The sequence below is a fragment of the Talpa europaea genome (assembly GCF_964194135.1).
Source record: "Talpa europaea genome assembly, chromosome: 11".
Lineage (NCBI taxonomy): Eukaryota > Metazoa > Chordata > Mammalia > Eulipotyphla > Talpidae > Talpa > Talpa europaea.
Genome location: NC_140078.1, coordinates 93397602 through 93519497, shown reverse-complemented (window position 1 = coordinate 93519497; position 121896 = coordinate 93397602). Strand labels below are relative to the sequence as shown.

Below are 121896 nucleotides of genomic sequence, written 5' to 3'. Positions count from 1 at the left end.
GAGAATAAGGCCTTCTTAAAGAAATGGGAGATTCTGGCAAAGAAATGGGGAGACATGAGGCAGGAGAAGCAGACAAAGGATGGATGGTGGGGGAACTTTCAACCGCAGTAAGGATTTTGGCACTGGAGCATTTTAAGCAGAGGGAAGTACGAGTAGATGGTTTTAGGATGCTCACTCAGGCTGCAGTTTGTAGAATGTTAGAAAAGGAGCAGGACCAGAGCAGGGAGGCAGCTGGGGAGGCAGTTGCTGTCTGGATGAAAGAGAGGATGGGGCTTGGGGCTAGGACCAGAGATGACAGGAGGAAGGGGAGAATTCTGAAGCGATCATTAGGAAATTAAATGGTTAGAACTTGGAGATGGATTAGATGGGTTATTAATGAAGGCTGGGAGGACAGGGCTACTCTAGAATTTTCTGGTGTGCCATTCATAAGAAGAGGGGCAGGATTGTGGGGAAGGTAATGTAGGGGACGGGGACTTTGCTGGGTTTGTGGTGGAAGATGTCCAAGAGCCGGTGGGCAGTCAAATATCTGGGTCTGGAGTTCTGACGAGAGGTCTGGCTTGAGGGGCTGGGTTAGGAGGCAAGTGGTTAACGTGCTGGCTAATTCTATTGTCACCTGACTGAGCTGGGGGATGGTAAGACATTATTTCTGGATGAGTCTGTGAGGCTCTGAGAGTTGGTATCTGAATCTATGGATATGGAAAGACGGTCACCCTCACCACTGGACAGCACCCCAGCTACTGAGGGCCTGAACATGACAAAAAAGCAGCAGAAAGGCCTTCAGCCTTTTTCACTTGAGCTGGGAGAGTGCTCCTGCCTTTGGATGTTGGTGCCCTTTGCCCTCAGGCTTTCAGACTTGAAATATACCAATTCCTGGTGCTCTGCTTAGAGAAATTATTGCCTCCATAATCACATGGGCCAATTTCTATAATACAATTTCACACACACACACACACACAAATCCTACGGCTCAGTTTCCCTGGAGGATCCTGACTAAGACAGTAAGTGGTGACCCAACACAAATACAGAGAAGCCAGTTCTAGGTTTACAGAGCTTGTGTTTGGGCGACTTCTCATGGCCAGCACGCCTTGCTTCTTCTCTAACAATGGGGTCACCCTGAGACCTCACTGCTCACACTCTCTCCCTGTACCATTAACAGCTTTCAAAGAGCTGGTGGGAATTCAGGATCAAGCCACAACCAACAAACTAACCAACCCAGACACCAGTGAAACAGTTTTGATGAGGAACAAAATCCTATTCTCTGGCATGGAAAGCAAGAATTCCATTTTTTATATAATTTTTGACTAGAATGGAACCTATAATAGACCACAGGTACAAGCATTTACTAAAATAAAATATATAGTTAACGCACTTAGAGTAGTTTGGGTTTCCCCCAAAGCAGACCCTGCACAAGAATTTATGCAATTAGTTTATTTAGGAGACACTCCCTGGAAGCAGTGGTAGAAGAATGGGGAGTGACACCTGGAAGGGAAGGAAGTCACTGTAGAATACTTATTGAGCAGAGAGGAACACTCTCAGCAGCTGGAGCTCACCCCTTGGTCCCTGGGGGAGGGTGCATAGCTCACACACACCCCACCCCAGCTGCCTGCTCCAAGGTGTGAGAAAGCCAGGTATTTATTCACCAAACTTCATGTATTATGGGATGAGGGGTTGCTCCCTGGGGTCAACTCCCAGATCTTTTTGGCTGTACCCTGCATGAGTCAGGCAAGCTCTCAAGGCTAGGGAAAGCCACCTTCACAGGTGCCTAAAGAAAGTCTCTAGAATCCACTGAGATTGGTGGATGCAGTGGGAATGTGAAGAGGGCTTTGACATCATTTGCTAATCAATAGAAAAGAGGACAGAAAAACTAGAGAAATCTGCTACCACATATACTCATCTTCATAGTATGAGAGATTCTAACTGTCGCAGAGATACGTGGAAGTAAGTGAGAATCTAGCTTTTTAAACTACACAGGGTGACTGACAGTGAGGTAGGGAGACCAAAATATGGCACAGGAACCATTTGACAAACTGTGGGATTTTTTTCCACCAAATAATAATAACTAAATGTGACGATGACTGGCTCAAGATCTTCAAAGCTCTATTGCATTTGGACTCATGTCATGGAGCCTTCAAGTCAGAATTTCTTTCCAAATATTAATCAAGTTGTTTTTAAAGGACTCAGTAAATGATTAGCTTATGGTTTTTCAAGCCAATTGAAATGCCTTTGCCAAGTAACTATGGCAAAATCTTTCCTTTTGCAAGTCGATGATACAGTACTTAGAGCATTACAAAAAACCTTTCAGGGCCAAGTCACCACCCAATCCTTAATTGTAAAGGCACAAAGATCATGTCTCTAATAAAGTAAATGTATATTTATCTTCATCTCCATGACTTGAGGGGAATGTTAAGACTTATCTTCACGAGGCTACATTAGTGTGGATGCTCTATTTTTTCTTCCTTTGAGCATTTGGGGGAGAACTGAGCTTTCAATTCACGGCAAAATTAAATAAACACATTTCCTTAGACTTGTTTTTGGACTCAAAAGAAGTGTCAGCATTTAGGGTCATCCCAATCAAGCAAGACAGCTCAGCAAAATGAAGTTTATAGTCAGTAGTGACAGTGCAATTGTCTTGCTTTAGCAAAACTGAAGTTCAGAAGCAGAGACACAAGCAGAGGTAATGCTGCCTCTTTTATCTTGCTTGAGATTTTCACGTTAGTAGATTTTCTCAGTACATGAGAAGATACTTCAGCTAGACTCTAAGTTTTAAATCATTCATTTATCAGGTATTTATTGAATTACCTCCTAATGGTTGGGTACTGTGGGAAGGGTTAAGGTATAGAAAAGACACAAGAGACCTCTTCTTTTGCACATGTTGTGTTAGCCAGACAGCACCTATTTTTATTCATGGTACTCCATAAAATTCCCCTGCCAGGGCCTTGGGGTTATCCCCAGAAAAGAAAAGTTTGGAATCTGGTGAAGAAGTAAGACCAAGTTTCTATTATTCATTTAAAAAGTTGGCCTTTAGTCAATCACGGTCTTGTAAAGAATTTTCTGTGCTATTTAAACTCTGCATTCCCTTGAAGAACTTAAGATTATTTGGGGGGGGTTCTTTATTTCAAAATTCTGAAAATATCACCATAATACCTTTCTATTGAGAATTAAAGGGTATTTCTGTTACCCTAAAACCATTATCCAAAGAAAATGAAAACATAGTATACTTCTCAAAGCCACCTCTATGCAGGAACAGTGTGTTTTATTGGTGGAAAGTTGCCTCACACTGCAAATCATTAGATATGAAGGGCCATGTGTGAAATGGGAATAGCCTCAAGCCCCAAACATCTCTTCCAAGACAGATCTTTCCTGAAATGGAATACTCTGAGGGGAGACAGGGGAGTGTACAGTGTTGATGAGTTATGCATTTTCTGTTAATCGTGTTACATTCATGGAAAGGTTTTTCAGTGAGGTCAAAACACTGCATAAAATTGGGTTCCAGGTTAGCTGAATTTTGGAAATCACTTCTGTTTGTCTTGGCCCTTCAGTTCCACCAGTATCCTCACTGCCTACCCCATTTATTAACTACTGATGCCTGGTATATCATGAGGCTCTTCCTGTTTTTTCTCACATATCCCTGTGAGGGAGGGAAGAAGGTAAGTCTGCTCATAGGACAGAAGGGAAAAGACTTAGGGAAGTTTAGGGAATGACCTGCCTGATCTGTAACATGAAACTAAGTCTGTTTCAGAGCAAAACTTTCAACTTTCAACCAGGGCCAGGAATTGAGAGAATCAATTTTGACCAACATTTGATCACTCTGGAAAAGTCTTAGATGGAAGATATGTAAAAAAGTGGAAGTACAGAAAACTTAATCTTCATACTACTTTCTTGGGATTGTAGGAGTGAGCTATCTTTGTTGGCAACCACATCCTCATAGGTTTGGCTCACTTTACTTGCAGATGTATCCCTTGCAATAGCTTATTTTTGAGAAATTCCAGGGATAGGGATATTTACTGATAGGGAAATTTTTTGTCATTTTTAAGCCACTATATTTGTGGGACTGTGTAGTATAGTCCATATATAGATAACTTAATAATTCAGTCATATTTATTCACAATTCTTGTAACCTTTATGTGGTGACTTAGTCACTTTGGCATTATCTATGCAAACAAACAAATCTTTTCTCTATAAAAATTCCAACTATTCAAAGTCTTCTGAATTTTGGGCTACCAGGAAGGAATCAGAAGAGTAGAAATAGAGAATATTACAAATAACAATCGTCTTTTTTTTTGAGATGCTTCACAAAATGATTTAGCAAAATTGAAAGATTTTTGTTACTTAAAAAAAAAGTTAAAGATGATTGCCCAATGAATGCTAAACACGTTTTTTTCTGCACATCATAAAATATGATTTCATAAGGCACGACATCCAAAATACATGTATTTTTGGGTGGGAGACAAGCTTTCTTTTCATGTTCTCCTCTGCATTTCTAATATTTTGGAATAAAACAAGGGAGGAGGGAGGAAATGGATGACTTCTTTCATAAGGAAATCTATGTAAAGGCCATGTAATTTAAAACACTTTAGACTGCTCAGGATCCATGTGTAGGTGAGTCCGCCTCTGAGGACATGAAAACCTGAGTTTAACACTGGAACTTCTAAGTGCCATGCTTGAAAATTTTATATTAAAAACACCACTTGTCAAATAGATGCCTCTTTTAAAAAAAAAAAATCAATGTAACCGCTAATTCTGTAATTATAGAAATTCTTACCAGAAGACTTCTAAAGTCCTTCCTATGTCAAGTCTTCTCAGAAGTAAGTGTCCCTCGAACAGGTGGCAGTTCCTAAGGAATATCACCACCCCTCCCCTCTTTACATATTTTCCCCCACTGGCAAAGATCACCTTTAAACATTTCCACAGAGTAGATTTCCAAAATGCGAAAGGAGAAGTCTTTATCACAAAGGACAGAGAAGTAAAGAAACCACTTGCTGGTCCCACTCTTTTCCTCTTGCCCCCTCAGAATTATTTATACAGTTGACGCTGAGCCAGGAATTTGGGGTTCCACTCATGGCAGGAAGAGATTGGGCATTCATAAAAGGGTGCCTATACCCCCCTGCTTTCTCCCTTTCCCTCAGACAATACAGCTTAAACCACCCCAAATAAATCTGTGGGAGATGCAGAACCAAAAGGACAGTTTGGGTTGGTACAGACTTGGGAGCGACTTTCCTGACCTCGGTCAGCCTCATTCATTCCTTCCTGGTGCAATCCCGAGTGCCTGCCACACGCCAGGCCCTGTGCTGGCTCCGGGACAGGGTGCAGGGTGGGGGAAATGGAGTCCCGAGGCTTCTAGCAGAGGAATGCAGAAGGGGGGGACTAAAAGACTGACAGGGTGAGGGCTGCTGCCTCTGCCTAGAGGAAGTGAAAAACAGGAGGCAGCGTTGGGCTTCTGAAATTACTTCTTTCCTCACCAAGGTCCTCTCACAGCCCTTCAGTCCAGCACTTCCCTCCCAGGTAACTATTGGCCACTTGCAAACCTACTTCAGGCTCCCTCCGTCCCAGCAGACAGCAGCCCCTGGACTTACCTCAGGGAAACTTCCACGCCTTCCCCAAACCTGCACTTTCCAAGCCCTGTGCACAGAGCACACCGGAGGGAGTGTAGCGCAGACCGCAGACCGGAGGAGGGAGGGTCGACTTTGGAAACAGCAAGGGACCAGAAGTGGTGGTGCGCAGACTGCCTCTGGCCTCCCGGTGTCCCGCCAGAGCGTGGCAGCTCCCACATCCCTCCTTGTTGCTATATAAATGTTTCTCCCCGCCCCAGCCCGACCCTTCTCCACCCCGGTGGCCCCGGGCCCAGCGCTCGTCCCCCGGGAAGGGGGCGCAACCATAGGGAGGTGGGGATCCCGCGGGCTGCAACTGCTCCACTGGCTTCTCTCCTAAGTGGAACCTCTGCCCTGGGCAGAAGCACGGGCCATGGTGTTACAGGGCAACCCCGATATGAAACGGGTTGCACGGCTGTGGGTCCTCACCCGCGCGCTTAAAAGGGACTTATTGGGGGCTTAGGGTGCTCGCCTTCTCTGTACCCAGCAGACCCACACAGCGTGCAACTCTGGGCACAAAAGCCTTCATTTGACAGCTTTGTTCTGGGGTCTTTTTGCGAAGGCAGGGGCTCAAAGGGAGCCAGAGAGTTTTCATTTCAGCTGGTGGGAATTTCTCTTGCCTGGGAACCAACACTAGCAGCTGTGTGCACCCTAAGATCCAAGTGGCGCTCACCCTCCCACTTCCACCTCCAGTTCAGGTCCAGAACTGGGCCAAACTTTGACCAACACCCCCAAAATTAGGTTGCCTTTCATCCAGACTAGGGTTAAAAAAATGAGAGGAAAATGGTCTTTGGATCTTGTAAATACAGGTGGTTGGTTGCCTAAAGAGACTCCAATTATTTCCAGTAAGCAACCCTTGATTTTTGGACTAGCGACCCTTGATTTTTGGGCAAGTAGCCAGTTTCTTTGCTATTATTTCTGGGGTCTTTATAGGAACATCTGTAACTCGAGTGGAAGTGTGGGTGCCAGAAGTGCTTGATGGATTTTTGACACTCGAGAGAACCTCATTAAATCATCACCTTTTCAGAAGGGCAATTCTTAGCCCAAGTCACACACAGGAGCTGGTCTACCGTGACAGTCTGGGATCGGGGAGCTTTGTTCAACCATAGTTCTGCTTTACAGACTTCTTAAAAGTCTCTAAAATTTAGCCCATCTAGACCTTCAGAGTTCAGACCCTAAAGCTATTGAAGTTCCCTACTCTTCGACCTTTGAAAGTCCCGTCTATTTCACCCCACTCAATTCCAGGCGATTCGTCCTTCATTCTTCGGACAGAGGGATCTTTCTAAATCACAATCTGATCAATCACTCTGCTAACTTAATGCCATCAAAGGACTCCCCACAGCATGCAGAGCAGACCCCAAACTCAGAGTCCTTATCTCTCTCCTTAGTCTTCTTTATTGTCTCATTTCCTGACATCCTGCCATAATTCAGAATTGTTTTCTGGTGCCTGTGGTGAAAGAACACTAATCTACATAAATGTTCACCCACAACAGTAATGAAATTAGTCTCTGATAAAGAGATGAGATACAATTCCACTTATTAAACTACAGAGATTTAAAGAAATGAATGTTATTACCCAGTTTTGTTAAGATTTGGAGGGCATGACTCTGCTCATAATTGCTGGTAAGAGTGTAAATTGGTACAATTTCCATACCTACCCTCCCCAACATGGTAAGTCATAAAATAGTTTGGGTGGAATAACATCTTTACATTTCCTGCCTTTTAAGATAATATGGACTATATTTGTTTGCTTTCTTTCATATTGATGGGTAGAATGTTACAGTTATTCTACTTTTTTTATTATGTTTATGCTTAAGTATCCTACATTACTATAATTGTAAATAATTTGCTCTCATGGTTACTATATAAGAAGTCACAGATTTCTGTACATCTGTCTACCAATCATTCATCTAAACACCCAATAGCAGTAGTATGTTAATACATTTTTCTTAGGGCTTCTAGGTAGGTAATCATGTTATTTGAGAATAATAATTTCACCTCTTTGGTTCCTATTTTGTTTCACTCATTTGTTAGTATCTCCTGGGTAGTGTTCGATAATGGTGGCATGGACAGGCATTACTCTTCATTTTTGACTTGAGGAGGAAGGTACCCAGCTCCCTGTCTTTGTTATAGGGCAGCCCCGAACATCTTCTCATACACTGTCTTTTTCTCTCCAACTTGCCTTTCCACCTTCCCCTACTAACTCCTACTTATTCTTCAGGTCTTAATCCTGTCCCTTCTTCCATGGTCACCCACCTCAATAGTCTGGACTACAGCAGGTATCTCAGTGGCTCATGTGTCTTCACTGTATTATCACAGCTGTATTTTCAGGTCCCCCCCCCCCCCGTGGTTATATGACTAATGACTGTCTCCCTCATGCATCTATAAAATTCCCATCTGAAAACTTGTCTGATTTTGTGCACAGTGTGAAGGACTGACCTAGCTGCTGCCTGATAGGTACTTTTTGAATGAAGTCATCTCATCCTTAAGCATGATGCTGCTCATTTTTCTATTGCACTCCATCTGCTTCCCTATGGGCACTTATTATTCAGTATTAGGGACTTTTTGTATTCTTCATTTATTAACTGTCCAGAATTGGAGCGATTCCCTCCCAGGCTCACACCAGGGGAAGTCAGCTGCAATTCAAGTCAGACTAGAGGCTCAGAAGCTTCCCCTTCAAGATCTGCCATCTATGGTGACTTGGGAAGCGCTGGTCCATGAGGCAGGTACTGCTCACATTTCAAGTTCCCCCCACTTCCAGTCTTTGTCCCTCGGAAACTGGTTTTACCAGAATTTTCCTCCTTTTGTTTCTGAATCATTTCCTTGAGGAAGGGAAACCAGTGTTGGTTCCTTACTCTTCAAAATTCAATGTATCTTGAAAAAAGTCCTCAAAGTTTGGGGGTACAGTACAGTCCACTCTAAAGTTCCTGCCAAGTGTCTCTCCCCTTTCCTTTTGCTTCCTTGTGCTCACCTCAGTATATCCGAACAATGTTCAGTTTTGCTCTTTTACTTTTGAACGGCATCCCAGATCATTCTGAGGATCAGTGGAAATATAAATAACACATAACCAGCCATATTAGTGGAAATAACACAAGTGTGAATGCCAAGCCTGTGTCACCACTCTATAACTCACTGTTGAATCATTCAACCTTGCTAGGCTTTAGTTTTCTCATCTTTGAAATGGAGATTATAATAGTACTGTTATAGGACAGGGAGAGGGGCAGCCCAAGCCTCGCAAACCTGCCTATTCTAAATGGGTTCGGCCATCCGCCGCATCAACACAAAACATATGAGACTTTAATGGGAAGGAACTTTAATAAAATTAGGAAACAATACAGGTAAGGCAAAGAATCTAGTTTCTAAATGAAGCACCCAAAGTCACCCGTCCCCTCGTGGGTAAAACTCCATCCATATGGGATCGGCCCAGAACAAGGCCCCAAAGCCTGCTACAAGTCTAAAGCATCTTCCAGTGGGGACCCCCAGAAAAGGGTCACAAACAACCGGACAAGCCCGGAAGGAAAAGAGAAAAATCAACATCAAGATAAAAGCTGCCATGGTCACCTCCCCACGGGTCTCACCCACATCTGTGTCACCCAGTCCACGACCAAAAGACAAGCGCAGTTTCTTCACGTGTCTCTAGGCTCCATGTGCCTCCTCCAGGTCTCCTGGCTCCATCCAGCTTCCTTCCTCAGTCTCTTCTGCAGCTTCTCCTCTTCCTGCTCAGCTCCACCCTCCCTTGGGTGGGGCAGGGAACCTCCCCCTTTCCTGGGACCACCCTGTTACAGTACCTATGCATAAGGATGCTGTAAAGATGGTATGAGTTTGTAAAGTGATTAGGACAGTGCCTGGCTAGCACTGATGGAAAGCTCTTGTGTCAAATGGATACTTGCGCTAAATACTTCATATTAAACACTAAATACTTCAACTAAATAGCCAGAATTATAAAAAAAGATCTTTGTACAGGAGGCCAGTGTTGGAGGAAGGGACATTATTAGTATCACAATTTGGTGAAAGTATTTTAGGGGATTATTATTTTGGAATCCAATTGGGAGCATCCCTGACACTGGATACATGCCTTGACTTAGATACTGTCTCTCCAGGGAAGCTCACTGCCTCCCAAAACATAATTGGAAAGTAGAGATTTGACATGAATAAATCAATGCCGAATGAGATCACTGTTCAAATGGTCTCCTAATCTGTTATTTTTTAATCTCTATACAAATTTTCTTAACTTTTGTAGAACTGAATGTAATGCACTTTTTTTTTCCTTTGTGATTTATTCATTACTTTTAGTATGGAGAAGACAGGCAAAAAATAATGAGTCGACAATTAACAGAAGCACAATGATCAATATATATGAGAGAATGTTTAACTTCATAGGAATCAGAAGTTTGTAAATTAAAATTATGGAATATTTCTGTGTTGAGAAAAGTTAGAAAGAGGAAAAGATAGGGAAAAGGCAATAATGACTACCTGTCAGGGTGTAATATGAGAGCTCATATATCGTGGATGAGCATATAAATTATTACTTTGATTTGTCATTGTGTATCAAGAACTTAAAACTTAATGTGACAATTTTAGCCTGCAGTATTCAGATATTTGGTCAAACATTTTTCTACAAGATGTTTGTAGATATTTATAGATGTTTGAAGATGCTTTTTAGATCAGATTAATATTTAAATCAGTAGACTTTGGGTAAACAGATTATATTCTATAGCTTATGGGTAGGCCTACTCCAGTTAGTTGAAGGTCTTCCTTTGAGGAAGAAGAAATTCTGCCAGGAGACTGCCTTCAAGCTCACAATGAAGCATCAACTCTTCCTTGGAAGTACAGGGCATTGACCTACCCTGCAGATTTTGGACTCACCAGCCTCTCCAATAGCATGAGTCAACTTCCTGAAATAAATCTCTGACATAGGGATACAGATAGATATCCCACCAGCTTGATTTTCCCTGGAGAGTCCTCACTAAGACTTGGCATACTTAAACTTAGTAATACCATTTCTAGGTAATCAATGAATCAACATTGACTCATAATCACACAAAGTTCTCCGTTGACATTATGGTTCACTTTTGCTATTGTGCATTCCACAGGTATGGACAAATATATAATATGCATCCACCATTATGGGTTCATACAGAATATTTTCACTGCCTTAAAAAATTCTATGCTCCATATATTTATACCAAATCTACTTTTTTAACTTTTAATTTTGAGAAATATAAATATAGATTAGGCTTTTTTGATGAAAACTGAACATCCAAATTGAGACCAGCTTTTTCTGTAACATCAGAATTTTTTGGTATGAACGGTACTTTTGAAATTCTCTATGATGGACATATTATTTTTATAACCAGCAAAGTAATATTTGAAAATAGAAGTTCATCTTTAGCAGCAAGAAATAATGAAATATTTCCAAATGTGACTTTCTTGACATTCACAGTACAAATATTCTACTTTTCAGTAATAAGAATCTCTTGGCTATTAGTGAAATAATATTTCATTGAGCAGAACCTAAAATTTGAGGAAATCAGTCAGTCTGGATCTAGCATGTGGGAATTTGAGAACATTTGTATTTCTAATACAATAATTCAACACATTGTGTGAAAAGTCTCTTCTTGAGCCATGAGTAATTTGTTTTATCTTTCTGAATTCTGGCTCTGAGTTAAATTTTTCTTGTTCCTGAGGGATCTGACAGATTTTGAAAAAGATAAACTGTCTTTAGAAACTATTTCTAATTATCCCTAATTAGAAACTCATTTCTAATTATCCCTAATCTTGTGGAGATGTCACCCTTTCACCAAAGGTAGAGAGAGCTTGTGTTTTTCACTGATGTTTTTCTTTGGAGTTATCACTATCAAAAAAAATCTCTATAACAGTAACTCTGTTGAGTCATTTCCCATTGTTATCCCACACCATAGGGGAGAATGCTGAGGGTCTGTGGAGGGGACAGGTGTTAGCCCAAAGCTCTCTGTCACTTTCTTCCTACTTGTGACCTAGTTAATGCCAACTCAATGCCCAAGCTAAAAGCACAAACACTGTACATTAGTGTTGCCTACTCACTGATGGCTGCTTCTTTTAAGGAAGGAAACTGAGTCTCAGAAACAAAAATGTTTAGTAAATATAGAACTGGGTCTACCTTTATTGCTTCTATTCCAATACCAACGTTTTGTTCTCACTGGAAGTTTCCCACTAAACAGTGTTATAGAATTATTTACTGTGTGCTACTCATAGAAACTTCTGGTTCAACATGGTACATAGACCCCATTTAGTTCCTCTTCTTGAAACTGCTTTTTTTGTGTGTGTGTGTGTGGGACCCTCCCTGGCAGCTGGGGAACAAACCGGCACCACAAGGGGAGGCCCCTGGAACTGCTTTAAATGACAGAGGAGGGCCTCCCTGGTGGCGCAGGTGGTTGAGCACAGCACTGCAGAGGCTGCCCACAACCTCTGCAGTGCGGGTTTGATCCCAGCCAGCCAGCTGGCGAGAATCCCACATGGCGCAGCAAACCTCTCCTGTCTCGCATGCTGCTCCCTTCAGCAGTGTATTTTGTCAGTCTGCCTGTTCTGTTCCCCACTCTGTCGCTGGTGAATCCTCTTACCCTCCCATGCATCTGGGCTGTACCCCGGTTCTTGTATAAAAATAAATAAATCTCTAAAAAAAGATAAAAATAAAAAAATAAATGAGAGGGAAAAAAAGAATGTTAATGCATAAGGACAACAGGGTTAGAGAACATGTAACCAGCAATGAGAACACAAAACTCTTGAAGAGAAATTTCTAAAGACTATGGTGACTTTCTTATCTGAATGAAGAAAATTACAAACTTTGGGTGCCAGAGAGAGAGAGTTACAAGAAACAGTCTCATTCTTCCCTCAGAACCTTGTAAAAGTTCAGGATTTAGAGCAGCAGGAAGAGCAAAGGATGTGGGTGAACCATGAGGCCATAGAAAGGTATTTAAAATCTTTCATCCAAAGTGGTTGTGACCTTAGTTCTCTTCCTCGTGTTGGGTGACAAGGTTCTCATCCTCAGAGCGTTTCCAATCAACTCTTTGCTGCCACACTCTTAGATACGAAGAACCAAGAATCACTGCACAATGGAGTAAAGTTTCCAATATGAGGAAGATCCAAGCAGAAAAACCAACTTGGAGATAATAGAGCTATAGACAGGACCAAGGGAATCTCAAACAAAATATCAGAAAGGAGAAGAAGAGAAAAGGAAAGAGAGGATGAGAAATTTGAGGAGATCAATTGGGGAGTTTTTTACTTTTAACAAATAGAGGAAAGGAAATTTTCAATGAAGTAACATAAAAGCAATTCTCAAAACTAAAAGATTTGATCTGTTAGATTAAAAAGACTCTGTGTGTGCCTACCTCAATTTAAAAAAAATAAGAAAGGTCTACATGAATTTTAGGACACCAAAGATAAATATCCTGATGTGGTGGAGAAGGGACTTCATGTACAAAGAAATAGGAATTAAAATGGCACGAGACTTCTCAAGCCAACTCTGGAAAGCACAATACCATGGAGCAAGGCTGCTGCAATTGGGAGCAGATTATGTTCAATTCTATGCTCCACACAGAACTTTATATCCACACAGATCATGTATTACTTTCCTAACAAAGTATCATAAACTTGTAACTTAAAACAAGAGGAATTTATTCTTTCACAGTTATGGAGTCCAGAGTCCATAGTCAAGGTGTAGGAAGGGCTGATTGCTTTCAGAGGCTCTGAGAAAGTCTCATGTTTCTCTCTTGGCTTCTCTGATGGTCAGTAACCCCGGGTGTCCCCAGATTTGTAGACACATCTCTAGTCTCTGCTCTGTCTTCATAAGGCCTCTAAGTGTTACCACAGCTACACATGAGCTTCTTATAAAGACACCAGTCACTGAATTAAGGGCCCATGCTAAGCAGTATGATTTAATATTAACTAATTACATCTGAACTTATTTCCAAACAAGATCATATTCTGAAGTTCCAGGTGGACATGAAGTTTTGGGGGGACAGTATTCAACCCTGTACAAACTTTCAAGCAAGCATGAGGGCAGAATAAATCCACCTGGGACTGTGTTGTTGGTAATGTTCTATAGACCAATTTCCAATAGGATTGTGTTCCCCACATCAACAAGCAATTCTCCAACTCCAATAGGGTGTCCAAGAATTCAACCCAATTCTAACACTATCCAAAGGTAGTGTCAGATTTCACAGACTAAGGCATCAGTATCCCAAGACCACCTTCCGCTTCAGATGCTGTCTGGCGAGCCCCATGGAAGCCAGTGCTTCTGACCAATCAGCTACATTTTGGTGGTTCCCAAGAGCCCCTCTTCAGGCTTCAGGTGTCCAGACTATTATCTGTGCTTCTGACAGGCTATAAATCAAAGGTCCCAGGACAACCTGTTCATGCTTGATTAATCTGCTAGAGCAGCACACATAACTTATAAACCCATTTACTTACTAGATCACTGATCTATTATAAAGGATCCTAAAGGATACAAATCTGCCGCGGACCAGCACAGCAGTAGACGATGAGGCCACCTCAGGGTTGAGAGAAGCGTGCAGGGTGGTCAGGGCATCGGCGAAAGAAATGACAAACAGACACACTTCAAGAGTGAAAATCTGAGTGTAATTTTCTTTAAGTTTGAGACCAGTATATATATGTTTTCCAAAAGCACAGGAATGAATATCAATGAAATCAGCTTGCTCATGGGCTCAGTCTATCACCATCAGGGAGGTGATCTACATAACAAACAATGACCATTATAGAAGAAAGAAGGAAGTTTAGAAAGACAGATAAGGGATTAAAGTTTATAGTTCTAGAAAGACTGGATAAGATTTTAGGCATTCTTGTAGTGGTTCTTGGTGGTCGTTATCTTTTGATAAGCTTCTGCCTTTTCAGGGAACTTCCGCTGAACTTCCTCTGCTTCAGGCTGTTCTCCCGCCGCCCGCTGGTTGCCCAGCCAGACCTAGGGACGGTTAGCCCTAAAGGTCACTGCAGGGGGAGGTGCAGCACAAATCAACAGACAGATAAAAAAGATTCATAGGGTAAGGTATTCATCTGCACAATTAAATTACCTAGAGCTTTAAAAATGCCAAGTGTCCAGGCTACAATTCAATCAGACTCTCTGGGGGTTAAGTTCAGACAGTAGTAGTTTGAAAACCTCTCCATGGGATTCCAACAAGTCATCAAAAGTGAAAACCACTGGGCCACATTAGAACGGCAGCATCAGGTATGCATTATTGGAAATGCACATTCTGAGTCTTACCCCAGACCTGCTGAATTAGAAACTCTAGGAGTGGGGTTTCCAGAGGATTCTTATGCACACTCAAGTTTGAGAATCACTGGTCCAGATATCCAGTGTGCTCCCATATTCTCTGTCTAAACCAATCCATTATCACACCCTATTCCTTTTTACCTTTTAGATATTTCCCTTTTCCACTCATCTCCAACCTGAGCACCACTGGCTAATCTTGGCTGGATGACTCACTGATTAGCCTGAGACAAGTTCTTCTTCCCTCCAATTCCCTCTGTTCAGCATCCAGTACCACCCATAATAAAAGTCTAATCACATTCCTTCTCTGGTGTCTGCAGAACAGAAACTAAGCTTTCAACATGGTAAACAAGGTCCTCTATGGCTGACTGCACTCATTTTTCTCTCCTCATCTCCCATCACTTCTAGACACAGTTTAGCAACACCAAATCCACTTAGTCAATTCTCCCTGCCCACAACACAATGGGGGTTAAGATTTAAACAAAAACCCATTTTAAGGACAAAGAGCCAGGAGAGATAATTCCTTTTTGCTGGATCACTTACCTGATTTTTGTCTGGTTCAATTATAGTCCATCATTTTCATTCATATCAAAGACTTCTTGAAGAAACCTTCTCTGGCCCCCTGTCTAGGGGAAGGAGTGGTCTATCTTTCCACGGTTTTCTCTGCATATCTTCACCTTAGCACTACCATATTAAATAGAAGTGATCTCTTTCTGGGTCGGAATTCCCAGCTAGACCATGAACTTAAGGTATATGTCACCTTTTATTTAGTTTCATATTCTCCAGCTTGGCATCATCATGCTGCATGGTAGATGCTCAGTATACTATGCCAAGCTTGAGCCAAAAGTCTACAAAATGTAGCTACTCACTTGCAGAACGTCCAGCAAGTGAATTCTAAGCCAGCACTTCTCAAGTGTGGTTGTACATAAGAAACACCTGGAGATGCTATTAAAATGTAGATTCTGCTCTGATTGACTTGGGGTGGAGCCAAGAGGTGTTGCATTTTTAACAAGATCCCAGATGATGCTGATCCTTCTGGCTCATGACCATCAGCTACATTTTGAGTAGCTAAGATTGCAGATTTCCAAAGCCATGAAATACAGGACACCTGTAGATCATTTTATGCCATGCAAGGAAAAACTGCACTTTGCAGAAGCGGCAGAATTGAGAATAAAAGATGATTTATGCAGTTTATTAGCCTATTCTCATAATATCCTGTAGTCCTATATACTCATTTTTATGAGCATGCAAACACTTGTCTTATGAGCCAGATGGCTCTTGTGCTCGTCACAGGAGGCAAGAGCTTCCTTATCAGCAGCATGTGGATAGAGGACAAACTTCTGCTACAGATCTTGCTTTCAACACAGAATCCCAATTTAGTTTGGGAAGTAGAAGCTGGATAGTAGAAGAGAGGGAGGCCACCAGGCTGTTAGCCAAGCTGAGCAAGATAGAACTTATCCCTATCTTTTGCTTATCCCTTCCTGCACAAAGGAAAATACTACTTTAGCACCCATTAACCCCCAGCATTCCACAAGGCGAGAGGTGCTGGGATTGTCAATGATGAACTAGAGAAGAAATTCAAAGGAAAATTACAGGGTTATACATTAGAGGTGGAGGTTCTAACTTAGGGAGCCCAATAGGGGTTGCACAAATTCTCAACCCCATTGCTCACACTCAGATAAAAGATTTACAATCAGCTTTCAAATGTGAGATGAAGTTGGCCAGAGATATCACAGGATTCTTAGTCATCTGTAATTCTGACCAGCTGTGCTACACGGCACTGTCATGTCATGTAAGGCTGCAGTGACTCAGTCATAGGTCATTTCCACCCAGGAAAAATGTATGTGCTGCAGGTTCTTTTTTGAGGGCATGCAATTTTGCTTAAAGATCATAACATATTCAAATTGATTGACTATTGTGGAAAGGTTTAAGATTTTAAGTTTGCTGCTTTTTAAAGATTTATTTATTTATTTATGCATAGAAGAACTGGGGTGAAGGCCAGAGGCATGGCGTCGGGGGTAAGAGGATTCACCAGAGACAGAATGGGGAGCAGAACAGGCAGATCTACTGAAATACACTGCTGAAGGGAGCAGTGGGTAAAGCAGGAGAGGTCTGCTGTGCCATGTGGATCAGCTCCCTTCCCAGGGATTGAACTCAGGTTGCAGTGGTGACAGCATGATAGTGCTGAGACTTAACCCCTATGCCACCAGGGAGGCCCCTGCTTTTTTTTCAAAGCTTCTAAAAATGTGTTTCAGTAGCTTAGCAAGTCACCACACTTGCCTTTTGGCCTCAGCTTCCACCATCTCCAACCCAGTCACAATGGCCTCTGCTTACACATTGCCAATTTCTTACTCGCCTGAGTGCACAAATGCACACAGTTCTTACTAGCTTTTGTTTCCTTTCATCGTTCATGCCAATTGCTCCTTGCCCCTGTACCCCCATCAAATGAAACCATATTTATCTTTGCAGATGAGTCTGTTTACCCATTCATCAAATCTTCATTGGGTGCCTTTCAAGGGCCAGGTACCATTCGGGGGCTGGTGGGGACAACAAACAGAGGTGCTCACTTCAAGTATGTGGGCCAGGCTCTTATAACCCTCCTCAGGAGGACCCAGAGGGAGATCCCGGGGACTAAGAGAAAACAGTGAAGTACAACAGTGGCATGGGCTTACCTCACCAGTTTTGGGGAGCTCACAGAGGGTGTTCCCAAGCAATGAGAGCCAACCCAGAAGGATGATAGAAGGGAGGAGAGCAGATTCCTTGCAATGGGAACAGATGAGGTTGGAAAGATGAGAAAGGTCAGCATTTGTAGTCTTTCAAGGTGTGGAAGGAGTTTGTACTGTTTTCTTCATGAACCTGGAAGGAGAGCATTAAGGGTCAGTAAAGAGAGAGAGAGAGAGAGAGAGAGAGAGAGAGAGAGAGAGAGAGAGAGAGAGACCTGGAGTACATTTCATTTCTTTTTTGAAGTCTTCTCTAGTGATCTGAACCCAAGTCAGTAGTTCTTTCTTTTGATTTCCAAAGCAGTGACTGGCCCTACTAGCAGCCTCCCTCTGCCTTCATGCTATTTTTATCATCTTGCAATTACCCTCTGCTGTTGATTCTCAACTATTTTGTGCCCACAGCACACGTCCAAGAATTACATATTTGGCTCGACTGTCTGAAATAGACAATAAATTTATTTAAAACCTTGCTATATTGACAATCTAATCATTCCTCCAGGGAAAACTGTCACTTCATATCACTCCTTTTACCACTCATATGCATAAAATTCTGTTGTGCTCCATACAACCTCGAGTAGCCATTCAGACATAAATCCACATTAAAAATGAATGTATACTCAGTGGTAAAAATAAGCCAACTTTATACACTGATCAAAATTATGTGGCATATAAGAGAAGGGGACAAGTTTCCTTGGCGCTTGGTGTTCAAAGGCAACCATCGTTCTAGAATGGTACCCAACTCTAGTGACCTTGACTTAATGCAAATTTTTCAAGGGCAAGGATAATTTATATACTTAATTCCTGACAAATCTTAACACAGTTCTTAAGGTAGCATAATAATTTACTTAAAAAAAAAACAAATTTTGCATTTATTTTCATGACTAATAAATGGAATGCCCATTTTTCCATCATCAAGGTGAGAAATAAAACATTATAATGACAACTGGACCCTGCTTTGCCCCTCCTTATTGAAATATAACCTGTCTTGAATTTGGTGCTCATCATTCTCACATATGCTTTTACTGTACCTGGAGGTATCCCTAAGCAACACATGGCATTGTATATCAGGTTTTAAAATATTGTACATAGTACATGTTGTAAAACGATGTCTTAATGTATCCTACAACTCTGTTTTGTTCAATATAATCTTTGAGATTTGCTCATGTTTATAGATATAGTTCTCATTTACCAATTTAATGGTTGTATTGTATGAATACACCACATTTAGGACATTTTGGACATTTTGGCTGATTTCAAGTCCTCACCAAAACATACAACGTTTGCATTTGGTCCCTGTGTACATGTGTGAGAGCTTCTATAGGCATAGAGATCTAGTAGTGGAATTTCTGTGTTTTAGGATATATGCATTAACTTAATGAGATATGGATAAAATACTATTTTAAGGTGGAATGATTTGTACTCCCATCAGCAAAGAGTGAGTTCCTATGGCTTGTCTTTTTGATCAACCCATTCTAATTTCAGACTTAAGGATCTTATGTATTCATCATGTACATATTTGCACTGCACACATGCACAAATGCACACACACATAGACACATGATTCTTAGGGAAAAAACAAAAACGATTAAAAGAGCAGTTTACTTTAGAATTTCCCAAAGCAAGTGGCTAAAGTTGACAGGCTAGACTTGTTTGGGTTATTTCATCATTATTCAAATAATAAGAGTAATGCTAGGAAAATTAAGTGGAAAAAATACAAAATTGCCTGTAATAAAACCCCATTAACATATAGAATATGTTCATCGACTTGGTAATTAATGCCTTAACCAAGTCGAATGATTTAGGATGAATTCACTATTGGCTTATTTTACATTTTATTTATGTTTTCCAAATGTTTTGTTCTCTACTAGAGTTCTAATGGGTGTGAATTAGACTACACTTAAAAAAAAAAAAAAAAGAACAGTACGAGCTTCCAGGTCAGACTTGATTTTATTTTAAAACTTGTCTCTTCAGTGCTATAATTCACAAGATGAATTATGGTCATACAGAGTCTTCAAGCTTTTCCATATTTTCTTCCCAGCAAAAATCAAGCAAAAGACAAAGCAAAGCATACTAAAATGTAACATAATCACAGCATAAAACAGCACCTCATAAAAATGAGACTTGTCATTTTTTCCTTTCTCACCAATTCCATTCTTTGGTAAATGTCCTGGTAAAGAGCAGGATGATGGTGACAAGAACAATCAAATGGGTACTCAAGGCTGGGTGCAACACCAGGGTCCTACCAGAAGTGATGACAGGAGCATGCATTTCTCGATCTATGAATAGACAGAAGACATGCCAAGGAAATTCTAATTCTAACTGCCCTTTACTCATGTGATGAAAATGGTGACAAAATTTTTATTTAGGCAGATGCATCATCAGAATTGATGGTGGAACTATGCAGAGCTGTCAAAGAAGACTCAGTTAATAATTCAAGGTCAGTTGCCCCAATTCTCAGGAGTAATGAAATCATTCCTACATTCTGAGAATGTTTCACTCAGAAAAGCCTTGCCCTCAGATTTGAAACTGATAGTAAACTTAGCAAGCTATTAGCTCCACAAAAAGTCCCTGCAACTTGCCACTTGGCTGCTTGCCCTCCAGCAGAAGGTGTACGCTCTCTGGTTAGAACTATATGCAACCCCGCAAATCCTGGGAGCTATCTTCTTGGCTGCTATGGTAATCTCATGTCCTCACCATCTGCAAAACAAAATAATACACATTGCTCTTAATGTCATTGATTTGTTTAAGGTATTCCCTCTAGAGTCTACTCCATTATATGCCACATATGACATAAATACACATTTTTTTGGTCACTTTCAACAGTCCAAGTCCAGCTCAGGGTGATGTGATGATAGATATAAATGATCAAAACGTAAGTAGACCTATTAACAGACTTCTTCCTGGGAGAGATCTGAAATTCCACACCTAGCATGTTTAGTGGCTGATATTATTGGAGTAGAGACAACGTCAGGACTCTGCCCAGAACCTCCCTTTTGTTAAGCATTCATTTTTAGACAACATTCCTATGCTCTGCGTCTAACCCTCACGTGAACTTCTGCTTCCAGGAGCATCAGCACCTACTACCGTTCAGGGGGCTGCTGCCCAGCCCCTGGAGGACTGGAACCATACACAGCAGGAGCACAGGGAGTCTACAGCCACGCCAGGCAGCCTTGACCAATCAAGATTCTACCAGGGCCTAAGACTCCTTGCTTGTCAGGTCAGGACGATTCCACAGCAGGACTCACAGGCCCAAGTGCCTGGAAGGAGCAGGCTGAAGCTGCCCTAGGTGGCACTCTGCTGGAGATGTTGCTCCTACTTGTCTTCACTCCTTCCCTCTCTTGCTTCCTCCATTCCCTGACTGTTTCTCCCGTGAATAAGGCCATTTCAGTAAATTGCATACTCACAAGTCCTCACTCAGGGTCCACAGCTCTAAACAGGATCATAAAGATGCCCCTGCCTACATGTCCTCAGACACTTGAAAAGGATGTAACTGGTGACACTGAGTAAAAACCGACGTTGAAAAATAAAACTCCCACACATCTCTTTTAATTTGCCCAATGGACTCTAGATAGCATAGTGATTTGATATTGCCATTTTCCCTTTAAAATATTATGTAAACATGCTCAAAATTAAAAGTTAGAGACTTTGCAGAATTCATTTCTCTCCTTGAATCTGTCTTTCCAGTCCACTTGCTTGATAGAATTTCAGCCTATTAAGTCATGTATATGCACTGAAATCTTTTATTGTTCACCTAACCATAATTCTCTAAAGAAACATATATCTAAATGTATGTTTTTTATTTCCTATGTCTATAAACTTCTGTGTGTTGAAATGTTTTTCTAGATGGATTACCATTAGAAGTTAACAAAGAAAAATAATTTTTAAATTTTGGTAATTCTATGGAAACAAAAAGTAAACATTTTATTGGAATACATTTTTTTTTAAAGATTTATTTTATTTTTTTATTATTATTTATTTATTTATACAAGCACCGGGTACAGTCAGAAGCGCGGGAAGGTGACAGAATTCACCAGAGCCAGAGCGGAGAGCAGAGCAGGCAGAAGGACTGAAGTACACTGCTGAGGGGAGCAGCGGGCGGCAGGAGAGGTCTGCATGCCATGTGGGACCCTCCTCCGGTGGCCAGGGAGCAGCTGGGGATCGAACCAGCACTGCAGAGGCTGCAGGCTTCGCAACCCAGTGCTCAACCGCTGCGCCACCAGGGGAGACCCTGGAATACATTTCTTAAAGAGTCCTTTTCCCCTTATTTTTACTTATTATTGCTTAGTGCTAGAATGAGGCAAGGTTTGCTATCAGTTCTATTACTATTTATTTTTAAATGACATTGTTAAATATTGTTTAGACAGACGGGTTTTGAAGAAGTCTGATAATAGCAATGTCAAATAATTCTTTGAATCTTTTCTGACTTATATACCAAACACCACCCATAATCTTCCAAAAGATTTTATGAAAGAATATAAGATGACATTTTCTTATTTTTAGGAAATACCCCAAAATATTTTGCCAAACTTATCCAATGGCTATTAATGATGCCAGTTACTTGCTCACTCAGAGGCATATTTAACTTGAGAAACTAACATGTGGCTGGAAAACAGTTAATCTTGGTAAATCAAGCTATAACATTTTTTGATAAAATAAATTATAATCTGTTCATGAACTTTTTCTTCAGCGTTTTACAGCTGCAACTTAGCTCACTTATTTCATGGGACATGTCCCTATGGTGTATCACTGTAAAACCAATCAATACCTCTGCCTTAAAAAGAGTCAGATTTGAAATTCCAATTAAAGTATGTTACTGAGGAGATATGTGATGTCTTACTGTGATTCTACTCCAAGATAGGTAAAAGACTAAGGTGCTTGCAATAAGTCTTTTGGCCAGTGAAACAATGCTAGCTTTCCATCAAAGTATTTCTCCAGTATGCTCCCTGCTTTACTCTTACTCAGAAGAGGTGCATCCCATGATAACAGTTGGCAAACGGAACAGGCCAGGTTACTAAAAGACATTTATCATCACTCTTATCATCCTCACTCTATAATCTATGAGTTATGAATATATCCAAACATGAGTTCAAATATACCATTTCTAGCAACAGAAATATGTAGAGGATGGGAAAGACCCAGAGCCCCATCCAGGTCTGCTATGCTCCAATTAAAGGAAATCCACAGATCGAATATTTGAAATGACTCCCACCCCTCTGTAGGAGGGTCTAATGTCAGGGCCAAGCATCATAATCAGATTCAGAATGGCTGAGAAGATGCCATTTTGTGTGTGTGAAGTGTTGGGGGAGGGGAGTTCGTACAAGGGGGTGTGGGAATTCCTCTGACATGAACATTCTCAGGAAGGTAGAGTCCTTTAAGACTAGTTCTTAGAGATCCAAGCACTGGAAAGTCTCTGTATCCCCTTACATGTGTACCTCAGGAGGAAGACACATCCTTGCCTCAGTTCCCCATCAGGCAAATAAGAAAGTTGAGGACTAGGACTCTGAGATGACAAAGTTAGTGACAGAACTGAGACTAGCATCTGGGCCTCCTCATGGCCTCCAGGGCCACCGCCCTTATATCATGTCATCCTTGCAGTGGCAGTACAATGAAGCTTAACTCTGTACAAAGTGCCATTTGATGCATTCAACCTTTACTTCCTGCTCACATCAGCCTGTGCCAGAGACTCCATTATTATCCCTATTTTATAGGCGAGCAAATGGAGTGGAGTGCCCAAGATCACCTGACCAGGAACTGCAGAAATAGCAATCAAATCCAACTACTGTTCACCAAAGTGGTTGTTACAAAGCATGATCCTTTGATGCAAGGTTCCACTTCATCAGGGAGCTATTGTTTAGCCCATGTGTCTGACAAGGCCTGCCACAAGGATGCTTACTTATCAGTGATTTCTAGGAAAATGATTTTTCCCCCAAATACCTGCCAGTATCCAGTGAAAGGACCCCCACTAGAGAAGACCAATTTAGGCTCAAGATCTGTCACATTAGGTCAGTAGTTCTAGTCTTCATCAGAAGATCCCCAGCCCAAAGCTTCTAATCCAGTAGATCTGGGGGGTGGGGGTGGGGAGCCAGGAATCTGTATTTCTAATGGGTTTCTCACTGATGCTGGTACTCCCTGTTGCAGGGAACATCCTTTGAGAAACATTGCATTAACACTGGAAAAGTAAGACTAAGAAACAAGTCCTGGGTTGGCATAATGGAAAAAAGAAGACACACTTAAAAAATCCATAGTAAAGTTTTGCAAATATACATTATAATGAGCAAACAGGAAATCCATACATTAAGAAGATAGAGAAAATGAACACATCAGAAAAAGGGGCAGGTGTAAAGAGAAGCCCACTCTCTTTGGGCAAACAAAAGATGAGCAAGTTATATGAAGGCTGATCATTCTACACACTGGATTTTCATTTTTTATTGTCAAATGTATGACCAGAGCTGGGTAATTCACATGGGGACCACACTGGTTGATCCTATGCCAGGCACGATGTGCGTTTTGAGCTTCGTGTGTATTATTTCCAATCTTTCAACAACTCAGAGAGGTTTTATTATTTCATTTCCACAGGCTAACGTTAAGAGGCACTTGTGTTCAAGAGTCTGAATCACTGTGACAAAACAGCTCTGGGGCGGGTGCTGAGACTGTTCCTTGATAAGACACATCAGATGGCTGCTGTACCCACTTCCATATCTGTAAAAGGATGCAGTGTGATTCTGTGATTTCTAAAGTCATTCCAGTTTTCAAACTCTAACCTTCCGTGATTTCAAGAAAAAAGCCAATCTGACATTTTCTGAAGCGATCCAGACTGACTTCAAGGAGCAGGGCTGACTGAATGTCACCCAACCCAGCTGTTGGCGAGAACTCTGAGAAAAATGATCTACTTTCAGATTATGCTATTTTACATATATATATTCATATATATATGAATATATATGTGTATGTGTGTATATATATATATATATATATATATATGAATGACACATAATTAAGCAGAAAACTTTTGGAGGAAAAAATTAAGAATAAAAAGAAACAAAAATGGCATTGCTAATGTTTGTGATCACTTTTTGATTCAATCAATCTTATCGTTTCCAGCAGCAAATCACCTTGAGACGCCTAACACAGCTGATCAACGCCTGCTCCCACACAGTGTTTTGGAAAGAATCCATCACGTCTATGAAATTATTTTATACATATGTATCTCTGAACATAGGTGAGCTGCATCTGGTAGATGCCACTTCTCTTACTCAGCCAACTTCCTTCCAGTCCAGTGAATTATCTGACTTTGTAATTGGGTCCTCTCCTCAGTTCCACCTGCCCTGTGCGTTCTCCCCTGCCAGTCACTTGCCATTTGGCTTCAGTCCGATTTCCTGGGTGCCTCACCAGAGTTCTCCTTCACACTAGGTTAGCAACAAATTCTCCTAGTTTCCCTTTTTATGAGAATGTCTTTATTTTGCCTTTATTTTTCACAGGGCTCTTTTCACTGGATGTGAAATTATGAGCTCACCATTCTTTCCTCCCAGCCTCTAAGGAAAAATGCTCTAGCATCTTCTGGCCTCCACGGTTTCTGATGAGAAAACTCAGTCATTTATTAGCTGTTCCCTTCTTTTGTAACATGTCATTTTTCTCTGGTTGCTTCAAGATTTTTGTTTGTCTTCCTTTTTTCTTTCCTTTTAGCAGCTTATGTTGTATATGGGTGGGGTTGTCTTTGAGCATTTAAAATCTGTGAAATGTCTTAACAATTTGGGAAGTTTTTGGATATTATTTCCTCAAACTATATCCCTGCATGAATTTCTTGCTTCTTTCTTTCTAGAATTCCAATGAAACAAAGTTTAGATTTTATTTATATCATTCCATAGGTCTCTGTTCATTTTTTAAAAATCTCTTTTCTAGCTTCAGATTCTAAAATTAATCTATCTTCAAGGTTACTGTTCTTACAGCCATCTTCGCTGATAAATGAGGCTGTCCAGCGAGTTTCTGATATTTCAGGTGATGCATTTTTAACTTGTAAAATTTCTTTTATTTCTTTTTTGTAATCTTAATTTCTCTGTTGAGAATATCTTTTTGTTCACTTCAAGCCGCTTACCTTTACCTCATGTAGTTAGTCATAATAGTATGTTGTGTAATTTTGGATTCTATTTTCAACATTTTGAGTATCATATTGTATAGCCTATATAGACTAAATCCTATTATAATTCTCAATAGGCTTTTGCTTTTTTAAATTTATTTTAAATTTATTTTCTGACATCACTGTTCATTTTTGTACATTATTTGATTTCTTCCCTCAGGCTATGAACCTGGCAGGTTCAGAATGCAAGTGTGATCTCACCTTCTGTGGGTAGTACTTCCATCTGTTTTACATCTGAAGTCTTAGCTATCTACTCTGTTTTGGATAGATACATGATGCCATAATTAGATTTAGGGATTCTTTCTCCAGTTCTCTTCCCTCCAAGGTTATCCCCATATACTGGCCAACACAGGCTCTCTTCCTCTGTCCAGAAAGACCGAGTTTCTCTTTGAGTGGTTCAGCCTTCCGCTCTGCTCTACACTGGTGCTCACTTTTACAGCAAAACCATGTGGAAAAAAGGGGATTCCTTACACCATTTCTAACACGTAGGGACCCCCCCACCCTTTCTAGTTCTTCAGGCTAGAAGTATGGACCTTCTGTAGTGGTTAGCCACCTACTCCCCGGCCACCACGCAGCTCCAGGGCTGGCGACCACCGTCAGCAAAGTGGCACAAACACATGCCCCTTCATAATATGTCTGCCTGTGTTTACTTTTCAGAGTTCTTGGGAAGCTGCTTTTTGTGTTTTGTCCAGTTTTCAGTTGTGACCAGTGGAGGAATGAGGCAGTATGAGCTTATTTTTTTTTTTAAAAGATTTATTTAGGGCCTCCCCGGTGGCGCAGCGCTTGAGCTCTGGGTTGCGAACCTGCCCGCGGCCTCTGCGGCACTGGTTCGATCCCCGGCTGCTCCCCGGCCACCGGAGGAGGGTCCCACATGGCACGCAGGCCTCTCCTGCCGCCCGCTGCTCCCCTCAGCAGTGTACTTTGGTCCTTCTGCCTGCTCTGCTCCCCGCTCTGGCTCTGGTGAATTCTCTCACCCTCCAGCGCTTCTGGCTGTACCCAGTGCATGTGTAAACAAAAACAAACAAACAAACAAATAAATAAACATGCCTAAAAAAAAAAAAAAGATTTATTTATTTATTTATACAAGCACTGGGTACAGTCAGAAGTGCAGGAGGGTGAGAGAATTCACCAGAGCCAGAGCCGAAGTACACTGCTGAGGGGAGCAGCGGGCGGCAGGAGAGGTCTGCGCGCCATGTGGGACCCTCCTCTGGTGGCCGGGGAGCAGCCAGGGATTGAACTGGTGCTGCAGAGGCTGTGGGCAGCTTCGCAACCCAGCGCTCAACCACTGTGCCACTGGGGAGGCCCGAGCTTATTTCATCTTGAGGCTAAAGAGGACCTAGTATATCTAGACTGGATATCCCCTTACATTTATATTTAATTTCTTTTTCTCTATAGATTATCTTCTCATCCTTTTCTGTCTATATTTTTCATACTTCCTCATCTCTCATTTCCAATCATTTTGCTGATTTTGTTCTCTTGCAGTATACTAGCAACATCTACAATGATAATAAAATACTATATATGTGTACAGTATGTGTGTAAAACACTTCACATGAATGTAGTAGGCATGTATATTTAGTTATAGCTTTAAGCTTTTTGAAGTACACATGCATGCTACATTCACGTGAAGTATTTTACACACATACTATATACATATACAGTATTTTATTATAGAATTATACCAAAGTTTATCATATCTGCTGTTAGGCATCTTTCCCCTACCCCCAACTTTGTTGGTTTTTTTTTTTTTTTAAGATTTATTTATTTATTTATTTATACAAGCACTGGGTACAGTCAGAAGTGTAGGAGGGTGAGAAAACTCCAGAGCAGGGGAACAGAACAGGCAGATTGACAAAATATACTGCTGAGGGGAGCAGCGGGCGCAGCAGGAGAGGTCTGTCATGCCATGCGGGACCCTCGATGGCGGCTGGGGATCAAACCGGTGCTGCAGAGGCTGCCGGCAGCTTTGCAGCCCAGTGCTCAACCACTGCGCCACCAGGGGAGGCCCTACCCCCAACTTTGGAGCTAGCAGATAGTTCTGTTATGAACATTCTAGTACATGACTTTGGGTAAATATGTTTTTCTCTTGGTTATATACTTTGGAATGAAGTTGCTAGGTGATAGGATTTGCGTATTTTCAGCTAGGAATATTTAAGATAATTTGCACATAATTTTGGTACACAGCCAAGGTTATACTAAAATTTACTACAGGTTCCTGTTCTGCATTTCTATTTTCTCTTCAGACTGATAAACTGCCTTCAGCTGCCACAGGGATCTCAGATCCACAGCAGCAGCCTGTCCCCTCCAGCCCTCTGAGGCAGGAGCTCTGTGTAGCACCCATGTCTCAGACCAGAAAGCCCCAGTTGCTAAGGAGGGAGGCAGACCTTCATTGTCACGCTCTGCATGGTCGCCACAGTTCCTCCCCACCCTTGATGTGCACAAAGGCAAGGGCTTCCCCTGCTTGCTTAGGACCTGCACCCCTTGTTCTTGTTCCCTCAGGTGTTTATCCCTGGACCTCACGCCAAGCATTTGCATCTACCTCTCATTAGGGGTTCTGTTGATACCACAGCTTTTCTGGGATTTTACCTCTCTTCCCCCTTATTTTTGGAGACCCCTGGTAACCCTAGCGGATAAGCTAGTTATCCTATGATCTCCACCTGTTCCAATGAGTTCTTATTGCTCATCTTCCAGCAGGGGAAGATCCAAATGAGCAAAAGGCACTGCGGGGTCTTCTATTCTAGTGTGCCCCGGGGGTTACCTTTTTCATCTCGTGGTTTATCATTTGCTAGAGCTGTAATTTCTTCTGAATGTGCCTCTTCCTTGTCTTTTGTCCTCAGTTCCCCAGTTGAAAAGAGCAAGTATAACTTCTGGATCAAATCAGTAGTGGTCCCAGAGCCATTACTCTGATTATTCCCTAATGCAAAGAAACGCTGTTCCTGGGAACCAAATTCATCAGACAGCTCACCGTTTTCTGTCTCTATTTCATATACCCCAGGAATAAGGCTGAGGTGATAGAGAAAAGAGATGAAAAATATGTTAGCCACGTCCCTTGCGGAATTAAATGTAAATACAACCAGATCATAGAACAGGAATCAATTGTATGGATGGGACTGGAATCGTCCACGTGTGGTTTGTGGATGGAATTGGATTCACAGGCAATATTCTAACACTCCAAAGGGGAATCAGACATTTGTGTCAGTGATTTAGGACTCCAACCCAATTATTATTTTCATCGCTGAAATTTTATTGCGCACTTAGGATTGTACTTTGCAAAATCAAACTTAAATGAATCCTTTGTGCCAATTTTTATATAGCATGTTTCCTAAACAGCAAAAAGTGTTATTTTTCATGATTTTCTTCTGCTCTAAAATTTTCATGTAAGACCTTTGATATATACATTTTCTGTTTGGGTAGCAGCCAATGCCACAGTGGCCTTTCTTTCTGCTGTAAAAGCAAGAGAAATGGAAACATGCTTCTAACTAATATGAGTCATGCACTCCTATTAACATCAGACCTGGGCTGTCATCACAAACCAGGTACATTTACACCACACACACACACACACACACACATACACACACACCCTAAAAACTAAAATGCCATTTATTTCAAATTATTTTTAAAAGTCAGTTTCCAGTTGTATTATTACTCAAACTGTGAATGTCTCAACTCACAATACAGTGTTTTCTGTGCCAACATTCTCTGGGGTGGGGAAGGTGATGTTGACACACTTGAGTCTCAGATCTGCAGGGGGATATTTGTTGATGGCACCTGGAGAGAGAGTGGGCTGATTAGTCTAAATTTTACCCTGCTACATTCTGACTACCACCCAAAGGCAGTTCATTTTTTCCCCTGTGGCTGGAGGTGCTACCAAGAGCAAATTAATTTTTTAAGGGACTAAGCAAAGTAGGTACCCTCTGACACGGAATCTACCTCATTGGCAAAAATCAACAAGATACAGCAGCAATTGAGAACTGAATTTTGTACATCATAGGTCTTGGGATATAATTCAAGGGCAACTCTAATCCCTTCCATAATCTGTTTCTCTCCCTCTAAAAGTTAAAGGAAGATATCTCTAGAAGACTCCAATATCATTAGCTTTTGAAATTTTCTGCTCTGTTTATCTTGGGATTGGAAGAAGATACCTTTTTTTCTCCTTTGCAAGTGACAAGTCTGCTACTAAATATAAATCCTGAATTCCAGTATTCCTGAGAATAGCATGTGCCCTGGGCTTTACGAGAGCCAGAAAGGCTGCATCCCTGTGATTCCCTAGTAAACCTGAAAGCAACCATTCAATGCAGCCTCTGCCCCCACTCTTAATTTCCAGCATAGGCAAAGACTTGATGCCACAAGCTCTTAGGTGGGTCACCATATCTATATCTAAAATTACAACGCATTGACAGAGCCTGGGGCTGCCACCATCAAAGACCCACTAAAAAAAGACACTCTTAACGCTACTGCCTGGCGATGCCCAACCTGGCTGTTTGGGACAGGGGCATTGTAAGAGATTTGCCCATGGCTCCTAAGAATGCAAACCAGAACCAAAGGTGATTTGGAACAGAACTTGGCACACAGTAGACACTTACAGATGAGGGTTAGGGAACCTTTTCACCCATATAGGGATATAGGGGTTTTCTGGCAAAGGCTTTGATGATGCAGCAGCAAAGTTTAAGGCCAGTAAGACTTGGGGTTTTCTCATTGCTTCCTATTCACTCCTTACACTTCACCACTCTTGATTAAAGTGAGGATCATGTTAGTAAGTCAACTGGTAGACTGTACATACAGACATGAAGTCTACTGCACAAGCAACAGAAAAGAAAAGCTTTAATGACTTACGTCTGATTAAATGGACAAATGGCTTGATAAACTTGATGATATAGTTCAAATCTGGTTTGTGGGTTCGGCCGAGTTGGACCAAGTGATGATCCAGTGGGTGGCTGGCTAATTCTTCTAACTCCTTCTCATTGTGTGTTGGACCAAAAGAAAACACGAATATGGAGTAGCCCTCACACTTGGCTCTCAGAGACACGTTTCTTAAGACTTCCTTGTCTAGTGGGTTGGTTTCACCAGCAGATATAACAAAGATAACTTTGTTTTTCTTTAAGTTGGGGGTTCTTGCAAAGACATTATCAATTGTCCACTGCAGGGCATGGCCAATAAAAACATCTCCATTAAGCTTTAGAAGAGAGTTTTGGAGATGATGTTTCATTTGGTATACACTGCTATAAGTAACCAAGTCAAATTCCAGGTAGACAGGGCATTCTTCAGTGTTGGGCATATATCCTGAAGGTGAGTAGCTCAGGACTGCCACTCTATCTCCTAAGGTAGAGGTCAGTGGGTCTGGGGCTACATGAAAGTAATCGAGCACTGAGATTATAAAAGCTTTCACTTCCTCAAAGTCATCATTTCCTACTCTGTGGGAAGCATCTATGAGGAAAGCCACATCCATGTAATATTCTTGAAGAGAGGCATCTCCAGGTTGGTAAGTAAGACCTAGTTCTTCTTTTCTGCCATGATTTTCATCTCCTGCAACAGAATAACTCGAGTCACTCTTTCCAGTGAAAGGATAAACTTGGAACTCCTAGCCACGGGTGGCGAATACACAGCATGGGGTGTTGCCAAGTTTCATTCCCTTACCCATGACAAATACCACTAATCACAGTGCTGTTCCCAGATACATTCTCCACACGTCTCCCCACAGTGCGTGGACAGCCACCATCACTTGATAAGTGTTGTCAGATGAGAAAAAACCCATTTGCTCTCCTATCTCATATCTTTGTCAATGGATTGACTGATCCTCCAGCTATTTTTCACATGCAAGATGACAAACATTATAATTTAAAAAGTTTTAGTTACTTCTAGTGTACCACACATGGCTATCAAATTTGGAGTACACATTTGCATGAAATTTTATCTTATGTAAATATCCAAGAGAAAAGACTACATACCAAAGTCACATTTATTGATAACGCAAACATATATATCTTTATATACATGTTCCGAGTAGGTTAGATAGCCTTTTGTCATGACATTAAGTATAAAAGCCGACTTTAGAACCCAAAATCTGTGTATGACATGCCATACTCTAAGATCTCGGCACTCAAAGTGCCAATCCACAGCAGATACACCCACGACAAGGGGCCTGCAAGAAAAGGGGCCTGCATCATAAGATAGGTCTATTACATTTGTAAACTTTTATTTATTTATTTAAAGATTTGTTTATTTATTTATACAAGCACTGGGTACAGTCAGAAGCGTGGGAGGGTGTGGCAGGAGAGGTCTGCGCGCCATGTGGGACCCTCCTCCAGTGGCCAGGGAGCAGCCGGGGATTGAACTGGCACCGCAGAGGCTGCGGGCAGCTTCGCAACCCAGCGCTCAACTGCTGCGCCACGGGGGAGGCCCCATTTGTAAGCTTTTAGATGAGCTCATACGACTTCACTTTGGGTTTTTTTTTTTTTTTTTTTTTTTTGGTAGCAAGACTTTCTCAATGAAGGAAACTGCCTCCACTTACTTTCTGCTAACTTATCTTGTTGTACTTGAAGCAGCACAACTCTGAGCCTAAGGGTTATCAAACTATGTCTACAATCATGGGGATGATATCTGGTTGGTGAGTCCACAACAGGAAATGTGCACTCAGAAAGAAAGGAAATAGATGCTCTTTCTTTTCTGTGAAAGAAGTGTGTTTGTGAGCCTAATCAAGCAAGTGATAGATTTCTAAATGATGAAATTTTATTGAGCTCCCTTTGTTCTTGACCCAGCATTAAAACTTGCATATATTACTTTATTCAATCCTCACAAATGAATTGATGTCATAAAAGCTTAATATTGAAATACATTGCAAACCAATACCATGGCTAACGTTTTAATGGGGCAAATAAATGCTGATTTTTTAATTCTTTACAAACTTCACATTTCTGGGGTATATGTCACATTATTTTTTTAATCTCCTGCAGGATTTTGATAAATAAAAATTACATATCTTTAAGATATACAATGTAGTTTTTTGATATAGGTATACTTTGTGTAGTGATTACCATGATCAAGCTAATATTATATTTTATTTGCTATAATTTTGTTGAGAATTTTTATATGTGTTCATGAGGAATGTCAGTCTGCAGGTTTTCTTTTTATGTAATGCCTCTCTGTCTGGTTTTGGTATCATGGTAATCTAGCCACGTAGTAACTCTTTTCTGCTTTAATTTTCTGGAAGAGTCTGTATTAAATTTGTATTATTTCTTCCTTAAATGTTTTGGGGAATTCACTAGCAAAGTCATATGGGTCTAGAGTTTTCTTTACAGGAATATTTGAACTACACATTCAATTTCTTTACTAGGTTTAGAGCTATTTAGTTTACTTCTTCTTGACTACACTTTGGTAATTTGTGCACTGAAAGAAATTCATATATATCAGCTATGCTGTCTAACTTATAGGCAAAAAAAAAAAAAAGAAATCCAAAAAACATTTCCCCAACTATCCTCTTATTTTTTTTAAATGTTTTTTTTTTTTAATAGAGGCATGTTTTATTTATTTATTTGTTTGTTTGTTTTGTTTATACATGCACTGGGTACAGTCAGAAGCGCGGGAGGGTGAGAGAATTCATCAGTGCCAGAGCGGGGAGCAGAGCAGGCAGAAAGACCGAAGCACACTGCTGAGGGGAGCAGCGGGCGGCAGGAGAGGTCTGCGTGCCATGTGGGACCCTCCTCCGGTGGCCGGGGAGCAGCCGGGGATCGAACTGGCGCCGCAGAGGTCACCGGCAGCTTCACAACCCAGTGCTCAACCACTGCGCCACCGGGGAGGCCCTCCCAACTGTCCTTTTAATACCTGTAGACTAGGTCTCCTCAGTCACTACTGAAATTGATAATTGGTAAGTTTGACTATACTTTTAACAATTTCATTGATCTTCTCAAAGAAACAATAAGATTTTGATTTTTCTATTTGATTGAATTCTACTCTAATTTTAATACTTCCTTTCTTCTTCTTACCTTGGGTTTAACTCACTCTTGTTTTTCTATTTCATACAGTAGAAATTTATTTGAAATCTTTCTCTTTCTTTTTTAACCAATATAAGCATTTAATGTTATAACTGACCTCCCTTAGTACTTGCTTTAATGGAACCTCAAAAATTCTCATATACTGTGAATTTACTGTCATTAATTTCAAAATACCCTCTAACTTCCCATTTTACTTCTTTGACCATGGGTTAGTTAGAGGTGCTTTATTTAGTTTCCAAATACTTGGAGATTTTTCAAAGATCTTTCTGTTACTGATTTTTAATTACTTCTATGTCAGCCAGAGAATGTTCTTGGTATTGATTCTTTTAAGATGTTGAGAATTGTTTTAAAGCCTAAAAAAGCCGTATTTGTCTCATTAGTAAATGTCTCATGCATGTTTGGGAAAAATATATATATTATGCTTTTGTTTGAAATGTTCTAATAAATATCAGTGAGGTCAAGCTGGTAGATAGGGTTATTTAAGCCTATGATATTCCTGCTGTTTTTCTGCCAATTATGAGAGCAGGGACTGAAATTTACGTATGGCCCTTTTTAAAGAATTTTTTTTCTCCCTGAGTTTTGAGTTTTATTTTGGATAATATCTACTGCTATATCTTCAAATCACTATTTTTTTCTATTATCAAATATAATTTATCATTATTTCCATCCAGTTTATTGTTTACTTAAAACAGTGCAGTTTTCAGCTCTACAAATTATTTTTAAATCCTTGTTTTGTACCTTTTATGTCTCTAGTTGACTTTTTAACATATGGAATACAGTTATGACAACTGTTTTAATATCTTTATCTTCTAATTTTAACATCTGTGTCAGTTCTGGTTTGGTTTTGAGTGATTATGAGTTTATTTGTCATGTCTTTTGCTTCTTTTTATACCAGATAGTGTAAAATGTTTCTTCTTGAAGGGGGGATACTTTTGTAGTCTTATAAATATTGATGTGCTTTGTTTTGGGAGGCAGTCCAATTCCATGGACACAGTTTGACTTCTTAGAGTTTTGTTATGATTTGTTAGGTGAGTCTGGAACAGTGTCTGATTTAAAGTTAACTATTTCCTACTACTAAAGTGAGAACTTCCTGCTGAATATTTGGGGGGGTCCCTTTGCAGATTCTTGGGGCTCTCTCTTCTCTCAAGGATTACACTGAACTGCACCTAACTCCCTCTTCCTGCAGCATGGCCCAGACACTCTCTAGAGGCAGGATGCTGGAGCAGTCAGTCGGTTTGCCTCATTTATTTTCCAGTCCTCAGGGATCAATGTCTTTCATTTCCTGATGTCCAGTGTCTTGAAAATTGGTTTTTCAATTTTTTCCATTTAGTTATTTCAGTTGAGAGATATAGTCTTTATTGTTTCATCTTGGGCATTTCCAGTAGATGATAACTATCTTGCTGATATACCCATGTGTTCTCTTCCTTCTCACAAAGGACTAGGATCTGGTCATTTATGCATAGATCCTTTATCAATACACTGGTACTAATTCAAAAGGATTTTTTTAATTTCAGAGACATGTTTGAAATTTATGGTTCTCCCATTTGCCACCAAGAAACCAGTTTCCAATTCTTAGAAGTTTTGATCAAGATGAGGTCCCTGATTAATTATGAAATAGGAAGTACAGACAAAGCATATCTTCTATATTCTTTTCTGCTGTGGATACTGTATAATGTCCTTTATCTCTAAAACATCATCATCAAAAACATTACAAGAGTTCTTGGCTCTAATCTGTTAGGAAATATGAAAATGAATTAAATGAATATTTTCGTTATTTTGGAGTTTGCCATCCTGGAGCTCACTAATCATTACCTGCTCTGCTACCCGGATCTCTGTTTTCCAATTATAGAGCTTAAAGAGACCCAATCAACACATTTTGTTAAAATACTGGAAAAGTATTTCATAGATGTCCGTAGAAGAGGAAGGGTTGGTTTACCATGTTAATGAAATATTTTTTACTCATGACCATACCCTAACTAAAATATTACTCCTTTTTGTAGTTTTCTCTTTATAAATGAGCAAAATCTCAATCTTTTCCCAAATTACCCAGTGGAACTATTTTCTGGAGAAATATTTCTCCTAGAAAAATCTCTAAAAATCTACCTGCTTACAGCATAAGCATGACAATCAAAGAAGCTAAATGTTGATGAATATGTGAGGAAAACAAAAATTTAATCAAACATAAGGTATGAATATTCTACTTTGGCTCTAAATCTATTTTATTTAGGGAAACTGGGCCTTCAGAAATATTTTCCTTCAAGAAAATCTGGCGGAAGTGCAGATAAAACATGTCCATAGCTCAGAGCAATGCTGTGTATTTTCTGAAAGTAGCACCCACGCCAAATTCCCATCTTTAACTCTGGAAGAATTCCCTCAGAATGACAGCAGGAGCACTGATTCATTTTATTGTGGAAGGCTTGGAAGGAATGAGGAATGGGGCTAGATTTCCAGGGAAGCACCCCCAGAGACTAGCCTAACATTGGAGAAGATTTAAGCCATAACTCCAAGTGAGCTCCAGTAATGTCAGTGAGAAGCAGGGATGGGAAAAAAATTTAGGGAGAATTGAGATGCCACATGAGATGAGTTATTTGGATGGGAATGAAGTTTGTAGGGAGGTAACTATGCTGCCCTTCATAGTATTGTGGGAAGTCTTAAGATATGCATGATTTGCCCTTCCCTGGTGGCGCAGCAGTTGAGGCTGGGCTGCAAAGCTGCCCACAGCCTCTGCAGCACAGGTTTGATGGGTCCCACAATGGTGCAGCAGACCTCTCCTGCCGCACCCGCTGCTCCCCTCAGCAGTGTATTTCAGTCAGTCTGCCTGTTCTGTTCCCCGCTCTGGCTCTGGTGAATTCTCTCACCCTCCCACACTTCTGACTGTACCCAGTGCTTATATAAATAAATAAACAAACAAACAAACAAACAAATAAATCTTTAAAAAAATATATGCATGATTTATCCTGTGGTCTGCCTTGTGACTTGTCCAGGGACCAACATTAGCTGTGTGTTTTCCCTAGACATGCCACATGTACAGCTGAGGCTATTTTTTTGTGTGTACATTTCTACCTACTTGAACTATAACAGATATTTTTCAAGTTAACATTTTTTGTAAGATTTCCTAAGAGGTGGGCAAGGTGTTTTCCTGCACATTTCCACTTTCTGAACATTTAATTGAATACTCAGTTTGTTTCTGTTCTTCTCAGCTCAACATAAGTCTTTTCTCATTTAATCTTCCATGCAGCACTAGGAGGGATGAATCATCATCTTTTCCATTTTACAGATAAGCAAGCTGAGGCTTGCAGAGGGTAAGTGATTTGGTTAAGAAATCACAGCTTGAGAGTGGGAGAGGCAGCATGTGCAGCCAGCTCTTGGAACTCCTTCAGAAGAGCTGCTCATCAGACACTAAGGGACATATTAACAGTTCACCAGAGGCTGTGGCACCTGATTTGAAGAACCAGGTTCTTGCTCACTTGCTATTCCTTCTGACTGACGTCATTAGAGAAAGTTTTCTTCCCTAAGAAGGCAAGCATATGAATTTTTTGCATTTTTTCTCCTCTAGCACTGCAGAGCAGTGGTTATAAGCAGAACCACCAGTGTTAATATGAACCTCAGTTAATACTGAAAACATGGTAATAATAAGTGATAATCTTATAGATTCTGAAAGAATTAAATACGGTTTAGATAGTGTGTAGCATATCCTAAGTATTCCATAAATACAATTTTTAGAAGGATACAGAGAGCTTCAGATACCTGAAAATTCTGCCCATGATGCTTTATGCTGCAAACCAGAATTCCCATAAGAAAAAATTCAAAGCCAGCTTGTCTTAGCAGAACATAATTTACACACACAGAGACAAATGCACAAATGTCCTCAGTCATGAGGAAGCCCACTGTTGTGTTTATGAAGGCTTAACTGCAGAGGAATTCCCAGTAATTTACATACCTCTCCATTCATCACTGCCAACTTAGGCCTACCTCCTCCGCCCCACCGCCCCCTCACAGCCTGGTGAGGTCACTGGTCAGGTTTTAAGTTGGGTAGCATGAGAGGCAGACACAAGTGCATGTCCCACTGTGTTACTGATTTATGCCAAAGGCAAATATAGACACATTTAAAATTCTCTTGTTTTGTTGTCTAAAGTCCTCTTTACCCCATTTGCCTGAACAAGCAGGAGTGACTCTCTTAAAATTGGTTGCATTCTTGTCCCCATGGAATTAGAATATATGTCCCTCCCGGCCTAGATTTTTCTAGATGGCACTTAGTCTACAAGACTCATTTTCTCTTGCTGTCTATTTAACAGTTTGAAACAACAGTCTGTGGAGAGGTAGCAGCACACTGAGTAAAGTGATGCATGCCTCAGGGCTATTCATACCCTGAACACCTACTCTGGCTCTTGGGTTTTAATGGAGTCAGTCTATTCTCTAGTCCTTGAATGAATTTATACAACCAATTTACTCTAGGTTTTATGACCTCCGGGTGAGTTTATAAACAGGATATTTTTTTAATGAAATTAAAACTTAAAAATAAAATGATATCACCAAAATTATTTCAGAATAATTCTCCCACATGATACCATGATTTAAGTTATTCTCAAATCTGGCAGCTGGGTACACTTTCACTTTGTAAATGCAGACAATGCTGTCATTAGGCATAATGGCTACTTAATTAAAAGTCGGTGGCTTTATGCAGACAGCCATAGGATTGAATCCTGACTGCCACTTACGAGTTATGTGACTTTGTTTGAGGTTCTTAACCTTTGCAAAAATGTCCTAATCTGTAAAATATAAAATATTATAATAACTTTTTTGAAAGATTAAATGAAATCACAAATATAAAGTGTTCACTCAGCTGGACTAAATTAACAGTAGCTTTTGCTGTCACATTACTACTCATGCATCCATTGTTCAATCATCAAATGAGAGAACATATACAACACTTTGAGCATAGCATACACGGGCTAACTATTGGCCCCTACAGCATTCATCTACATTTTTTATTGAACTGAATATTTTATGACTTGTATTAGGCATTTTTTAAAAAATATACATTGAACATATTATGTCAGACTACAGGCTTCTTGAAGACAGGGCTCTGTCGCTGTTTTTATTTTTTTAAACCTCTATAAGCCTTAAAAGAGACTAGCTCAGGGCTTACCTCAGAGCAGGAACCAAATACATATTTGCTACTTGGCTAAGAAAATCTATGTGAATGCTAATCAGCAATCTTTTACATATAGCAAGCCCTCAGTGAGGGTTGCCACTGCCACCTCCAGCACCAGCAGTCACTATCACCTGCCCCCATACCTCTACCTCCATTTCCAGCATCAATGATATCACCATCACCATGGGCAACAGCAAACACCACCACCACCACTGTCTTCACTACCAGGAGCAGTATAGGTATTATCCTCACCAACACCTCCTCTTCCACCACCACTGTCACTCAATTCCTACTTCAAGGGCCCAATTTTTATTCCACTAAAAAGGGATCCACATGAAAACACTGTCACCAATTCTTTAGAACATTGCTTTACTAATGGCAATGAACAATTGCATTAGACATACAGAAGCAAACTCTATACACAACTAAATTCAAATAGTCCACATACCCTGAACTCTCAGTTCAAATTAGTTTTGTCCATAGGCAAAACCTGTGAGGAAGACAACTACAATAAAATACAATAAAATCCCAAGTAAAGTAGACGAAATACTCTCCACTTACAGTATAAAGTGAACAGGAGAATCAATTTATTTCCCAAAGACCATCAAAGTGATTGAGGTTAATTAAAGAACTCAGGAAACATGCCATTAAATTCAGACATGACCACAATTCTATTACTGACTTCCTTTTTAGACTGTGTACTGACAGAAAAGTAGGACATCAGCTGGTTCCATGAGTGACTCTGAAGCCAATTCTGCTACACTGAATTCAGTACAGATTTAAATGTAGTATAACATAATATATGCAAGTTCAGTATATGACTGCAAAAATTAGAAGCAAACTTAAGTGTTCAACAAGAGGTAAACAGTAAAATGCAGTTGCTCATTGACAGGAACAGTATGAAATACTTAGAAAAATCAGTATGAAGCCTGCAGAAATATAGAAAATGTTATGACATAATATTATATGAAAAGCAGGCTATGCAAATTACAAATCATGTAATGCTACATGCCCATAAAAAAATTGAAGACTATATTTCATACTACAAATAGCTCAGCTTGCTAGACTGTTTGACTTGAGACTCTTTGTATTCAAATATTATATAGTATGGTAGCATTTTTATATATATTTTTGATACTGATATATATATATATACATAAACTATATATATATATATATATATATATATATATATATATATATATACTTTAAAAACCAGCAGAATCCTGAGGGTATAATAAGAGAACAATTGACAGGGCATAAGAATTATGAATTTGAGGGCCTCCCGGTGGCACAGCTTCATGCTGTGAAGCTGTCCAAAGCCTCGGCAGTGTGGGTTTGATCCCAGCTGGCTGGTGAGCATCCCACATGAGGCAGCAGACCTCTCCTGTCTTGCCCGCTGCTCCCCTCGGCAGTGTATTTCAGTCAATCTGCCTATTTTGTTTCCCGCTCTGTCTCTGGTGAATCCTCTCACTCTCCCGCGCATCTGGCCTGTACCCTGGTTCTTGTGTTAAAATAAATAAATCTTTAAATAAATAAATCTTTAAATAAATAAATAAATAAAAATAATTAAACTGCCAGTTTTTTTTTTAATCACAGAAATCCAAAGAACTACATGCATTTTGTGAGTAAGTAATTAGAAGGGCCTAAATTTTCTGGGATTTTAAATATTGCAGATTTTATGATCAAAATGCATGCTAGCATATCTAGACAATTAAATATATTTAGATCTTAAAAAGTGTTTTGCTAGATCAGTGTTGATGAATGAATAGATGGATAGTCAGTGATCTTGGATGAGTAAAATAAAATGAAACAAGTTCATCTGGAACCCTTAGAGTGCAGGAATTCTCACTTCTCTTCTATGATACTGGACATCCAGCTGCCTTCAGTCAAATGAGAACACACAGCGAATCTATCTCACCCAAGGGGTAGAACATGCAGAGCTCCTTAAACCTCAGTCTGTATCAGTATCACCTGTGCTAATTGCTAACCCTCAAATTCCTAAGCACTCCCTCCCGCCCCCCAAAGTCCCTGAGGTTGGGACTGGTGCTGAGTGAGACTCTGAATTTCTAATGAGTTCCCACCATGTGCTAATGCTGCTGATTTATGCACCCACCACATTTTGAGAATCACTGGGACAGTGGGCCTCAAATTTGAGGATGTAGCAAAAATTATCAAGGGTGGTTTAAAGCTTGTAGTTTTTTTTCTCAATGTTCACACCCCTAAATATTAAGCACTGTTTTTAGGAGGGACTGGAATGTGTGCTGATGAGTGACTTCCAGGTGCTTCTGGTACAGCTTGTTCTTGAGTTGCTGTGAGGAGTGGAGAGGGCCAGGAAAGGTAATGGAAAAGATGAACTTGGAAATCAGAGCAGGTAGGAAGAGACTAAGGCAGACACATAGGTAGGTTAAGAGTGCTTGTGTTTCTTGTATGAGAGTATGACACATGCCTCACTGCTGACCCACAGGGCTCTGGGAACCCTATAAATTTCTTAAATGGTTAAGATTCCTGACTCCCCACAAGACTCTCAGTCAAGGGCAGAAACGATCAGCCATCGGCCATAAGAAACACATTACAAATGAGTAATAAGCACAGCATATGGAGGTGCTTATGAGCATTATCAGCCTTTTATGTGTACAATACATCTGGAACTTATCAAAGCTCATCTCTTACTGACTGAACAAAGTATCCAAACCACAATTTACTCTCCATAAGGACAGAGCATTTATACAGAAAGTTCTCAGCGGGTTTTGGCAACTGGCTAATGATGATTAAAAACAACAAAAAGACTAGCCTGAAGTCCCTAGACAACACTTACAATCTAAAACTGAGATTTATTTTAAAGAAGATAAAATATATATTTTTCCCTTTGGTCTGAGACTATCACTGTTTCCAAGCTATCAAAACCTGACGCAACCCTCCAGAGGCCTACAGCACACTTGAGGTGGCTTCAGGAGAAACTGGGTGGGGTGGGGGTTACTGACCATTTACATTTTTTCCCCACTATAGTCATACACAATTATTTCTTCAGCCAAATTGGACCTTACACTGCCTTTGAGTATCTTGATTCCCAGACATCTGAAAAACCAAATGAAAAGTCTTTCTATTATTATTGAACAATGGTCATTAAAGATGACAGCTAAGATAAGGGTTTTGTCCCTCTTTCTTAAATATCTAGTCGATTTGTTTTTTCCCAAAGAGGTAGACACTTATGAATTATTAGATTTCAGTACATTTACCTCAAACAAAACTATCACAAATAACAATTTGGTATTTTAACACTGCCAAAAAAACCTTTTTCTTTTTCTTCTTTTAAAACCAAACCCTAATAAATTTCTGTTTCTTGAGGGCTGTTCTAATTCCCATATCATTAAAATGAATACCCCAAGTTAACTACATTCATTAAAAAGGATGACTACTTTAGGTTCTTCTTTAAGCAGTATCTATATGACAATGAAAAAATTATTTTAACTAAAAAATACATACCTGAATGCCTCAATGCTTTAGGTATCACATCCAGTTTTACCATATTATCTTTTTTTAGTCTTATTTATCAACTAATGATGGATTGACTCTTAAATTCTTAATTCTAACTTCCATACAGGGAAGTTTGACTGTTTTAAAGATGAAGTGCAAATATTTATATTTTAGAAATAGGGAGATAATATGGTGATGCAAGTGTTTGAGCCAAGAAAATTTATTTTTCCAAGGAAGCTACCAAGAATGAATAGTATTCATTCTTATGCGCTGGCAAGCAATTGGACCCCTTTTCTTTTCAGTTTGTGTATTTTAACCACACGCATGATACTTATGGCATGACGCTTTCATGCTGGTGCGCTGGCCAAATGTGGAATCTGGAAGACTCTTGAAGTAGACTCTTGAAGTAGGCAATAGCTAAATATGGAAGACTCTTGAAGTAGGCAATAGCTAAATAGTCTGATTAGAATGTCAGCATTTTTACTGAAAATACAGACAGAATATTTCATTGATTTATTTGAAATTATTAAATCCTGACAAAGTTACTACTGCTTTGCCACTGATATGAACAGAGGAGGTAGTGAAGGAGTTTAGGCTTTATCATTTCTGGGTATTTCAAAAATAAGTTACACTCTCATGCAATCACAAACTCTGGGATGCTGGCCAGGCCAGCTTTTAAAAGCATTTTAGTCCTTCCTTTGCTCTGAAGTTCTTTGTATTGTCTCCTTCTACATCACATTGACCTTCTAAGTTGTGCAATCTATTAGTGGTCCCTTTGTGGTGTCTATCACCATTAAAATTTTCAATTTCAATTAAAACAGTAGTTGTGGTTTCTTGGAAAATGCTGCTTTATATACCAGCCTTAGTTTATTTGATTCTCTATTAGTATTAAAAGATGCCGACCCAGTTATTAAAAATTTTCATCATAACTTTTCATTTTCTTACCAGAAGTGAGACCTGCAACTTCTTCAGAATCTTGAACTTTTTCATAGTCGATCATTAATTCTTGGGGCATTACCATGTGGTTTGGAAGGTAAACCAAGTGGTCACTTCCATTGTCCTCCAACACCAAAGGTGAGTCTCTCCTAGCACTGAATTCCTGCTCAATGAACCTGTTTTCTCCCAAAGCAATCTCTTGAGGCTTAGGAGTAAATCTATAAGGTAACAAGGAATGCTTTAAGTGAACCCAGATAACTTTGGGAAATGCAAATAAAATGTCCCAACAATTTAAGAACAGTTTAGTTATTAATTTAATTATTAATAACAATTTAGTTATTTCTTAGAAGAAAAACAATTTGGTAGTTAAAACTAAATTCATTTCAATCAAACACTTCATTAAGACTCATAGATACTTAACATTAAACCTTATGAACTGCTACATTTTTAAAAACACCTCTTGTCCTTCCATTTCCCCCATTTACTTATTACTAGTGAAATATTATTTTGGGATAAACCAAGTCTGACTTGCCACAGAGATTTAGAGAAATAACAGGAAACTCAACCACAGGTTTTTTGAACAAGCAAATAACATGTCTTAAATTCTATCAATCACCATTGAAAATATACCAAAAACTGTTCTGAGAACAAGAATATATAAAACATATCTCTGAGCCTCCCCAGTCGCACAGCGGGTTGAGCGCAGCACTGTGAAGCTGTCTGAAGCCTCTACAGTGTCAGTTCGATTCACGGCTGGCCAGGGAGATACCCACATGGTGCAGCAGACCTCTCCTGTCTCGCCCACTGCTCCCCTCAGCAGTGTATTTTGGTCGTCTGCCTGTTCTGCTCCCCGCTCTGTCTCTGGTGAATTCCCTCACCCTCCTGTGCCTCTGGCCTGTACCCCAGTTCTTAAAAAAATTTTTTTTTTAATTAAAAAAAATTAAAAACAAACAAAAAAACTCATTAACATCATGTCTCTTAAAATGTTATCTACATTTAAAGTTTTAGAAAAAGACATTTTCATAAAGTCTATGATAACTTAAGATTTTGGTGTCCCTATTTAGACAATAGAAAACATTCAATGCAAGTTTATATGTATTCTACTCCTGCAAATTTATGCAATTTCAATGTCCACGTTTCTGGCACTACTAGTACTTTAACTGTTGAGAGTTAATGAGAAAAAGGGGGGAAAAATTGGACATAATACAGGAATAATACAATCACACCAAGGAAAAGCCAAATGGTGTGTGGCTGATATGCCTGCAGCAGTGCAGGAACCCAGGCGTCCCGCCATAGAGCAGGCGAGCAGAGGGCACAAGCACAGCAGCAGCAAGCCCCACACTTGGTCACACACACCAGGTTGTATCAGTGTCCAGGGATTTTACTTTGGCCAAGCAGATTCGTTATATTAAATTGTTGTCTTAAATCTGAATCTTACTGAGTTCGCTTCAATTTGATGCACAAGTTTGCTTTGATTTGGAAGTTACATAATAATTATTTTATGTTTTTACATGTTTAAATAACATTATTTTGTCTGCAGTACTATAAAATTTGATTTTCGTAAGTTTCTGGCTTACTCGATTTTAGAAAAAGTCACTGATTCCCGTGACATCATGTCTTAATGCTCGTGAGCACCAGTGCTCATGAGCGCCACTACCTTGCTAAACTACCAAGTAAATGAAAGCTGACAGTGGAGAATGTGTATTTACATGGATTCTGGAGAAGGCTTCATCTTACCATTATGCTTATGGATTATATCAGAGACCTCAGTTCTGAGAAGCTCTTTTCTATCTTTTTTTTTTTTTAAAGATTTATTTATTTACTTATACAAGCACTGGGTACAGTCAGAAGTGCGGGAGGGTGAGAGAACTCACCAGAGCCAGAGCGGAAAGCATAACAGGCAAAATGACAAAGTACACTGTTGAGGGGAGCAGTGGGCTCGCAGGAGAGGTCTGCGCGCCTTGAACCAGCGCCGCAGAGGCTGCGGGCAGCTTCGCAGCCCAGTGCTCAACCGCTGAGCCACCAGGGGAGGCCCAGAAGCTGTTTTCTTAATTGTGATCTGAGAGGATGGAGCACTAAGGGCTTAATCTGGGCTCTCATAGGCTCCAGTCATGTGTCTTAGCTCAGGAATGTATCTGAAGAAACAGAGAGCAACCAAATCAGCTGTGCTTTTTGTCTGAGGCTAACAATTCACTCAAGTTAATTATTTGTTTTATTTATGATATAATATTAAGGAAATTTATCATATGTGCAATTATGTTGTAGAGTCTTTAATGCTATGTTTGAAACAATGAATGAATATGTAGTCTTAGGCTTCAGTGAGACAAGACACTGGAATAAACTGTAGTATGTGCCTCAGGAGAGGTAGAAAAGGGTATGAAAATGGAGGAACTATGGATTTTGACTGAGAGCAAAGATGGGCTTCCAAGAGGAGGAAGCTTCCATTCGGGCCATGAAAGATGGGTAGGGCTTCACTGGAACAGGAACTGGGTCCCAGGCAGTGTGACCAGAGGTCCAGGAGGGTAAAACAAAGTTCACACAAGGAAGAGGGGAATCCAGGGTGGGCAGACCTCAGCACTGATGGCAGGAACTATGTAAAGTGAGACTGAGGCTAAATTGTGGGGGTTCTCTTATGAGGAAAATTTCAATAGGTGAATTTCTGAGGAAACCATGAATTTAAAGACAAAATTATAATAAGGCTCACAAGGATGTTATAAAAATATCAATCCAGATAATTTAACTTCAGAAATGAAATAAATGACACACCTTTACTTCAGAGACCTTATTAGCTTTCCTAACCTAATAACCAGCCATCAGTCAGTTATAGACTCATCAAGCAATTAATAGCCATGTATAAATGTAAGAGCTTTCTAACTCACAGAGGATAATCCTCTTCTTCTCTATGCATGTGTCTACAGATATTCTTGAGCATTTGTGATGGGTACTGGTTGAGTCCTCCTATTGAAAAAGCAGAATTAGGGTTAGGTTTTACAAGAAGAAATCGTGTTTACTAGATAAAGAAAGTCCCAAAAGAAATCTTGAAATAATAAATGTCACTGAAATATTTCAACCAAATTTGGCTGGGATGATAACAGAAAATAGATGCAACTAGAAATAGCACTCAAAATGTGATTTGAAAGTGTTTTAGAGCCAACAAACTACCAGAGTCATGGAAACAGACCTCTAATTGTTCATTTAAGGGTGAATTGTGACACAGGGACACATGATTTCCATTCTCTGGGTAACAAAATCTAAGATCAATTTTGATCAAATATAGAAAAGGTAATATTTTATTACATGATTCTATGCCTATGTTTCTATGCCAATTAACACCGTTCTCCTAGGAAGAATCACAGAAAAGATTTGTGCTTACTGACCTAAATGATAAATCTCTTTACCCTCTCCCCTATGCTCTTCTGAGAGCTGTGGAATATTGATAGGTACATATAATTTTGCCTTCATTCAGGAAAATACTTTTCAGTTAAAGGAAGTTTTTGACCACTGAACAATCCAAGACTCCATGAAAGTATGTCAGAGAATGCTCATGATTTTATAATAATCATATTTCTGTGGTTCTAACATGAACATTTTTTTCTATTTGTCTAAAATAAGACCCTGTCATCCAATTAGTTGCATTTATAGCTCTGCCAGCCAGGCAGAAGTGTGAGGCAGCTGCTACTGCCTGTGCGTGCGGGTCAGTGCCAGACCTGTGGATCTGGGGTCAGTTGTTTGGAAAACATCTCAGAAGTGTTAGTAGAGAGCCCTTTAACCCCTAGGAACCAACGGGTAGTAGAAAGATATTCAATTGGATGTGTTCAATGATACTGTTCAAGTCGAAGTCAAAAGTAAGCTAGCTCAACATAACTGCAAGGCTACTTAAAAGAGTCAACAAAGATTGGCTTTGAGTTAATTTGTAGAGTCTTTTAAAAGAGCTGCATCATCATCAACCGTCATGGCACAAAGAGCAATACTGCAAGGGAAAAGATGGCAGCCAGTGACTGAGTTAAGAAGTAGCTCAGAAGAGTCAAATTTTGAATAAGAAGAAGTTGTTGTAGGGAGGCCTCCACCAGTCTACCTTACATACAATTTCCTTTTAGTGCATACCCCAGAGTGAAATACGGGTGTCTGAAAGAACTTTCAATTTTTATATCAAATAGTTGGCATCAATCTTTAATTGGAAACTGTTTTTCATTTTTATATGATATGATGATGCATATGATGACGATACAATCGAAAGCATTTAGATTTAAAGAATTAACATAATAGCCCCAAGATGGCAATTCTTACATTCTCCAACTGAGTATGAGTCACAGTCAAAAGTGGTACTCTCTCTGAAATGAAGCCATTGTCACTGTAATAGTGTTGGAGACTTCTTGAATACAAGACAACTTTGGGAGTCAAGGGTGGTAGGATTGGTTCTAGCAGAGCCGAACTCTAGACCTGTCAAATTCCTAGAAAAAAAAGTTTCAGCTCTAATTCTGCAGAATCCTCTACAGCAAGGTTTCTCCATCCCAGCACTACTGACATTTTAGGCTAGATCATTCTTTGCTGTGGAAGGTGTCCAATGCTTATAGGATGTTTAGCAGCATCCATAGTCTCTATTCACTAAATGCCTGTGATATCCTCTCTCTCAGTTGCCACATTCCAAGATGTCTCCAGACATTTTCGAAAGTCCTCTTGGGAGCAAAATTATCCCCAGTTGAGAATCACTGCTCTAGTGAAAAAGTGAAGAAATTCACTGCTCTAGTGAAGAAATCACTTGTAGTGAAGAGCAAGGTATTTTGTTTCTAACATTTTGCAGAAAGACACTTTTGGCTTATATCTCATTCAATGAGACAGAGTCCACTGTTGGGGCACTTGCATGCTGGGGCAATGTCAAATTGCTTTAAAAGTTTGCTAGATCCTTACTCTCAATTTCTGTATTTCTCACAGATCAGACTGACTGGCAAGCCAATGGTTGACAGTTTGCAGGGCACTGACCTCTAGTCTTCCTACTCAAAGCACGATTCATGGACCAGAAACCCTGACATTATCCAGAAGTCTGTTAGAAATGCAGAATTCCAGGCTTCACCCTAGACCTACTGAACTAAAACCTGAATCTTAATGAAATTCCTCTGGGATGCGTATGCTCAGTCTTTTTGGGAACACCATAGGACTGTACCATCTCTGCCCCCTCACACATGTCTCCAGGGTGTACCAAAGTTGGAAATAAATCAGGGCAATTTTTTATTTAAATGCTCACTCATCCTGAAGACTATCGGGCTGAATGAAGGCAGTTTGACTCAGGGAACCTCCAGTCATTCTGTGCTCCGTAGTGCTGACATTTTAGCAAAAAGACACTCTACCACACAAAAAAAGTCTTACTGCATCACACCACGGTATAAGCAGAGTATAACCAGGATTTGTCCCATCACTAACCCATCTGACCATCTAATTCATATATCTGGGTTAGCTATAGACACATACAAAGATATGTTGGATTATCAAAGTTAGGAACAGACACTAGTTTTTAAAACATAGGGGAACAATTAAATAATGACTTACGTCTGATTGAGTATACAATTGGCTTTAAAGACTTCACAATATAATCCAGATCAGGTTTATGAATTCTCCCAAGCCGTATCAGATGGTGATCACGTGGGTCACTGGCTAACTCCTCCAGATGATCCTTGTGTGTTGGGCCCAGGGATATCACAACTATGACAAAGCCTTGACATTTGGCCCTCAAAGCAATCCTCTCTAAGAAATGTCTTTTCTCATAATTTTCTCCAGCTGACACCACAAAGATGACCTTGTGTCGCCTCAGGTTAGGTGTTCTTGGGAAGAGATTCTCTATGGTCCATTTAAGGGAGTCACTAATGGTAGCTTCTCCACTTAGCTGTTGCAGGTGAGTCTGAATGTGATTCTTCATTAGTAATTTGTCGCTATAAGCTATAAAGTCAAACTCTGTTTTTACTGCACCCCTCCTTATGGAACTATCCCAAGGAGAATAGCTCAACAAAGCAACCCTATCACCGTTTGAGCTTAAAGGGGCTGAAGCGATGTCGAAGCTGTCAAGCACTGAGCTCACCAAAGTTTTCAGTGCCTGAAGCTCATCATTTACTATATACTGAGAATTTTCTAAGAGTAAGGCAACATCCATGTATGAGTCTTCAGGTAAAATAATCTCTTTGGCGCAAACATTTGGAAAACATTTATCTGAAAACACACAGAAAGTTATCATTGTTTCAATATTAGCACAAGACATAAGACATAGTTGCTTGAGATCTTATCCAATTGATTCAGTTGCTGATTTCTAAGAATTAATAATCTTATTACCTCTTTAGCCTCACTCATTTAAATTAAGGAGGAATTCTCAATGTTCCAACATTTCTGTGGTCACTAACAATTTGGGAAAGTCTTTGCTGAACGCATAGGAAGCATGTACACTGGAAGTCTACACATCATGTCCGAACTCATTCCAAAAATATGTTCAATATTTTAGAGATTTTTGAGACAAACTACCAATTGTCCTGAAGAAAATCCGATCAATTGGAATATTCCGCTAAACCAGTTTCCATAATCTGAGGGAACTCCAAACATTACAGAAACTGAAATCTTGATATATGACATTGGAAGACTGAATAACTTTAAATAGTTCATAATCAAATACAGAAATATATGATAAAGTCAGATTTAATAACTCACCCAGAAGCCATTTAAACAGTTCAGCACAATAAATTCTTCTTATTAGTCTTACCATAGCAAAGTGTACAGTTCCAAAGTCTTTCTATTTGTTCAGATTCAGATTGCCCATATGGAGGAATGGGAATCACCTGAAATGTTCCGGTGTTATCAAACTGCATTGAGAGAGAAGCAGATGCCAGTTTGCTTGTTTCCTTTCATCTTTATCAGGAAGTCACTGGGCACCCACCTTAAGGAAGTATGGATATAAAGCTCTAGGGAAGTGCTGGTGCATAGCAGGGGCTGAGCAAATCTGGTGCTGCCATCACTGCCTACTGTCATTACTAGACACTGAGTTTCATGGACTCTGGCAGCAATACAACTGTGGAAAAAACAAGGGCTTCGGGAAGCCCGATCTCCCGAATGCCCCTCTACCCCCACCCTGCTAGTACCATGATCTTAAAATAAAGAAGTTGCCAAGGAAAGTTCTTACCTCAAAAGCCTCATCAAGGAAAACCCTTTCATTAAAAGCAATGACTGCTGGACTGATATCCCAGGCACTAAACTCCATGGTGGCTGTGATGATGGATGACAGACTGGCTGCTTGTCTGTTGCTAAAAAACACAGCCACCCTCCTCACGTTGGGTCCTGCATAGGTCCGCTTGAAGACGTTCCGGGCCACAAAACTCATTGCATTACCAATGTCTTGGGGTGCTGTGGGGGGTTGATAATTTATCTGGGAAAGAAGCTGGAGGAGTTGCTTCTTATTATGGTAGTCAAACCAACGGATAAGATACCAGGCATGTGAGTCATAGGCAGTCACGGCAACTCTTGCTCCCACAGGGCAATTATTTTCCATGATGTGAAGGTTATTGATGATGGAGTGCATAATGTCAACCATTGCATTAAATCTTTGTTCTGTGATATCATATGACTGGTCCAGGGCAAATACCAGCTCTGTTGGGTACACTGGACATTTTTCTACAGAAACAGAAAGCACAAGTATGATTTTATTGGCTCAAAAGCCTTTCCCATTCCCTTTATTCCAGCGAGGCTGGCTTACATCTAGGTAAGTGCCAATGTCACATGCAGCTCTGGAACCAGAGGTATACATGTGCAAAGGAGAGAAAGGAATGTGCTTCACAAGTGTGAAGATGGTACGTCAACATGGCACACTAACACTTGCTTTCTAGTGCTCAGAATTCACAGCCCTTTTTTTTTTTTTTTTCAAACAGACTGCTGTTTGAAAAGAAGCTGAAGGGAGAACAAGGCAAAATGGGATGCTTTGGTACCCTGACGGGTGATGGTTGCATGAATCTATGCACGTGCTAACACTAAACTCACACATAAAGTGAATTTTACCATATGTTTTAAAGAGTAAATAAAAAGAGATGACGACTTACTGGGGATTTTGAAAACATACACTCTTCCAGAATTGTCAGGAATAATCTGCTACAATGATAGAATCAGGTGGGATATATTTAACCACTTAAGCAAGGAATATTTACTAAGTAGCCATCAGGTACAGTATGGGGTGACGTGTACTGTGAGACAGACGCAAATGGAGCCAAATGCAGATCTTCCCCCTAGAAACCAGTCCTGGGAGAATCTTCTACTGAACAACTGTTATTGTCAATGGGGATCCAGAGGGCAAGCATAGAAGATCTTACGAGCTTCATGAAAGCCAGCTGTTGAACCAAAGTCAGCAAGGACAGAGAGACAGTATGGTCCATGGCAGGCACGCAGGGAGCTGCTATGAAAACAGGACTGTCTGCAATTCTCAATACTAATAATCTCAGGATGACTGAACTTTAGGAATTTCATTAGGGAATCTGCCCTGTATATCAAACCTAACTTTTCAGTGTCCTTGTTAAAGTCTATACACAGGAAGAGAAAAAGGAATTTAAAAATTTAAATTAAAAAGCATCCCTATCTACGAAAATTATTCTACCATCCCCAATGCTGGCAAACTCCCAAAATACATTAAACTCAAAATATCCCACATCCCAAGCACTGTTCTCAGTAATATAAATAAGAGTAGAAGTGTCGTTTTAGAAATGTAAAATCGAGAAATTTACCATGAAGAAAAAATTTTAATGTGAAAGCTGATAATGAGTATTCTTAAATTCTTTTTAAAAAGTATTCTTTAATTCTTAGCCTGACTCTAAAAATTGTTAGCGAAGTAGTAGAGAAGCATCCTCAAGCCTGACCTATCACCAGAGATTCTCCTGGAAGGCAGAACTAATGGCTCTTTTCTTCCTTTTTTGTTTCCCATTCCTAGGGTCCAGCTAGTTGATTAAAACATTTCATCCAAATCCATGAATTTGGGGGACACTTATATGTGAAAGGTGTGTGTGTATAATTAAATAGCTCCTAACTTTGGGATAAGCTCAAAGACCCCAAAGGTCCACTTCAGCTGCACCCAGGAGACCAGGGACACTTGACATTGGCCTAACCAGCTTCAACGGTCATCCAAGGGATCTCAGGGCTCCACTGTCTCAGGCCTGGGAAGACCACCCAGGCAGGGTCAGGCTGACAAGAGCTGGGGCAGAGGGAGGAAAGGAAGCATGGCCCAAGGCAGAAACCAGAGTCCATAGGGTCAGCTGCACACAGAGCAACAGAAGGTGGTCAGGCAGAGATCCTATCCCTGAGTTACTTGTCCTGTGACACAGGCCAGTCCATGAGGACTGGTAGGACATAGAAACTGTGGTAGGACATAGAACCATAGTGTGACAGGGTTCCAGGGGCTGCAGGAGCATCTCACAGTTATGTCCAAAGGTAGCAGTGACAGTTAAAGTGATTAACAAAAGGCTGGAAGCCTTTTTCCTCATGTAGGTGAGTTTTTTTCAAACCAGTCTTGTCAGAAGGCAGTAATTACTTCAGCAAGAAACAGGTATGGTTAAGAAGACTCACTTTTCCAACAAGCTGTAAAAAGGAAAGAGAGGAGAGTCAGTTATATTTTTGCACACAGATTCAAAATAATACCACCACCACCACCTCCCACCCCTGCAAAAAAATAAAAACCCAACCCATGGAAATTCAAGTTTAGTATTTTGTTTGACTGAGGACAAGGCTAACTCTTAAGTAACAAGAAGCCACATTTGATGAATTGAAGAAACTGTACATAGGGCTTTATTAATTTCTGCACTGTCCTGACTTTTTCTCCACGGCCAGCAGACTTCAGCTGAACTTTGGTTGAAATCTGAAATACTGATCACTTGTCTTGGAAGCAGGATGAGCCTCTGACTAAATGGCAAGACAGTTAATATTGAGTTTGCTTTGTGTCTTTTGAGAGTCATTCAGCAAGGCATGGTGAAAATATGGGGTGTTGTTTTCTTCCCTGATGAACACCTCGGGAACTCTAGGAATTTCCAAATGAATTTTATCTCTGCTAAATACAGCTCCTACATTTGGGGCACTTCCCTATCTAGAGAGAGGGGGGAAATCCCCAGGGTGCCTCCTGAGCAAAACAGCATCTGGTTTCTCTAAGGAGTTTAGTCTGTAAGTGTGATTCAAAAGCATCAGAGGGAACAGCTGGTAAAATCTTCAAGAAACCACAGGCCTGAAAGTTCCATGTTCATTTTGCTCAATTCCTAGGAAGCAAATGAGTCACCAGATATAATAAAAGATTTTATTGCCCCTGGCAACAAATTGTCCCACAGCACAGGCTTTCCTCACATCCACTCTATAAACACCTTTTGTTTGCCTTTGGCCTGTGGGTCTGATTCCCAACTGCAAGCAGACTGTACCCACAGCCTCCTCTGTATCTCAAGGCCTGAATCAGATTATTTTCTTCCTGAGAATGTGCATTTGTTCAACTTCAACCAGCTGTGGGGCGAGAAGCACAGGCTCTGGAAATACAACACACCTGACTGAGTTTGAGTCTGGCAAATCTGGGTGACTTTGGAGAAACTGCCTGATCTTTCAGTGTTTCCTCTTTTATTTATTTTTCCTATATATCCTCAATTTTATTTTCTGCTTTTTAAAGACAGTATCTTTCATATTCTGTCTCTTCATAAAAATCATAGCTCCATGGGCCTCCCCTGGTGGCACAGGTGGTTGAGCGCAGCGCTGTGAAGCTGTCCACAGCCTCTGCAGTGCCAGTTCAATCCCGGCCAGCCGGCGAGGGTCCCACATGGCACGGCAGACCTCTCCTGTCACGCCCACTGCTCCCCTCAGCAGTGTATTTTGTCAGTCTGCCTGTTCTGTTTCTGGTGAATCCTCTCACCCTCCTGCAAATCTGGCCTGTATCCCGGTTCTTGTATAAATAAATAAATCTTTTAAAAAAAAATCATAGCGCCTTAATATTTCACAGATGAAGTACCATAACTGACTTATTCTAAAGTTTAAACAATATAATGTACAGTCATTTTGCCCTAATGAATATTTCAACAACCTTTTTACTTGTAACGTTTTCTTTTTTTTTTGCTTTATTTCCTTATGCTAAATCACTGGGCCTTTTCTGCCTCATTTTCTCCTTCTTCACAACCAAAGTCAACCGCTCTATTTGTGGAGTCTTCATTTACTCCCTTGCTGAACTTTATCATTCACCCATAATCAGTTAATTACCTCTATCCAGAGCCTTCACTGAGCAACTAACCCAAAGCCCCTGAGATCAGGCCCTGACTGCTATGCCCTCTCAGTCCTTTATATATAATTATTATATTGATGTGAGATAATTCACACACCTTTTGAATCTCTAATCATTTCCCACAGGAATCACTTTCTCACCCAGTATGAATCACTACTCAAGAGCTAAGGTACTTGTCTTTCGCTTATGCCCCATTTTTCCCATCTCTGGCATGAGCTGTTCCTACAGCAGGCACTCACAAAAAGCTTATTACAGAAGACACACGCAACACTGAATTCAGCCTATTGATTCCAAAGACCCACACTGTGCTCACCCTAAGTGCCCTCACCAATCACTGATGCCCTGGTCCATGATACAGATACTCACGACTATGGTCCCGTATGAACTGGATCAGATCACACTGCTGCAAATTTAAGAAGAGGGAGAGAAAAGAAACATGAACACAGCAACCTCTGAGCAGCTGTATTTATTGCCTAGTGGCCAGAATGGGTTTTCGTTCAAGAATAAGGAGATACATACAGAATATACGGGCAATCCTGCCATGCCTTTAACGCCCTAGGAAAACAAAAGCAGAGCAAGTTATCGGTACGTAGGTTGGAGTCTTTAGTGACAAAACAAGAGCAAAGGAAAAAACCTCCATTCTTTTTTTTTTTTTTTTTAAAGATTTATTTATTTATTTATACAAGCACTGGGTACAGTCAGAAGCGCGGGAGGGTGAGAGAATTCACCAGAGCCAGAGCGGGAAGCAGAGCAGGCAGAAGGACCGAAGTACACTGCTGAGGGGAGCAGCGGGCGGCAGGAGGTGTCTGCGCGCCATGTGGGACCCTCCTCTGGTGGCCGGGGAGCAGCCGGGGATCGAACCGGCCCTGCAGAGGCTGCGGGCAGCTTTGCAACCCAGCGCTCAACTGCTGCGCCATCGGGGAGGCCCACCTCCATTCTTTAAAGCACCACTGTCAAAGTATCCTGAGCTGGGGATTACAATGCTCTTTCCCCATTTAAAACAAGAGCATTAACTCTATTATTTCAGTGTCAGATCAATTAAGCTGATATCTGCCCAGAGTGAACTGAATTATTTTCCCAGGGTGAAAAGAAGTTAGGAAAGCATGAGTATTTCTTAAAGGGATTTGTACTAAAGATATAGCACTCTGAAGACATTTCTCACAAGAATATCTAACAATTGTAAACAGTAGATTTCCCAAAAGGTAGCATGAAGGAGAGAGACTTTATTGAGAATTTAGAGGTACAAGTGTATGCAAACTGTAGCATACCACCTGTACTGCGCGCAAGAACCAAAGACAATCACCTAGCAAATGGACATCACACAAAAGAAAAGCATACCCACTAAGCTCGTAAGCGCTGAAAGGTTATGAAGCAAAAGATTACAAATAATTGAGTGAGATGAACCAGGGAAGATTCCTGAAACAAGTCAATGCTTCTTGAGCTGTCTTTCCCCTTCTTATTTCCTTTAATTATGATCAGGCTTCTTCTTGGCAGTTGGTTCTGATTCTTGGATCTTGGCAGATGATTCATTCACATGTGGACAGACCTCTTTGGGCAACTGATAAATGCTGGGATGCTGACCTCATACAGTGCTATTACATGCTCTCACACGCACAATTTCCCTGACATTCAACACCCCCCACCACCATTTCCTCAACCGGTGAATCTCTGTTCTAAAAGACAAATGGGTCATCTGACCATTTACCCATCATCCATCCATCCATCCATCCATCCATCCATCCATCCATCCACCCATCCAACCAATATAGTGAAATACCTGCTGAAAGCTGTGGCCCAGTGTATGCTGCTGGTATTAATCAGAAATGCTGTGGCATCCATGATTCTACCATTAGGAGCATATTTCCTTCCTGATTCAAATCAGGAAATTATGCATTTCACTCAAAGTCTCACCCTTACTTTTGCAAATTATGGCGGAAAATAAAATGTATAGCCATTTAGACAAAGAAAAGAAGAGTCTCTGGCTAAGTAATGGAATTAACAGTCATGTCTACAGAGGATCAGTACGGAAAGTATGTTCTAAAAGGCTGGGCTTGGGCCTCCCCGATGGCGCAGCGGTTGAGCGCTGGGTTGCGAAGCTGCCCGCGGCCTCTGTGGCGCCGGTTCGATTCCCGGCTGCTCCCCGACCACTGGAGGAGGGTCCTGCATGGCATGCAGACCTCTCCTGCCACCCGCTGCTCCCCTCAGCAGCGTACTTCGGTCCTTCTGCCTGCTCTGCTCCCCGCTCTGGCTCTGGTGAATTCTCTCACCCTCCCACGCTTCTGACTGTACCCAGTGCATGTATAAACAAAACAAACAATCAAATAAATAAATAAATAAATAAATGAAACATGCCTCTAAAAAAAAATAAAATAAAAATAAAATAAAATAAAAGACTGGGCTTAAGAATAAGTTAAACTAGTAGAGTTTTGTAGTATAGTTTGAAGTCTGGGAGTGGAATACCACCATTATTCCTCATTTTTGTCAGGACTACTTTGGCTATTCGGGGTATTTTGTGGTTCCATCTGAATTTCAGTAATGTTTGTTCTGTATCTTTGAAGAGTGCCACTGAAACTTTGATAGGAATTGAAATGAATTCTTATATTGCTTTGGTAGTATGGCCATTTTACAATGTTAATTCTTCCAACCCATGAGCTGGGGCTAGCTTTTCATTTCTTTGTGTCTCGTTTCTTTTAGCAATATCTTGTACTTTTCATCATATAGGTCCTTCCTTCACCTCCTTTGTTAAGTTTACTCTTAGGTATATAATGCTTTTTAATGCAATTATAAATGGGATAGTTTTCTTGATTTCTTCCTCTTCTAACTTATTGCATATAGGGAGGCAACTGACTTTTGCATATTGATTTTGCATCCTGCCACTTGGTTAAACTGATTGTTTCAACTAGCTTTCTAGTGGAGTCTTTAGTTTCACGTCTTTTGTCTTCAGTATCATGTCATTTACAAATAATGAAAGCTTTATCTTCTTCCCAATTTGGATTCCTTTTATATATCCTTTTCTGGCCTAACTGCTCTAGCTAGGACTTCCAATACTATGTTGAATAGTAGTAGTGAAAGTGAACACACTTGTTTTATACCAGATCTCAGTGGGAAAGTTTTCAATTTTCACCATTGAGAATGATGTTATATGTGGATTTGTCATATATGGCCTCTATTATATTGAGGTATGTTCCATCTATGCCCATTTTTTGAGTTTTTTTTTTATCATAAATGGAGGTATCTAACCAAAGAATACAAAAACACTAGTTCAGAGGGGTATGTACACGCCTATGTTCACTGCAGTACTATTGAAGCTATGGAAATTGCCTCTGTGCCCAAAACAAGGAGTGGGTCAGGAAAAAGCACTATATATATACACAATGGGAGGCTACTCTGCTATTTAAAAAAATAGGGGGCCTCCCTGGTGGCCCAGGGGTTAAAGACAGTGCTGTCAAGCTGTCACCTGCCACAGCAGCACAAGTTCAATCCCCAGCCAGGGGGCAATCCACATGGTGCAGCAGACCTCTCCTGCCTCTCCCACTGCTCCCCTCAGCAGTGTACTTCAGTGGATCCTCCTGTTCTGCTCCCCACTTGCTCTGGTTAATCCTCTCACCCCCTGTACCTCTGGTCTACACTCCAGTTCTTGTATGTATACACAAATAAATCTAAAAAAAAAAAAAATACTCTTGCTATTTGAATCAACATGGATAGAACTAGAGGGGATTATGCTAAGTGAAATAAGTCTGAAGGAGAAAGACAAATAACAGATGGTGTCACTTATACATAAAATATAGAGAAACAAATCAAAGGATTGGATAAAGCCAAACCAATAACAAACCCTGGAAGCGTGACTATAGAACAGAGGCTGCCTGAGCCAGAGAGAACAAAGTGGGGAGAAAGCACAATGGACTATGGTGGAAGACCATGGGTGTGGTTTGGTAACAATTGAAGAGGGAGATCCTCTATCTCTAAATCATATACAATGTTATAAGCCAATATTATCTTGATAAATAAAAAACAAATTAAACAAATAATACATTTAAGCAAGAATAAATTTAAGCAAGTGTTTAAGCAGAGGCTGAGAGTCAGGGACATGGAAAAGAAGTCACATTCTACTAATCCAGCAGGGTCAAGGACAAGACATGTGGAACCCCCAAACGAGAGCTCCAGAATATGGAAAGGGGATAAATTCAGATCAGCTTGACCTAGAGATTAGATTCTCACCCACCCGACTAAGATTATTCATTTACCAGTTCCTAAATGCAAAATAAAGAAAAGGCTTTACAATTAGCTGACTCTAATTCTAGTATGGATTCCGCTGTCCTCAAAACATTCATTTTGGGGGTTTTCTTTATAAAAGAACCTCTCCAGGCAGTCATAAAACACAACACACAAAACAAGATAAGCAGTTTCTCCAGTCCTTACACAATGCTGCCTGTGCCTCCTACATAAAACACAGATGCTGGCAATGTCTAGCTCTTACCTGATGTGCTTATTAGGAGAGAGAGATGTGTAAGTAAATCATTATAGTAACATGAGAGGCACTAAAATAGAATACAAATATTTCATCAGTGGGAGATGTACCTGACTCTGCCTGGGGCTGCTTCCAGAGGTTTCATCTTCTTACAATGGAAAGTTGTAGTAATATTTCCAAATCTCTCAAAAGTCTAAATTTTGAGCACAGGAGGGCAATAATAATGGTTTTGGGAAACTGTATGAACTTGTCTGGCATGATGGAACTTTGCCAGGACACCCTGATAAAGCTTATCTGATCACATCCCTATTTTTAAGACATCAGTAAAAATAAATCGCAATAACAGTTAATTTTGCATTGAACTTTAGTTTACAAAGACTGTGCACAAGTGACTATCTGATACTCACAGCTGCCTCTGCAGGTGGTTAGGACAGGATATGTCATCCCCATTTTAGAGGCAAACTGAAAGGCCAGTGACTGTTGCAAGGACACACAATAAGCAAGAAGCAGAACTTAGACTTGAATCCAGCGCTTCTGGCTTTAAAATTTGTATTCTTTCTATTGAACATTCTCTATATGCCATTTAATTCTCATGAGTATACTTACTCTCCGACCAGGAGGACCTGGGGGTCCGCGAGATCCTGCTTCACCTTTCAAACCTTCAAAGGCCTGCAGACCAGACTATGCATTAGTTTATGGAACTTTGTAATTTAAAACTTTTTAAGAAAGCAACTACTAATTCAAGTCAAGTAAAAATTGCTTGCTTATAATATAAACCAGTCATTCTTAATCACTGGTAAACATCCATTTCTCTTAACCTCTTTTTTAATGACATATTTTGCTCTTGTACTGGCTGTGCATTTAAATCTACATTAGTCATAGACTGTAATTGGTACTTAAAAAAAAGCAAATAAATCACGGCACACAGAGATCAAATAACAACAACAAATCAAACAAAAAACAAACAAACCACCCTTCCCATCTGCAAAGGCTCACCTAACAAAAATAATTCCCTTCATACATACCTCAGAGGACATGGGTAGGCTGTGGCATTCATACTCTTCAAGGTGATAGATAAGGATACTAATGAAACCTCCCAGCAGATGGGAAGTATCTATTGAACCGTGTTTTCACACTGATAATGATGAACTAATATCACACTCAAACTTTAATAAGAAGGGATGCTTGCCTCAGATACTTGTTTTTCAATAAGCATAACATTCTGCTGTATATCTTGCTAGTGAGACGATCTCAACAGCCTTCCTTAAAATGAATATCCTACATGACCTTGGTTATGGGTTGTGGAATTGTCAGAAAATCAGGGGTACAGTGGGAAGATGTCAGTTTCATTTCCACTCACAGAATTAGTATTTTGGGCTTTAACATGTATGTTAGAAAGGACTAGAAGACACTGACATTTCTCGGGACAGACAGTTATCAATTTGTAAATCCTTATAAGAGTTCAACTCATGGAATCATAGACTTAAATTCAGAGCTTAACGTGACCTTAGGAATCAAAGTTCAACTTTTACATTATAGAAAGAGAGACCCTGAAAAGGTGTGCTAAAGGTTACACAGTTAGGAAGTAGCATTTTAGATGTTCCTGGGTTAGACTGATAATAATCCATATTTATAATTAACGACATAAAAGCCAATATTCCAAAGAAACATTTATTATTTCTGGAATTATGGGTCACTTACTGTTAGTCCCTTAAATCCTTTGGGTCCAGGACTTCCAGGAATTCCAGGATCACCAACATTACCCTGAAGATTTAGACATAAGCAATTATGGTAGTACAGTTTTTGCTACAGAAGAATAAAAATAATTCCAGTCTAAAACCTCATTTTGCTATAACTCTATCATATATTAAAAATCAAGTGTCATTTGAAACTAAACCATTGATATACTTAGATATTCACCCAAGCTAGTTTAGATTTTCTAATAATACAAATATTTATGCAAAAAAGATGGAGTCACTGGTTTTCCAATCAGTTACTGAAAATATCTAAAGAAAAATGCTTGAAAGGCAGGGAAAACATGGTATCTCACTATAATTCACTTTCTAAACTCATCAATCATCTCTAAAAGAGTTTAAGGTAAGAAAAAATTTACTTTGACTTTAGTGAGAAACAAATGCTAGTTATTTATCAATATGTTAATTACACATCTATTCATAAATTGAAATATGCTCATTTTCTCCCTTTATTAGTAACTTAGAAATTAGTTCCTCTACAATAAGTACTGTTGTTCTAACAGTTGTTTATATGGTCCCTTCTTTCAACCTTCTCTACCAAAGGAAGAATCTCTTGGTAATTCATCCTTTAAAGCACTTTGAAAAAGATTCAAAAACTGGAGGTTTTTCTATAATTGATTTGACTTGCTTAATTAGAACTGTTTTTACCCCCATTTTGCATTTTAATTTGAGCATAAACTTTATGGGAGATACTGTTCTGGACAGAATACTCTTTTTTTTTAAATTTTTTTTTTTAATAGAGGCATGTTTTTATTTATTTATTTGTTTGTTTGTTTTGTTTATACATGCACTGGGTACAGTCAGAAGCACGGGAGGGTGAGAGACCTCACCAGAGCCAGAGCGGGGAGCAGAGCAGGCAGAAGGACCGAAGTACACTGCTGAGGGGAGCAGCGGGTGGCAGGAGAGGTCTGCGTGCCACGTGGGACCCTCCTCTGGTGGCCGGGGAGCAGCCAGGGATCGAACCGGCGCCGCAGAGGCCGCGGGCAGCTTTGCAACCCAGCGCTCAACGGCTGCGCCACCGGGGAGGCCCAGAATACTCTTTTTTTTAATGAAAATCTTATTATAGAATTTCAGTATGTAAGACAGATTTAACATGAGCCACTCTGGCTGCAAAGGAAGGCAGAGTCATGGAGCATGGAGATGGATGTCAGTTTGGTAGGCAATGAGGAATTCTGGCAGATGTTCGATCAGGGTAGTAACATAATTAGGCTGTACTTTGGGAAAAAAAAACAACTTTTTTTTCGATTAACTGAAGTTGTGCTTGGGATTAACTAAAGAAGGGAAAAGATAGAAATAAGGAAGCCAATGAGGCCAATGAGAAGTGAGGCCTCAATAATTAAGTACTAATAACAATAGCTGAAGCCAAGAGTGTTAAACTACGTCAAGAAGGCAGAGAAATCAAAAAGAGGACAAAAGAGTCACAGGAATTATTATGGTCCTTTCTTCAGGCTTTTTTTTTTTGAGGGGGAGCAAAGGGGCCCCCTTTTATTCACACCTAAAGTAAAGGTTAAGATAGTGGTAATTTCAAAAGGAGGTCATGAGCAAATACCTTTTGTCCCATATCACCAAGGAATCCTCTTGGGCCCTATAATTTCCAGCAGAAAACATAAATGAATCAGTATACCACTCTACAATATGATCATTTCTTCTTGTATTCTTTTTTTTTAAAATTAATTAATTTATTTACACAAGCAGTGGGTACAGTCAGAAGCGCAGGAGGGTGAGAGAATTCACCAGAGCCAGAGCAGGGAACAGAACAGGCAGACTGGCGAATACACTGCTGAGAGGAGCAGTGGGCACGACAGGAGAGGTATGCATGCCATGTGGGACCCTCACTGGCAGCCGGGGATCGAACCAGCGCTGCAGAGGCTGTGGGCAGCTTCGTAGCCCAGCACTCAACCGCTGTGTGCCTCCAGGGAAGGCCCTCTTCTTGTATTCTTTAGGTTTGATTTCTCAAGTAAAGAAATAATTGTTTTCCGTATTTACCTTTATTCCTTTTCGTCCCATCTGACCATAGCCTGGGATGCCATTATCTCCCTGTGAACATATCAGTTCATTTCAGTTTCTCAAAAAATTAACTGTAATCAAAATCTACAAAGAGCTGATGAGACTCAACAAAAACAAAGAAAATAATCCAGTCAAAAAGTGGGCAGAAGAGCTAAAAAGAAACTTCTCTGAAGAGGAAATGCAAATGGCCAACAGGCATATGAAAAAATGTTCATCATTTGTAATCAGGGAAATGCAAATCAAAACTACCATGAGATACCATCTTACAGCAGTGAGAATGGCACATATTAAAAAAACTAGCAACAACAAATGTTGGCGAGGGTGTGGAGAAAAAGGAACTCTCCTGCACTGTTGGTGCGAGTGCAAACCAGTCCAACCACTATGGAGAGCTGTGTGGAGATTCTTCAACCTGCTAAAGATGGAGCTTCCATATGATCCAGCAATTCCACTCCTAGGTATTTACCCAAAGGACACAGAAACAGTAATTCCAAAGAGCACCTGCACCCCTACGTTTATACAGCACTATTTACAATAGCTAAGTTTTGGAAACAACCCAAATGCCCAAAAATAGATGACTGGATCAAGAAGATGTGGTCCATATACACCATGGAATATTACTCAGCCTTCAAAAAGATAAACACATGCAATTTGCAGCAACATGGATGGAGCTGGAAAGGATCATGCTCAGCGAAATAAGCCAGAAAGAAAAAGAAAAATACCGGATGGTCTCACTCATAGCAGGAATCTAGAAAACTTAAATAAGGGACAAGGAAAATGAATAACTGTAAGAAAGTGAAAATCAAAATCAACAAAAAACTATGAACCAGAGACAATTTTTGGGGGGTGGGAGGCGGGAGGGGAGGGATTGGGGTCAAAATGGGGGGTTGCAATTGTATGGGGAATATAAAAGTAAAATTTATTATTAAAATAAATAAATAAATTTCAAAAAAAAAAGAAAGAAAGAAAATATCAAAATCAACAAACAACTATGAACCAGAGACACTCTATGGGGGGTGGGAGGCGGAGAAAGGAGGGATTGAAGTCAAAATCAGGGGGTTGTAATTGTATGGGGAATATAAAAATAAAATTTAAATTAAAAAAATGCTCAGCAAAAAAAAAAATTAATTGTAATCTATGATGGTGTCAAGAGAGCAGCACTGGGGGCCTCCAGCTAGAGAGGATTTAATCTGTGACCTTGAACTCTTGGAACATGTGTGTTACTGGGTTTTCCTCATTTGCTTATATGTGTCCTGATACTTCTTCAGTCAACTTTGTTCTGCAAACACTGCATGAGGCAAAGGGACAGTCATCAAGGACTTATGGATTCAGATCCAAATGACATGGATTAAGAATTTCCCAAAGAAGTACAGGTGTAGACATGGAGAAATGTTCACTTTCACTAGTAACCAAAGAAGTGCACTTTGAACACTGAGATTTCCATTTTTAGGTCAATGTAACTGATAAAGATGAACAAGAGACACATGACACACTGTCGAGGTGGATGCTTTGAAGCAAGCCATCCTCCTGTATAACTGTGGGTGTGTTTATTGTTTGAATTTTCCTAAGGGCACTTTAGTGCCCTTAGGAAAATATACACATATAATTTTACCCAGCTATGTGACTTCTAGACATTTCTATGTAGAAATTAATTATGATTTTGGCTTAAATGTTAGATATAAGAATCTTCAGTGCTGAAAACAAATTAAAAATCCAGTAACAAGAGATTGGTCAAATAAACTAAAGTACATACATTCAGGAGAATATCCTGAAGCTATGAAGAGTAATGATGAGGGAGAAATATAATGACATGGAAATATGCTCATAATAAGAGGGAAGAGTAGAATACCTTTTTTAGTATCTCGAAAGGTTAATGATAAAAATCTCAAAATGGTAGGATTATGCATAATATTTTCCCCATTTCCACTATTTCATGCTCAGCAACTTTCTACATTATCTATGCATAACATTTGTAACAACATTTTTAAAAAATAATCAAAACCATTCCTGTGACTGTTTCCACAGACCAAGGTCCTGGTATAGCCAGAGCCACTAGAACAGATGTGCCATTTCTTGACCCTCCTCTCCTCTTTTTGTTGTCACCCTAGAGTTTTGCAAATCAGAGAGAGAAATGGCTGGTGCTGATTTTCAGTGGACATGCACCTACATGGCCATATTGGATGCTAAAAGATTAAAAGCCATGATCTAACTTACCCTTTATCCTCTCTGCAGGCCCCCTCCCCCTCACTGTTGTCCTCTCTTTAATAGACAGACTAGTTGTAGAATGAGGCCTGCAGGGGACCGGAGGAATATCCCACATCTTCCTAGGAAGTGCTAAAGTATCTTCAATACCCCAGGTCCTTGGGCTGATGTTGGCCCCCTTCCCTTTTTCTCAGAATTTTCTCAGAATTCCCTTTTTCTCACCTAAAGCTGAGAAGGGTCAGTCATACCTGTTTTCCTCGCTGTCCTGCTTGCCCCACTTGTCCTCGATCTCCAGAAAATCCAGGTTCTCCCTGGTGAGTGAGACAGGAAGAGCTTCAGATCAGAAAAATCAAACCTGGTTTCTACTATAAAGAGCTCTTTCTACTAGATATGGAGACTCAAGTTCTCAGCAAGGGTTCAATACTCTGTAAAGAGATGGTGTATAGGAAACACTTCATGATCTTAAAGAAGAGCAAAAATCATGAGCAGCTCCAGACTGGACTCATGCTTTCCCTGTGGTTCAGAAGGACTGCAGGAGAAGGCAAGGCATCCAACTATTATTTATTGTCCTGGAGAATAAACTGTTGAGCCTGATGGATGTGGTCCTGCCTTCCCCAAGCACAGTCCAGTTGGAAAAACAGACAAGGAGACAATTTTGTGTGATAATGTTCAGGGTACTATGGGAGCAGAGAGAAGGGGACTCTAAATTAGATTTGGTGTGGCTGAGGAGGATGGCTGCCTAAAGGAAAAAAGCAGAGATGTTGAGGTGCAAAGGATAGATGTGTGAGCTGGAACAAGGATGAAGGGAGTGGTGAGAATGGTCCAGGAGAGGGAAGGTTTTGGTGAGAAGCCTGCAGGGGCATGCAGAAAGGATATGAGCAATGAAGGCTCAGAATTAAACAAGGTCAGGCCATGTACCCAAATCATGATAAACATACTCCATTAAAGAGCACAGGGTCTTCTAAGCTACTTTAAAGTTTGGAGATTTTGGTAATGGCCACAGAGAAGTCAAGATAAACTGCAGAATCTCTGAAGCGCAATCTTGAGCCTTCAAATAGGCATGTGGCTTCTACGCTGGACATCTTGCATGGCCTAGTAGTCCCAGGTGAAGCCGGCCTGGGGCAGGGAGCCACTGAAGGCTTTAGGCAGGGGAGTGAGGCTCTGAATAGGCCAATAGTTTTCTCCCTGGCAATTTCTAGCAGTGCCACCCCAGAAAGAGAGAGGGTCGAGTTAGACAGAGAACTGCAAGCACCAACAGATCTGAGTGTTCACATTGCCACCCAGCCCTACCCCTGCCCTCCTTCCAACTCTGTCACCAAGTGCATTTCTACATTCAGAAATCAGGGAGCTGAAATTTTTCAGAGTTGTTTTGTAATGGATGAGATTGCTCTGTCTCACCTAGTGAAATGGGGCAGTTTCATAGAGAGGAAAGCAGAAATTCTTTGCTCAGTGAAAGGACAAGAATGTTACCAGAGAGCTGGAGGTGGAGGCTGGGTGGGGTGGTTAACAGTACCTGGATTTAATCAGGTGAGATTTAATTAACATGAATATCAGGAAAAGAATGGAGGCACTTTTGGTCTTAGTATTTGGAATCTGTAAGAAACAACACTTACTTTTCTCCCCAAAGGTCCAGGTCTTCCATGATTCCCTTTGGCTCCCACTGGCCCAGAAGAACCCTGAAAGATGAGAGATGCAAATGTTGGCTCTGCAGCAATTCTTACAAAACCCATTAGATTAGTTTTGCTTTTCTTCACATCATTTCTAACTGCTCCTTGATGTCGCCCTATGCAAAGAGCCAGTTGCCTGAGGGAGAGACATCTGGGCTGAAAGTGGATGAGTCCTCGGCAGAGGCCACAGGGACATCCTGAGCCCCCACAGGGTCTTAGTGAGAAAGAGAAAAGGTGCCCTTGCTAAAGGACGTTGCTTCTGAGTATGGCTAATGCATGAAATGAGTGCTGTGGTGCACTCATTTGGTGAGACTAGGACATTTTGCTGCCTTGTACTTCTGGGCTCTGCACCATGCAAACATAGCACAATGGTGCTATGCACACATTCACGATGGGACATTGCACACGTACAAGACAGCGGGCTACAATACATTTCAGTTTCCCAATCTGAAAATGGGCCAAAACATCTTTTATGTGCCAGAAGATAGCTGAGCAAGCTCAGGTAACACTGGCCTATCTGAGCTGAAGAAACTGAATAGTTTCAGAAAAGTTTTCACACAAATCCTCATCAACCAAACTCTCATTGCTCACTGTGAGAAACTCAGGAACCAAAGAGATTCAGAGTGTGAATTCAAAGCTGAACTTGGGAATCGAATTTGTCTAGTGAGGGATCTTGGTAGAATTGTTTTCAAATATCTATAGTCAATAGAGATATGTAAGACACAGATAATTTTTAAGTTAGAAAAATCAGAATAATTTATCAGGTTCTGAAGTGTTCATGTATGTCCTTCCAAAAGCTTTCTTCGGGTTTTCCCAGTAAAACACAGTGCATGAGAAAGAGGAGTGTTTAAGCTGTGTACAAGGAATCTGAGTTGGTCTAAAAATCTGTATCCAGTTAATCTAAAAATGAAAGACTATATGTAGGTGATATAAAACGAACATGAAAATGTTCTGAGGCAAGAGGAAAATCAAAACTGACAAACATTTCTGGGTCACTCACCTGAGGTCCTACAGGCCCGTGACTTCCTTTTTCCCCTTTCCTGCCAGGGAGACCCCTTTGCCCCTTTTGTGGTAACAAAAGAAATATAACGCAATGAAGTTAATGAAAACTGACTCTCTTCATTAATGCTTTGGAAACATCCCAATGGAAATGCAATGGACCAACCCTTCAAGCATTTTTCAACTCTGAAATTAAGCGTATTTTAGAAGAGTAATTGAGGGGATAGCATATAGATCTTACTAACGAATTCACTGCTTGGGTATGAGACCGTCATGCCTCTCTGACAGGGAGAAATAAAAAAGAGGCTAAATGGAGAAACAAAACACAGAAGGAGGAAGGAAAACATAAGCAAACGGTCAGATGTATTCTTTGATGAGGCAGGCTACCTGGGTCAAAGTGCTTATCATCGTATAAAATATAGAACAAATAACTGCCTCACATTAGCATAAAAGGACATTCTTGCAGCAGACATGAGCTGAGGAACTAAAGCATAAGGAAAAGTTAGAGGTGCTGGTGATGCTTCTCACTTCCAAAGCCCCCACTGCGAAGTGGCCCTGGCTGCCCAGTACAAACAGAGCCGCTGGCCCAGCCTTGGCTCTCTACCTAAGTTCAAGGGCGCTGAGCTGCTGAGATAACGCTGCTCCTCCCACATAAAGCCTGGCAATGGAGTGAGGCTGGTCCCATGGTTATTCAATTGAGGGGATCTGCTAGCTGGTGGCTGGGCTCAGGGACCCTCAAACCTTCAGGGCAATCCCAAATTCAATCTAGTCTTAATAACCCAGGTTCCATAAAGTGACTAAATACCCACGTGTTACAAGGCCATTCTCTCAGGATGGCCCTGGCATCCTCCTGACAAGAGGCAGACAGCCGTCCTGACCACAGCCCACATCACTAATGAAATGGCCATGGCAAGAGGCAAACAGCTCCCATCAGTGCTACCCCAGAAGCACACGCATCCCTGTGGAAGCAGTTTTGGGTGAGCTGAATAACAGCTTCCAATTCCTGGCATCCTTCACAGGAGTGGGACCTCAGTTAAGGAATGTCAACTTGTTGCTCCTGATACTGATTACTGATGCAAAGTGAAGGTCTTAATAATTCCTATTACTAATTTGCACACACAGCTTCAGTAAGCACAGAGCCTTTCCTCTATGAGTGACCTGCAAATGCAGGAGCTGTCTGGTGGATACAGACAGCCCACCCAGTGCGGGAAAGCAGAATTCCAGAGCCAGACCAACAAGGAGGGCTGGTGCAGAGAAAACATTTCTCAGTTATTTAACACAGAATTATTTGCCATCTTCCCAGCAGAATAGCTCATTATTATTTATAGTATTTGTGAAATATTCCAACACACCTGTGGGCCTTGTAATCCTTCGGGTCCCAGTTCACCTTTGGGTCCGGGGATTCCTGGCACCCCCTGATGAACAAGTTTTCAGTGTTAAGATTTTTCTCCACAGTCTCCATACAAATTTTCTTTTGATAGCATCTAGCACTCTAGAACAGAGTCCACAGCTACTATTTTGTCTGACTCTGGGTGCAATCCCTACTTTGCTAGGATTTTACTGTTCTACACTGTCTAAGAAACAAACATATGATCATTAATCATTATAAAAAATTTTTTCTCTCTTGTGATCAATTTGCACCACACATGTAAAGTAATCAAACACAGTCTGGGGCTGTGCAGGTCGTTCCCAGAGCCCTGAGCTTCCCACAGCATCCTTGTTAGATGCTCGTCCACTCCCAGTGCTGCTTTCCCAGGAGCAATCTCCTCACCACCCCGGCAGGACAGAAAGTAAAGGACACTTACTGGAAGACCCCGGACTCCCCTTTGACCTTCTCTTCCCTAGGACAGAAAAGGTAAAGTGTTAGTGGTGGTATCTGGGTGGAGGATACTTAGAGGCAAAACAGCCTCTCATTCCCTGATAGACATAAGTAATGAGCAGCTCACAGAAATGACTTCTCTGAGGCAATTTCCAAAGACAAGTTTTCACACTGGGCACTTAATTATGGACTAACATTTGGGGGATTGATTGCAAACCACTCTAAAAGTCATTACAGACCCAGCTCGTCTGAAAACCTCTGACATTTATCTGGGAGGCTGTCTGGAGAATCCAATCATCCTGAAGAGCCTGGCTTCTACCTTGTGCTCTCCAGCAAATCCCACAAAGTTACTGTCTGATAATCAGAGGCTTCCTACATGAGAACAAGCTGTGTCACATCTGTCTGTCTCTGTCCTGGGCCCCAATTCGCTCTTAGGGAGGTGCTAAAAATCGTTAGGTACGGTGCCACCTAAAGGCCCACCCACTGGGGCTGGTTTCCATGGAATTCTACAAGGAGAAAATTGACAGTGGGGCCTGCTTAGCCATGTGGTGGTCCCAATGATACCATCAGGTTCATCTGAGCATAGCCTGCTGGCAGCTGAAGCCAAAATCTGTCTGTACCTAGCTCTCCAGATTTCATATTATCAGCTCAGGTTCTCCACCTAGTGGCCATATTTGTCATACCCTCCCCTTTCCAGCAGGAAGACGATTCAGACCCCAGATCTTAATTTCTTTCCTCCTGAACAGTAATGATATAATCTGTGCTCACACATCCCTAAACCAGCTCCTCTTACCCTGTCTCCTTGAGATAGATGCGGAACATCTCAACCATCAACGTACTTTGTGTTGTGATAAACAACTATGATCACTTTAGGTACAAAACAAATACTTAAAATTTTATTCATTCATTTATTCATTCATTCAGAAAGGCAGTCACGGAAATTATTTCAGAACTGCTACTTTCTTTCAACTATTCATTTTCTTAGAATACACCACCTGACCAAATATCACCTCTGCCAGGTTGGCTGATAATTTAGAATTTCTCCACAGAGCTTCTGTCCCTTAATTCAGATGTGCTTGGCTTTTAAAATGCACATACCCCTTAGGAGAAGTTACCCATTGTGACTTGTCAGCTCTTTGTATCTTCATGCAGAGCTCTCAACACAAGAAAGCAGAAGCAAAACAGTGAAAAAAGTTGAGGTCACTCAACCACAATATCATAATTTTCTCTCCATTCAAAAGCAAGGAGATTATGGATGTTAGTTTATCCTGATTATGGTGATCCTTCCTCAGGAAACACAAATATGGAATCAGTAGGCTGTACACCTGAAGTGATTGTTATAGGTCAATTACACCTCATTTATTTTTTTAAAAAAGGGAAGATAAAGAATGTTTATTCTGTGCAGACAGCGTAGCACAATGGCTCAGTACATGTCCTTAGAAGTCAGGTAGTCTTGAGTCCAGCCCTGTCCTGGAGAGCCTGCATGGCACAAAGCATCTGCATGGTAGGCTCAGCCCAAGAGGTTAGGAGCCCAGGCTCTGGATGGAGGCAGGCTGGGCACCAATCCCAGCTCCACCCCTTACTACCTGTCCTGATTCTGGGCAAGGTACTCAGGTTCCTTGATTTTCCTCATCTGTAAAATGGCTATAATGGCAGTATCTATCTCACAGTTTGTCATGAGGATTCAATTAATATTTGAAAGTGATTTGGCACAAAGAAGCTAAAGAAGCATAAATACAATTACTGTAAGTCATCTTCATGTGTGACAGACCTAATGCAAAGCCCAGAACAATGTCGCAAAGGCCCTCATTTCCAGGACACTGATCCATTGTTTGGGGAACAGCTGGTGTAACAATTCATTTACATAAGTTGAAACTTTGTCACACAGGAGGCAAAGACTTAGGCTTGCTTGTTTTTAGAGTTGCCTTCCATTTAACATCCTCTGACCCTCAATGAGAATTCTGGCCTTTACTGAAAGGTAGGGGAGAGGTAGAAAGCTTGATGTTGTTTTGTGTCCAGGTGACTTTATTTAATTCAGGAGGAGAAGAGGTTATAAAGGACAAGATGGGCAGGGAAGTGGATGAAGATGGGGGAGGGCAAAGGAAACCCTCCTTGCCCTTGGAGTAACAAAATAATTGGCTGGTTCACCGCTAGCGTCTTTTTAAAAAGTGCCTGATTAATGGTGACAGCTATAAAGCTATTTTGAAATGAAAGTATGTTCACTTACACCAATTATATTTAAAATTTATAGCATTTAGCTCATCTTGATACTCTCCTGCTTCCTCTGATTAATGTTAATTCTCTTGTGCACAGAACAGGGTTAACTCCCAAAGAATTCTACCAGAAACAACACTAGGAAACCTAAATCATCTGACTGTAGAGCCTTTGCCCTAAATACTATGACTCAAGATAAACAAAGGCAGCAGGAATTAAGACACATTTCTCCACTATCTTTCCCAAAGAGAAAGGCAATCAGTCACTCTTCAAAGTGATGAGAGGATTCCAAGTTTATAGTTGAAAAGAAAGCCAAGTATTTTAACAAAAGTTAGGGTCAAATCTAGAATGCTGTGCATTTTTGGAATGATTTCCATAAAAAAGGGTGTATGAAAAAGGAGTTTCTAACACAAAAATACCATCTCTAGTTCAGTAGTCCATGAAGAGAAAAGAGATTTCTTGGTCCTGAAAAAGAAGAGGAAATCCAATGTCCCTGTTTTAGACTTGATAGTACATGGGATGCTATAAAGTTACTATGAGATCTAGAAGTTGCCACTGGCTTGGTCCTCACCACCAGTATTTTGGTTCATTCAGGAAGAATTTATCAGTGATTCTTTGACACTGGCAACATATGAGGAGAAAGACAGAATGTTTAACCAGTTTAAAATATTAATACATAAGCTCAAAGGTGCCAGGCTACGGGAGGAGGGCTTTTATGTTCAAGTCACTGACTCCTCAAAGGCTTCTAGAAGCTGGAAAGGGAAGCAGGCTATGTCACAGTGGTTTTGAACCAGGGGTAATTTTGACCCCTAACTCTACCACCCCTTTAGGAATTTTGACAATAGCTGCAGACACTTTTGGATGTCACTGCGGGGAGAAGGGGAAACTACTGACATTAGGGGGTAGAGACCAGGGATACTGCTAATCAGCCTACAAAGGAGAGCCTTTCATTACCTGATCCCAAATGACATCAGTACCAATGAATAGACACTGGAACAACCCGCTCTACAGTCACCAAAGTTCTGAAATCCCTGTGGCATCTTTGGGTGGTAAGGCAGGGATAAATGTCCATGGAAATACTCACTCTGCTTCCTTTGGGACCAGGACTGCCTTTCATTCCATTTTGTCCGGTTCTACCCTAGAAATACAAGATCATAAGGGAAAATATTCTAAATAAACCACAACGGCATCAGCAGCAAAACCCCAAGTATTACTAGCACAGAAGAACAATGTTATGTTAGCATCTTTCTGAAAATTGACACGACTGGGTATTCGTCCATTATATACAGCAACATGCGTCGCTACTACCAGTCCTCCCACATATAACATCATCCACCAGGAACTTAACAATTTTGGCCAGCAAAGTGCAATCTCTACAGTCTTGGCTTATTTTAAAGAAAAAGACTATGTTAAATATGAACTTACAGATATTTTTCAATCACAGAGGGATTACATATTTACTAATTAATTTATACTTTATGAAAGCCTCCGGTTAGTAATAGAATTCATCTACTCATGTATGGAAAATAGATCCAATTACTTGTCTTCCTTGTCCTCCTTTGAAGCCCTTTTGTCCTTTGATGTTACTGTTGATTCCTGGAATACCCTAAAGGGAGATTCAAAAATTTTTCAGAATCAAGAAATATTATCTCTTCTTCTTTTGCAAATTGGTACAATGTTCAAATACTAAACTAATTTGGGTTAGGTAGTAAGGAGTGTGAGAAAGTTCTTTATTTGAAATTAATACATTTGTGAAAAAATATAAGCAGTATTTGGGGCCTCCCTGGTGGCGCAGGCAGTTGAGTGCCACACTGTGAAGCTGTCTGCAGCCTCTGCAGCGTGGGTTCGATCTCGGCCAGCCAGCAAGAATCCCACATGGCAAAGCAGACCTCTCCTGTCTCGCCTGCTGCTCCCCTCAGCAGTGTGTTTCGCCAGTCTGCCTGTTCTGTTCCCCGCTCTGTCTCTGGTGAATCCTCCCACCCTCCCGCGCATCTAGCCTGTACCCCGGTTCTTGCATAAAAATAAATAAATCTTTAAAAATATATATATAAGCAGTATTTCTCCAAGTTTGAAGGGTGTTAGGTGATACACGAAGAATTATAAGAGTGCTTGCTGAGACCTCTCCTGTCTCATCCACTGCTCCCCTAAGCAGTGTATTTTAGTAGATATGCCTGTTCTGCTCCCCACTCTGTCTCTGGTGAATCCTTTCACCCTCAGCAACTCTGGCCTACACCCCAGTTCTTCTACACAAATACATATATATTTACATATATTTATTTAAAATACATATTTTTTTTTTAAAAAAGAGTGTTTGCTGAAGCTCTGGTAATTCTCTGTTCTCTGTAATGGCAGCTTCACTGATGCACTAGTTCAAACAAGCTATGCACTCCCTCAAAGATATAATAAGAGTCCCTGAAATGGCGTGTGCAAATAGGAAATTCCAAGATTAGAAGCCCAGTAAGTAAAACTCTAGAGATCCCTCCCACTCCCCCAATGGAACTTGAATGTCTCAACACAGCATGAGGATGAATAACGTGGAATGTCATTTCCCAGTTCTGAATTTGTAATATAATCAGTTCAGATAAGGTGGAGGTAGGTTTTTTATCCAAACAAATAAGCCTTGGTCAATATCTATCACCCTGACTCTCAAGATAAGCATTAGCCTCCAGGTTAGCAGAAGAAACGAGAAAGGAGTTAGGAGATGTGTGGTAACTACACAAGTCAGAGCCCGCTGGACCCTAGTAACTTACAGGATCCCCAGAGAAGCCCTTCTTTCCATACTCCCCAGGGGAACCTCTGATACCTGGGCTGCCCTGGAAAAAAAAAAAAAATGAGTTTCTGAGTATGCCTGCAGGAAGGTTTTTAAATGGTATTAAGATATCAAGTGCTGGGCCTCCCTGGTGGCGCAGTGGTTGAGCGTTGGGTTGCGAAGCTGCCCGCAGCCTCTGCAGCACCGGTTCCATCCCTGGCTGCTCCCCGGCCATCGGAGGTGGGTCCCACATGGCGCGCAGACCTCTCCTGCCACCCGCTGCTCCCCTCAGCAGTGTACTTCGGTCCTTCTGCCTGCTCTGCTCCCCGCTCTGGCTCTGGTGAATTCTCTCACCCTCCCGCGCTTCTGACTGTACCCAGTGCATGTATAAATAAACAAATAAAAATCTTTAAAAAAAAAAAAGTTATCAAGTGGTGTGTGTCTGTTTGGAGAGGAGGAAATCAAGCAGACAAAATGATCCACATTCTTCTTTCTCAGCTAAGTTTCCTCCGGCTTCTCAACAGTACTAAGTCCAGTGTTAAGCCTATGGTGAGGGTTATCTGAAGCTGAGAAATGGGAAACGTCCTCAGGGTCTAGCATAGTGCTGTCCAGTAGAATTTTCTGCTATGATGGAAATGCTCTATATCCAGGCTATCCAATATGGTAGCCACTGGCCATATGTGGCTATGCAGAACATGAAATATGGTTAATAAAATTGGAGAGCAGAAATTTTCACTTTGGTTTGAATTAAAAAGTTACATATTGCTAGTGAGGACTCTTGTGAATCCCAGTCAATCGAGAAACTTCTGACACCTATAATTCTATTGTCCAGTGCAAACCTCCACAGGGGTATTAATGCCATTGGTAACCTCAAACTCAACTCCTTCCAGGTACACTTGCTTAAGCCAGGATCCTTGCAGGCAGCTTGAATGACTCACTTTCTGCTCCTCTGGTCACCTAGATCTGGAGATCCTATGTCCCAGAGCCAGGACTAGGATGAGACAAGCAAGTCACCCAGGATGCAAAGTTTAGGGAGGCACTCACTCTTCGCATAACTTTAAGAGTGCATGCTTCCTTAAATTCCACACTCTAGGGGTTCACTCTAGAGCAGGCTCTGCTCTGGCCTTCGCAGGTCTTGTTTCTGTTCTCACTGCTGTTGCTTTATTTCATGCTGAAACCTTCATCACGTCTCACCCTGATGACGACAGACCCGCCTCTCATCTTTGCCTTGCATCTACATCATTTCCAACATATCCTCCACACCTACTGCCAAGCAGCATTTTTTAAATGCAAATTTGATTGTGATCCCCCTGCTTAAAATATCTCAAAGGCTTTTTGCATGATATAATGGCTAAGAGCCAAATTCTCCTGCTGGCTGACTAGTGCTTTCCTTACCTCGTCCCACCGCCTATCAAATCTCACCTCCCTTTCTACCTGTACTCTAATGCTCTAATGCTCCTCCCAGACAGAACAACTTGCAGTGCCCCTAACCCCCATGTCTTTGCTCATGCCGTTTCCTCTGTCTAGAATACCCTTTCTCTACGTCTTTGTCTTGCCAATTCCTCTTCAGTTCATGGATCACTTCTTCCAGGAAGACTTCTTGAACTTTTCCCCCACCCTCCTGAGTTAGACAGACACAACATAGCCCCTACCATAGAGCTACTGATAGCTAATATCATTGGCTACTGATATGTGTCTCCCCAGCTACACTGCAGGATCTTCCGAGGACAAGGGCAGTGAGGTCATCTCTAAAGCTTTAGCAAATGACATTGCCTGGCACATGACAGATCCTTAAAAATAGTTGATAAATAAATGGATCAGAACTTGAAAAGAGAATTGCTTGGAACCAAACAGACACATATTCAGGAAATTAATTTAAAATACAAAAAATGTTTTGTGATGATTTGTTGCACCAAGGCCACTAAAATAATGTCATCTCTTCTTCTTGCCTTTCATTTTTTTTCTGATGCAAGGAGAACACAGAAGCTGCTGAGACAAAAGCATTCATTTTCAGATTTCTGAAAACCATGCACACGGAAGGTCCTTGCATGCCTAGTTGGAAATTCTTGAAAATTATAGTTACCCATTTGCCCCAAACAGGAATGCAGTACTATTCAGTGGTGAGAGGCCCTCATTATGTGCTTACGTCAGCTGTCAACTTTATCCCTTATCACCACTGATACAAAGCCATTCAGACTGCCTCCATCACCAAGTTCTTTCTTTCATGTAGCAAAAAAAGTATTACCTGAGATCCTGGGTCACCGTTTTCTCCCTTTTCTCCAGGAGATCCATGAATGCCCTAAGAGAAGAGATGGAAAAAAAATTCCATTAAAAATATGCATCAGTTTCAGGATGACTGCCCAATACTTGAAGAAAAGTGACTTACCTCTTCCCCATTGACTCCATCAATCCCATCCTCACCATGTTCTCCCTGAGGGAAAACAGACAGCAATCGGGTGAAAGGAGGTCTCTGCCTCATGCTTACTGGGAAACTAGCCCCGTCAGGAAATCAAATTAGACTGAGAAGAAACTGCCGTACCTCTTGTCCACAAAATCCTTGGGCTCCCTGTAAAAAACCAAGTGTCTCTTACTAGCATATCAGAGGCAGCAGGGGAGTCACAGACTGGAGCAGGAAGGGGAGCCTCCCTAGAGAGAATGGCTGTGAATTTCTTCAGTTGCTTCTGTCTACACAAGCACCAAGAGGTTATAGTCGGAATTTAATTAATGTTCAAAACTCCCTGAGATTACTAGAAAGTAGAACTAATCAGAGATAAAGAAACTAACAGAGGTAACTGGAGAAAGAGGGCAGGGCAATGGGAGAGAAAGGAGGAAAGCAAAGCAGGAAGTGGGGGGATGACGCAGGGCCTTACCTTCTGACCCCGTTCCCCGGGACATCCTGCAGTCCCTTTTTCTCCCGGGAGTCCCTTTTCTCCTCTTGTTCCCTAAGAAAAGGTATCCAGACAGGTATTCAAAGTGACACTTTTGCCAGCAGCTGCCAGCAAATTCCACAGTAAAACTAAAGCACCTGGGGACTATGGGCTTTAGACAAAGCAAATCCTCCTGCAAATTTGTTCATTTTAGTCTGCTGTTACCCTCAAATCAAACACTTTCCTTGCCAACACCTTCAGAGCCTCCTCACAGATCCTGGATCACTTTACTGTCCTCACCAGGAAGCACAGCCAGGGGTTCAGAAGTCACCTCACCTTCTGTCATATTCCAACCACGCCAAAATGACACGTAGGCTCAGCCCTGACCGGCAACCCCAGCGCTGCCCTGCGAAGTCAGCACGGTGGACTGCAGAGAAGCAGGAGGGCAGAGCCGAGTAGAAGCGGCTAATGTGAAAAGACACTGCTCGTAAGGACCAGAAACCAAGACAAACCCATGCTCACAGGAAGGGGCCCTCACTCAGGTAAAGACTCCCCAAGGAGGACCGTGGGTGGCTTAGGGGCAAGGAGCCGAAGTCAATGATGTGTGCATCTTCCCCAGCTCTTCTCCCCCAGGAAATATTTAAAGACAGGCAAATGCTAGAGGAAAATGAATCTCAAGAGAAGGATGACTGACAGTTACCCCGTTACCCTGTCATTCCATGGCAGGGACCCCCGACTGTCTCTTCCATTGTGTTCCTTGTGCCTGACTCAGAGCTGGGCAGTAGCAGGTGCTAATGGCCTGGATAAATACCTTAGCAATGACTTGATTCTCTCCCTCCTGGTAGGTTAGGGGGCAGTGACTTTCCTTCCCTCTGCTTTGCTTTCTTCATTCTGAGGCTCAGTCCTACCTACAAAGCCCGCCCCTCCCCTCCATCCCAGTGGGCTCTAAGACAGCCCTGCAGGTTCAGGGTGGGTGACTGGAACACCCCCATTAGTGGTCATTCTGTAAACTAGGTCAACTCTAGTGTCTTAGAGGAGTTTAGAAGTTTTTGTGATGAGGACACTGAGGGCCACTAAGCTAGGTGACTTGTTAAGGTCCAGGTCAGCCCTTGGCCATCCGACTGCAGAGCTGGGCTTTCCATCACATTGCTCCTGGGGCAGGGAGCTGGCATGAGTGCAAGGGGATGAACACAGGCTGCATGTTCCCTAAGCTTTTCCAAACCCAAATGAAGCCACCCATAGGGTTTCAGTCCCCCCAAATCCAGTCTCATAATTCGACTAATGAACCAAGTGGGAGTTGTGGCGTTAGAGTCAAAGATAGATTCGAAAACCTTTGTGCAGCACAAGACCATGAGGATGTGCCCAGAGATGCTTTGCCCAACCCCCTTGCCATGCACTACGCACTGGGATTTGGGTCAAAGACAGGTGCCTGCCAGGCAGCATGGGCATACAGAAGACGTTATCCAGCTCCCTGGAACTGACAGAAAATGTGCCAGTCAACATGAAAGAGTCTGCTCCCACCTTTCCTCTCTGCTCAGCAAGTGCAGGAAAAGAAAAGCACCCATTTCTCCCCAAAATTACAAAAAAAAAAATAAACAGAAGCAGACTCTCATTAACCCCTTCTTTGTTTTCAGGAAAAATAAAGCTTTCCAAGAAAAAGAAAGTCAGTCAATGTGTGTGGTGGTGGAAAGAGGGACTGTCAGAAAGCTTACAGGGTCTCCATCCTCTCCCCGGTGTCCTCTGCTGCCTTTTAAACCTGGAGAACCCTGAGGGAAAGAGAGAAACAGACATTTTACTCACCTTCCATCAACTCAAACTTGCGATATCACTAGGCATTTGAGGCAAGTCCCTCCCTCCAACTTGGTGGGAGCATTTGCAGATGTGGCCATGAGTGGGAAGAGTCTACCAGCCCCTTGAGTGACTCTTCGCAGGAGCCCAGGTAGATGGTGGCCTCCAGGAGGCTGCAGGAGGCTGACCTGTGAGAGCCAAGGCAGCACAGTCCAGGGCCCTAGGGTCGATCCTGCGCCTGCCTGGGGGATTTCCACAGAGGACAGCTGAGGTCACTGAACTCTTTAGCAGGTAAACTGGAAACATTTCCAGAGAGATCATTTTACTTTCCTCTGCTTTTTTGAGAGCTCCAGGAATAAGGATTCGTCCCGACAACAAGGTTACATATAGCTCAACTGCAGTATCTCTCTGCCACATGTGGCTCAGCTGCCTCGTGCTTATTTGTGGCAAATACTACATTTAAGGCTTGTGTTCTTCACCCACTAACACAGGTTCAGTCTGCCTGCTTAGTAGATCAGGGGGCTGTATTCTTGGAATATAATTCAAATACTGAATTGAAGAAAGTAATGGGAGTGGAAACTGTGCTAAAGAAAACATTAAAACTCAGTAAAAGGTCCAAGATAACTGATCCTCCCAAAGGATGGAGCCCACAGTGCTCGTGAGCGAGTATTATATTTGATGTCTTCCTAACAAATGCCTCATTTAATTATGACATCTGAAACCCATTTAAAATTGCATGAAAGTATATGAAATATAAAAGTATTGCTGAACTGAACTATGACAAAATGGTCAGGTGTACAGCCACCTCACAGACCAAGAAATAAGGCACATCTGGGATCCAGACACAGGCCTCCAAACAGTCAGTCACACACCATGCCCGGCTCCCAGCCCCGAACACACTCCTGACTGCCAAGGTAATACTTCCTGCACTTTTCCTACTTTACTACTTAGCTTTTCATCCTAAGACACTATAGGTTTTGCCTGTTTTCATATTTTATAAACAGAATCATACCATCAGTAATTTTCTATGTTTTCCTCTCACTGGCCATTACTGTGCTTGTAAAATGTATTCATCTTGTTATGTGCAGCTGTAGTGCGTTCACTTCATCACCTACAAGTATTGCACTGAATGAAAATACCATGATAGATTTATCAATGCTATTGTGGTGCAGTCGATTGTTTAGAAATCTTTATTTTAAAGTCTATTCATCTGTGATTCTGTGGCCTTTTCACAGTTCCATCGGGTTCCCATGCCATGCAGTATGACTTTCATCACTGTTTTCAATAATATTGCCCCCTTTCAAACTGAAGTGGGTACAAAAGGATAAGCTGCAAAACCAAGAAGCAACATCACCACCAGGGCTCAGCAAAAGGAAAGGGCGGTCTTGACCGCAGGACCAAAAGAAAGCCCCTCTGAACTGACGCCTGCACCGCAGGGCTCACATGAAATGCCCAAAGCCTCAAGGGTAGGCTGCAAATCCATGTCCTCTCCCACTCCTACCACTTAAAGCAGTTTCACAACTGAACGGCACCTTCACATTTGCCACGCCTGGAGCCCCAGGAGGCCCTGGAGGCCCTGTGCACTTGCAAAATGTGCAGCAGCAAGTCCTTTCTGCGATGTTTCCCTGGAAAAAAGCAAACAAGTGAGCAATGGTTGTAAGGACTTTATAACACAAGAACTATATGCACACAAATTGCAATCAGTCTGCCACCTAAAAGCCCTTGTGCTCCCTTTGCATGAGGGGCTGCAGAGAAAAAGAAGGCACCTGAGAAAGAGCTGACCTGGCAAAATACCCTCTGCAAACAAATGATCTCTCAAATCCATTTGAAAAAGTACATAGAAATAAGTAAAGCATAAAGGAAATGGCTTCTATTTATGGACAGGCCAAGTCTGCATAATGTTGGTTGGTTTCTAGTTGATTGTCTCCTGTTTTCTGAGATTTCTGCAGTGTAAATTTTGGATTTTTTTTTCCTCGCATTATAATTATTTTATTAGGGAGGGGCTGGTTGGTTTTTAGTTCCCTGTGTATTCTTTTGGTAAGATGACAACAAATGTCAGTACTTGCAAAAATAAAATACAATGCTCTCGTATTTCAAACTTTCACATACTAAAGACCATGCCCTAAATTTAATGGGGCAAACCAGGCAGGTCTGGGAAATACTCAAGATTCCAATTTTGTGCCTGTCGCAATTTAGATCACTGGATTTTTTTTTTTTATTCAGCAACTCACCAGGTACTGTGAGAGCAGGCCACCCAGTTCTCTCATTCCAATTGTCAGGTGAGTTCTGTAATCAAATCCCTTTCCAAATTCAAAGCTGGAAAACTGATCGTGAGCAGCTGGATCTAGGGATACCACCAGCAGAGCATCAAGTCCTATTTAGTAAAGATAACAGAAATAAAACCAAAGGTGATATAGGTGAAAGACAAGAAAACCCAGTCATAACCCCACACAGGGAACATTATCCAAAGAATCAGAAAGAATCATAAGAAGAAGCAGACTCTCGACGTAAGAAGGCCCCATGAGTGGGTCTGCAGCATTCTCAGCACACACGCTAGGCATCAGGGCCCAGGTTAGCATGAAATCCCCTAAGAAAAAGTATTTACAAATCTTACAGAAAAACACTAGCAGAAAACTGTGTTCAACACTTCATTACCAACTTAGGTGCAATTTTTGGTCATTCAAAAGCAGGTTTCAAGAATGGGCATTGATCATCTGCAGAGTCTTTCTGAATACAAATAAATGACAGCTCTCAAGTCTCCTCCACTGCCAAATCCTCCTGGGCCCTGAGAGTAGGAGGAAAACTCAGGGAGCTTCCAGTCTCAGATGAACTCCTGCCATCCCAGGAGTTCATTAATCCACTGGTTCCTTCATTCATCTGCTTACTATTGCATTCCCTAGTTCATTTACTCTTTCTTTAAACAAGTATTTGCTTTTAAGAGCCTGCTATATGATAATCATCGTACCAGGGATATATCATCGTACCAGGGATGCATAGTACCCGCAGACCCCTTCCACTTCACAGAAAGATACAGTCCAAGGTGGACAAGAATCAGATCGTTTTTCTGAGAAGTGGTAAGTTCTCTGATAGGGAATGTCAGGGTCATATGAAAGTCTAAAGAAGCTCCTGACTCAGAAGCTTGGAAGGTTTCTGCAAAGAACTGACATCTAAGGTGATTCCAAAGGGTGAATGGAAGTCGATGGAGGGAAAGCAGCAGCGATGGAAGGTAGAGAGAGGATCTGGGGAAGAAGTGAGTGTCATAGGAAAAAGAAGAGTCCATGCAAGACCTGGGGGGATGAGGCTGTGAAGTGCACTGGAGGAAGGGAGAAGATTCTGTGTGCCTGCAACCCAGAGTGTGAGGTGTGGGGCTAAAGTGGGGAGCAGGCACCAGATCCTGCTTATGGGACTTACTAAGCCTTATAGGCCATACTAAGCCATTTGATATCCCAACAACAGTGAGGAGGTGCTGAGGGGCTCTGAGAACAGAGGTGGGCATGACCCTGCAAAACAGCAGGGCATTTTGTGGCCTCTAGAGGGAAGCCCATAGAAGCTGAACCCCAGAAGCCAATGCGTACCTAAGCCTATGGCATCTCAAGCGATGCATCTCAGCCGATAATCAGCAGAGCCTCTTGTCACTGTGTATTACTGTCAACTTCTATTGATACATTTAGCTTCCAGCTCAGGCTGCAACTATGACACGGACAAGGGATATATAGAGAGAAGTGTTTTGAAATTTCCATGATACCATCTTTCACATGGATAATGAGACATGATAAGAAACATCATAGGGGGCCTCCCTGGTGGCGCAAGGGGTTAAGTACCACACTATGAAGTAATCTGCAGCCTCTGCAGCAAGAGTTGGATCCCCGGCTGGCCAGGGTGCAACCCACATGGCGCAGCAGACCTCTCCTGACTCACCTGCTGCTCCCCTCAGCAGTGTACTTCAGTCAAATCCGCCTGTTCTGTTCCCCACTCTGTCTCGGGTGAGTCATTTCACCCCCCGCATCTCTGGCCTGTACCCCAGATCTTGTATGCATAAATAAATAAATCTTTAAAAAAAAAAAAAAGAAAAGAAACATCATAGGTCAGGTTCCCTAGAAGCAGAATCTGAGAAAGAGGAACAGATGTGTGTGAGGGTGGTGGTGGGGGAGAGGAATGGAGTTTCCATTGAGGAAGAGAGAGAAGTAGGAAAGGGAAGGGGAGGTTGTTGGCAAGAATATGTCAAAGAGGCCTCCCCTGGTGGCACAGCGGTTGAGCACTGGGCTGCAAAGATGCCTGCAGCCTCTGCAGCGCAGGTTCGATCCCCAGCAACCAGTGAGGGTCCCACATGGCGCGCAGACCTCTCCTGCCGCGCCCGCTGCTCCCCTCACAGTGTATTTCGTCAATCTGCCTGTTCTGTTCCCCACTCTGGCTCTGGTGAATTCTCTCACCCTCCCGTGCTTCTGACTGTACCCAGTGCTTGTATAAGTAAAATAAATCAAATAAGGAGGGGGGGTGCAATTGTATGGGGAATATAAAAATAAAAAACAAACAAACAAAAAAAGAATATGTCAGAGTCCAGTTTTAGCCTTGGCCTTAATTATGAGCTGCTCTGGAGGGTAAATTATACTGGTGGACTTGAGGCAAGGGAAGTGAGCTTTCGTGCTTTTCTATCAACAACTGCCCTCCCTCCACCTGCCAGGGTCATGAAATAACCCCATCTGCACACAAGTATCAGGTCCAGGTTGAGGTCAGCCAAGGGCACACATCCTCAGGAGGAAAGAGACAAGCACTTGGCCGTAGCATCTGCAGCGCTGAGGGCTGAGCACGTGGCCTGGTCAACGAGGTTCGAGCAGGACACTGACAGCCTCTGCTATGGTGGGCATACAGAGCGCCAGATCTAGAGTGCCTGAGAAGTACAGACTCCCTCAGCACCTTCGTTCTTCCTTTACGTTTTTGACTCAATACCTGCTTCTCTGAGTCGATCAGATTTATCTTCAAGCAGGGTGATACTTTCACCACCGATGCCATCTGAAAAGATGAGTAGCACCTAGTGGGGAAAAAAGCAGACTGCGATAACGACGTGAAGACAAAATATGTCACTGGGGAAGCAAAACTCAGGAAAGCACATAAAGGGAGCAACTAGACTGCGACATGGGTACCTGAACTTGCGCTGTATCTCGACTCTCGAACGTGTCCCACAGCCACTGCAAGAACTGTGCATTCAGCTGGCTCGGCCCATTGACGGTGAGTGGCTGTAGCAGACGACCAAACATCGCTTTCTGGTAGATTTGGAACTTGGCAGGGAAATTCTCTTCACTGTTCACCTTAAAGGCCACGCTCACCTGCGTCTCTGCACCTGCCCCACAACTCACTCCCCTGATGGAGGTGATGTCTTCTAAGATGCCCGGGAGGTAAGATTCTAGTGGGGAGTGGCCGTGGAACAGCCGCTGCCCTGGCAGGTGAGTGGAAATGTCGAAACCGACCACTATGTCCACGAAGCAATCTGGAGACCAAGGGAGATGAGGCCAGATTAATAATGAGACTAAGTAACTAAAATGGACAGTGCTCTTGGCCAGGAACAGAGGGTTTTAATGCCCAAAAAATTGTCCAAGGAGCTCGATCAACATATAATTTAGGTGTTCCCTCTGTCCCCTTTCAAATACTACAAGTTCCAACTGTTATTTGAAATTCGAACCATGGCTTAGCCTCATTCCCAGGGGCCTGTGCACGCTCTCTCTTTCCATGTATTTTCTTCTTTTAATGACAACACATTATGATCAATATAACCATGACATATTAAAGCATGATTTGTTGTTAAGATTACTTAATGCAAAGGTAACAAGCTCACCTGGCCGCAGAGGCCAGGAAGGTGATATGAGTCCAATGCACGGGTGGGAGAAAAGTGAGCTGGGAGCGATGGCCCATCTGTTCACTGTTCAGCCCTAGCAGAGAGAAGCCATGTAGGGAAGGGGCCCACCATTGTCAGAGCATCTGATTTTCAAAAAGAAGCCTGAAAACTACATTTTCAAAGTAAAAATTTCTAGTCTGTGCAACCTGTCAACTAATTTACCAAGTTGTCATCACCAGACAGGACAAACATAACTCACTTGCAAGCTGCCACAGGGTCCCCTCCAACCCCGGCCACTTGCTCATTTTACACATGAGGAGACAGTGATTTGTGGGGGTTGCTGCCCTTGAACCAGATTTAGAACTTTGGTTTCCTGATTCTGGGCCCCACGCTCTTTCTACCGCTATAATCTGCCTCCTGTTAGGTACCCTAAATGGGATGGAAAAGATCTGGGAACCTTGAAAAGAATAATGCATTTTGTGAAAGAAGTGGTTTTAATCCTAACAACTCTAGAAACAGAGGTTCTCTGAGCAATTTCTGTAGGTTGTACAAATCCCACAAAATGTCATCCTTCACTGATGCTTCTGAATCTGCTATCCTCCCAACACCTGGGCCCAACGGGACAGATCCTGAGTTCCACATGGCCACTTGGCCAGATGGGAACATCCCTATCAGATGGTCACTGCTATTGACTCATTTCCTTGCTCCCTGCCCAGTGGGCCCATTCAGATCACCTCCCCAGCCTTTGCAGCCATTCGTGCACGTGACTTCCCTCAAGATAATTCAAATCCTTACTATGTTGTGGCTATGTGAATCCCATTATTAAAAGAAGAAAACAGATACAAATATGCTCCCAACATTGTGCACACACATGCACATGCAGAAGCGCGCGCGCACGCATGTGCAGCTATAGTGCGTTCACTTCATCACCTACAAGTATTGCACTGAATGAAAATAATGATAGCATGGTATTTTCACACACACACACACACAGTCCTATACAAGATGATTTAACAAATTTAAAATAGTAAAACTTCCAACCAGCAAATATTTACTTTACTTTCTTTCTACTGGATGCAAGGCACTGTCTGGACTTCTGAATGTGGAGAAGGTAGAGCCACGAGACTGGGCTCCAGATGCTAAGAAGAGAGTAAACTTGGACTGCACGAGGGAGTAGGCTGAGCAGAGGGCACAACTCAGGGCCTCCTCCAGACCCTTCACCCTTTCCAGTCTCTGAGGGAGGATGACTGCTCCCAGTCTTTCTGGAAACAGAGAGGTCTATTCTCACCGCACACTACTCTAAGTATACGTCCTGCTAGAACTAACCTGCAAGCGTCTGTGGGAAACAGAGAAATGAAGTCATTAAAGCAAAGCCAAATAAAGAGCCAGGGAATACTTACTCGTTTTCCCACAGCTCTGGCAGATCTCACGGACCATTCTTTTTCTCACATCCATATCTTTTAGTTTAGTAAAGTCTTGAAATGTGACTATTTTTCCAGGATTGTCTGTTATTGACAGGAGCTGCTGCTTTTGAACATCTCCTACGCCCCAGGCCAGGACGCAAATTCCAAGGTCTCTCAGGTCTTTCACAGCCTCTGACACGTTACCTTGAGGGGGCCCAGACAGGATAACCACCAAGGTCTGAGGGACACCAGCATTTCTTCTCCCACCAACCGAAGGATCGAACATGAACTTCACTTTACTAAGGGCATGGTCAACTTGAGGAGACCCATTGATCTTCTTAATAGTTTGAATTTGATTTTTCCATTGGCTTTTGGTCAGAGAGTCACTCAACCCAACAAGTTCCTTGTAGATGGACCCAAACTGAGCTAATCCAAGTTTTATTTTTTGAGACTGAATGTCAAAATTATCACTTAAGTCTGACAAGAAAGTTGTCATGGTAACAAACTCTGAATCAGATACCCTGCTGGAGCTGTCACAAAGGAAAATCACATCTGCCTTTGGGATGTTACACACTGCAATGGGAAAAAAATGAATCAATTAGTTTCCTCATAATCATTCTCAATTTTCCCTGTGCTCAAATACATAAGTGGTTTTATTAACTCCCTCTATTAGTAGCAAATTGAGATATATTAACAGAGGAGAGACTCACTGGCCTACAAAGAGAAGGAAAATTAGCAGGAATAGAAAAATGGTAGTCATTTTCAGAATTCAATAATTTACACAATACATTTGAAAAGATACTGAAAGTTACTCAGGGAAAGAAAGTAAGAAATTTGAATTGATTGAATTTATTCATTCAAAGGTAACTACCGAGGCTAGAAATCCCTTCAACATACCAGGCTGGACTGTTCATCCACATCATGGTACTACTATTAGAAATCCTGTTATTATTAATGCTTCCACTTTACCTTTGTGTTGAAAATTATCATTTTAAAAATGTTTCTGGGGCCTCCCTGGTGGAGTAGAGGGGTAAGTCTCAGCACCGTCACCAAAACAGCCTGCGTTCCATCCCTGGCCAGGGAGCTACCCACATGGTGCGGCAGACCTCTCCTGACTTGGACGCCATGCCCCTCAGCAGTGTATTTCAGTCAGTCTGCCTGTTCTGTTCCCCTCGCTGTCTCTGGTGGATCCTCTCACCCCCTGCACCTCTGGCCTGTACCCCAGTTCTACTACACAAAAATAAATACATAAATTTTAAATTTTAAAAAGATATTTAAAAAACAAAATGGTAGAGGAAGGCAAAAGGGGAGAAGAGACGGTAGATACCAGGAAGGGAGTGAAGAAGGAAAGGAGCAAGGAAGTCAGCTGATTCATTCTCCAGGTTTGGAGGACTCGGCCATTACCTGACAAGGATTCTGACCTTCCTCGCTCAGCTGGAACGCGGCCAGCCTACCTACCCCGGCAGCATCTCAGGGAGTCTCCTCAGGCCCCTGCCCTTCCTGTTCCCAGGAGGCACTCTCTACCAGCCTGCCTTCAACTCCTTTACCCTCCCCTCTGCACTTATCCTTATCCAGAGAGGCACACTGGACCACCTGGACTTCCATGACTCCACAGGACACCTGAAACCCCATTTTGAGGACACTGGGTCTTGAAACCACGCAAGTGTCCATTTGCATTTGCACTGAAACTGAAGCCTGCTGGCTGCACTGAGACCATGAAGCAAACAGAGTGGCACCAGCAGCCATTAAATGGGGTGAGGAGAATATGAGCTTAAGAAGAGCTCCTCTGTGCCAAGAGAAAGGCAGCGTGTTGGTGAGACAACAAAGAATGTCCCTGAAACCTCCTGATATAATCTCTTCAGTACACACCGTGGTGGGAAGGGACCTTTACATCTCGCTCAATCAACGCATTTCTTTTAAAGTGGAAAAAAATGGCACCTGAGCCATTTCCATGTTCCACTTATGACACCAGTGATGGGAAGTGAAAACATATTAATTTTTCATTTGAACAATTTTACTGCTATCCCCACAGAAACTTAAAATCACAGCTTACCTTCTTGTGAGTTGTTACACATACTTTCTTGCAGAGTGTGGTAGACATCCTTCAGTTTGTCGAAATCATCTACATGTATGGTATTGTTTTTATTCCCAGCTATAATCTCAAGTTCATTTTGGTTGGCCTTTCCGACACCCACTGCATAGATGATGATGCCTTTGTCTCTTAATTTCGATGCTGCCTCATTAAGCATCTCTCGGTCATGTGACTCCCCATCAGTGATGACAATGAGCATCTGTTTCACATTTTTCTTGATGCGGCTGCCATGTTCCTCGGTGAACAGGTTGTTTGAGAATACAAGAGCCCGGGCAGTGTAGGTACTCCCTCCGGTGCTCCTGCGCATCCTCAGATTTTCACGGATTGCTTGCTTGGTTGAGTATGTATTAAGGTAGAAAAGAACCTCAGGGTGGTCAGAGTATCTGAGAGCTCCAAACTGCACTTGGTCACTGCCAACATGCGTTTTATTCACCAAACGGACAGCTAGGTCAATCATGCTTTCTTGCTGTTGTGGGTGTATGCTGCCTGAGTGATCCAGCACAAATACAACATCTAACAGTTCAATTCTTTTACAATCTGAAAGAAGAAAGTAGGCATCATGAGCTGCCTACAGTGTGTTCCACAGACTGTGGAGAGGGAAAGCAAGCAAATACTTGCCACTAGCCCACTACGTGCCAGACACTGCATCTCACTTAGTTCTCAGAGGTGGGGGGCTGCCATTTTGCAAAGACAGACTCTGAGCATCAGAGATGGACACTTGCCCAGATCACGATCTGAGGACATTTGTCCCCTACACACCTGACCTGCCATCAGTACTTCTTATGACACACAATGCCCTATTATGCTAAATCTCTAGGATGTGTACTGCCTTCTGCTAAGTAGGCCTTCAATGGAAAAAACATATCAGGAAGTAGTTCAATGACAATGCAAAGATGAGATGTGACTGATGTTTGCCAGACTGGCCTCTATTTTAAAGATCTCAGAGGCTCAATATATAAACTAGGATTCTAGTTTATATATATATTCTAGAATGTATATAAACCCCACGCCATCTGGCTCCAGCTGTCTTCTCAGTTTCCAGCAGACAAGCTTTCCCATGCATACCATGCCTCTCTGCATCTATGAGTGCTCCTGCCCCAACCTTCTGAATTAGAACTCAGAAATAGAGTGGCCCACGTTGGGGGACAGTAGAGGCTCGAGCGCTTACCCCAAGCCTCAAGCCTTTCTCCAGCTAAAAGCCATGCATGAGATGACTTTGGCTGGGTCTCCAAAGCATGTGCTTTCCTCTATTTTCCTTCTCTCGATAATTGAAATGCATATTCACAAAGGTTCACTTTCTCTGCTTTCCACCTTCCTAACTTATCTCCAATTCTTATTTCTGGAGGGGAGGTCTCGAATATCAAATCTCAGTTTTGGTGAGCCCAGGCTTTATCTGTAGGAAGCTGGAGCCATGACCCACTAAGTCATGACTTAACTAGTCATGACTTAATAAATATCTCTGAGTCAACCTAGTGTATGAGTCATTTGAAATTTCACCTTTTGCTACAGACAGGGTCTTCATAAAATTGCATTTATCAAAATGAAGAAAGGCCAAGAAGGACCCTGCAGATTTCAAAGATGGCCTTAAGCTAAGTTTTTCTTATCAATGTGTTCAAGTCACCAGGGTTTTGGAACCACTGCCATTCTTAGAGGAAGAAAAACTCCAACTAAGCTGTCACAAGAGAAAGCTTAGAATGATCACATAAAACTCAGTTTATACTAAGATATTTTATCTGTAAACCTTCTAAAAATTTCCCACACTTAATTCTGAAGGATGATGTCCAAAGGAGGCCTCTATGCTGCCAAGGAACTACTTAGAACAAACTTACTATACAGATAATAGCATATACATAATAGCATACCATGGATTTAAAAGTACATGTGTGTTTAGTTTTATATGTGGATTTATACCAAGTTCTCACACAAGAGTCATTAAAATTAATGGGTTCAAACTGAAGTTTGCTCATTACATTTTGAAAAGCTCTATAGTCTGTGAGATAAAAATGATGCCCCAAGCACTCATTAAAAAAAAAAAAACATTAAATTTTTCCAAAGGGATAGTCACATAAACAGGCAAACATAAAAATACCTACCTAATAGTAGTTAAGAAGAATAATGTGAAATAACAAAAAGTATACACTGTATCTTTAAAATATAGAGAGGGTTTTTTGGGGGGAGGAGGTAGATTTGATTTAACCAAGAAGAAGATGAATTGGTATTTTTAATTACGTACTGCCTAACAATTGGTATGGGTAGCCAAGAAACAATTCTGGGGGAATCATCTGGTGTTAAAAATTGGCTCTGGACAAACCACCCAGTCAGAAAATGGGAAGAAGAACTAAAAAGGCACTTCTCCAAAGAGGAAATGCAAATGGCCAACAGGTATATGAAAAAATGCTCACCGTAACTTATAATCAGGGAGATGCAAATCAAAAACCACTCTATGAGATACCACCACACTCTGGTGAGAATGGCCCATATTAAAAGAACTGACAACAACAAATGCTGGTGAAGATGTGGAGAAATATAGGAACCCTCTTATACTGCTGGTCGGAGTGCAAACTGGTCCAACCTATATGGAAAGCTGTGAGGAGGTTCCTCAAACTATTAAAATGGATCTACCACATGACCCAATGATTCCACAGCTAGAAATCTACAAAGTCCACAAAAACATTAATTCAAAAGGAAACCTACACTCCCATGTTTATTGCAGCACTATTCACAATAGCTAAGATATGGAAACAACCTAAAAGGCCAAAAACATTTGCAGCAGCATGGATGGAGCTAGAAGGGATAATGCTTAGTGAAGTAAGTCAAAAGGAAAAAGAAAAATATTGGATGGCTTCACTTATAGAAGGAATATAGGGGAACTGAACAAAGGGTCAGAGAAGAAAAAAAAAGACAAAACTAGCAGGCAAATTATAGATCTGAGACATACAGCAAGGGAGGGAGTGGGAAGGGGTCAAAATAGGGGAGGGAAGGACACAAAGGACTATGGTGATGGATCACGGGTGCAGTGGTGATGGGAGCTTTATGGGGACTACATGCGAGTGGAGAAATCAATTACTGTACAAAAATAACAACAATGTAAGAAAATAAAGTAAAAATATACAAAAAAAAATTGGCTCTGGGAAATCTAGGTATGCCAAGTATTAAAGAGCTGGGAATTTAATGTAAAATTTGGAGACCTGCTTTGAATATATTTTAAATAGCCAATGTCAAACTATTTTGAAGTCAAACTAGCTGACAAAATCTGTAATCTGGAACATTCCTGAAAGTCATGGGTGTTTCAATACAACATAGACAGATCAAAACTTAGCACCAATCCCTGAGTACAAGCCACGGCTCCCCCCACCTGAAAAAGTCAACAGCCCAAATCTTTGCATCCTGAAGGATAGCAACGTCACTTACCATGGACTGCACACATATGAAAGATGAGTTTATTTTCTATTGCCTTTAGATGATCGAAGTTCTCAACTTGGAAGACCTGGCTGCTGTCCCCACTGATCTCCTCTAGCTGAGTTCTATTGGCGCCATATACCCCCACAGAGAAGATAATCACCCCTCTATCCCGGAGAGCCTTAGCTGGATCTCTCACATCATCCTGTGCAGCTCCATCTGTGATGAGGATGAGAAACTTTCTGACTTCAAAACGGGCCCCCTTGGAGGAGGTAAAGTATTGAGGTACAAAGTTTAGTGCCTTTCCAGTCAAAGTGTTTTGGCCTATGAGATACAGACGGTCTATTGCATCCAAAATTTCTTTTTGTGTAAAGTACTTATCAAGCTGGAATTCTTCCTTAGTATCACCACTGAATTGAACAACACCAATCTGGATTTTGTCTGCACCAATTTGAAGCTTAGCTGACAGGTTTTTCATAAAGCTTTTCATTTTCTCAAAATTTTCAGGTCCTATACTGCCAGAGCTGTCCACCAGAAACATGATGTCAGTCTTCATGTCTTCACATCCTGCATGTTATCAGAAAGATCAGAAATAAACCAGGTTGGCCATTGTTCTCAGATTATGAAGAAATAACAAATGCATTCATCAGAAAACATGGAAAATTAAGTCAAGCATTTGCTATTGCATTTGAAAATTTCATTCCTTCTTTAAGGGAAGCCTTTTGGCTAGAATCCTGAATCAGAAATCCACTGGTAATTATCCAAGTAGTTTGAAAGAGGAAATGCACTTCCAAAGTGTGTATTCATTCATTCAGACCTGCATGCATGCATCATCTATTCATACATCATTCATTCATAATTCTTGAAGCACAGGACATGCCAAGCATCCTTTTGCATAAAAATGCAATGTTGATCACAGAGGAGACAGAGAGAAAAATAACCAATTTGCTACATTCATAGGACAAATATTCCAGTGTTTATGTATATTTTTGAAACACAAGTGTTCTTTATTTTTTTATTTATTTTTTTAAATTTTTTTTAAAAGATTTATTTTTATTTATTTATTTATTTATTTATTTGATTTATTTATACAAGCACTGGATACAGTCAGAAGCGCGGGAGGGTGAGAGAATTCACCAGAGCGGGGAACAGAACAGGCAGAAGGACCGAAGCACACTGCTGAGGGGAGCAGCGGGCGGCAGGAGAGGTCTGTGCCATTTGGGACCCTCCTCCAGTGGCCAGGGAGCAGCCGGGGATCGAACCGGCGCTGCAGAGGCTGCGGGCAGCTTCACAACCCAGCGCTCAACCGCTGCGCCACCGGGGAGGCCCCACAAGTGTTCTTTATCATTATTATTTTCTGGAATAATTTGAAGTCATTTGATAAATGCCATAAATCAGTATTTATACTGATCTATAATCACTCTCATCACTCAGTCTATCCCACAGTGAAAATGAACAAATAACACTGGCTATAGAAGAACAAAAAATGTTAATTTGTTTTAACATGGGGAATTAAGACCATCATTTCACACCCAAGCTGCCCTCTGGGGCTATCTTGGAAGTTGTAAGTAGGGAAGTTACTGAAGACGTTTGTGACCTTGGAAAAGCCCCAAGACTGTGGAGTTATGGAAGCCTCTCTTCCATGAAACACATGCAAAAGGAATTAATTTTACATGGGGTTTAGCAGTCACAGGATGTACCTTCTAGTATCTATCTGACAGAGACTGCTTTTTGTCCCCTAATTTCTGTTTTCCCATTCTTCTATGTTAATAAACTTTCAGCAAGTAGATGGTTGTGCAGGTAAAGACTATTTCCCTGACCTCTCTAAAGTTAGATGTGGTTCAGTGGCTAAGTTCTGGGCAGTAGAAATAAGCAGCAATGCAGTGGCCACTTCCACATCTTAACATGCAGTGTGACGCGCCCCCTTGACCCTTCCTATGAATGCAGGTGATGAGAACTGGAGCTTTACTTTTACTGTGAAGATGGAGCCATGTGTAAGCATGGAACAGCCTTTCTACCAGACCTGGGCTGCTCATCCCAGACTATTATCTAAGAGAGAAATAATAGCTTATGTTGTATCATTTGGGATCTTTTTTGTTACAGCTGCTTAACCAGTCAATACATTGTATCTTGCTCCACCTACATCAGTGCTGAGACTAGCCAGGACTTTTCTAAGCTAATGAGCTTTTGCTCCTTAGTTTTCTTTCTTCTCGGTTCACTGTCTTATTGTACATTTTCTTGTCCACAGTCTGCCTCCTTCTTCAAGTGTGTGAGGTTCAGGCACCTGAACTGCAACTACCTGACCCATGAGAGACACACTGTGTCTCCTTTGACTGAGCTGAGACCTTCTCCCTGGAGAGGGCCTGAGCTACAATCTAATTTATGTTTCTTTGAAATCCTTTTAACTTTTCTTGCCATCAACTCCAGGAAAGGTTGGGGAACTTTTGCTCTTACATGCTTTTACTCTAAGTACATCCTAAAGACCCAACTCTACTATTGTCAGTAACAGGGAAAACAACAGGTGCCACCATCACTTAGGATTTACTGTAAATTCTACTTGTTTATTTTTCTTTTGATGAACACTTAACCAACTTCTGCAACAGCTAGTTTTTTATAGCATTTACTACATGTCAGGTATTCCTCCAAGTGCTCCATATGAGTTACCACCTTTAAGCTTTACATTACAACAAACCTGCACACCAGAGAATCAAGGTAGATAGGCAGTAAATAACCTATTTTAGGGACGCAGGTAATAAGTGATAAGCCTGGGGGTTGAATTTTTATTGCTTGATCCCAGCATCCTTTATTTCAACCAGTAAGCGACCAGGCCTCTCAGCAGCAGGCAAAATTTTCATGTGCTAATACTAGTAATCAATATATACCATCTTCAATTACTAAGTGGTTATTATTAATAAGAAAAAGATAACAGTTAGGTACAGAAATTTACAAATTGCTCATCCTAACTCTTGTTACTTTATAACAATAGCTACAATGTACTAGAGATGCATTCAGGAAATACTGTATTTACTAAACCTATAAGGATAGTCTGAGGAAATTTGAGGCTCAAGTAGAAAAGTGAGTTGAATTAAAATCTGCCTAAAATTTTCACTGTACTCATTTGCCTCAATTCCCTCCATGGTGATACAGGAAGTAGCCAAAATTTTAATGAGACAACTGGTGCCATCACCCCTTTTATCAGTCTGGCCATGTGTCTGCCTGAAGAAACTAATGAACGCAGAGATAAAAAGCCTTCTCTTGCTTTGCTTACCTTTTTCAGTGCAGATGTCATGAATAACATCTCTCTTTATGCTTTTTAATGCATCAAAATTGTTCCCAAAGTAAACCCTTTCTTCTTTCCCAGCAATTTGCTGCAGCTCCATCTTATTGGCCTCCCCAATGCCTACTGCATAAATGGTGATGTGTTCAGCCCTCAGTCTCTCAGCAGGTTCCAGGACTCTGTCCATGGACTTCCCATCAGTCAGTACAATGAGGTAACAGGGGACCTGACTTGCCCTCTGCTTCCTGCCCTCCTGTATTTCTGACAGCATGAAATGCAGGGCTGCTCCAGTTAAAGTCTCGCCTTGCAGTTGCTTGATATTAAAAACAGCCTTTTTTAAGTCCACAGCATTGGAGTAGACATTGCTAGCAAATTCCACTTCCACCCTATTGGAATACTGCACAACTCCAATCTGGACTTTGTCCGGACCAATGCGGAACATCTCTATCACCGCTGACATGAAGTCTTTGATTTGCTCAAAGTTTCGTCTCTGGATGCTCGTTGAACCATCAATGAGGAAATAGATATCAGCCTCTTTTGTATCCACACAACCTGTTAAAACAAAAAGGGAAAATGGTTGGTTTATTATAGGAAATCTGGAGAGAACTCTGCATGAGGGCTACTAGAGGAACACGAAGGTTCTCATGGATGGCAACTCTCCACATATGTATAGAGTCTGTCCACCTCTCCCTTGTGTCCATCTCCTATGAAAGAATGCTCCAACCATCTTAATGGTCTATTTGTTACTCTATCTAGCCATTCATTGAAATTGGGTAGGAGAAAGGAGATATTTTTAAAATTCAGGTTATTTGTGCAAATATCTGGTTGAGTTCATGAATTGATTTTTAAAATACAAGACAGACAACTTAGGCACCTCAGAAGTTTTTTTTATCTTTTTTCTGTTTTTGCAATTTATAGCTAAGGATACTACTACAGACCATGGGGAGTTAGTTGGTCCTTAAGAAATCAGAAATATTAGAAATAAATTTGACCCTGAGAATGAAGCTATGAACTCAACATAAAATATTAGGACAAAGATTAGCCGTTATCTGCCAAAGATAGGGTAGATGTCAGGTCAGTAACACTTCAAACTAACCAGAATGGACTGATTAGTATAACAAATAAAGAAGATTTGGGTGCTTTTCAGAAGGAAGACATCAGTGATCAGAAATAGAGGAGAGAAAAACATGAGTCAATTCTGCTTAGGACTGTGCTGTCCAGTACATTGGACACTAGTCACATGTTGTTATAATAGTGCAAACTTAAACTACCTAAAATTAAATTAAAAGTTTAAATTGGCTCTTCAGTTGCACTAGTCACACTTCGGGAGCCTGATAGTACCATGTGGCGAGTGGCTAGCCTCTCGGACAGCAAATATAGAACATTTCCATCACTGAGAAAATGTTCAAGAACTTCAATCGGAGACTGTTCCCTGGCCCAAAACCTCACCTGCAGTTACATAAAGGAGATGTCGGTATAGAGCCACACATTTTCTTGAAAAATAAACCCAACTGGCTGCCCTTGCTCTGATTCCCCAACCTCTAGCTCTCTTCTTGTGACAATTCAGCTTCTCATGTGGCATGTCTACGGGGAGAAAACTAACTTCCCAGAGGACATGAATATTCAGTATTCTGGAAGTTCTCATTACAAAGATAACTGTTCTCCTTTTTCTCTACATGGACCTCTTGGTCTGGTTAATGTGACTCTCCCCTTGATTTAACAAACTTCTAGTTAATAAACTAAATATCTACTATGTCCTGAATGTGGTGGATACAGCAGTGACTGAAGCAATACAGCCTGGTTCTCTGTGTTTGATCATCCTGAAACTACAAAATACTCTAAACCATGGCAAATTCACAAAGTGGGTGGGACTCCTGCATTGCCAGCATGAGCTCACTGGGGAGATTAGTAGAATGCAGGTGCCCAGGCCCTACCCTCAGAGACTGATTCAGTAGGTCTAGGGTAGGGTTTGGGCTGCTGAATCAGTAACAAGCTCCTTAGGAAACTGCCCAATTTACATCCAATGCTGTTGGTGCCCCTCTGCCCTTTTTGTGCACCAGCTCCGGGTGCTTTCCCCTCAACAGCTGGCACCTGTCTGTGGGAGGGCTGCTCTCAGGTTGCTGGCACACTCTGTGCTTGGCACTTGAGCCAGTGTCTGGAAATTTACATTCTCTCATGTGAGCCAGAATAAAAATTCTCTAGCTACAATGACCTCTAACCAGTACAACTTTAAGGTTTAATTCACACTGTCTCTAGACTGGCCCCATGGGCTCAACCCCACCCCACCCCAAGAGTTTGGTTCTCATCCTTCCCTTCTGGATCCCATTTTCTCACTTTCCTAGCACTCTCCAGTTCTTCTTGGGGATATTTCCTAATATATCAATCTCACATGAATCATGGTCTGGCGTCTGCTTCTGAGGAATGCAACATCTAAGAGCAGGTACCAACATCTAAGAGCCACTGAACTGGTAAGAAGCCAACTCATGAGGACTTTGCAGGGAGAAGAGCCAGGCCCTCTCGATAGCCTTCCCACTTGAAGTTCTATGATGACAATAATAGGTTTTTCTCGTTACATAATTGTAAGTTCCCTATATTGCTCTTGTGCCCTAACAGTTGGCATTAGACCATGGTGCCTGTCACTCTGAGGGACTCCCCTACCTATCCTTCAGGGGGTACTATGGACTTGCTTCCTGTCATTGCCTTGTAATGTAGATGTGTTACCAGGAGAAATCCAGGACTGGCCCAGACGTATCCTTCAGCCTTAATTGACGGGTTTGAATTTAAAATGAGCTTTTAGCGTCACTGGAATATTTTAATTCTTTTCCATATGAATGCTGCCAAATTCCAGTTCCAATAGGAGCATTTTCTATGCAGAGGAAATACGTGAAGACAGTAGAAATCTCAGAATCAGATAAAATCAAAGTCACATCAAATGCCTCGTCATGTACCTTTGAAATGAGCTTGGTAAAACGATAGCAGATTCACAAAGTGTCTTAACTAGAACATCTTAAACTAGCATGATGGGATCAAAAAACAGAAAACATAAAAAAAGTGAGAAACTAACCATGGTTGTCAGTAAAGATACAGATACAAGGATGACCCGTGCAAGACTTTTGTAAGAACAGAACATTAGCAGTGAACTGTCCACCCAGGAAATGATATGTTAAATCAATGATGATATATTCATGCCATGAAATATTATTCCCAACCTAAAAAGAATATTGCACAAGAATATTTGAGAAAATGGACAAAAGTCCATGATATAAGGTTGCTAGAAACATGGGTAAGGCAGAAAATGCTGGCTTCTTTCAATATACATTGACTCCTACACTACCTGAAGCCCCAGTTTTTACCTAAGTACTTGTCTCCACAAATAAAAACCACATCTTCTAGCTCCCATTTCTACAATTACGTGTGACATGGAATGTAAGTGGAAATGGTGAGTGTCATTTCTGGAAATATCCTTGAAGAAAAGGCAGTGGAGACCTGTTTTCTTCTTTTTTCCTTCTTCCTTGCTTTCTGGTTGTGAATATGATGTCTGGGGCAGCTAACTCACATTTGTTATCCTGGCGATAAAGGCCACAAAAACCAAAACAATAATTTAGAAAGACACGGGGTTCCCAACACTGTGGGGTACCATATCAGTTATGTCTAGCTACCTTAGGACTTATTTGTGTAAGAGGAAAAATAGCTTTATCCTGCTGCCATTGCTGGTATTTTTCTCCTATTAGTCACACCCAAGTGTAACTGTAACTGATGCAGTCACCCAGCTCTATATTCCTGCACTCTCCAATACAACAATTGTTAGACCCATGTAGCTATTAAAATTAAAATAAGCTACCATAAAATTTACAGTACAGTCCCTAAAGTTATACATTTCAAGTGCTCAGTGGTCAACAGTGGACACCTTGTTGAATGGCATAGACAAGGAGCATTTTCACCATGACAGAAATTTCTATTGGGTAGTGCTGATGCAGAGAGTGTTCTGTCATTTTTTTAATGAATGGATGTGTGTGCCTCAGTGTACAGGAGTGTACCGAGAGAGCAGAGGCTAAAAAGTCAAGAGAAACAAGTGTAAGAATGTTTTTCTCTGAAAGATGAGATTACAGGCAACTTCATTTTCTTCTTTAAGGACATCAATACTGTGAAAATATTTCATAACTTTTTTTTACGTTTTATTATAGTATGATTTATATGCTAAAAAACTCCCCTATAATTATTCAGTGATTGTTAGTAAATTTGTGAAATTCTGCAACCATCATCAAAATCAAGTTTTAGAATGCTTTTATACTTCAAATCTCCCTTATCCAAATATTGGGTTGTTGGAAAAGTCATGACGTATTTTTTTCTAAGTTTTTCAAGCAAAAATGCATCATGACTTTTCCGACAGCCCAATCCATTGTCTTCTCTCCTGCTCGAGTCTTAAGCAACTACTCATCTTACATTTATAATAAGACAAGTCACTTTTAAAGCATATCTTTTTTTTTTTTAAAGATTTATTTTATTTATACATGAGCTGGGATATAGGCCAGATGCATGGGAGGGTGAGAGGATTCACCAGAGACAGAGTGGGGAACAGAACAGGCAGATCGATGAAATACACTGCTGAGGGGAGCAGTGGGCGAGACAGAAGAGGTCTGCCATGCCATGTGGGATTCTCACCAGCCGGCTGGGATCAAATCCGCGCTGCAGAGGCTGCGGAGAGCTTCACAGCGCTGCACTCAACCGCCTGTGCCACCAGGGAGGCCTTAAAGCATACCTGTTTTATCGAGCTCCATTTGTTCAGCATGTGTAGAAATCTGGGACCATATTTCATTCTGGAACTTTTTCAGGAAGTTCTTGCTATAACCTGCCAAATCTGCATACGATTTCAGCTTAGAAATAGTCTGTTCTGGAGGGTAAGAAGCTATTTCTTCTAACTGGGTGTTGTTAGCACCTTGGATGTTCATGGTGAACACAGTCGTGCCCTCCAGCCGAAGGCTCAGGGCAGCGTCACGGACCTGGTCATCGGAGGCTCGGCTCGTGATAAGCACCGCTATCTGGGGCACGCCCTGTGCCCTTCTGCTGCCGCCTGCCTCTGAGAAGCCCTCTTGCCTCAGCTTCTCAATGGCAGCCCCGGCGTTGGACTTCCCAGTGCGGAAAGAGAGCTTCTGGATTTGCTGCTGAAATTCTGACTGGGTTTTGCTTGAATTCAGAAAAGAAACGGTCTCGGCCGTCTCGCCGTATTTCATAAGTCCAAGCCTCACACAGTTGTCCTTGACATCCACAGAGGAGGTAATGTTCCTCAGGAAACGCTGTAAATCCCTTAAATTGTGTATGCTCCCAACTGACTCATCAACCAGGAACACAAGGTCAGCAAGTGAATCTTTCTGACAGGTCACAGGGATGGGAGCTATGGAGAGAGAAAAAGTATGAGGATTAGCACAAAAGGCACTAGTCAAAACAGAGGTCGCTTGGTGACAGAACAAGACTGATGGGGTCAGTGGTTCAGAGGCTTTGCAGTGCTGTTCCCTCTGTCTGAAGAATGTTTCCTACCTAATCCACTACCAACATGATTTTCACGACCATCATTACCACCTCCATCACCTCGACCACCCACACCTTCACCTCACTACTGTCACCTCCATGACCACCACCACCACTCTCCAATGCTGGAACCAGAGGTGCATCAGCAGAAATATCTCTAGCCTAGGACAGAGTACTCACATTTTATGTGACTATATTATTTCATTAGATTATTAACTATAATACAGTAATAATTATATATTCAATTTATATAACTATATTATAAAATATATAACAATTACATAAGTTAAATATATAATTATAATAACTATATCACACAGCAAGGAAATGAAATAGATGACATGACTGAGACATGTTGGGGACTAAGTTATCTGAGACATAAAATAATTAGGGAAGGTGTCTCTGAGAGAAGCATATTTGAGTTGAGATATGAATGACAAGAAGGATTCTGCCATGTGTTCTTTTTCAGGAAGAGGAACTCTGCCAGAAGTAACAGCAAAGGTAGGAACAAGCCGAAGCCAGAGTGGCCGGAGCCTATGAGTGAGTGGGACAATGAGGGATGAGGTCAGAGGAAAGCAGGGTACAAATCACTTGGGAGTCACATCTTTTTTTTTTTTTTTAAAGATTTATCCATTCATTTATACAAGAACTGGGGTACAGGCCAGATGCATGGGAGGGCGAGAGGATTCCCCAGAGACAGCGGGGAACAGAACAGGCAGACTGACCGAAATACACTGCTAAGGGGAGCACCGGGCGAGACAGGAGAGGTCTGCCGCGCCATGTGAGACCCTCGCCGGCCATCCAGGATTGAACCGGCACTGCAGAGGCTGCAGACAGCTCCACAGTGCTGTGCTCAACTGCCTGCGCCACCAGGGGAGGCCCAGAAGTCACATCTTATTTAAATCTTAAATATCACCCCAGTTGTTGAGGAGAAATAATGAATTCGGGGATTTCAATGAAGAACAATTGCCAAGTCAAGGACAAGATAACGGTTCTTAGACAAGATAACAGAAGGAAAGATGGAAGAACAAGAAACTCTGTACTTTGCTTCCTTGCATCTTAGAACCACACAGTACCTGCTCAACTCACCATCAACACCTGAATGCAAGGGAAGAAATGGGAGGAATGGGGAGGGTGCAGGGAAAGGGGCTCTCCCATACCTTAGGGGCAACACTAACAGTGGCAGAGACTTCTAGACACTCACCAATACCCATTTCCTCCTCTTAGACATAGAACTAGATCTGAGTTGCCTAAGCAGTTAGGTGAGGCCATGAGACCAAAACGTGAGAAAGGTGAATAGAGTAGTGTGTGCCTCTTCCAAGTTTAGTCATTGAACCATCCCATGCATAATCTGCCATATTTTCCGCTTCTGACAGCTATATGCCAGTCCCCAGGGCACTCTGGAAGTCATACTAGAAAAGGGAAGAGCCTAGGTACCTAAATAAAAGAAAAACAACTGAATGCTGGCTTCATTATGTTATGAGAAAAATAAATAAACTTCTTACCATGTGGGAAGTTTGTTATTAAAGCCTAGCCTGGTGTAAGTAAAAATATCAGCCCATCTATAGCCATGGAACTGGTGAGTGTTAAAGAAGGAAGGTTGTTTCAAGACCATCCCAACTCCCATGTCTTACAAATGAGGTTGCAGCCACAGGGCTTAGAGAGACAGCATCCTCTCCCCAAGTTCACAGAGCCCGTTAGAAGCACTGTGTGACTCTGGGTTCAGGCCAGTTTGTACCATACTGGGTGGTTTCCTTGAGTCTTAGAACCACACAGCACCTGCTCAGCTCACTACTGTCAGCCGAGCACAGATGCAGTCAGGAAAATCCATCATGCCAGGGACTATATCTACCTTCTTCTGGAGGACATTTCCTTCTTGAGCTGTGTACTGCCTGTTCTACTTAATCACCAACACTGCCTAGGCAGCCTCCTGTCTCATTTTACCTCTTCTTCATCTTCTTGATCCAGTCACAATCTAAATGCCCCCAAAGAGATGACTGGATCAAGAAGATGTGTTATATATACACAGTGGAATACTACTCAGCAACCAAAAAAGATAAACTCATTGCAGCAACATGGATGGAGCTGGAAGGGATTATGTTCAGTGAAATGAGCCAGAAAGAGAAAGATAAATACTGGATGGTTTCACTTATTTGTGGAATATAGAGAAACCAAACAAAAGGTCAGGGAAAAAAGACAAAACTTGCAAGCTAACCACAGATCTGAGGCATATAGCAGGGGAGAGGGGAGAGGGGCCAAAACAGGAGGGACGAGCACAAGGGACTGTGGTGATGGGTCATGGGTGCTGTGGTGGTGGGAGAACGACAGGGACTACACCTGAGGGGAGAAAGCAAATGCTGCTCCCAAATTAACAATAACATGAGAAAATAAATATAAACTTTAAAAAAGACAAAATGACCCCAATAAAATATCCTATTTTTTAAAAAAAGAGAGAATACCAGCTCACTGTCAGGCACTACAGTATAGGCCCAAAAAGTGAGACATGAATATAAGTTGCCAAAAATTCCCTCACAGTGGTATGAACTCTCAGGGGCTCACTCGCGGGGATCAGGGGACCAACACAAAAAAATGGGTAATGATGCCATGTGGCAGGTACCACTATCACCACTTGCATACTGTGTGACCCCAAAAGAAATGTGAAAGGAAACCCTTTGGGAAGACATGCCTGCAAGGTTGAGAGCTACACCATGACAGGGGTAACTGAAGTTTAAGAAGGCAATGGGGTGCAAGTGGATTCCTGCCAGAGAAAAAAAGCACAAGCAAAGGCAGAAGGAAGTAACAGCAGGATGTACTGTGTGGAAATTTCCAGCACTTGAACATGGCTAATCACGAAAAGTATCTTAGGAGTTGTGAGAGGCAAGTTCTGATCATAGGGGGACTAGCCAACCTCTCCTTCCAGGGCTCCCTCACCTTGTACATCAGCCTCAGCTGTTCCTTCCCTGTACTGAGCCGCCTCCTTGATGATCTGTGTCATGTTCTGGGAGAATGTGCTGAGGTCTCTGACTGTCCGAAGATTGAAGTGAAACTGGCCTGTGGCCATGGCCCGCAGGTTCTCCTCAGAAGCCCTCTGCATCCCCACTGAGACGATCCTCACCCCATCCTCCCGCAGGGCCTTGGCAGCCTCTTCCACGTCATCCTCGGACTCAGCTGAAGCCAGGACCACCAGAATCGGGGGAAACTGTTTCTTGTCTCTGCCGATCGTGGGTCTGGAGAAATAAGTCCTGTGAGCCTCCCAGAGAGCATTCCCGATGCGCAGGGAGCCCCCCTGGAACATGAAGTTCTTCTTGAGGTGGTTCAACATGGGGTTCCTGCTCTTGAAGGTGTTCAGTTGGAACTCATTGTGGAGCGAGTCGCTGTACTGGGCTAGGGCCACACGGTACTTGCTGGCCTCGATGGGGAGGCTGCTGATCATTCTGCTGATGAAGGTTCTCACAAAAGGGAAAGACTTAGTTCCCAGGTGGTCGGAGCTGTCCACCAGAAACACCACGTCTGCGTACTCAGGGCCTGGCCCTACCAAAACAAAATGACAGCAAACCAAACTAAGATGGTTATTCAGCCTTTACATTTTCAGTAATCATTTAAGATCCTGAGACTATGTCCCAGTGTTATGGTAACCCAGAGTCCCAAAGCGAACAGAAGAAACTCTATTTGTGTTCTGCTAAGATGTCAAACATGAGAATTTTGGTCAAGTCACACAACAGAATCTTCTTTCTCTACGCAACACTTTCTTTTTCCATTGCAGGAACCCAAACTCTGCTACTGTATGAAAGAATAGACAACATGATCCCATAAAGTCCCAAAGTGGTCTGTGAACAAACAGTAACTTTTAGAAACAGTATCAGGAACGCAGCTGCCTTGGCTGAAGACTGCGCAGCAGTTCTGAGACTGGGATTGAGTGACGGGCTGGAGTGAGGAGGAGCGTGGTGTCTAACCCTGGCCAGAACTGAGGAGTCTGTCAGCAGCACAGGAGCGTCCTTCTTCAAGGCAAGAGGGTCAGTTTTTGCATTCTTCTCTCAGGCCGTCACTGGCTACAGACCACCACAGGCACCGGAGGGATGGAGCAGAGGGAAATGTGCTCAATCCCCTGGGTAAGGTGGCTCTGGGAAGGCCAAGAGCAATTCTCCAGAGAAAGTGGAGTATGCCTGTGAGGTGGTGCAGGCAACATCCCCAGCAGCTGGGGAGGTGGTGCACCAGCAGCATCTGCTTCAGCGGCCAGCCATCCAGCTCTACACTCAGAACTAGCAATGTGCTGGTCAGTGCCAAAGAGCAACAACTAGATCATCTTTGAAAGTCACTTGGAAGGGCCTCCCCTGGTGGCACAGGTGATTGAGCGCAGCGCTGTGAAGCTGTCCACAGCTTCTGCAGTGCCGGTTCGATCCCCACCAGCCGCGGAACAACCCACATGGCGAGCAGACCTCTCCTGTCTCGCCCGCTTCTCCCCTCAGCAGTGTATTTCGTCAGTCTGCCTGTTCTGCTCTCTGCTCTGTCTCTAGGGAATCCTCTCGCCCTCCCGCACATCTGGCCTGTACCCCGGTTCTTGTATAAATAAATAAATACATCTTAAAAAAAAAAAGAAAGTCACTTGGAAATTCAATAGGAAACCCTAGGGTAGCACAGTGCAGAGTTAAAAATGTCTTTGTGCTATGCTTTTAGTAATTACAGAAGAGCAGAAAAGCCTACCTTTCATTCCACCCCCACTCTGTCTTTCCATCTCTCCCCCCCACCCCCGCCTCTGTATAAATGGAGTATAAATAAATAAGATTATATGGAGAATGAAAGGTAGGTTGGTAAGGCATATGTATATTCTCCCTCTCCACGTGTATCTATGTGTTCGTGTATATATATATATATATATATATATATATATATGGATATACGCCTCTCCTATTTCAAGTTTGTTTAAAAAAATAACATTAAAGGCAATGGTTTAACCGTAAAAATACAGAGAATTTAGTTCCCATGTGGGGTTCCTTTTTTTCCTTTTTCTCCATTTACTGAGATCAAGATGCAAACTGCCCTAGACACAAAGGAGGTGACTCTGCAACTTAAGCAAATGAGTGATGAATTAAACATTTTCCAGTTGGGTGGAGCATAAATCATGACTTTTGCCCTTGGTTTTCTGTCATTTTCAAGAGATTAAGTTTGATATTGCATGCCTCCAACCACAACTAAATGCTATTTACTTTGATTTTTTTAGCAAAAAAATACATTCTTAGCTCTAGCTTTTAAAATAAATATTTACTGAAATGTGAAAAATATTTATTTTCCTAAAAAGCATAAAATATACTGGTACCTGGGCTCTGATCTGCCAGTGTTTTAGTCCAAACGATCAGGACTGATATAATTAGGAGGATCTTCATTTTGTTAGTGAAGGTTTCCTGATTTTATTCTGTAAAAGAAAATATTTACAATAATAAGAATATCTCTGTATGCCCGGAAATGATGACTGGGAAAGTTGTGTCAGAGTACAACATGCTATAAACAAGTATTCTGGAAACAATAGCAGGCATATTTAAAGCCTTCATCAGCATCTGGTGTGCCTAATGAGAACAGACAATGCTAAGGTTCGCTGAGCCCTTTCCATGGTTCGGATGCTTTTCTCATGCTTTACAAGTTTCATCTAATTTAATCCTCCCAGCAGTGTTACCAGAAGGTATGATTTTTATAACCATGTGACACAGAGAGCCTCCGCAGGTGCATGCAGGATTCTAACCCAGACAGGTGACTGCGCCCCTACTCTTAGCCACCATGCTATAGTAAGTCTTGTACAAAATCTAAGTCCTCACTAAATGCATGCAGTCACTGTTCTCCGCCCTCTATTGTTGTGCCAATCACGACTACCACACATATAACTTGGCTCCACAAAGCCAACAGCTACCCATGTTCACTTCTTCATTAGACCTGGTGGAAACTGTTCTCATTTATGGTAATCCTCAGTTTCACAAATTAATTTCAGCATTTCTCTCTATGCAGCTCACAATCAATCAGAAATCTTCATGGGAAATGACAATCTGATAGAAATTCCACTATTTCAGTTGCTCTGAAATAGATCAAGTGGCCAGTAATAAAAACAGAGCTGCCTGTAATGAGATAGAGCAGATAATAAAGAATGATTCTTATTCTGAAGTTATCTTTTCCTACAGTTTCCCTCTTCCCACAGGTCCTGGCAACTACTGGTCTACTTCCTTCTCTATGGATTCACCTACTCCCGACACTAATATAATGGAATCATAAGGTGTGTGTCCATTTGTGTTTGGATTCTTTTAACTTAAGGTTTTCAAAGTTTGTCCATGTAACATAAATCAGTACTCCATTCCTTTTTACTGCTTATATTATTTTGTATCAATATAAAACATTCTCAAACCATCAGTTGGTGGACATTTGGGTTGTTTCTATTTTTTGGCTACTATTTGTTCCTAAGCTGAATCCATGACCCTCTACTCCCCACCCTCACCCAGTGCCCTGACGAGTCCACTGTAGGATCTCCCCTAACTCATCTCTGCCTCTAATCTCTTTCCTTCATATCTCTCCTTTATTCTGCCATGAATGCCAATTCGATCATGTTGCTAATATGCCTGAAACCTTTAAAAAACAAACCATGATAATATACATAGAGAATCCCAAAAACTCCACAGAAAAACTAATTCAACTCATCAATCAGTTGGGTAAAGTGGCAGGATACAAAATCAACACGCAAAAGTCAGTAGTCTTCCTATACACAAACAATAAATCTGAAGAAGAAATCAAAAAAACCATCTCTTTTATTATCTAAATAAAAAAATCAAATACTTGGGAATAAATCTAACAAAAGAGGTAAAGGACCTATACAAAGAAAACTATAAAACATTGTTAAAAGAAATAGAAGAAGACACAAAGAAATGCAAAGACATCCCCTGCTCATGGATTGGAAGAATAAACATTATTAAAATGGCCATCCTACCAAAGCAATATACAGATTCAATGCTATACCAATAAAAATTTCAATGTCATTCTTCAAAGAAATAGAACAATTATTGATGAAATTCATATGGAATCACCAAAAACCCCGAATAGCCAAAGCTCTCCTGAAAAAAAAAAGAAGGGAATGGAGGCATCACACTACTAGACTTCAAACTATACTACAAAGCCATAATCATCAAAACTGCATGGTATTAGAACAAGAACAGACACACAGACCAATGGAATCAAATAGAAAATCCAGAAATAAACCCACAGATTTATAGTCAACTAATCTTTGACAAAGGAGCAAAGAATATGCATTGGAGCAAAGAAAGTTTGTTCAATAAATGGTGCTGGGAAAACTGGGTCACTACAGGCAAAAGAATGAAGCTTGATTACTACCTCACACCATGCACAAAAACCAACTCAAAATGGATTAAAGAACTAGACATAAGACCTGAAACCATAAAATACATAGAAGGAAATATAGGCGAAACACTACATGATATGCACATCAAAGACATCTTTACAGACACATCACCCAACGCAGTGATAGTGAAGGCAAAGATAAACAGCTGGGACTTCATCAAATTAAAGAGCTTCTGCACAGCAAAAGAGACAATAACAAAACAAAGAGAAACCCAACCAACTGGGAGAACATTTTTACACACAACACTAATGATAAAGGACTGATCACAAAAATCTACAAAAAGCTAATGAGACTCAACAAAAACAAAGAAAATTATCCAGTCAAAAAATGGGCAGAAGAGCTAAAAAGAAACTTCTCCAAAGAGGAAATGCAAATGGCCAACAAGCATATGAAAAAATGTTCAACATCACTTGTCATCAGGGAAACGCAAATCAAAACTACCATGAGATACCATCTTACACCAGTGAGAATGGCACATATTAAAAAAACTAGCAACAACAAATGTTGGCGAGGATGTGGAGAAAAAAGAACTCTCCTGCACTGTTGGTGGGAGTGCAAACTGGTCCAACCACTGTGGAGAGCTGTGTGGAGATTTCTGGACCTACTAAACATAGAGCTTCCATATGATCCAGCAATTCCACTCCTAGGTATTTACCCAAAGGACACAGAAACATCAATTCCAAAGAGCACCTGCACCCCTATGTTTATAGCAGCACTCTTTACAATAGCTAAGTTTTGGAAACAACCCAAATGCCCAAAAATAGATGACTGGATCAAGAAGATGTGGTCCATATACACCATGGAATATTACTCAGCATTCAAAAAAGATAAACACAAGCAATTTGCAGCAACATGGATGGTGCTGGAAGGGATCATGCTCAGCAAAATAAGCCAGAAAGAAAAAGAAAAATACCGGATGGTCTCACTCATAGCAGGAATCTAGAAAACTTAAATAAGGGATCAGGAAAAAGAATAACTATAAGAAGGTAAAAATCAAAATCAACAAACAACTATGAACCAGACAGTCTATGGAGGGTGATGGGCGGGGAGGGGAGGAATTGGAGTCAAAATAAGGGGGTCACAATTGTATGGGGAATATAAAAATAAAATTTATAATTAAAAAAAAAAACAAACCTCCCCATCATCTACAGAACCCAAGCCAAAGAGGCTATATCTGAGCTTTCAAGAACACAAAGCTGTCCACTTTTCTGTAGTTGAGACCACAGTCAGTCAGCAAAGTCAACTACCTGGGTGCAAGACTACCTTCTCAAAATGGCTCTCCTCGGTCTTGAACTGCAACAGGGGTTCACAGTCCCAAAGCTCCCACAAAGCCACTTCTGCACAGAGATGAATCCCAAATTATCATCCTTGAGGGGGTCATGCAAGCCTGGGATCTCTTATTCAGCCATCTTGAAGGCATCTTTCACTGCAGCTTCTCATTGGTTTTTTCCATTATCTTCTTGCTTCCTTTTGTATAAGTTGTTCTGATCTGTCTATTTTTCATTTGCATGTACTCTTGAGAGAAGTAGAATTTGTGATGTGTGGGCTCACTTTTCATTGCCTTGGCTAGTAATAAATTCCTGAGAAAAGGGTGAAAGCTTGTGTTCTCCCAAGCAAGATGGAAACAGAAGGGGGCAACTTCTCAACACAGAAATATTCCAATACTGTAATCTAGATGTCCACCCCCAGACACCCCTCCCAAGCCACCTCTCATCCTGGCATTTCACTTGAGGCCCTGTGATAATTCTCGGGTAGCTACCCTTTATAAATTAGTAATTATCTGTGGCTCTTTGGTTGCTCAATTTCCCTCTCTCCTGTAACATCTGGAGTGTGGATTTGGTAGAGGAAGTCAGCAGCCCCTTCTAATTTTCCAACTTGTCCAAAACTGACAAAGGAAAAGTGAAGGAAATATTAGGGAGTAAAGGTCCCAAGATGTGAGAGTGGCAGTCCCAGCTTTAGGGGACAGCTGAATCAAATCTTTGAAACTCCTCTTAACTCTATCAGTCACTGATTTCTTGATGCCATGTTGGAAGGTCCTAAAGCAGAGAGCAGCAAAACAAGTGACACGGTGGGGGAAGTTCATCAACCATCTCAGAGGATATATACCCAAACCAGGCTTAGGGCACAAAGAAACTGCAATAGTTGCCATGTGAACCAACTAGATCATTCTTGTACTTTCCGATGCATAAACTCTTGGAGGCTGACTGGGAACACAGAGATAGCGTGGGCTCTGTGGAGCGGGTACCCCAAGTCCACTTCAGCGGGGAGGACACTACACACTGAGCAGCAGCAAGCAGGTCTCACTTCTTCCTGTGGGGATGCTCTGCCGATGGAGGCCAGCCATGTAGAAGGGGGAACAAAATTCCCAACCCCTGCCAGAAGACAACATGGGAGAGTAGTACTGGAATCATGAATAATCTCTCTCCTCCTTTTTACATTCTTCTGGTCATTAACATCTGTGAATGTAACAAACTTCACCCATCCTGAATGGTAAACTGTGATTTCTATGAGACAATATGTTTTAAAAGATAAGGCCCGAGCCCTAAAAGTTACTTGGTGAAGCAAGCAAACAAAAAAGCTTCATTCTGTGAAATACAGAGAAGCATGGATGGGAAAGCCTGAAACCTTCAGGCAAATTCAGACACTAAAGGAAAATGATTATTCTGTAAGTTATAACACATCGAAAGCACTGGTATAAGTCTTGATCAGCTGGATTGGAAATAATTATATAAACAGTTTATTGGAAGTTTACACTGGTAAATCCTAAATCAAATACTGTACAAAGAGCATTTAAAAACACCAAGCATGATTTTACTCTCCTCTCCTTTTGAAACCAAATGAACAAGAGTTATTGAAATATGGAAAGAAATAAAAGTCAGATTATCTCCATTCTGCCTTCCACCTCATTTTCCTTGTCCCCAGCATCTACCCTCCAGTGTCCCTGGGTAGTCACCCTAATTCCGGACATCCTAAATGGGCCCACCACATATGGGCCCAGAGCAGCCTCTGGGGCTCCGGCAGAGGGAGATGGACAGATTTAAGAACTGCAAACTCCAGCTGTTAAAGGCCTCCAGCTGCATGTGCACAGCTGAGAACATGAGGTCTGGTGAGGTTGTGTGGCATGTCCAAGGTCACATGTTAATTCAAGGTAGATGTGAGGATTGAATTTGAGACTGTAGCCTCCCTGGTGCACTGATTCATTTCTGAGAGCCTCAGGAAAGTAGAGGAGTGGGGGGCTAGTGAGCAAGAGCTGCAAAAGCTGATAGTCACAAGGCCAGCAGGCACGAGCTGGCAGCCACAGGAGAGGTGTGGGGAAAGAACAGCAGTTTCTGGTCACTTCACACCTCTGGGTGACGAAGGGGGGCAATGAGGCAAAGTAGGTCAGAGGAAAAGTACCCCCAAAGCAGAAAAAAGCCCCCAGGAGCTTTTTAAGAGTGGTGAAGCATCCCCAAGAGCACCTATAAAAAGGGAAGCTACCCTCCTCAATAACAGGCTCCTCCCTTCAACCCCCTCCTGCTGTAGGAGTCTTTCTTGCAATAAATCTGAGCTTGCTAATCTTCAGTCCAGTGTGCCGGTGATTATTCCTCACTCGCTAGAACACGAGAACCCAGCCACTCGGCAACACAAGCACACAGGGCTTTCCTCTCAGGAGGGACAGTGAAGTCAGATGTCCACCCTGTGGGTGCTACATGGCCCTGCTTCCCTTGTTTTTCATGCTTCTCTTGTTTGTTCTACAGCATCACTCCTCAGGAGGGTGTGCTGTCTCCTCCACACTCCCAAATTTATCAACAGACCCAGCGTCCCCGCTAGCTGCCCAGATTACCAAGACCATCCTCTTCTTTGGCATTTACCACATTTTGCCTTGTTCTCTGGTTACTGAAATGGTTTTCTTAGTGCCCCATCCAGAAAAGTACACACGCACATGTCTGCTTGAGTGTGCGCACACCACAAACACCTATAAGCTTACTGAAGATAGGATTGGGCTCTTTATACCTATTTTTTTAAGTTGAGGTACATTAGTTTACAATACTATTCAGGTTTACAATACTATCCAGGAGAGAAGCCCACAAACCTCTCACCTCAACAACTAAATATGTATCTCAGCACGATCACCAACAAATAGCCAGTCACCAGCCACCACCAACCTGTGAGCCCTCTATCCCTCTCCTCTCCCCTCCTTCCTCTCTGGTAACCACCATTTTGTTGTCAGAGTCTGAGTCTGTTTTTAGGGGTTTTTTTGTGCATTTACTTTTTTTCTTTGCATGCCACAAATAAGTAAAGCCATACAGTATGTATTTTCTCCTTCTGACTTATTTCACTTAGCATAACCCCCTCAAGGCCCATCCATGTTTTGTAAATGGCAAGTTTTTTTTCTTTTTTATGGCTGAGTAATAGTCCATTATGGATACAGACTATCCACAGATTGAAGACAAATACTTATAAAGGAAGACAAAATTAGGGGTCATCTCAAATGAGGGGGCAAACAAAGTATTGTGGAAATAGCAGAATGAAGGACAGGCTTGCAGAAGAGGTGGCATTCGGATTAGACTTGAAGGATGCCTGGAATATCAAAAGGCAAAGATGAGAGGGGAAATGGTCTGGTATCTATGGGGGCATGACAGTCAAGGCCCTAGTAGCAACAAGTAGGTGTGCCTCAAGCCTGCAAGATTCCTGCTCTGGCTCTCACCTTGGATGGGGGCTGAGGAGGGGTCGCTGACAACGCTAGAAAGGCTGAGATGACAAGAAGGTGGAGGACTTTAAATACTCTAAGGAGTGTTTTAGGAGTGAGACTATTCTTTCAGCAATCATGAGTTGATATTGGTTCTTGGCTGATAGAAAGGTGGGGGAGCAATGAGTAGCCCTGGGGATGCTATGGAAGAATTGATTCTTTGTATCAGGTGGACCTTGATTAGAAAGCCCCAACATCAAGAGGTACAAAGAGCTGGAAGAGAGATCAAGGATCCAAGATGGAGAGAAGCCCACAGCTAGGTGACACTGCACGTCAGCGCCAGGAAGCAGTTTTAAAGTTTTCCTTACTGGGGGACTGTGTGGTGTCCCATTCTAAGTACACCTCCATCAGCGCACATTGAGACTGAAGGCAGGAGTGCATATACTGCCGCCGCCTAATAAAACCGAGACAAACAGGCATATCAGAAACACGGGTGGCAGCTTAATTAACCAATCTACCAGCTGTCACTTGCTCAGCCATTCAGCACTGCCATTTATAGATAATTAATGGAACTGTTATAGGCCTTGGGCACCAAATGTGAAAACCATAAAATATTCCCTCAAGTGCACAGTCTTTTTGGAGAGCGAGGCAAGTCATGTGAAAGACAAAATACAGAGAGCACCAAATGCAATAGCGGAATGTGTTGTAAGGGTCAGAAGCGTGTTGGTTTTGACTAAAGTATCAGACTCTGTGGCACAATAACTATCTGCAGCACATACTTCAGTTTCTGGCACTTGCCAGCTGTATGGTGTATTTGTTGCAAGAGTAAATAAATGAGGTGTTTCAGAATAAAATATAAAGAGGGCCTCCCCTGGTGGCGCAGCAGTTGAGCACTGGGCTGCAAAGCTGCCCGCAGCCTCTGCAGCGCCAGTTCGATCCCCGGCCGCGGGCGAGAGTCCCACATGGCGTGGCAGACCTCTCCTGTCTCGCCTGCTACTCCCCTCAGCAGTGTATTTCGTCAGTCTTCCTATTCTGTTCTCCACTCTGGCTCTGGTGAATTCTCTCACCCTCCCGTGCTTCTGACTGTACCCAGTGCTTGTATAAATAAATAAATCTTTAAAAATAAATAAATAAAATAAAATATAAAGAGATAAGTCAGAATGAAGCTTATAGAATAACACATACACTAAAACATATAAAAACATTCAATATACTCTAACACGCATAACAATATTTACGAGGGGCAGGAGAAAGAATGAATACTGAGGAATCAGTACTCACAATCCAAATGCTGAGGCGTGGCTCTGATTTCCTTCTGAGACTTGGCTCCTTAATCTATAAAGCGAGATTGCTGGAGTTCAGCTACAACAAGCCCTCATTTGTGAGCCAGAACCCAGTTCGAGGAGCACGGGCTCTCCTGAAGGCATGAAAGGATGGCCCCTCCTCCAAGTTGGGAGATGAGGAAGTCACCCTGCTTGTCAGGGCGCTGACAAAACCATGCTGGTGCAAACATCTGGTCCCTCCAGTACAGGCCCAGACAGTGACAGTTTTATCTTACAAATATTATTAATTACCTTTAAATCATCTAATCCATTAGCCCCTAACACACCAGATTTTTTCTGAATAAACATTCCCAAGAAGAATATCCTGCTTACATTTCTAATATTTCCACTTGTCAAAGGCTCACAAGGCCTGTTCAATCCGTATGGTAACAGATGATACTGGACCTTAGCTCCCCTCAAAATCATGAAGTCCCCAAATCAGTGCCCTCTCCACCGATATTCTCAATGCCTAATTTCCACTAGGAGAGGCTGCTTGATCTCCTTGAGGTCTGGGTGTGTGCCTCATTACTGGTGACACTGCCAAGAAAAGAGAACATGGTTCTGTTCTTTCTTCTCATTACAACTTTATGAAGAGAATAACCTCTGGGCTGGTGGTTTTCAATTGTGGTTGCATGTTGGACAGCTACTGAAAACTGTGATGCCTGAAGCTTCTGACCCAATAGGTTAGGGTATAGCTTGAGTCATACCTGGGATTTTTAAAATCACCCCAGGTGATTCTTATGCATAGCCAAGGTAGAAAGCTACTGGATGAGGTCATTCTGAAGGGTCTATGCCAGTTCCCTGGAGGATCCAAGCAGACAGTATGATCTCAAAGAGAAGAAAGTTCGGACCGCAATGAACTTATTTGCAAGTTGTGGTCAATAATGGCTATGGCACTGTGTTGTTGAAACGTTTACATAAGATTATATATATAAGGCATCTTGTAGGAGACATCTGCTTGATTTGCCTACTCAACATTCATTATTCTTTCTGAGGAACTTTCTCTGGTTTCAATCCTTGTAGCTGCTGGAATCTTGATTTCACCTCTGCTCTAGAAAAGGAACCTGACCTAAGCCAGCACCGCTATAGCCACTGTGATGATTCAAGGATGAGCACCTGACCTAGATCATCAGTGTCAAAAAACAGTAGACAATGTAAAGTTTTTGCCACATCTATTAGGAAGGAGAAATTCTCTTGCCACTGAGGTTGCTAAACTAGTAAGATACAAGATTGTAGGATCTGGGGTCATCTTGCCCTCATGAATTGGAACCCCAAGATCAAGAGAGACATGTTTATGAAGACATCAACATCTTAGCTAGCCTCACATATCCTTGGGCTTTTTAGGTAGAAGGTCCAGTCAGTAAGTTCCATCTTGTGCTTGAGCTAGTTTGATAATTTACAAGCAAAAGAATCTGACAACATTTACTTATTAATCTTTGAACATGCTTGGATATCTGACCCCCTGGAAGATCCAAGTCTGCATTCTCTAATGAGGGTTCCTTCCTGTTGCAACTTTGTGAAACCAGACTCATTGGGGAGTTCTCAAATAATTCCCAATCCTTCTGGACCTAATTAAATACCATGGTTCACTGTTTTTTCCTCTGCCCAAGTCTGAAAAGTCCTTTTCTTATGCCCTAATTTCAATAACACTTAAAGTTCAAGGCCTACCTGGCCTGCTCCCTGAATACTGCAGACACATCCACCTTCAGTGTTTCCAACTATCCCAAACACTCAGTCTACCACTATTGTTTTTAACATCTCAAATGCATAGCTGTATTGTTTATTTCTATGTATGTTTGTTTGGCACACCTGTAGTGTAAGTTTTGAGAAGGAAAAATGTTTTCTTCTACACTAGGGTTCTAACACAATGCAAAGCAGGACAATATTTGCTAAACTTAACTAGGCGGATATAGTAGGTTAGAGAGTAAAAACAGAGTCAAGAGTATGCAGTATATGATCCCAATAAACTTTTTTCTAGGATGCAAAGTTAAGGATTTCACCATTGGGTTACTGGACACAATTTACACAAGGCTTATCCACACCAACATGCAATTTCAATGTGTCTGCAAATTCAACTCAATTCTGAGATTATCTACTGGGAGAATAATGCCCAGTTCCACAGGTAAATATTTTGTCTCCCAAAATGACCAACCATTTCAGATGCTGGCCACAATTCTCAATTAAACTGTCAAAAGGCAGAAAAGGACAAAAGAAGGAAAAAAGAACAAGAGCAACAAATTAAAAAAATCACAAATATGGCAGATACATTAATCCAATTGCATCAGTAATCACTTTAATGTAAATGTTCTAACTACATCCATTAAAAGATTAGACCATATCAAAAAAGGAGACCAATTCTATGTTGTTGAAGTCCACTTAAAACATAAAGACATAAAACATTAGAAGAAAATGGGTGGGAGAAAATATGTCATGCTAACACTAGTCAAAAGAAAATTGGAGTAGCTATATTACCTTCAGAAGAGTTGACCTCAGCAAGAAAAATTATCAGTAATGAAGAACGGCATTACAAAATGATAAAGGGGTTAGTTTTCCAACAAAATATGTATGTGCCTAATGACAGAGTATCTAAATAAATGAGGTACAAATCAATAGAACAGTAAAGAGAAATAGATGAGTCCACTACTACAGTTGGAGTGTTCAACAACTCTTAATGAGAAAGGGGTAGATTCAGCAAACAGGAAATCAGTATTGGGTTGAACTCAATACCACCATCAGTCAAATGGATTTAACTGACATCTTCAGTCAACAACAGCAAGATGCATGTTCTTCTCAAGTTCAGTTGAAATACTCACCAAGATAAACTACACTCTGGGCCATAAACACACTTCATTAAATTTAAAGGAAAAGAAATAAGACCACAGTGGAATTAAACTAGCTATCAATAACAGAATGACAGTTGGAAAACCCCAAAGTACTTGTAGATTAAACAACATACTTCTAAATAACACATGAGTCAAAGAAGAAATCTCAGGAGAAACTGAAAAATATTTTTAAATAAATGAAAATGAAAAAAGTTCATGAAAATTTGTGATATTTTGCAAAAATAGCTGTTAGAGTAAAATATATGGCATTGAATGCATACATTAGAAAAGACAAGAGTTAAAAATCAATCATTTAGGTATCAATATAAGTATCTACCTTAGTAAAATAAAAAGGATAAGAAAATTAAATTCACAGCAAGCAGAAGAAAAGAAATAACAAAAAAAAAAAAAAGGAAAAAACTGGAATAGAAATCATTATCACTGAAAACAGGAAATCAACAGAGAAAAAAAATCAACAAAACCAAAACCTTGTTTTTTTTTAAAAGGTCAATAATATCTGTAAGCCTCTAGCCAGGCTAAGAAAGAAGAGAAAGAGGATGTCAAGAGAGATCCCAAGGTCTTAACGAGTTAATCAAGAATTAGTGTGAACAGGGCCACCCTGGTGGCACAGGCAGGTTGAGCGCAGCGCTGTGAAGGTGTCTGCAGCCTCTGCAGTACCGGTTCGATTCCCGCCAGCCTTGGAGCAACCCACACGGCGAGCAGACCTCTCCTGACTCGCCTGCTACTCCCCTCAGCAGTGTATTTTGTCAGTCTGCCTGTTCTGTTTCCCGCTCTGTCTCTGGTGAATCCTCTCACCCTCCCACACATCTGGCCTATACCCAGGCTCTTGTATAAATAAAATAAACCTTTAAAAAAAAAAAAGAAAGAAATAGTGTGAACAGCTCTATGCTAACAAATTTGATAACCTTGATGAAACAGACCAATGTTTTGAAAAAAACAGACTGCTAAAACTCAGAAGAAATAGTCTGAATACAAACATTTATTTATTAAACAAACAGAATCCATTTTAAATAACCTCTCAAAGCAGAGAGCAACAGGCCCAGGTAGGTTCACTGGTGAATTCTACCTAAAGAAAAAAAAAAAATACACCAAACCTCTACAATCTCTTCCAGAAGACAGAAGCAAAGGAAAGACTTTCTAAATCATTCTAGAGGTGAAAACTACCTTAATGCTAAAAACAGATAAAGACATTATGAGAAAACTATAGATCAATACCTTTCATGAACATAAATACAAATATCCTCAAAAAAAAAGGTCAACAATATATAAAAAGAATTATACATCATGATGAAGTAGGATTTATTATAGGTGTGCAAGGTTGGCTCAACAGTGAAAAAGTACTGATGTTATATAATCTATCCCACCAACAGGTTAAAGAAGAAAAGATTCAGACAGTCATTCACATGATCATATATGAGCAGAGGCAGAAAAAGCACTTGACAAAATCCAACAACTATTCATGATTAATAAAAATAACTCAACAAACTAGGAATAGAGAGAAACTTCAACATGATAAAGAACATCTATGAACACCTTCAGCTAAACTAGGCACTTTCTCACTAAGATCTAACCACTTTTCAACATTGCACTGGAAGCCTGGCTAATGTAATATGAAAAGATACACAAATTGGGAAGGAAGAATTTTAACTATCTTTGTTCACAGATGACATGATTACCTATGTAGAAAATCCCCCAAAATTAACCAAAAACCTCCTGGATCAAAGATTTCAGGATACAAAATTAATATTCATGAGTCAAGTACTTTCATCTATTCCAGCAGTAAACAGTAAGAACTTGAAATTAAAGCCACTGACTGGATCCTCTATTTGTGAATCATACCCAGTGCTGTAAATCAATGTTATCTTAATAAAAATTTAAAGATAATTTAAAACACTGAACTGTTTATGTTAGCATCTTCAAAACTTAAACACTTCGGCACAAATTTAACAAGATACATATAAGAAATAAAATACAGGGCCTGGTGGCACAGCAGTTGAGCGCTGGGCTGCGAGGCTGCCCGCAGCCTCTGCAGCGCCAGTTCAATCCCCAACCGCTGGGTGAGGGTCCCACATGGCGCACAGACCTCTCCTGCTGCCCGCTGCTCCCCTTAGCAGTGTATTTCATCAGTCTGCCCGTTCTGTTCCCTGCTCTGGCTCTGGTGGATTCTCTCACCTTCCTGCACTTCTAATGTACCCAGCCTTGTATAAATAAATAAATAAATCTTAAAAACAAAAAACAAACAAAAAAGAAATAAAATACATTTAAGAAATATGACATATAAGAAAAAAATTGATGAAAGAATTAAATGAAGAACTAAGTAAATGGTTACAGGTAGGGAGACTCAATATTATCAAGATGTCAGTTCTTCCAACTCTATCTACAATCAACGACATTCCAATCCAAATGCTAGCAAGTTATTTTGTGAATACTGACAAACTGATTCTAAAACACATAGAGGGAAGGAAAAGACCCAGAGTAACTAGCACAATGCTGTAAGAGAGGAATAAAGCCAAAGAGTTGGCTTTCCTGACTTGAAGACTTTCTATAAAGCTACAATAATCAAAGCAATGTAGTACTGAAAGAGTAAGTCAATCAGTGGAACAGAACAGAGATCCCGGAACTAGACCCACATAAACAGAGACAACTGATCTGTGGCAAAGGAGCAAAGGCAGTAAATAATGTCCTCACTTAGCACCATCACAGGTTCTTAGAAACTGTCATGTTAAGTGAAACAATGTATAAGAAAACCAATTTTACCATGGGCTAATTGATAAAAACAAGAATTGATTTCTTATGGCATGTTTTTTTATCACAAAGACATTGCCAAACTTCTGAAATAAAACCTCAAAAATGCTTCTAACAGTAAACAATCATTTGTATTCACTGATTTCCCAATCCACTTAATTCCACCGTAGGGTTGCTGGGATCCAGGACGTACCCTGGCAGCCAAGGGCACAAGGTGGGGATGGATGCCTACCAGGGTGAATTCACATACACCCATACAGTCACTCAGATCAGGCGATTCAAGCTTCCCATTCACCTCATAGGCACATCTTTGGGATGTGGGAGGGAACAGGAGTATCTGGCAAAACCCATACAGATGCAGCGAGACGATGCAAACCCTGTACAACAATGACCCCATGCCAATGCGATTTTTTTTCCTCATCAGTATTATCACTGAAAACATTGCTCTGCAATGGAGAAAGGACAGCCTCTTCAACAAAGCATGCTGGAACAACTCAAGTACACTATGCAAAAAAATATATCTAGGCATTCACCTCATACCCTTCACTAAAGTCAAGTCAAAACGTATCAAATCTATATGCAAAACTACCAACTCTTAGTAGGTAACATAGAAGAAAAACCTATCTGACCTTGAGTTTGACCATACTTTTTAGCTATAACACCAAAGGCAAGATCCATGAATGAAATAATGGATAAGCTGTATTTCATTAAAATTAAAAATTTCTGCTCTGCAAAAGGCACTGTCAAGAGGATGAGAACACAACTCACAGACTCAGAAAAAAAAACTGTGAAGGACATAGCTAATAAAGAGCAGTTATCCAAAAATACACAAAGAACTCTTAAAACAATGAGAAAATGAACAATTCACTCAAAAAAACTGAGCAAAAGATCTGGACACCTCACCCAAGAAGATATGCAGATGGCAATGAAGATATGAAAACATTCTCCATGTTGTATATAATTAAGGAATTGCAAATTAAAACTACTAGATAGAACTATACAACTATTAGGATGGCAAAAATCCAATACACTGACAACCACAGTGCTGGCAAGGAATGCTCACTTATTGTTGGAGAGACTGAAACAGTGCAGTACTGCTAGTCTGGAAAACAATCTGGCAGCTTCTTAGAAAACTAGACACATTTATACCAGTTGATCTAGCAATCAAGCTCCTCAGTATGTACTCAAATGAGTTGAAAGGTTACATCTACACAAAAACCTGCACACAGTTAAGTTTATGGCAGCTTTATGCACAATTACCAAAACTCAGAAGTAATCAGGAGGTCCACGGGTGGGTGACTGGATAAACTAGCACATCTAGACAATGTGTATTATTGAGCACTAAAAATAAATGAGCACTCAAGTCACAAAAAAGACAAAGAGATGTAAATGCACATTAATAATTAGTGAAAGAATTCAGCTGCATGCTGCACAGCTGCAATCCCATGACCTGCTGGTGAAGGAAGCTATAAAACCAGCAGAGGGATCAGGGGTTGCTGGGTCTGTGTGAAAAAGAGAATGAACAGGTAGAACACAGAAGATTTTCAGAGCCATGAAACCATTCTACATGATACTATAAGAGATGACATGTTTTTATATTTTTGTCAAAAATTGGTCAGAACCATAGGATGTACAACACCAAGAGCAAACCCTAATGTAAAACTGTGGACTTTGGGAAATAATGATGTATCGATATAGTTCACCAATTGTAACAAGTATCACTTTGGGGGGCTAGGTGTGCAGTGGGGAGCCCATGCCTATGGCCAGGCAGGTGGGCACTCCTCTGTCCCAATCAAGCCCCCTGTGAAACAGGAAGTGCCCTCGTTCCAGAAGTGCCCTCATTTCTACATTTAGGGACCTTTTTCCAAGGATGGAAATCCTGTATTTTGATATGGTTACATATAAGTATTCATTTGCCAAATCTGCTCTGATTGTACAATTAAAATGGATGAATTATATTGTATATGAATTGTTGCTCAATCGGGCTAATTTTTTCAGTCCAGTTTGGGCGGTAAATGACGTGGTCCTAAGAGTGGTGTACCGGCGACAGGGTGATGAAGGAGTCCCGTCCGTAAGCCCCACAGAGAGGTGCACGGAGACTTTAAAACAATAATAAAAGAAAGATGAACTGCTTCTTCTTATCCCAATGAGCTGGCAATTCTAATCAATGTCAGCAATAATCTATTCCTTCCTAACACATGGCCTGCTTCCACCAGGCCTTCTTCCACCATACCCGCACCAGCTGATACATAGTCCTTACTATGCTCATATTCTCTGACCAATACATCTACAGAGATAAAACGTGTACCAGTTCAGATACTTTCTCCCAGAAGTTTTTCTATGCATAATATG

The 121896-nt window shown here is 41.4% G+C and overlaps 1 protein-coding gene across 1 annotated transcript; it reads right to left on the bottom strand.

Annotated features, from left to right (window-relative positions):
* Positions 1-5574: 5574 nt before the first annotated feature.
* COL6A5 (collagen type VI alpha 5 chain) lies at positions 5575-105956 on the bottom strand (the record flags this gene model as incomplete). The annotated part of the gene is made up of 38 exons (XM_084247816.1): positions 5575-5942; positions 28463-28707; positions 29379-29475; positions 30541-31230; positions 43273-43481; positions 46143-46221; positions 48808-49461; positions 50003-50102; positions 50420-50907; positions 54884-54920; positions 55037-55072; positions 59592-59654; positions 60687-60749; positions 62289-62324; positions 62726-62776; positions 65194-65256; positions 66559-66621; positions 67613-67675; positions 68964-69026; positions 72729-72782; positions 73185-73250; positions 74395-74457; positions 76639-76692; positions 76780-76824; positions 76933-76959; positions 77264-77335; positions 78973-79026; positions 80581-80673; positions 81280-81422; positions 83996-84077; positions 84190-84533; positions 86279-86854; positions 88335-88910; positions 91785-92339; positions 95041-95601; positions 99809-100441; positions 103507-104106; positions 105890-105956. The coding sequence occupies 38 exons, from the start codon at positions 105954-105956 to the stop codon at positions 5575-5577; spliced, it is 8133 nt and encodes a 2710-aa protein (XP_084103942.1).
* Positions 105957-121896: the final 15940 nt, after the last annotated feature.